Source organism: Colletotrichum jinshuiense, chromosome 9 (genome assembly GCF_051148585.1).
Source record: "Colletotrichum jinshuiense chromosome 9, complete sequence".
Lineage (NCBI taxonomy): Eukaryota > Fungi > Ascomycota > Sordariomycetes > Glomerellales > Glomerellaceae > Colletotrichum > Colletotrichum jinshuiense.
In genome coordinates, this window is record NC_139316.1 from 2987119 (window position 1) to 3109957 (window position 122839).

General features: G+C 54.2%; 25 protein-coding genes across 25 annotated transcripts; 7 read left to right on the plus strand and 18 right to left on the minus strand.

The window, feature by feature from the left end:
• Positions 1-1398: 1398 nt before the first annotated feature.
• EsH8_IX_000788 (HAD family hydrolase) lies at positions 1399-2221 on the plus strand (the record flags this gene model as incomplete). The annotated part of the gene is made up of 2 exons (XM_083267124.1): positions 1399-1407; positions 1481-2221. 2 exons carry the CDS (start codon positions 1399-1401, stop codon positions 2219-2221), a joined length of 750 nt encoding a protein of 249 aa, XP_083130689.1.
• A 528-nt stretch (positions 2222-2749) lies between these two features.
• EsH8_IX_000789 (uncharacterized protein) lies at positions 2750-4413 on the minus strand (the record flags this gene model as incomplete). Its single annotated transcript, XM_083267125.1, has 4 exons — positions 2750-3458; positions 3550-3935; positions 4044-4257; positions 4313-4413. 4 exons carry the CDS (start codon positions 4411-4413, stop codon positions 2750-2752), a joined length of 1410 nt encoding a protein of 469 aa, XP_083130690.1.
• A 10031-nt stretch (positions 4414-14444) lies between these two features.
• On the minus strand, positions 14445-16415 carry EsH8_IX_000790 (uncharacterized protein; the record flags this gene model as incomplete). Its single annotated transcript, XM_083267126.1, has 4 exons — positions 14445-15054; positions 15138-15522; positions 15959-16343; positions 16398-16415. The coding sequence occupies 4 exons, from the start codon at positions 16413-16415 to the stop codon at positions 14445-14447; spliced, it is 1398 nt and encodes a 465-aa protein (XP_083130691.1).
• Positions 16416-19201: 2786 nt separating this feature from the next.
• On the minus strand, positions 19202-21172 carry EsH8_IX_000791 (uncharacterized protein; the record flags this gene model as incomplete). Its single annotated transcript, XM_083267127.1, has 8 exons — positions 19202-19231; positions 19294-19721; positions 19893-19941; positions 20003-20082; positions 20134-20432; positions 20492-20715; positions 20779-20832; positions 20888-21172. The coding sequence occupies 8 exons, from the start codon at positions 21170-21172 to the stop codon at positions 19202-19204; spliced, it is 1449 nt and encodes a 482-aa protein (XP_083130692.1).
• Positions 21173-22200: 1028 nt separating this feature from the next.
• EsH8_IX_000792 (uncharacterized protein) lies at positions 22201-25370 on the plus strand (the record flags this gene model as incomplete). The annotated part of the gene is made up of 6 exons (XM_083267128.1): positions 22201-22643; positions 22697-22907; positions 22962-23355; positions 23409-23563; positions 23619-23684; positions 23742-25370. The coding sequence occupies 6 exons, from the start codon at positions 22201-22203 to the stop codon at positions 25368-25370; spliced, it is 2898 nt and encodes a 965-aa protein (XP_083130693.1).
• Positions 25371-25571: 201 nt separating this feature from the next.
• EsH8_IX_000793 (general substrate transporter) lies at positions 25572-27483 on the minus strand (the record flags this gene model as incomplete). The annotated part of the gene is made up of 5 exons (XM_083267129.1): positions 25572-26042; positions 26109-26299; positions 26360-26795; positions 26880-27175; positions 27276-27483. The coding sequence occupies 5 exons, from the start codon at positions 27481-27483 to the stop codon at positions 25572-25574; spliced, it is 1602 nt and encodes a 533-aa protein (XP_083130694.1).
• A 2564-nt stretch (positions 27484-30047) lies between these two features.
• EsH8_IX_000794 (NADPH cytochrome P450 oxidoreductase family protein) lies at positions 30048-32242 on the minus strand (the record flags this gene model as incomplete). Its single annotated transcript, XM_083267130.1, has 2 exons — positions 30048-31937; positions 31994-32242. The coding sequence occupies 2 exons, from the start codon at positions 32240-32242 to the stop codon at positions 30048-30050; spliced, it is 2139 nt and encodes a 712-aa protein (XP_083130695.1).
• Positions 32243-33406: 1164 nt separating this feature from the next.
• Positions 33407-35058, plus strand: EsH8_IX_000795 (cytochrome P450; the record flags this gene model as incomplete). The annotated part of the gene is made up of 2 exons (XM_083267131.1): positions 33407-33524; positions 33581-35058. The coding sequence occupies 2 exons, from the start codon at positions 33407-33409 to the stop codon at positions 35056-35058; spliced, it is 1596 nt and encodes a 531-aa protein (XP_083130696.1).
• Positions 35059-35808: 750 nt separating this feature from the next.
• EsH8_IX_000796 (major facilitator superfamily domain-containing protein) lies at positions 35809-37712 on the minus strand (the record flags this gene model as incomplete). Its single annotated transcript, XM_083267132.1, has 2 exons — positions 35809-35876; positions 36053-37712. The coding sequence occupies 2 exons, from the start codon at positions 37710-37712 to the stop codon at positions 35809-35811; spliced, it is 1728 nt and encodes a 575-aa protein (XP_083130697.1).
• Positions 37713-38715: 1003 nt separating this feature from the next.
• Positions 38716-40194, minus strand: EsH8_IX_000797 (alkaline-phosphatase-like protein; the record flags this gene model as incomplete). The annotated part of the gene is made up of 1 exon (XM_083267133.1): positions 38716-40194. The coding sequence occupies one exon, from the start codon at positions 40192-40194 to the stop codon at positions 38716-38718; it is 1479 nt and encodes a 492-aa protein (XP_083130698.1).
• Positions 40195-41157: 963 nt separating this feature from the next.
• EsH8_IX_000798 (pectin lyase fold/virulence factor) lies at positions 41158-42938 on the plus strand (the record flags this gene model as incomplete). Its single annotated transcript, XM_083267134.1, has 6 exons — positions 41158-41593; positions 41642-41720; positions 41768-41975; positions 42220-42433; positions 42495-42800; positions 42853-42938. The coding sequence occupies 6 exons, from the start codon at positions 41158-41160 to the stop codon at positions 42936-42938; spliced, it is 1329 nt and encodes a 442-aa protein (XP_083130699.1).
• A 1035-nt stretch (positions 42939-43973) lies between these two features.
• Positions 43974-45892, plus strand: EsH8_IX_000799 (major facilitator superfamily domain-containing protein; the record flags this gene model as incomplete). The annotated part of the gene is made up of 5 exons (XM_083267135.1): positions 43974-44225; positions 44310-44978; positions 45034-45433; positions 45527-45603; positions 45665-45892. The coding sequence occupies 5 exons, from the start codon at positions 43974-43976 to the stop codon at positions 45890-45892; spliced, it is 1626 nt and encodes a 541-aa protein (XP_083130700.1).
• A 2010-nt stretch (positions 45893-47902) lies between these two features.
• Positions 47903-49730, minus strand: EsH8_IX_000800 (Cys6 transcription factor domain-containing protein; the record flags this gene model as incomplete). Its single annotated transcript, XM_083267136.1, has 5 exons — positions 47903-48233; positions 48292-48401; positions 48479-49006; positions 49071-49544; positions 49608-49730. The coding sequence occupies 5 exons, from the start codon at positions 49728-49730 to the stop codon at positions 47903-47905; spliced, it is 1566 nt and encodes a 521-aa protein (XP_083130701.1).
• Positions 49731-50575: 845 nt separating this feature from the next.
• EsH8_IX_000801 (S8 family peptidase) lies at positions 50576-51894 on the minus strand (the record flags this gene model as incomplete). Its single annotated transcript, XM_083267137.1, has 2 exons — positions 50576-51139; positions 51196-51894. The coding sequence occupies 2 exons, from the start codon at positions 51892-51894 to the stop codon at positions 50576-50578; spliced, it is 1263 nt and encodes a 420-aa protein (XP_083130702.1).
• Positions 51895-52940: 1046 nt separating this feature from the next.
• EsH8_IX_000802 (uncharacterized protein) lies at positions 52941-54007 on the minus strand (the record flags this gene model as incomplete). The annotated part of the gene is made up of 3 exons (XM_083267138.1): positions 52941-53011; positions 53069-53236; positions 53401-54007. 3 exons carry the CDS (start codon positions 54005-54007, stop codon positions 52941-52943), a joined length of 846 nt encoding a protein of 281 aa, XP_083130703.1.
• Positions 54008-54959: 952 nt separating this feature from the next.
• On the minus strand, positions 54960-55488 carry EsH8_IX_000803 (uncharacterized protein; the record flags this gene model as incomplete). The annotated part of the gene is made up of 2 exons (XM_083267139.1): positions 54960-55011; positions 55097-55488. 2 exons carry the CDS (start codon positions 55486-55488, stop codon positions 54960-54962), a joined length of 444 nt encoding a protein of 147 aa, XP_083130704.1.
• A 90-nt stretch (positions 55489-55578) lies between these two features.
• EsH8_IX_000804 (class I SAM-dependent methyltransferase) lies at positions 55579-56579 on the minus strand (the record flags this gene model as incomplete). Its single annotated transcript, XM_083267140.1, has 9 exons — positions 55579-55720; positions 55778-55815; positions 55886-55908; positions 55961-56083; positions 56135-56153; positions 56208-56230; positions 56294-56384; positions 56438-56485; positions 56535-56579. 9 exons carry the CDS (start codon positions 56577-56579, stop codon positions 55579-55581), a joined length of 552 nt encoding a protein of 183 aa, XP_083130705.1.
• An 891-nt stretch (positions 56580-57470) lies between these two features.
• On the minus strand, positions 57471-59241 carry EsH8_IX_000805 (class I SAM-dependent methyltransferase; the record flags this gene model as incomplete). The annotated part of the gene is made up of 10 exons (XM_083267141.1): positions 57471-57510; positions 57587-58006; positions 58085-58232; positions 58295-58328; positions 58384-58406; positions 58474-58596; positions 58651-58669; positions 58735-58757; positions 58819-58921; positions 58978-59241. 10 exons carry the CDS (start codon positions 59239-59241, stop codon positions 57471-57473), a joined length of 1197 nt encoding a protein of 398 aa, XP_083130706.1.
• A 1516-nt stretch (positions 59242-60757) lies between these two features.
• EsH8_IX_000806 (uncharacterized protein) lies at positions 60758-61767 on the minus strand (the record flags this gene model as incomplete). The annotated part of the gene is made up of 2 exons (XM_083267142.1): positions 60758-61422; positions 61521-61767. 2 exons carry the CDS (start codon positions 61765-61767, stop codon positions 60758-60760), a joined length of 912 nt encoding a protein of 303 aa, XP_083130707.1.
• A 1262-nt stretch (positions 61768-63029) lies between these two features.
• On the minus strand, positions 63030-66232 carry EsH8_IX_000807 (uncharacterized protein; the record flags this gene model as incomplete). Its single annotated transcript, XM_083267143.1, has 5 exons — positions 63030-63297; positions 63357-63624; positions 63675-64189; positions 64299-65825; positions 66054-66232. 5 exons carry the CDS (start codon positions 66230-66232, stop codon positions 63030-63032), a joined length of 2757 nt encoding a protein of 918 aa, XP_083130708.1.
• A 994-nt stretch (positions 66233-67226) lies between these two features.
• EsH8_IX_000808 (DNA primase subunit PRI2) lies at positions 67227-68936 on the plus strand (the record flags this gene model as incomplete). The annotated part of the gene is made up of 4 exons (XM_083267144.1): positions 67227-67416; positions 67476-68023; positions 68080-68687; positions 68774-68936. 4 exons carry the CDS (start codon positions 67227-67229, stop codon positions 68934-68936), a joined length of 1509 nt encoding a protein of 502 aa, XP_083130709.1.
• A 14889-nt stretch (positions 68937-83825) lies between these two features.
• EsH8_IX_000809 (uncharacterized protein) lies at positions 83826-84092 on the minus strand (the record flags this gene model as incomplete). The annotated part of the gene is made up of 1 exon (XM_083267145.1): positions 83826-84092. One exon carries the CDS (start codon positions 84090-84092, stop codon positions 83826-83828), a length of 267 nt encoding a protein of 88 aa, XP_083130710.1.
• An 11023-nt stretch (positions 84093-95115) lies between these two features.
• Positions 95116-95862, minus strand: EsH8_IX_000810 (uncharacterized protein; the record flags this gene model as incomplete). Its single annotated transcript, XM_083267146.1, has 1 exon — positions 95116-95862. One exon carries the CDS (start codon positions 95860-95862, stop codon positions 95116-95118), a length of 747 nt encoding a protein of 248 aa, XP_083130711.1.
• A 7473-nt stretch (positions 95863-103335) lies between these two features.
• Positions 103336-105116, minus strand: EsH8_IX_000811 (uncharacterized protein; the record flags this gene model as incomplete). Its single annotated transcript, XM_083267147.1, has 2 exons — positions 103336-104865; positions 105003-105116. 2 exons carry the CDS (start codon positions 105114-105116, stop codon positions 103336-103338), a joined length of 1644 nt encoding a protein of 547 aa, XP_083130712.1.
• Positions 105117-110563: 5447 nt separating this feature from the next.
• On the plus strand, positions 110564-112132 carry EsH8_IX_000812 (Metallo-dependent phosphatase-like protein; the record flags this gene model as incomplete). Its single annotated transcript, XM_083267148.1, has 3 exons — positions 110564-110755; positions 111081-111141; positions 111255-112132. The coding sequence occupies 3 exons, from the start codon at positions 110564-110566 to the stop codon at positions 112130-112132; spliced, it is 1131 nt and encodes a 376-aa protein (XP_083130713.1).
• Between the last annotated feature and the right edge of the window lie 10707 nt (positions 112133-122839).

A 122839-nucleotide genomic window follows, 5' to 3' on the forward strand; every position in this document is an offset into this window, starting at 1 on the left:
GAAACTTTTTGTATCCATGCGTTGGCAAATGTAATAGCCATAGTACTTCTCTTAAGCAAAGTTTAGCTTGTATCTCTCATTGCAACCTGCTTCTAGATCTTCCAGATAGGAAAGCTGAAGTCCACACAGACATCCCATCTACTACTCTCAGCTCAGACTTGAATTTTATTAAACAAAGGAGTGACATTTATCAACGGACATAGTGCCATCGGTCAATATATAGATGTTCGCAGTAACCGGCCATAGTTCAACAGCTTCGGCTCATAAAAGCCAGTAGACTTACGGAAATATAGTCACCAAGCAACACTTTACTCACGCCACTAACAGTATACTCAGTCACCAGCCAGACCCATCATTTACAACTGCTAGAGATTATCAGCTCCTCCAACATCAATAAAATAAATGCCACTAATTCAATTACATCCCCAGCCCAATCATAAGAGCCAGAAGTAAACCAATATAAACTTTCAGTCTGCTGAGAATCGTCCAGTCTGACCTCAGGACCACCGTAGAATATCTCGCTTGTCTTTACTCCCCTGTATTAAAGCCCCCAAATTGTGGCGAGGCGAGACCCAACTCCGGTCAAACACGATCCAAACATTGTGTCATGAAACCATACATGCCGAAAATGAGGCTTATCGGCAATGTAGTGCACAACTCGAAGGATTTGAGCGGACACCAATAAGGATGCGGGCATTGGGCCGAGTGAGACTGTTAACCATTCTGTCGTGGGTCCAACGGCTGCGGCGGCTCACGAGTCAGGTCGGGATCCAGTTTACACTAATTCCACTATTTGATGGATCCTTTCTGTTCCCTACGTCATTGGATGACATCATGCCGTCGCAGAGCATGTTCGCCGAAGGTTTCGGTCTATTTTCCGGCCGCTAGTTGGCCGCTCGAGAAAACCAGCGGGGCCGCAAAATGGTCCGCCCCTCGATACTCAACCCCTCCATGTGGGCGCTATCAGCAAGAAGCGCAGACAGAAATGCCATCTCAAATCCTCACATTGTAGGTACAGTTAGATCTTGAGGCAAGGAAAAGTTGCTCAATGGCGTCTGTGAATCTGTGCAATCTCTGGAAACCCGGGTAGCCGTCTTTACGCTGCTACCGACGTCGTATAGCTGGAATGAATCTCAAAGTTAATTCGCAGGCGCTCGATAAGGGAATGCAATGCCGCTTTCCTGAAACCTGCCTGCGCTCTTTTTTTGGAATCCACTTGCCCCTCCATCCATGATCCGTCCAGGGACCGCGTCGTTCCTGAATGATTTCCACCCCACCTTTCACAGATTCGCCGATCATTGAAAATCTGTCACCAACGCTGATGAGTTTCCTCTTTTCCCCTCCTCATTCCATTTTCCCCCTGTCAGATCTCATCACTCCAACAATCAAACCGTCAAGATGCCTCAAGTAAGTATGCTTCCGCGGTAGTCACGGAGCTCTTGTCATCATGTGGCTGTCATTCTAATCTATCCAACTACAGATCAAGTGCCTCCTTTTTGACTGCGACAACACGCTCGTTCTCTCCGAGAACGCAGCCTTCGAGGCCTGCGCGCAGCTTGCCAACCAGATCCTCGAGAAGTTCGGCTACGAGAAGCGCTATGGCGGCACCGAGCTGATGCACCAGTTCGTTGGCCAGAACTTCCGCAGCATGATGACCGGCCTCTGCCAAAGACACGGCTTCACCATCCCCGACGACGAGTTCGAGCAATGGATCTCCAAGGAGCTCGACACCACCATCGCCAACCTGCGTGCCAAGGCCGAGCCTTGCGAGAACGTCATTGAAGTTCTTGCGAAGCTGCAGAAGGACAAGAAGTACCACATGGCCATCGTCTCTTCCTCCGCCATGGCCCGCGTTGTCGCTTCCATTGAGAAGACAAACATGGACCAGTACTTTGGCAAGCCCGACGAGGGCATCTTCTCTGCTGCCAACAGCATTGACCCCCCCATCTCCAAGCCGGACCCCACGATCTACCTCCACGCCTGCAAGAAGCTGGGCTTCAAGCCCAGCGAGTGCATCGCCATTGAGGACAGCAGAAGCGGTGCCACCGCTGCGAAGAACGCCGGCATTCCCCTGCTCGGCTACGTCGGCCCCTACTACGAGGAAGGCGAGGAGAAGTTGAACTCCATGGTGAAGCTTTTCAGCGAGGAGCTTGGCGCTTTTGATGTTATGCACAACTGGAAGGACTTTGAGAGCATCTTGGCCAAGTACGAGAGCTCATAGATACCCACAATCCCGCTAGAACCGATATGAGTCATGTGGGCAATTCATGATAGATGTTTACGTTTGGTATTTTAGAAATAGAGAATTGGAGCTTGGGAAAATAGAAGACAAATAGAAAGAAGCGAAATGTCGCGCGGCTGCCGACTTTTCATTCACGATACCTCCCTAAGATGTCTTTATACCTTCTGTACGCTGTGGAAGGCTGCAAAAATGTGTTGACAGCTGGAATGATTTGAAACAGGTGTGTCGAATGACGATTTCACAGTTCCAACACAATAATTGAGCCAACAGTGGTGTCATTAGATCTAAAGAGGCTTCAAAGGCCTTCCTTCCCTCTTGCCACAGCAAGATAAAGCTTCAAACCATGCCTTTTATGCATGTTGTGGTGTTGCATTTCGGAGGCCCCATGTTTGTGTAGGTGGTTGGTAACAACAGCTATAAAAAGGATAAAAGACTGGGCCCCAAAAACCGAGCGTACTAGAGATGGGCCTGGTCCAGCCTACGTAAACAGTTTCGAGAAGATACGGCTCAAGCCGCTTGTATTGTGCCAGGAAAACTAGTGAAAGAGTGTCTCGGACATGATGAACTCTCCGTCGTCTCACTTGATGGGTTATGCCAAGCGACCGTCGTAGTCAAACAGGCGGTAACGGTTACGACGTGCGTCAGCGTCATGATGTGCTCCAGCTCGGTTTTTGGCGTACCAAAGGAAGCAGTATTTAAACTCGCTGTGGTTATGCCGCCTCCGCCGCTTGAATATTCACTGCAGCAACTGTGACTGGAAGTAGGCACCGCGTTGGCTTGTTCGCGAGCATAAGAGTTGGCCACGCTGGCCTCGTTCAACGACAGTCCCCCGTATACGGCGGACACGACGCCCACCATCAAAGACAGCAAGGCAAGCAGCAGCGCCAAAGCAGCAACCCAGAAGACAGCCCATTCTCGCCAGCGCCGCCTGTCACGCCACCACTGTGATACTGTGCGCGGGGAAGAGTCTGTAAACTCCTTCTCGAGGGCTAATAGCCGTGGGCGCCAGTAGTGATAGTCACGCACATGTCTGGAACCTCCTGTTAGACATGCTGCGCGAGGGTCAATGCCGGTGAGGATCCGAGACGGGAGGCTACGGTTCATTTTGGCGCTATATTGATGAAACCAGTCTTGAACGTCTTGCTCTTGTACAGGCAGTAACAATGCCAACGTTTTCAACGTCTCGTCTAGCAAGGCCGGGGCGTCGAATATAGGGCTTTGTTTTTTGAGTCAGTAAGGTCTACTCGATCCAATATAGTGGCAACACTATAGACATTATTCAGTGTGGAGTAGTTGGGCATACGAACTTTAACCCGTGTACAGCGATTCCCCGCATACGTTTGAGCGCATAAGCGTGGAAGAATATGAACACCGTAATCCGGAACTTCCTGCCCCTGTACTTTTGCACTGTTAAGTGCTCGAGAATGTTGTCTGTCGGCTGGATGACGAAGTCCCCGAGAATGTGGATGTCACGGAGGTTGAACATGCTGGAGAACACACGGTCCGGGTGCGGCTGTTGAGTATCGATGTCGTTTGAATGTGGAAACACTCCGGCGAGCGCAGAAAAAAGCTGCTTCTCCGGTCTCCAATCGAAGACCAGCTCGCCCGCTGAACCACTCTCTCCACCTTTGTTGAACCGGCACAGTAACCAGATCTCAACGGCAAAGTCTATCGAGTTGTATACTTTTCGGTCCTAGATGTAGTAGTTAGTCAGTCTGATATAGAGTTGGGGTAACATGCTGTACGTAGCGACTGAGTTTCGGTACAGAATTAGCTATGTGGTGGAAAGAGAATGACCTACAGACGGTTGGAAAGCTGCCAGATGAGGGAACCAATTATTGTAAAGAATACGAGCACGGCGATTCAAGTTTACACGGGAATCATGTAGTCTTTCTTTTAGTTCTTTCACAAGTTCAAATAGATGTCTAAATCGGCGGATTATATGGAGGTGTTCAGCGAACACTCGCAGCTTCCGTTCTAATACTATGACATAGCTGTCGAGACGTTTATCATCTCTGTAAGACACTCAAAGTAAGCTTAATCTCAGTACAAGGTAGGAGGCGTGACAACGTTGTATTTACTGGGTATACGACTTCCCACAACTCCCTTGCAAGAGTCAGAGCGAAGCCATCTTGAATATGGGCGTTTCGGAGCAGTGAATCTTGGTCCATTGTCTGTGAAGACGAGTAGAGGAGCTGCTTAGGTTGATGTTATCAGGCCTTATGGGTGAGCATCGTATACTTGGCCTTTCTGATTTACGTCTTTGACCTAGGTTTATGTCGTATCTTCACAATTGAGATTCGTTAGCTGCTGCAATTCAATGTAGGCTTGCCGGTAAGTTTATTTTACCAATGACCATGATTTGAATGTACAGAAACAGCCCTTGGATTTGCCTGGCGCAGAATAAAGACCAGTGTATCGGTAGAACATGAGAAATCAGTCGGTTTCATGTCCATTTGCTGCGTCGGACAGCACTCTCCAATTAAAAAGCGACATGTGGTTTTGCTCTTGCAGGACGTCTAGTGATGCCAGGCAATATGATGCCCCAGCCACTCAATGCACTTTATATGCGTTATTATTGGCAAAGCTGGTTCCGAACCCCTGGCAATTCAGAAGAAAGAGGAGACAATGGCTGCATGAAGGCCACTCACACCTGCCGGGCAAATGCAATACAGCGGTTCAGCGGCATAAAGTATTGAAAACACAACGACATCGATTATCTACCATCGCATCATTAGCGCTGTTTGGATTACAGCCCAATTCTTTTGCATGCATGATCACCCATTGAAGAAAAGTCTGATGAGGTGGCTGCCTGATTAAGCGGTGTCGCGAGAGGTTGGTCTGTGAAAGCCCCCGCCAGGACATCAACAATCCCACGCTCGCGATAGCACGAATAAAGCCAAGTCGAACATCAAGCCGTCGCTACCCACCGCTTGCAAGCACACCTCAACAATCAAAAGGATGCCAAATGGCTGAAGTTTTAGGAGCAATATCAGGCTACATTTCTTTTGCACTGGGGTTGTTAAACCAGTACGCGCAAAACGATTCGCCAGCCTCAAGAGATCGTCGTGGCATTGACAACAACGGCCGGCTCCCCAGGAGAAAAATCACCGACTTGTTCTACCCCGAAAATGATAACGAGCCAGGACGGACCTCCATATCCGACCCCAACCACCTTGTCCGGAGACTCTCGCTGAAAAGGAGGAAAACATTTCCTGCAGTTCCTCTTACAACGGAGGATGGGCGTATCGCGTCTTTCAACGGCAAAGCAATGTGGCCGCTGGGTGACAATAATCGGGAGTCGTGGATCGACCTGGAGCAGATAATAGACGCTGTGATCGCAGCGACTCCCGCTGAGGAGTATCAGTTCACCCCGAGAGTCCTGGTTGAGGCGTACGAGATTGGCCATCAGCCAAACACGGCTCAACCGACGATCCTCATCAGCTGCACCTCACAGTCGTATGCTAAGAGTTTGGTGAAGAAATTGCGGCACAGCGGACACTTAAATACTGACTCGGGTATGTTTAAAGTAGTGGCTCGTTCTCCACACGACGCGGAAGAATGGCGGTAGTGTGTTTTGGCATCGACGATGGCTCGAGATAAGACTGGCCAGGAGGCCGTGGCGAGCTTGCGGAGTTGGTTGACAATAAAATTAAGTGAACAACGCATCTATTTGACTTGGACTTGGATCAACTATAGAATAATAACAACCTCTCAGGGTCGTGGCTTGACTGAAATACGGTGAATCGCTGGGCGAGGAGGCATATCTTCCAAGCCTGAGTTTGAGATATGTCATAGGTGAGGTTGGTCTCAGGTCCGGAGAAATTGATGCTCGGTATTTTCAGTGCTGCTCAGTGTGTCTAGATGCATTTCATTTCATCGGGATGTGACAAGTGCGAATGTCACTTTTCGTTCACGCAGCACAATTGCATAAAATCGATCATGCTTAACCTCTCCCCGACCGAAATTGAATTCACTACCTTTGATGACAGCAAAGGCGGCCGTGTCCACTTTGATATCCCACAAATGAGGCGGGGCTGGGCGGGATGGACATGTGTCGTACATGTGTTAGGATCGACGGTGATCAACTGTGTGTATTGTACAACTATCCAAAAGGTCCACCAAAAGCACGGCGTACAATATGGTCTCATGACCAATTGTGGGCTGCAAGACTGGTCTCGAAGAAATCCCATTCATATGTTTTCATGGACTGTCCGATTTATACATGAAACATTGTCTGGGTGTGCCCAAGGTCGACTTTCACCAGCCACACCTGCCATCTAACAAAACCACATGATAAAGAGCATGGTTGAGAATGCGAATTGCACACGCTGCTAATACTTTCAACAGATGGCCTGCCATATGGACAGATCTTCTAACACTTAACGTTGACAGACTCGCAGAGCCAAGTGTATGGACCTCTCTCCAGGCGTCAATTCAGATGTAGTTTGAGAAGCCTAATTGTGTTAAAAGGGGTTCCAACTGTCATTTTTAGTCATAGATGGGGGCGACTAACTCATAAGAATACTATGGATTTCTGTTTTTCGAGTTGCGGCCATGTTGTAGGTGACTGATTCGAAACCCCAATTGCGTTGAGACTACCAGCCGAAGAGATTCTAATGCCCAACATTGACAGCTCCTATTTGAACCATCATGCCGAATAGATCTGGCAAACCCCTCTCTTCAATTATCTGACCCTCTGCAAACCGGTAGATGTTGATTGCGGTCATGCAGATCGCCTTGCCGGAGGGCGGAAACCCTAAGAATGGGCCTGTTTGAGTTCCGCGAGTTGTAAACCGTGCGACCACCCGGTCCCCTTCCGAGATGGTTTCTTCTAGAGTCCATTGGATATCTGGATATGCGCTGCGCATCATTCCGAGGAGTTGAAGATAGCCTTGCAACCCACGTAAAGGTTCGTCGCCAAAGGGAACATGGAATATGGCGGAGTCAGAAACTACTTCTTTGCCGATATCTGGATTCCCTGAGTTGATAAACTCTAAGAAACGAGCAAGCTGATGCTGATTGTCTGAACTCATTGTCTATACCACTGTTAGTCTTAGCTAGAGCGAAGTAGAAATAACTGACGAGCTGTACTAAGCGCTGGAGATGTATTGCTAGAAACGTTCGGCTTAGATGTGGTTAAACAGTAATAGATAGAGATAGCAAAAAGAAATTTGAAGCTACTATGATTTTACTTATAGGCTGTTTCAGAATTTTCAAGTAGGCTTCTTCCTGCGCCATACACTGGCCTTAGTTTAATAACGACACAAGAAGCCGGCTTAACCGCGTAATTTGGAGATCGATTAGTGATCATTTCACCGGGAGCTATAGTTACGCACGGGGGAAGGCGGGCACGGACTCTGTGTATCATAAATATCAGCAATTGCCTTCGGTGTTCGGTGATTTCTTTCCTGAACCTCTCGTTCCTCCGTGCAGCTACTACCGCCAGTCCCAGCGATTTCTCTCCGAGTTCTGGCGAAAAAAACACAGACAAATCTTCCAACACCGAAGCTACGACAGACGGCAGTCGCCATTGGACCTGGAACAATGGAAGGTAGCAGGGATGCCCAGCAACCCAAAACTTGCAAGTCATGCGATCAATGCCGGAATAGAAAGGTTCGGTGCATCAGTAGGTTATTCCGCTCATCCGTTGATACACGCGGAGTTCTCTATCCCCATCCTACGGGACCGAGCATTGGATGCGTCATCGTCTAGTAACGAATAGATGTAGCAAAGCTAAATGGACTGTTGGGTTAGTGGTTCCAGGAGAAGTAAGCAGGTGTACGCATTGCATTGTGAGTACCCATTTGCGGAACCTGTTACTGGTTCCCATAGCACCTTTGTGTGTTTGCACCGATCGGGATTACAAGGCTGATGGTTTCTGTTTGACTAAACATGCAGAAGCGCGGTGAAACTTGCCAGTTCAAAAACATCAAGCGGAAACTGCGCTTCCAAATTCGGACTGAAGTCAACAGTAGGTGATGGTATTGCCTGGAGCGAACTTTTTTAGCTGATGCCTTCTCACAAGCAAAAGCGCATACACCTCCGGAAGTTTCAGCCACCCAAAGCGGCACCCAATTTCTGTCTTCACTTGTGGACCCCATTCCGCAGGCCAAAGATGGCGCGACACTGTTCATAGATCAGTTGTTGAGCCAGCAACCACGAACTGGCTTGTTGCAGGATGAGCATCCCATCCTGAAAGTACGTTTTCCTCACTTCCCTGGCACAATCCCCACACAGAGGTGATCTTAATTCGTCTTGCAGCAGTCAGGGCACTACGGTACGTCAACCCCTGCATAGCATCCCTGGTTTTGTGAATGGTGAAGTGTTTAACAGAGGCTCGATCACAGTTCCATCCTCTAGTTTGGCTTTCTGGTCCGATAAAATGATATCCAGTTTGTCGAAGCGCATAGGCAATAACAGTTTCCGAGAGCTGGTGGAGACAATCGAGTGCAAGATGCAGGAGCATACCTCAGCTCAGGGTGCGTTGTCATCAAGGAAGATTACGTTCAAGAAGCCGACGAGCTCGAAGGCCATACCTCGAGAAGCCACAAGACAGTATATTGATGGTCTGTATTTTCCCTAATCCGACATACCAATTCATCGGGGCTTAAGGAATTCGGCCCCATGCTCAGTACATCACAGAAGCCTTAGTGCTACCGGAGAGCCCCAAAAACTAACGTTGCCATCGCAACAGCCTACTTCGAGCACATCCATGCCGTGTACCCGTTCTTAGATCGGTCCGAGTTTGAGCTGAAGGCATTCGATGATGGGTTGCCCCAGCTGTTAGCCAGCAATCCCCCCTTTTCGGCACTATACCACGCCGTTTTAGCCCTCGGTTGCCAGTATCAAGGAGGCGGTAGCTTTGAACCTGGCAGGGGAAAGGCATGGGACTTTTTTCAAGTATCGCTCGGTTTAATGCCGGACATTCTAATTCCGCGCGAGAACTTGCTGAACCTACAGGCACTCCCTCCTTCCCCTTAGTGTACTGACAAGCTAAGCTAACGAACACTCTAGGCATTGGTTGCAATGGTATGATTCATGATAGGCGCACAACATGAGTCCTATAGCTAACGTGTTGCTGACAGTCTATCTTTGCGATGAACATGTGCTGTCTCCAGATAGATGAGATGCTGTTGATGGAAGCAGCCCGCATGGCACTAGGCCTCCGGTATCATAAGAGCAATAACAGGGCCGCAGACCTGGCTAAACAGGCGTCATGTCAACGGACGTTCTGGGTCATATATTATATGGAGAAGCAAGTTTGCTTTCGAAACCACAACACTTCGGTACACCTCAATCCTTCCCTATGAATGAATGACTTTACTGCCATGGTATTGTCTCAGGACTTTGCAAAGTCACAAGACTAACATTTTAGATCATCGCCGACTTTGACATTGGCTGTCCTATCCCAAAATCCTTAGATTCGATCTTTGAGGATTATGACTGGTTTCTCACGTCCATTAGATTCAGCCGCATTCTCAGCGACGCATACACATCTCTGTTCTCCGTCTCAGGCAGTTTGAGCACGCTCACACAGTATCATGCCGCCATGGACCGCATCAAAGGCCTCCTAGACAGCTGGCTCATGAGCATCCCAACCAATTTCCGCCCGGGCACGTTACGCATGCATCACGGTTCCATGAAGCCAAGCGCTCGCATGGTGTTCATTCAAACCAGCTATAATTACTACGCACTGGTAATCGCTCTTGCTCGACTGGCGCTGCATAGAGAAGCGAATGAATCTGGGCAGGAGACAATCCAGGAGGAGCACAAGTGGACACTCATGAATGCGGCACGGGCGGTTGTCGAGCTAACGCGGTACATTGATGTAGATGCTTACTCGCCTATCTTGTGAGTATCTAGTATACCTGGAATTTCCGATGTCTATCCTCAAGACTTAAGAAGAATCCAATTGACCAGTAACTCTTTCAGCATCCTCGGAATCATGCCTCTATCCGCGGTTTTTATTCTTTTCGACTTCGTCATCCACAACCCCACACACACGGAGACCCACGTAAATCTCTCTCTACTCGATATCACAGGTGGTCACTTTAGCCTTCTTGAGCGCGCGTCTGGTGGTTCGTTGCCTACTTCTTACATCGCAGAATTTGCACACATTGCTAGGCAATATGTGAAGGACCAAGGCATAGAAAATGCCCAGTCGAAACAAAGTCAGGTGAATTGTACCGGACCGACGGGACAACAGGTGGACGAAAACCCGGGGTTCGAGCGTCCAAGCAGCATCCAACAATCAGGGCCCGGGCGACAAAGTGACCGTTCCGAACTCCGACATGACTACGCTAGTGAAGAAGGTAACATGGATATACTTGTACGTTTGGTTTTGCTCTATCGTAGTCCACAGTCATTCCTTGTGACCCAGCTCACGTCTAGAACAACAGAACAATCTCAGCACACACGAAGGAAACGAGGGAGGCGAGTATCCTATCGGCAGAATGTCACATACACCCAATTCTGTGGACTTTTTGAATTACCCATGGCCCGACAACATGATTCCTTGGGCAGTCACAACCTCCATGTCACCTAGGCCAGACCTTCGAACATTCTTCGGGAGCGGGCTAGCCGATACAGCTATGTTCACTGACGATGATGACGTTAACTCAAGTATCCGTGGTGGGCATGTTTGACTAGGCTATTGCCAAATCCCGCTTATAAGATATATTGCTCCTGTTTGTGCACCACAAGGTATCAAAGAAATGGACAAATTGACAGTAGATGAAGATAAAAGATTAGATCCCCATGTCTACTCTCCCAGTCTCTCCGGTAGGCTTCTCGCCGTGAAAGAACGGGTCCACACGTTTAATGTTAGCTTTGTCAACATTGCCCGCGTATCCTAAAAAAAACATGTTTTAAATTGCAATAAACGAGCTCGCATACAGAAAGCGAATGTGGTTTGGTGCTGCGCAAGTAAGAGATCTACAGTAGGCTTGACCCAAGCGTCTTTCGAATTCTGCTCCTGCCAACCAAGTAGATATCGGAATGTTAATGCGCTAATAATTTCCGGATATTCTCTTATTGGGGCTCGCTATTTTGGGATTGAATCCATTTTTTACGGTGTAAGAACAGATGTGGGGACGTTCAGGACTGACAGGTTAGAGTAGTTCATGCCCGAACACCGAAGCACTAGTGCTCCATGACTCTTTCCACGTCGGTGCTCGGGGGCGAAATTTTCTGTATTGTCACCAACCCAAGGAATGGGTGACGGCGGTGTCGGACAAAACGGGTTCGTTTTGTCGATTCTCCCGACAATCCCTCATGTACATTTGAAGCGAAAGCTTGTTCTTGTTCAAGCAAGCTCCACTGCTTCCAGAACTAGGAAATCAATGTCATTTATGTCGAGCAGCATGAAAGCCAAAGTGATTCCGGCAATGCTTCGTCCTCCAATGGGGACTTTTAGATCTCTAGATGCCATTAAGCAACTGAAAAAGAAACCACCAAAAATGGAAAATGGTTCAACCTGGGCAACGTCTTATTCAATAGAATTCAATAAGTTCGCCTGCCAAGTCGCTTTTTTGCACATGTTGTGAAGACAGAATGAAGAAGCGAAAACGATGTGATGCTTTTGAACAATTTATCCTCCGTTATTGTCCACCTCTCGAGCAATCTTTTGCCGGATGAGGGTAGTTAATTAAACTCCACAGCTTTGGTTTAGTTTACATACCGAACTCCGACCACCGAACACCAATCGCAAGATCAGACCACTGCTCACTAGTCAAAGGACAACATAGCCATGGGCGGGCCGACCGGCACTGCCTCACCTGCACTCTACACTTGGTGGATATACAGAGTTCAACAGCTAAAATAATTCCGTATATTAGCTGCCGCAGAGCTTGATGTGTTCACTCTTCTGCTCTTCAATCAGTGCAGGGTTTTGTATTCTTATTTCTTTTGCGTCACAAGTTCGTTCTTGCTTTACTCTGTTATCTCGGCACACTTTCATTTCATCATGAGAGCAATTATCAATGCTATTAGCCTCGCGTATCCTGAGCCACAGGAAGGATTTTGGGGCAAGCCGACGTCAACCATAAACTGGTGCGAAGAAGTAAGTGCCCAGAATTCATCCAAAAATTATCTCTATCGTGATGAGTTCCAGTCTTACTTGAACTTTAGGACTATGTTATAAGTCACTATGCTGCAGAAGCAGTGAATACTCTGACAAACCTGCTGTTTATTGCAATCGGCATCCGCGGGGTCTGGAAATGCATCAGATTCCAGTACGATAAGGTTTTTCTTGTTGCGTATGGGGGCTACCTATTAGTCGGATGCGGAAGCTTTGCGTTCCACGCGACTTTGACATGTACTTAACTCCCACTGACCTTGTTGTTATGTTGTTCTCTGACCAGTGATACAGATCCAATGCAGCTTTTGGATGAGCTGTCCATGATTTATACTACTTCTATCCTTTGCTACACAACTTTCAGCCTCTCAAAGTCTTTTCTATTTTCAGTAACACTTGGCATGAGTCTTACTCTGCTTTCAATTTTCATTACCGTATGTATTTACTAAATGAGCTTTCATAGTTACTAACATGTTTATTCTTAGGCATACTATCACTATGTGAAAGATCCTTTCTTTCATCAAATGGCATTCGTATGCCTTTTTCTTACTACTTTGTTCCGCGCTTTGTACATGATGGAAGCTTCTTTGCGTCCCTTGTTGAGAAAGAGGTACGGGCATGAGGCCGATAAGGGTCAACCCGCAAAGGATACAGCGCGAAACATAATCTCAAGGGACCAGGCTATCATGCAAGAGATGTGGTGGGTGGTCGTCGCAGGGTTTTTAACAGCTTGTGCAGGTATTGCCATGTGGAACTTGGACAACCTATACTGCAACGACTTTCGCCGGTGGAGAAATCTCATTGGGTTGCCATGGGGTATGGTTCTTGAGGGACACGGAGTACGTATAATCCCTCTATATCTTGCTTCACACTAGCTAATACGTGTACAGTGGTGGTACGTTACTGTTTGGTAATATCAGAGGCGTTCGTTTCGAGCTAACGACTCCTAGGCACCTTATGACCGCTCTGGGAGTGAATTATTTCATTACCTGGGGCATCTGGCTCCGATACCTTTTGAATGACAACCAAGAAGATTATGTCCTACTTTGGCCGCGAAAGTTTTCTTCTCTACCTACCGTCGTACCAATGTGGTATTATCAACAGGATAGGGCAATGCGTACTGCAAAGTATGATTAAGTGGACAAGCTCGGATGGTTGAGCGGCTTCCTCATCATCGGAACCATACTCAGCCCCGCACCTTCAACCATTCTCACAACTCCCAACAGACTCTTGGTCAATATTACGAGGCATTATAGATATAGGCTCAGAAAACATGATTCAACTTTGGCGTTGGGCTTGACTCTAGCCGAAGCGAAGGTCAGGCCAACTTGGCAATGAGCCGGCAGCAACATTGCAACATAACATAGAAGCTTCCCTGATTCAACCTTAAGCATCAATAAAAAGACAGCAAGGTGCGAAGTCAGTGGCCAGAATATAACGATTCAATCAAAAATGTTCAAAGTCCATTTGGCAAGGATGGCAAGGAACATATTCAAGACACTTCCACTTTGGTGACACATATATCAGCGTCCATTTCAAGCATTCTTGTCAGTGACATCCAGAGCTTGTTTAGAAATTGACGATTTTAGAATATCCTATAAAGCTGCATGATCTATTAAACGTTTAAACTAGCTCGTACTCAAAACATTCATGGCTGTATATGTATTTTTTTCTGCCCTTCCAGCCAAAGTTGTCTCGCTCTAGTCGTTTTTCTATAGCTCAGCTATAAAACTATCTTCAAAAGGTGTGGAACAGTCATCAAAGTAAGAAATCAAGCTCATTTATATAAAGTACACATATCCTCTCAAAGACCATGTAGATATTCATCAAAAGAAGCACAAAGTCAGTGAAAAGTGATATTACTTAAATTAGGCCTGGATAAAATACGAGACACTAACACAATATTTCAGGATTGTGGTTTAACTGAAATACGATAGGCTGTTGGGTCATGTGGCTCGCTTAATTTCCAGTAATTATTTGAGATATACCATGGGAAAGAAGACGTAAGGTTATGTTTAATGAAATGCAAGATAAATCAAACTGCCTAGTTTTCAACACTGAACACGGGTCAGCGTAAGCCACGAAATAGTCTGAATAAAACCAACATTTCATAATCTCGCGACCCTATGGCTTCACAACGAGTCGGTATGTTTGAAGTTGGAATGGGCCAAGGTCCACTTCGAAATTGTTTCCCCCAAGAGGAACTTCATCCTCATCATCTTCTAGAAGGTTGGTTTTGTGAACACTTTTCAGCTGCCAATGCGTCTTCACTGTTCCCTTTCCTCGTCCGCCAAGGCTCTCGTAAACACGGACGATTATGCTTCTGTCGGAACGAGTGGGAAACCCGCCCTGGCTAATATCTTCATCATCTTCGCCACGCTTGATCGTGTCCATAACCAGGTTTTGGTCACCGATCAAGGTAATAGGGCAGGTGCTTAATGGTGAACTTGGGGAGACCGAGACGACTTTTAGTGGATTGTTGAAGTTGAAGGACGCTCGTACAGTCTCGGGTCCAAGAGGACCTTGGTGAGGTAGTATGGCCCATCTGATCGTATGCTTTCCCATGTCGGCCTTGTCATCTGGTGCTTTAGGAGAGCGGAGCAGAGACAGCCTCATTGTGTTACCAAGGGTGGAGAAGCCATATTTACTGTCATTCAAAATGGAAACGCCGTATCCGTATTCAGACAAATCCGCATACTTGTGACAGCAGACTTCAAACTTGGCCATATCCCAACTAGAAAGAAGCTATTAGCGAGTCCCCCTCCCTTTTCCTTGTCTTTTGCTAAGGGGCCGCTAATAGAGACAGATAAAACTTACGAAGTGTTGTAGTGTGTGGGTCGCCGAATGATGCCGAACTGAGTGTCATACGAAGCTTCGTGATGACGTACATCGACAGGGAACTCAACCTTGAGGAACTTCATCGTCTCATGCCAGTCAACCACTGCAGTGCACTCCAAATACGACTGGCTTTCTTCGTCGTCAAATGCGGCAGACAGACTGATTGTTGTCTTGATGGAGCTGACGTCGCTAATCTTCGTCTCGGTCACGACACTGACTCGCAGTGGGGTGTCCTCTAAAATGGACGTCGTTGAATTGTCAAGTTCCTCGCGAGTCTCCAGATGAAAAACTTCAACATCCCAAGCTTGCCAGTAGATTGGCTTGTCGTCGAAAATAACAAACTGGTTAGCCTTGCCCGACAAGACTTCGCGATTAGCTCGACGGTCGTATAGCGATGTAATACATCCTTTTTCGACGATAACTGTGAAATAATTGTTCTGCAACTTAAAGATGCCCTCGGACACCTCTTGAATAGTCACAGCTCTTTCGGTGGAGGCACAATATGACTCATTTATGGAAATGGCAAATCCACTGCCATGGGCGATTACATCTCTTCCATCTAATGTTTTTAGCACTTCTTTCCGAGGCCAACATAAGGTGTTGAGTGCAGCTAGATGGTTAGCGTTCCTGACAGCATCATTTACTTTGAGTGTGTCGTAGATATTCCGAAGTAAAGTTTCGCCGGTTCTATACACATCTGCGTAAACCTAGATTTTAATGAGCTCATAGTGTATCATAATTTCTTTGCATGACTTAACACACCTTGTCCGAATCGTCGTAGCACATCCCTATGGCAGTACCCGGCAGACAGTCGTGAAACTGGCAAAGAAGCACGCTCTCCCACATGTCGTCGATGTCTTTTTTAGGGTACTTATAGGCCTTATTATCAATGGAAGCAATGGTTGCTAAAAGTTCAATGTCTCTCAGAAGAATCTCCGACGTTCTGTTGTTACGTTTGGTTTGAGCCTGTGTGGTATACACCCCACGGTGGAGCTCGAAGTATAACTCCCCGTTCCAGGTGGGCAGGGTATGTGCCTTCTGTTCCAATTTGTCGAAAAAGTCATCAGGGGTGCTACCTGAATGAACACGAGGTAGCAATCCGGTGGTATCAGAGAGACCCCTAAGTCGGCGTAGCCTCTCGATCTGCTGCCAGGTTGGACCGCCACCGCCGTCTCCCTTACCAAACTAGGTACATGATTGTTAGCACTGAATGATTTCTATCTAGTTCCCTTTGAGTACCATTCCCCGTGGCTTCATTTCGAGGAATGTTAAACTGGATATAACTTACAACTAGGAGAGACGTATGATCTTGATCAAGCGATCTGTGTTGCGTCATGCTGCGCTTGACATCTCCAAAGTTTGCATCCGCACAGTAGGTCTTTGCAGGAGGCATATGACAAATGACTTGGCTTCCATCAAGTGCAACCCTGGAAACAAGATCAGTGAGCGGCTTTTAAGACATCAGTTTGCCTGTTAAACATACCAGTTGAACGTAGTGTGCGGAAATTCGTTCATGTTGTTGAAACAAATCCTTTGTGTAAGAAACCTGCTCATGCCTGCTTGCCGGCAAAGTTGCGGGATTTGACTCGATTGACCAAACGTGTCTGGCAGCCAGCAAGTCGTCGAGCGGCGCCCGAAGTTACTCTCAAAAAATCGTTGACCAAAAAGGAACTGGCGTACAAGGGATTCGCCGCTAGGCATGTTTGTGTCGTGTTCTACCCAACAACCTCCAATGGGATGGAATTGGCCTGACTCTACTTTGGCTTTAACTCGTTCCCAGGCGTGAGGATACCCCTCTTTCAACCATTTAAACTAGTGTAATGAGTCAGTAAGCTTCCTATACTATATCGACTCTTTATGTAACAACAGGGACGCACCTGTTGTGCCTGAGAGCAGGCAAAGTTAAGCTCAGGGTATCGGTCCATAAGGTCGCACTGGTTCAACCATGACCGGACAACCTTACGCTTAGTCTCTTCCCAAGGCCACAACCAGCAGGTGTCGATATGACAGTGCCCAATGGCAAAGACACTCGAACCTTTCTCTTCGTTTACAGAAAAGACTTTCTCTGAATTCACATCCGGCCCCAGGTATTCCTCGGCAATCTTTCGACTTCGGACTATCGACTCTCTGTCGCCGATTTTAAAAGTGTTAATGATTCTTGTCGCAATGTTTAATGCCTCGTGCTGTTCCCAAGAGTCCTCGGGGAATTCTTGCGCCGCTTGGTGGATGACTTGGATGTCTGTATGTAACATGCGAGCCTGCATGTCAATGGCAACAATCTCCACCTTGGAGAGACGGAAGTGCTTCTCCGGGTCCGGTGGCTGAATGGCGTCACCATTGGGGTTGTTTTTGAAAATCGGTTCACCCGCAGCATTTCCAAACATCCCGTTGCACGCCATCTCGATGAAGATAGTATGATTGTCGCCATCTTTGAAAGACTCGGGGATAATCCACTCGATACGTTCCCCGCGGCCAGTCAACCCCTGAAGAGGTTCCCCACGAGCGTTCCAGACAGTTGCTTCATTGTTGCAATCCCAATGCAACTCGAGATGTCTCATTTCACACATCTCGTCAGGGATGGTGATTTGTACTTTGAACCAATGGGTTGACCAGGAAGGCCCGAATGATTGTCCTATTTGAGCTGGCTTGAAGCTGTTACTCTCGCTTGTAGCCTCCGAGAACAATGGTCTACTCAATCCAGGGCCGCTCCATACTGAAAGACTGAGGTTCGGCGGCTGAGAGCACACTGCCAGGTACATCATTCTGCATAGATCACGTTAATGGCTCCTCTGGCAATATGTATCCCAAGGGATGTCTGTCTTACGAAAGCAGGTTGACCTTATCCCATTGCCCTGGAGAGTAAAAGTTGGCGGTGCGATCTCTGTATAGCCGGTTGGCTCTTTTGCCAACAGGTGCCGACGTGCGCAACGGATACTGTCTCGCAGACGGAGAACAGTTTCCGCACGAGCTGCCATGCCCACACATCCTCGTAAGTTTTGAATATCGTGTGAGTTGATCACTACTGCTGTCAGTGCTGTAGGAAATTGGTTTGAGTTCTTGCACTAAATGAAAGCAAGAACGACGTGTTCGTCTTTTCGCACTGCTAGGGTATGCAATATGGACCGCTGTACGCGACCTGCCGTAGGATGAGAACTCCTCCCACCGGCTCTTTGTGCGCATGGATGGCAATCGGCCGATGCCCGGCCGGTTGTCATCTCATCAAAGTCTATATCCGCCGACTGGTTGGGGAGTTCGGTGCCGAGGTGCGCAATGGCCCCACGTAGTTAACCCATCCTGTCAATCTGGAAGTCCCCAGGTTCCCCAGGTTCTCCAAGTCGGTCCAGAATCCAACCGGCAATTTTGGCCGGGGTTTGCCGTATGATGAACCCTGGAATAAATGCGGCATCCTCTGAAAATCACTAACCAGAGACGGTTTGCTTGTCGGTACTCGGCACCATAAAAGCAGCCATCCAGTCTCATTAACCCCTCTTCCGACACAAATGAGTTTGCCCCAGCGTCTGATTCATGCCTAACGAAGTGGATAGTGCGGGGTCCGGAGATTCAAGTTTGGATTCGGAGGAGGCTGTCCCCCCTGCAGAGGAGCTTATCAACGAGGACACCGTAACGTTACGGTAAATATTTTCAGAGTTCACAGCGAGGCTCCTTCTAGCCTCTCATGGTTAGCTCTAATACTTCAATGTGAAAAGACGCGGGGTAGTCAAGTCGCTGATTGCTTTTCCAAGCTACTTGGTGCCCCGAACTGAACTGCCGCCTCCAACGCGGGTTGGGCACCCAAGATCACCCCACTCTACCGGTTTCTGTCTAGAGCAAAAATACACACATGACTTGTTTTGAACAGATGTGAATATTGCCAGGGTCTATTCTTGAACAACGCACTGAGTGTTTGGTCTAGTCCCTCGACCGCGCAAACGGTGGTCAACCCTCATTGCCTGTTGATACAGGTTGCCGCGTCTTTTTACTTTGCTGTCATGAGCGGTCAGCCCCTGACGCATCGTGCATGAAAATTCGGCTGAATCCACAACCTAATAGTTGTATCGGAAATTGACGTCCTCCTGATGAAATGTGAGCACTGCATTAAGAACAAAGCCGAGGATGGGGGGAAACATGAGCTCACCTTGTCAGTCATATCCTCGAAGGCATGGGTGTGCGTGGTGTCGGCGGCTGCCTCGCCCCGCGCAATCTTGCCCTCTCGAGACTTGTTTTGCAAGACATAGTACGTCCGTAGGGCAAAAAGAACGATCTCTAACAAGACAAAACAGCCGAGAATGATAGCCAACGCAAGAAAATAGCGCGGTGCGTCCTTTGAGCGGAAGACCTGTGGGCCAATAGAGTTACCCACCGCCCAGAAGACGAAATTGCTGGTGATAACCACTCCCTTCTTAGTCTGGCCGGCGACGTTCCGCGTGACAAGCGACAGCGCAAGGCCGCTACAAGCCCAGAATGAGATCATGATGTAATACGCCAGGAGCAGGCCGACCTTTTTGCTAGGTTGGAACTCGACGGTGAGAAGGACGACGATGCCGGCGATCGTGGGCACAACAGCTGCCATCATAGCAAAGATGGTTTGTTTATAGCGCCTGTCAATCCAAGAGGCTGTAAGCATAGTGATTATTTGTAAAACGCCTGTTAGATGCACGAGTAAGTATCAAGTACGGAACCATGTCTTGCAATGACACAAAGAAGAGGGGAAAGCGACAAAAAGAGGGTGCATACCAGTCACACTTTGAAGCAACTGGGTTTGCCAGGTAGAGAAACCGAACGACTGAACGAATTAGCCCCGTATAATCTCTTGCGTTTCGTTTGGAATGTCATATCATGTGTACCTTGATAATAATGTTGGCAAATGCACCAAGGCCTCCTGATGGAAGAGTCGTAAGAAGTTGAATGAGGGCGAATCCGTAAACTATCATCACTGTGTTAGCTTAACATCATATTACTAAAAGGTAATGCCTACCCTGAGGGTCTTTGAAAGCTGTCCAGACCTGCTCCTTGCGGAATTTGCGATTTTGTAAACCAGTGCGATTAGACCGAACACGTTCCACCAAGAGTTTCTTGTCATCTTCGCTGAAGCAGTGTGCATTCATTGGAGAATCCGGCATCCACCAAAGCACGAAGATACCCCAAAAGACCGTGATTATACCATAGCTCATGAATAATGCCTGCCACGACCTGATGGGTGAAGATCTGGGTATGAAGGAAAACCCAAAGGCTAGCAGTCCACCAATGATCTGCTGGAGGCCATTCATCATGTACCTGTTGAGAGTCAGGATCATTTGTAGCATCTGTGAGTTTATCCGATGACAAAAACACACCATAGAATAGCAGTAGTAGCTTGTTCCTCACGCTTATACCACATAGATGTCAGGAGCACGAATCCCGGCTGACAAACTGCCTCAAACGCGCCCAAGAAACCGCGGAGTATGACCAGGCCGACGAAGTTGCGACATACGGCATGGAGGCTAAGTGTAATTCCCCACATGATGATGTTGAAACTGAGCCATTTTGCGATCGGGATTTTCTGGATAATGTAGTTTTCCTAGGCTGTAGTCAGTCTAACGTGCCACGTTGAAGCTTCGGGATCTCAGCATAAGTAACTTACCGGGTATTCGACACATAGGACGACAAGGTAGATGATGGTAGTTAACCAGGCATACTATACATTGTTAGTTAAGACATCAAATACGTATTGCTTGAGTAGATGACCCTACCTCTTGGCCTTTAAGTTTGGTATCGTCGATAATACCCATGATAGATGCAAACGACATGGTACCCTTATCCAATGACTGCATGAAGTATGTAAACATCATCACACTCAGGATTCGCTTGTCGATCATTTTTTTCAATCTCTTGTTAGTGTGCTCGTCTATTTCGACAACGGCGTCGCCGGCATATCTGGCAACCTCATGGTCGACGAGGTCATAGTTCGTTCGCTGCTTTAGGTCGGCAGTGGCTTCCGCGGCCTCGTGCGCCTCGCTGACCTCGGTTCTGTTCATGTTATACTGTTATGAGTACTAAGACTTGAATATTGATGCAGACGTAGTCAAGTTACAGCATGCCAAGAGTATGGGAATGTGTATAGACTTGGCAAATGACTGGGCAAGCTTCAAACGTCAAGAGGGGTGGAGCAGTAGTCAATGTAAAAAGCCAAGCTTATTTATCTGGAGTCGGCAAACCATCTTCAAGACTATTATGATATTCATGAGCCGTCAGCCCGAAGGCCGCCCACATACCAGAAAGATCGCGCGGCCGCTTAACCATGCATGCATCTCTTCCAGTCATTGCTCCGTCCAATGTGCCGGACGCTGTACCAAAAATGGACGACTACACGGTACAATTGTTACATTCCCAGTAAATAAAACCTCGGCTCTTTGCTGCCGTTGCATGCGGGTGACAAATACTGTGCCAGTCATCAAACTCGATCTCCCATGAACCAAAGAAGCACACAGCGTCCATACAAAGTTTGCCTTAACAGAACAGCCTATCGCTATTATCGTTTTCATTCTTCTCATTTGAAGGTATTTTCCCATCGTTGTAGCTTTATGGCGGCGATAGTAGGACCAGCCCTCAAAAACGTAGTGGTATTACCACCACCCTGCGTCCGTTGGCCAAACCTGGAGAGTTCCATTGAGGATTGCGGAGGCGGGGCGACAGCCGGGGATGACGTGCGGGGAATGAGTCCGGACCGGATACCGGGCCAAGGATGCTAGATGGCTTGGCCAACCAGACGTGGCCTAATGTGCGGAGAAGCTAATTGCTTTTTCCTGGGGTGTGAGGGGGTATCGGAGGGGCATATGCCCACCTGACAATCCCTTGCTTGGGGGACCCGGTTTTGAATCAATCAAGTGTGTCTGGATGGACGCCGAGTCGTTGTCGAGGTAGCGATGTCGGACTGCAATGACCCGATGCCCGGGTATTTGGATCGAGTAGACCCCTGAAATTGTTTGCTGCAGCCATCCACGACGGGCATTTCGAGTAACTTTACATTTCGATGAAGGTGGACAATCCCCAGTCGAACGGCACCATGTTCGAGCAAGGCATTGTAACGTTCTCTTCTCCGGAAGACGGCCGATCCTTGAACTTGGTCGGCGCAACAATCTTAGTGGACGAGTCGGATGCGATCGGCACCCACATTGCGGCACAGAACCTTGCGGATGATTTTGGCCGTGTAGCAAAATCTGACCCGAATCCCTTCGTGGTTTTCAAGAGCAGCCAAGACATTACCTCTTTAGGAGTGACCACTGCCATTATCATCGGATGCGTCGAAACGAGTCGTTTGCTCAAGCGATTGCAGAAAGATGGAAAGTTGGACTTGACGAAAATACATGGGAAATTCGAATCCTTTGCAACGATACCCGTCGAACAACCCTTTCCGGGTTGCCAGAAAGCCCTTGTCATTGCTGGCAGCGATAAACGGGGATCGATATTCGGAGCGTACACACTGTCTGAGCAGATCGGAGTCTCGCCGTAGGAAAAGTCACCAAAAACTGCGAGAGTTACCAACAGCTAATGCTGAATAGTTGGTACTACTGGGCAGATGTGCCACCCAAGTTCCACAAAGAGGTGTTCGCTTTGCCACACCCGACATACCATGGAGAACCAAGTGTCCGCTTCCGCGGTATCTTCATTAACGATGAGGCTCCCGCTCTTACGGGCTGGGTTCGAGACAATTTTGGGGGTTACGGGTCTGAGTTCTACAAAAAAGTGTTTGAACTTTTGTTACGACTCAAGGTCGGCGAACCAGCAGCATGAATGCCAGCGTCATATATGCTGATCCTCACCTAGGCAAACTTCTTATGGCCAGCAATGTGGCCAGGCTATCCAAACCCAGGTGCATCGTTCTTCACCGATGATCCGGAAAATGCCAAGATAGCCGAAGACTATGGCATAGTCGTATCTACATCGCACCATGAACCTATGCAGAGAGCGACGAACGAGTGGTTCGCGGATAACCCGGACGGTAGCTGGGACTGGCTCACCAACAAGGAGAAGATCACCGAGTTCTTCGACGAGGGTGTCAAGAGAGCCAAAGGGCGCGAGTCGTATTTCACACTTGGCATGCGTGGGGAATACGACAGAAAGATGAAGACGGATGATCCGGCTGCAGTTGTCCGCGACGTGATCAAGACCCAAAGGTCCATTATCAAGCAAGTACATGGCAGAGAAGACGCCGTGCCGCGTACGTACCAATCACGCTGATGTTAAGGAGCAAACGATTAACAAAGTACACAGAACTTCTGGCGTTGTATAAGGAGGTGCAAGACCAGTATGAAGGAGGAAAACTCGAAGTTCCAGACGATGTTACACTGCTGTTTGCCGACGACAATTTCGGCAGTATTCGACGTCTCCCATCTGGAGAGGAAAAGGAAAGAAAGGGAGGGGCGGGAGTAAGTAATTGCCATCTAGGACTTCCAACGACATGGAAATCTGACTGAACGGCAGATATACTACCATTTCGAATACGTCGGCGTCCCACGCAGCTACAAATGGATCAACAGCAATTCTTTGGTACTGCCCATATGATACTGTGGTTAAAGTTTACCATGAGGCTAACCTGCTCAATAGGGAAAAACTTGGCATCAGCTGCAGGAAGCCTATAAGCGGAATGCCAAGCAGATTTGGGTCTTCAATGTTGGTGACATCAAGCCAATGGAGGTTCCACTCACCTTTGCGATGAGACTTGCCTGGGACATCAACTCAATCAGTGCAGACGGCTTCATGGAATTCTATGAGACCATGGCAGAAGTCAACTTTGGAAAAAGTCAGGCAAAGTCTATTGCGACAGTTTGGCGTGAATATGACCGCCTTGCTGCTCTGCGAAAACACGAACACGTTGAGCGGACCACCTTCTCCCTCCTTCACTATAACGAAGCAGAGGATGTTGTGGGTCGTTGGGAGTCCCTCTTAAAAGAGGCCGAGGACATACACGGACGTGCATCGGAAGAACAGAAGGCGGCAATATTCGAAACGGTGCTACATCCGGTCAAGGCTTCTTTCATCTTCACGAAACTTCAAGTGACGTTGGGCAGAAACAACCTCTACGCCCGCCAACGACGTAACACGGCTAACAAGCTCGCCCGCGAAGCCCTTGAGCTTTTCGAAGCCGATTACAGTCTCTCTGAGGGATTTCATTCTCTGCTGAACGGTAAGTGGGACCATATCATGCGGCAGACGCATTACGGCTACGAGGACACCTGGCATGCGCCATTTAGGGACATGATTAGCGGCTTAAGCTATGTCCAGCGCCGTCAGAACTCCAACCCGGTCATGGGACAAATGGGAGTGGCGGTCGAAGGCCACGAAGGAGTCCGACCTGGGAGGACGAATGAGGAGTCCGATAGGACGCACCCTAGCCGACGGGACTTGGTTCCCGGAATTACGTTGGGGCAGATGAGCCGTTACGGGCCGAGTAAGAGGTGGTTTGATATTTATACAAGAGGAGCAGAGGTCATTCACTGGAAGGCGGCAACTCCATATGGCTGGGCTCAGTTGTCGGCCACTGCTGGCACGCTCGACCCTGACGGAGATGATGCCCGGATCGAAATCACGATCGATTGGGATCAGGTACCTGCCGATTTTGATCAAACAATTCTGGTGGATGTTCGATCGGAGGAGGGTGATTTCGAACAGGTCCATCTCCCGATCACAGGCAGACGACTTCCGGACTCATTCCAAGACGGGTTCGTCGAGGCAGATGGATACGTCTCCATGCCCGCTGCGCACAATCCTCCTCCAGGCTTCAGACCGCTTCCAGAGTGCGGCAGGACTCCAGCCGGGGCAATCGCCATTGCCACGACGGAAACCGGCTCCGCTCCGTATCTCTCGTACAAGTTCTACGGCTTTTCGCAACCCGAAAGGGCATGCTTACTGTTGTATTTCAACATGACTCTCGACCTAGACCCGGCCGACCCGATTTCATATGAACTGAATGTGGATAACGGGCCTGTTAAAACGCACCAGCTGCTTCCGAGGTCCGAAAAGTCCAATGAACTACCTGACGGGTGGTTTTATGCAGTGCAGGATTGTGTCTGGCTGCGGACACATGACCTAAGCGAATTTAACCTTGGTCCGGGAGAACACGAAGTGAGAATCAAACTGAAGCATTCAAATTTGATCCTGGAGAAGCTGGTATTTGACCTTGGCGGGCTAAAGGAGAGCTACTTGGGGCCACCAAGTAGCTCTTACGTTGCTTAATGACCAGAAGCCGCGACGGAGGGAAACCGATTCGTTCTCAATCTATCAACATTACGTCTTACTTTAGTTCAAAGACTGTACGTGCTCATTTAGACCCTTCAATGATAATCTCTGGTGTTCATGTCTCATATTTCATATTTCAATGGTCACATAAATAATATTCTGCAAAGTAAAGGCTAGAAGCACTTCCTCGCAAAGTACCTAAGCCGAACCGCCAGTCATCTTGCGCAACCTCTGCAGCTCATTCGCCTTCTTGACACCGAAGCCAGTCTCAAAGATCTGGCGTACCTCCTCAAGCGGCAAACCATTCGCCTCTGGGTAGCAGATGATAACAAAGATCCAGCCAAAGAAGCAAACGGCGGCGTAAAACCCGAAAGCACCGCTCGGTGTCATGCTCTTCATCATTGTAAGGAACGTCGAGGCAATGATGATGTTGCATCCCCAGCAGACGACAGTGTTCATCATGGTGCCGAGAGCGCGAACCTCGAGGGGGAGAAGCTCGGTGCCAACCCAAGCGATGGTGGCAACTCCACCGGCGAAGCAGGCAACGTAGATGATGATTGTGACGAGGACAAGGATGCCGGCCCAGTTGACGGTGGTGCTTTGCAGCTCGAGGTCGGGGGAAACCGGGATCCAGTGGAACGCGACAGCCGCGACTACCATGCTGATAGACTACAGCGCGTTTGGTCAGCACCTATTGCTTGGGGAGGGATGGTCGATAGAGAGAATTTTACTCACCATTCCAAGCACAGTCACGAGAAGAATGCGGCGTCTACCGAGCCTGTCGATGATGAACAGGTTGACGAGCGAAAAGACAAAGTTGGTTGCGCCAACAACGATGGAAACGGCGACCGGCTTGTTGAACCCGACGAGACCAAAGAGAGTCGCAGAGTAGTACATCAAAGTGTTGAATCCACCCAGCTGGGAAACTGTAAATCTGTTAGCCCCATTCCACTTATCGTCGTTCGGGATTCTTCGGGAGCACTTACTAGCCATGATTGCGCATGCACAGACCAATGCGCGGAAGTTCGAGGGGACAACATGGAGCTCCTTGAAGCGATCCCACAGCGAGCCTGAAGTGGCCTGCGCCTCAATCTCGACAGCCCAGCTCATGTGGCCCATCTTTGCAGCAACCTGTTCTTCCGTCGCGTGCGGGTACACGCGCTTGATGACGCGGGTGGCCTCCTCGATCTTGCCGTGGGAGATGAGCTGGCGTGGCGACTCGGGGCACATGGGCAGGAGGAATGCGAGGATGATGGGCGGGACGCCTCCAACGGCGACCATGTATCGCCAGCCGTGAGGAACCTCGGTGAAGCCAGCTCCCAGTGCGTAGGAAATCAACTGACCCAGAGTCACGCTCATGTTGTCGAATGCGATCATGCGGCCACGATGCCTAGCAGGGGCGAGTTCTCCAATGTACAGAGGCTGTCGCACAGATTGTTAATATCGGGCCGTGGTTCTTGTCGTTCGAGGTCCTCTGAACCCCTTGGAGATTGCATGGTGACTTACGATGATCATAGCAGCAGAGCCGACTCCCAAGCCGACAATGAAACGTCCGACAGTCATCTGGGCGACGGAAAATGCCGCAGCTTGGATGATCGTACCAACGAGAAAGAGGACGCATCCGATGTAGATGCCAAGCTTTCGTCCATATCTGTCCGCGGGCAAACCGGCGATCACGGCGCCAATCAACGCACCGCCGGAGGTGATTGAAGTAATGAGTTCCTGCTCATGCGATGACAATTCGTGCCCCAGGTCCGACTTGAGACTGACAAGGACGGCTGAAATCACACCAGTGTCGTATCCTGGGAGTGAAAATAAGACGTTAGCATTCCATGCGTCCCATGCGTCCCATGCGTCCCATGCGTTTCGAGGATAGGGATTGAATGGGTAGGTTAAACACACCAAACAAGAAACCGCCCATGGCAACGGTGAAGGTGATTAACCAGACAGCCCGTGAAGGCTCGGTATCTTCGATGGAATCATCAAAGTCGGGGGCCTGAGCCAGGCTGGACTGCTCGACGTGGGACGCGGTCCCATCCAGCTTCATCTTATCGAGAGACGCATCCCTTGACAGGCCTTTGCTGTCAGAGTCGGGCAAGGAGTTCGACATGTTGAAGTGTTGCTGCTGGCCGCTTTCGAAGAGGAATCGGCGACGCGGGCGAAAGAAGAAGAGTAGATTTTTCGTCGCAGAATCGGATGGGCTTGAGGCCGGTTGTCAAACAAGACGCTATGGTTTTCAGACGAGTGAACAGACCTTGACTTATATAGATAACGAGTCAATGCCTCCTCACCAAGGCCACCTAATGTGTCCGTAGCGAAGTAAAGTGCGCGCCAAGGTGGGTCGCGGGTTTTAATTCCCCAAAAGAGTCATCCCTGAGGAGAAACTGGAAAGCACGCGCCTCAGCCCAGGGCCGCCGCAGTGAATTGAATGGAAAGCCTCAGCGTGTGTAGCTAGCTACATTCTGTGTGTTTGAGCAGGGGTTCCCAGAGTACAACATACTCTCAGCACTAGGCGTGCTAGACGCAGCAAAACACGCGGCAGACATCCTTTGTTCCCCATCACGTCTCCCCCTATTCACGGGAGCTTCTCCACTGTCTCAACAATGTCAACTTAGGTAGCGCAGTCGAATTAAATGCGGGGGTGGGTTGTCTGGGGTACTTCCGTGTGCGGGATTCGCGGGGAATTCTGAGCTGGCCTTCCCCGAAGGAGTAAAAAAACCCCGTCATAATCAGTACATCCTCTTATAATGGGCGTACGGAGGCGCAGGACTGGGGTAACCTTGGCTGGCAACCGATTCTCAACCGTAGTCAGCGCTGTATGCTTGGTTGGTTTCTATTGCTGAGGCCACCCAAGTGGAATTCCAGCTCAACGGTACTGTATATCCTACATATTTCGACAGAGGCGGCGGGTTCACCCGAAAGTTTCCAGGAAGATTTGGCTGCAAAAAAAAACTCGTTTTCATGCCTGGAGACGCCCGGAGGCAGTTGGATCTCACCGACAACAGTTCTCTAGAGTATTCCATCGATGCCGTCGTACTCGAGCTACGTGGATCTGGACAAGGGTCTCGGGAGTATGATGTCATGGTCGACATTGTGAACCTACGCAATATTTAATATAGAGGCCTGGGTGAAGGGGTGGAACTGCTGCGATGAAGTGACATGGGAATAGAGACGAGCGGGGACCTGTGGTTCAGATGGTGTTCCCACCTCCTCATTTCCCCCAGGCTTTGGCGGCGCGTTGCCCCAGACGTCCCACATGCGGTACCATTATCAATCTATGGCTTCCGATTGGAGTCCATGATCAATAATTGCCAAGGCCTTCAGTGGGTTGGGAACGCTTTTAGTCCGCGGGTTCGACCCGTTGATAGACGAGCAAGGTCGAGCTGAGCATGAGTCTCGCTTGTGACGGAGCCCCCGGCCAGCCACTGAGGCATGCCACTGACTCGGGGCCCGCATGAAGGAAATGCATGCCGTAAGGGGAAGCTTGGCCCGCGGGGGTTTCTCCAAACGCATGAGCACAGACAGGCAAAGCTTATTCGATTGTTCCAGTCCTCCGGCCATGCAACCAACGTGACTGCTGAAATAAGTCACCTGTGAATATGATAGTGTGTCCGGTTTCAATGCTGCCTTGGAACAATACAGAACGCGGCGTTGCAGAGGGAACTTGACGATCCTCAGGACTAGACCGGCCCTGACCTTCCATATTTCGTAACCGACACGTCAATGTGGATTGAGAGTCAGCAAGGGCCCGCGGGTTATGGAATCGTGGAGAAGCGTTGCTTTTCCGTCTTCATTATCAGACGCGCATTAATGTGCACGCAAACGCTCACAACTGTTTCTATTCGGCGTCAAGATGATGAAAACTACTGGGAAATAGTAATTGAAACGGCTGACTCGGACTTCTAGCACTTGGGGTACACGGCGAAGAATAACGACCGGCTCCCTGAGATTGCACGGATAACCGGTTTCAAGAAATCCATCCTCCACATTAGCGGCTGGCCATTGCTTAATGCAGAGCAGATCTTCTTGGCAAAGATGCAGGTCCCGTATTCTATTCGCTTTGTTAAAGATGCAGGGGGCGTGTCATAGTGTTGGGCCCTTACTGAAATATTCCATTTCTGTACATCGAAGGGACAGGCTTTCGTCCTTCTTTTGTGAAGCGTGAATTTGGTAAAATTCTAACACCCTTCCCCCAACATAATTATGAACCTCAAATAGGAAAACACAGCTGGCCCAGGGTAATGGAGGACTGGATCTAGTTGGTCTGTACAGATACGTGGGTACGGATATTGTAATCCCGATTTCGTTTACTATTTGCCTGTAACAAGTAAGGCTAACGGATTTTGATGGGCTTCAGCTGATCTCGCACCTAGGGTAACCCTTCAAGTTCTCAAGTTTGGGGTAGTAAGAGTTGAATTCAGATGGTCAAGTCTATCAAACTGAACTATACAATGTAATAAAAGTAACGGAATCTGTTAATTCTGAGGCTGCGAATATGTCAAGGCTTTTAGTGCATCTTCAATATCTTAATTTATACATGAAAGCAAAGTGAACCACAGTTTCAAGAGGCATTAGCGAACCAGCCTTGGTCTACATTCTATGCCATGACTAACACACAACGCACTATCCACAACGCCGATCCCATACCTATCGTAGCTACATGATGTCCTATTTTTAACCCCAAACGTCCTCTTGCCACTTTCGGTTGCGCTTCAGACCCTCGCTCCATTCCTTGACCTGAGCGTCATCCCATCCCTTGTCCGTCCTCACGACATCACCAAGAGTCTTTCCAACCTCCCTCGCCATGCTTGCTCTTCCGCACATGTACAAGCTGGCACCGCTTTCCAACAGTTGCGATACCTCTTTGCCCATCTCCCGAACTCTGTCCTGGACATAGGTCTTCTTCGTTCCCTCCTGCCGCGAGAAAGCCGTAATTATCTTCAACTTGCCCCCCAGCTCCTTCTCCATCTGCTCTAGCTCCTCCTTGTAAATGTAATCCTCGTCCGGACGTTGGCAGCCGAAGAAAAGCATCATTTGGCCAATATCCTTGCCGATGGAGAGCAGTCGCAGGCGCTCGGTGATGAAGGCGCGGAACGGTGCCAAGCCGGTGCCTGCGGCGACCATGACCAGGGGATGTGATGAAAGCATGGGGAGCTTGAACTTTGATCGTCGGAAATGAGCGTAAACAAGGCCACCTTCCAGAGCTTCAGACGGACCGGAGAGGGCGTAGCTGAGACCCTCGGTCTGCTGAGTTGACTGGGAGTTTTGCAAGGATTGCGAGAGCGCTTGAAGGTAGTTGGTTGTCAGACCGGGAATGGCAGTAGATGGAGAAGCAGAGAGTGGGGTATCAGAAACAGCAACAGTAATGCTTGGAGCTTTGGGAGAAACAACGCTAGAGGAAGAGATGGAGTAGTATCGAGGTTGAGACCGGGGCAGGGTCTCGATTAGGTATGAGAGAGGAATGCCTGACCAGGAAGCTGCCGCCTGGTTGCCGTCGGCGTTTGCAGCCAACTCGAGGAGCTTGCCGATTGTGAGATGGTTCGACGCGAGGAAGCTCGCGTAATTGTCCTTCTCGCGGCCTAGATTTAGCAGGAACTCCTTCGAGGAAGGCGACGGCGCGAACTGAGCAAGGCCGCGGACTGCATCTCTGGGGACGGCGGCGCAGATCTCCAGGTAATACCTGAACAGTGTCTCAACGTTGGTTGGCGTAGGAATCCTAATCTTGACGGCAGCATCAAGTGCATTTATGCTGATCGGGATGCTGCGGCGCTCAGAGAGGCCAAGAACCTTGAGCAGACGTTCGACCTCCTGGTCAGGGTTGATAGGCCAAATCGCAAGGTGGTCGCCAGTCTTGTAGGTTATTTGCGAGTTGTTGTCCAGTTCAAGGTCCAGGTGCAAGCAGCTGCGGCCGGGGGAAGAGAATAAGCTGTGGGCCCTCTTGATCTTCAAAGCCTTGATTGCAGAGTTGGCGGAGGCCTTCCCGGATCCCTCGATCAAGTGCACCGGCTCGCCAATGTGCAGATCTTGCGGCTCCAATGACTCGTCTTCAACGACTGCTAGGGAAGGCTCGTGCACAACCTCGTGCTCCTGGAGCTTGAGGGCCTCGCGGAGGACTTTGTACAAGTCATCCTTCCACGAGAGGAAGTCCTCTTCGGTGGCTCCTTGAGCGTCATCCGCGCGGCCAACGGGGGCCAAACGAGACGCGCCCCGTTCCACAAGCGCTTCATCAACCACGTCAACAACACGGTTGTAGTATCGGTAGTTGCTGTTGCCCAAGCCGAAAGCCGCATATCGAAGGGATGTAAGGGGCTTGTCTTGGAGCTTAGTCAACCAATCCCAGAACAGGCCGGCATTATCACTAGGATCGCCTTCACCGTAGGTTGATATTATGAAGATTGCCAGCTTGGTTTGAGGTATCTGTGTGATTGTATCGGCGTCGTAGTCTGAAAGGTCGGCCGACATTGCCTGCAGGTGGAAGCGCTGGTGCAGCTCCCGTGCCAAGCGATTTGCGAAGCCTTCAGCGGTGCCAGACTGCGAGCCCCAGAAAACGACGACATCTTTTCCCTGCACACAAAAGCGTCAGTACATTTCAAAAAGAAAATAGGACAATGCGAACTTACGAGCTCTTCTAGCCTCTCGGCGATGTTCTTGGATCTCTTGTGTGCAGCATTCCCACCAGCGCCTTGCTGTGGCCTCTCGTAAAAGATGTAGTTGTATGGGTCGGGCTTGTCCCATGTGTATCCACGCAAAACATAGGCGGCAGAAAGGAGCCCAGCGGCGGCGAGAGCAGCCGTGTCTGCGACTGTCCCCGGCGCGAGCTGGGCAAGTAGCTTCAAGGTGCTCTCGGGAAGAGCGCCCGGAATCGACATGATGTCTACAGGTGAGGGAATAAGACGGGTTGCGATCAGTGTGTAGCCAAATATCGGTTAGAAAGAGGTGTCGATGGGTTTGTCGACTTCATGCCTTTACGAAAGGGCAGCAGAAGAGCTTGAGATAATAAATGCGACCGACAGCTTGACAGAAAGATCGTGAAAGTTTCCAAAACGATCAGCATGTGAACTGTGGCCACTCCAGATCCAGTGTCGTCAACGCCCCCTCGTCCAATACTTTCTAAAAGGGATTCAAAGAGGCAAGTCACTTCCCCAAGCATTGCGGGGAGGATTGCCGTCTTGAGTCAGACCCAAGTATCGGATTGCTGGGGAACAATCCACTTCCCCGCGGGGGGAGTTAGCGAGACCAATCTAAGCTTAGTTAGGCGATATATCCCGCGGGATCTAGCCATCGAAGGCGAAAAGGAGTATGGGACGGCCCTAGCGAGCCAACAGATCACCGGATTCCCCATATTCTCCAAACTTGCCCCAATCTTTGAGGCTTGGCCGTCGACGGCTGCCACGGCTGGAACATTGATCATGCCCGAGGCATCCTTGCTCCCCAGCCTTCTCCGCGGAAATGGTTACCCTCTTGAGACGAAAACCCCACGGATCGTGGCATCTTAGCCATTGATGGACGCCCATTCCCCCGCCTTAAATCCAGCAAAGGGTGTGACGATGCCCGAGATATCCCCCCCGATCTGTTGACGCATCCCTACCCAAAAATGTGTCTGCCATGCATTCCCCGCGGAACTTGTCCTGCGCTTGTCTTTGACCCTTCCATCGCAGTGCCGCCTTGTGGATGATGCCCCCTCTTTCCAATTCCGGACTCCCTCTCCAGCAAGCTAAGTATTCTCGACAGTTTAGTTGGAGGGGGGGTTGTGACGTGCACAATGCGGAGATGGGTGTCGCAACTAGTGGAGAAGCGGCGTCGCGGGGAGTTTTTCCTTTCTCGCCCCGTCCAAAGAGGAATTTCTCCAGCGTCTATTTGCAGCTCTCGTGACACTATTTCTCTTCTAGTGTCCCACATGCGATTGTTTATTTAGATCGAGACGGCGTCCGCTCACTCAACGGCGGAAGATCATAGAAAAATCAACGCAATCCCGTCTTCTCACCTTATTCTTTGCCTTCTGCTTCACAGATCTTTGAGATCTGGCTACCGACATGGCGCTCGAAACGCTCTCGGTCTTCTCTAAGGCCCCTTATGCCACGGGCTTTTTCTTCGTTGTATTATTTTACCTAGTCGTTTATCCCCTGTTCGTGTATTTCAAGGACTCAAAAGGTTCGTGTCCGCCTTCTCTATCTACCAGGGCAACACCCGCTAACATGTAAACATAGGCCTGCGCAAGTTCCAAAACTTCAGCACATTCTCCGGTGCATACAACATCCCCTTCATGATTCTAGCCCGGACGGGTGCCAGATCAACTCATCTCGTTCGCCTCCACAAGGAAAAGGGCCCAATCCTCCGCACTGGCCCCAACACTCTCTCGTTCAGTGATGTCCGTGCTATCAAGGATATCTACGGTCACGGAACTCCCTGCATCAAGGACGAGTCCTACGACCTGACTGCCGGTTCTCACTTCCACCTCGCTGACGTTATCGACAAACACGACCATGCCAAGAAGCGCAAGGTCTTGTCCTCGGCCTATGCCCTGAAGAATCTGGAGGGATGGGAACACAAGGTCGCCGACAAGGTTGACAGGCTTTTTAAGCAGCTCGACAAGCGCTGCACCGACCCACTCCCCAAGGGCCAGATGTTCCCCGAGCCAAAGGACTTGACCGTCGACTATCGCAAGTGGGGCAACTTCTTCACACTCGACGCCATTGCCGATATTGGTCTCTCCGAGCGCCTCGGCCTGCTCGACCGCGGCCACGACAGAGTCTTGGCTCGGCGAAAGGACGGCACCACCTGGGAGGTGCCTCTCCGTGACTCCCTCTACCCCATCGCCCGGAAGCAATCCCTCCTCGTCTGGACCTACGAGAACTACAAGCTCATCGACAAGCTGTCCAACATCATCCCCCGGTACCGCCAAATGAGCGAGGCTTCGAAGGGCTGGGATGGAATCGTGCTGCAGCTCTCCTCTCAGCGTCTCAAACGTTACAATGACGGCGAAAAGCTCGACGATTTCTTCCAGGCCCTAATGGAGAACAAGAATGGCGAGGCGAACAACCTGGAATGGGGCGAGATCGTTGCCGAAATCAACATCATGATGAACGCCGGCAGCGTGACCACTGCCATTGCGGTTACCAATGTCTTGTACCAACTACTGAAGAACCCCAAATACCTCAAGCGCCTCCGCGAGGAGGTTGACAGCGTCCTCGACCCTGACGAAGTCATCGCCCCCTACGACAAGGTGAAGCACCTACCCTACCTGCGCGCCTGCCTCGACGAGTCTCTCCGCCTCTTCCCTCCTACGCCTCAGGGCCTGCCTCGCAAGACCCCGCCCGAAGGCATGCACATCATGGGGGAGTGGGTGCCGGGGAACACCACCGTCAGCATGTCCGGTGTCGTGGCGCACCGCGACGAGACCGTCTTCCCGGAAGCCGACAAATACGTCCCCGACAGGTGGCTCGGCGAGAAGGGCAAGGAGCTGCAGCCCTACTTCCTGGCCTTCTCCGCTGGCGCGAGAGGCTGCATCGGCCGCAACATTTCATATCTCGAGCAGGCCGTGCTGCTGGCGTCGGTGGTCCACAGATACGAGTTTGCGCTGCCACGTGATTTCGAGATGAAGCGCGAGGAGACCATGAACTGGCTGCTGGGAGATATGCCCATGAAGATCTGGAGGCGGCAGCTGGAGGACGTGGAGGCGAACTAGACTTCCACTAATAGACTTACGACTTACGGTAGTTTTGTGCATTTGGCGTTGGCGAGGTAGATATCAACAAATTGATAACTCCCCAAATACGAGATTTTTCTACACTTGGAGATGCGGGTTCAAGGGCGCACACACCAGTTGAATGCTACGCGTAGAACGCCGCACCTCGAAGGTTGCGGCCAAAAATATCCGGGCATTCTGACTCCCTTGCGTACAGTGTAAGAGCATTTCCCTAACTGCCTTAATAAGCAGTTCGGGTTGGGAAATTCTGTTCTATTGTTCCATGAGCAGGCCACCATAATTGACCGCTACCAGCACTCGCTACAGCACAACAACGCTTTGCTTACCTAATAAGACTGTGCTTTCCACCTGCCTTCACACACGGCAGCAAGGCCCCGATGAATGCCCGGATGCTCTTGGCCGCCGCCATTGTATGAAACTCATCGCTCATCTCACATTAAAAAGTTCAACTCGCTTTGTTTAGTCGTTTATAAAATTCCCTTATGGACGTATGGATGTATGGATTGCAAAGTCAACGACAACCGAAATGTAATGCGGCGAAAAGGTTTGTGGTTGGCGCCAGTGCTGATGCATGATGAACCACCGTAAAATTCGTTGCCGTCGGATCAGTATGATTGTAAGACAATTGGCTATGGGCCGTGACTAGGGGACAGCAATGGAGGATAATAGGGATCAATTGGTTGTGAGAATCTAACTTGGCCCTTCTTGCAGCCTTCTGGCTGCGTGGATCTATGTGGGGCCGGTCGGGCCGGGCCGGGCCGACCTATCGCCGGGTCCGCGCCGGGTCCGCGCCGGGCCTACGCTGCAGCCTTGTTCCATGGCATCTCTCGCCCTCGGCCTCAGGCACCTAATATCCTTGCAGTGGTCTTCCAATGTAATACAAATGCTCAGCTGTCGAATAAGAAATCTAGCCGCTTATTCCCCTCAGAAGTAGTGTTACTTAAATATGTTGATTTCTCTTGATCAGTCATACTATTCCATTTCTCACGCTTGTACTTGTTCCTAAGTGTATAATAGACCTTGGCAAAGGCATACGCAAAGATTGTTCCCACAGTAATGGCAATCAAGTTCTTGTTTCCTCGGTGGTAGTAAGGTTTGTCATCCTCTCGATAGATGTTGGACGAGGCAATTCCAGACAGCTGGATGGTGATGTTATAGAGTGCAGCACTGATTGCGCGGGTTCTGACTGAATTTGAGAGTCGGCTACACCATCCAACATGTGCCGCATGAGTGGAGGGCTGGCCGAGAATCATGAAAGTGACAGCATACTGACTCCACGGGGACAGCTTCTCGATTGACGTGTACTCGATGATGAGCAGTGGAAGAACCCAAACCTGGGAAAGCAGTCCGATAATGGCGATTTGATGGAACCGCTCGGTAAGATACGTCGCTAAAAGTAGACCGGTAGCTGCGAAGACGGTAGGGGGTATAGCTAGCAATGTAACCGTAAATGTGTTGAAACCCAATGCCTTGAGAGACAAGGTGAGATATGTCTTGGGAGGAGAGGTGGGAATCTCGAACAGAATCCCGATCACATAGACAGGCCATAGGTCGTAATCCTTGAGACTCTTCCAAAGCATTCCCAGAGAGAGGGCCTCTCGGTTGTGCATGCCGCTCTTTGACGGGTCATCGCGCAGGACCCGATTAACAATAATTTTCTCCTCCCGCTCGGTGAAGTAGCCCTTGGGATTCCACCAGGTTTTCGTCTGCGTCGGGCCGGGAACAAGGAAGAGGAAGCTGGACGCCCCAATGACTAAGCTGACCAGTGCCTCGATCAAGAACAGCCACCTCCAACCCTCCTTTCCCGCCACCCCACGCATGTGTAGGATACCGTACGCCATGAAAGAGGCAATGACACCGCTCATAGAATCTACGAACCAGAAAAGGGCCAGGCGGATTGGCATTTCGGTCTTCTTGTAAAAATATGAGAGGTATAGAATGGCGTCGGGGATGAATCCACCCATGAAGAGCCCAATGAAGAATCGACAAGCGAAGAATCCAGCCCGGTTGTGCATAAAGAACTGCCCGCCCGATGCGAAACTCCAGAGCATTATCTGAACGGGAATCCAGCGATCCGGCCCGAGTCGCTTTCCAATCATCTGAGAAGGGATTTCTGCCAGGAGAAAACCCACGCGATACATATTCTGGGCATTGTTGTAATCATTCGTGTTTATTCCAAGATCGTGAAGTAAATTATCGGCTGCAGCATTCCCGAGGTTGCCTCTGTCGATATTCAGGCCAAAAAACATAACCAGGACCCAGGCGAACACCTTGAGGTCAGTCCGGCGACGAACAGACTGTTCCTCTCGGTATGTCCAGCGCTCTTTTGGGTCAAATCGATGGGCGTTTTCATATTCCGCCGGAGGATAATAGAGAGGCCCAAGGGCCGGATCATCAAAGACGCTACGCTCGGTCGCGATGGCATCCAGATCTTTCGGTGTATTCCGGCGGGTAAGCGCTTCCCAGAAACCGATATTTTTGCTGGTGTCCTGAGGCTCAACCAAGTCGCTGGTGTCCTCCTTCGGCGAGTCGACGTCAAAGGAAGGCGTTTTCGTGTCAATGCCATGGTCGCCCGCTGACTTCCTCTGCGTGCCAGCGGGAACCTCGATGACAGGGGGTGTTTGAGGACTCATCGCGACACGCTGATCAAGCGTAGGACGAATGCCAGTTGAAGTTCAAGAAAGAATGAGTGGGCTGGCTTTCACATATCTTATGGTAGCTGATGGTGATCACTGATGGGCTTTATACAAAACCTGGAAGTCATTTCAACATGTGGCAAATAGAACCGCAAGCCCAGGGCGCACATCATCACCATCCAACTATACGTGCTGCCCGATTTCGCATGATGTGACGCGGCGATGGCTCTGATGCCTGTCTACCCGCTCGTATCATATGCTCCCTGCTGGGAAAGAAAATTTCAATATTCTGCTTCTAGCAATGAAACTGCAGTAAAGATAAGCTTTTAGTTGGTTTCTCGGCATCGATCATCCGAAACTCATCACGACATTATGGAGAAGTATGAGGATTGCCCAGGCCCACATTCCTGGAGACATCCCGGACTACCACATGCGGGATGGCGCTTGGCGAGGCACGGGGAACTACCCAATTCCACTCTCGCGCGCTGCATGATAGGGAATCTAGCCACCATTAGCCCTTGTTTCCCTCTCTTTAAGTGCTCACTCACTTTCTTACTGTTAAATTTCTCCACGCTTTCCTTGTACCCCCTGTCCTCAACCCAACGGTTTGGAGCAGAGGACTTCGGTGTCCCAGGGAACAAGGTCCATAAGGCCCATTAGGCATGGGAAGACATCGGCTCCGATGTTACCTGCGAGACTTTCTGACCGCCGCATTCGGAATGGATTAGACGAAAACGTGGGGGGCATTGAGATGTCAGACTTTGCCAAAATTATGTTTAGTGGCCCTTGACCTATCCTGCGTTGTCTGCCAACCTCGAGCACCTGCAACCTCGCATTTGCCCACAATTGAAGCCATCATGAAACCGGCAGCAAACATGACCATTCTCTGTCGTCAATACAATTATTTTTATCTCGTAGTTACATATAACATTAACTGTAGAGAAGAAATGACACAATTGACTATGAGTTTCCAATGTCTTGATAGAGCGCCCAGTTATATTCATGATCTAGGCCCCGCCACACTGAACGGAAGGTTGTTGTACAATTCCAAGCCGGTCTTGTTTGTCTCAGGGTGCTCCACATCAAGATCCCACTTATCCGGGACAGAGAGGCCAGCATCAAGATGGTGCTTGTTCAACAAAATGGAGATGCCGTCTCTGAAAAGCCATGGGTCATTCGTCCGTCTTTGCCAGTCTTCCAGCCGATTCCGCAATTCTTCGAGCTCGGCCTGGTAAGCTGGATCTTTTGCCAGATTTCTTACTTCGTTCGGGTCCTTGGACAAGTCGTAGAGTTCCTCTGCCGGGCGGAAGAAGTAGTCTTTCAACTGCCTTTGGCCAATCATCTTGGGGCTAGTTTCGGCATTTCGAATGTCCTCCCAGGTTAGCGAACCGTAGATGTCGTTTGCGAAGGGAAAGTCGAGCCTCCAAGCAATATTGCGGTGGTACTTGTAACGTCTGGTTCGGATGTAACGGGTCGGCCAGTAGTTTGTGGACTCGTGGAATGTGTGGGAGCCGAAGACGTGGTCCCATTCGACGAGCTCCTGTTTTTCGTTGATTATTTCGAAGAAGGATCGACCAGAGAGCTGCTTCTTAGGCTCCTCTGACGCAGCCCCTAAAGTCCAGTCCAAGATGGTGGGCAGTACATCCACATAGGAGACCAGGTTTTGGTTCACAGATGGTGCTGAGCCGGGGCGTCTGATGATGAGGGGGAGACAAACTCCGGCGTCGTACAATGTCGTCTTTGAGTTCAGGAAAGGAGGGCCGTTGTCGCTCATGAAAATAACCAGGGTATTATCAGCAAAGCCAGAATTCTCTAGTTCCTGGAGAATCATGCCAATGCCCTGATCCAAGCGGCTAATTGCTTCGGCGTACTCGGCAAGCTCTTGTCGTGTTCCCGACGTATCTGACAGAAATCCAGGGACGACCATATCCTCGGGCCGATATTTGACTTGCTTGATCTTTTCATCGACTGGCTCGTCATTGCCGAAGCCGCCACGCGTACGGTCACGGTGGGGGTCATGATAACCCACGGTCAGAACGAATGGTCGCCCATCCTCTTTCGACCCTTTGAAGAACTCCGCAGCACGCTGAGATGACCACCAAACATCTCTAGTCAGGCTCTCTGCTCTCCATTCCCAAGGATACACGCTGTCAGGGCCGACGTGAACTTTTCCAATGATGCCTGTGCGAACCCCGTTCTTGGCAAGTAGAGATGGTCCGGTCTCGATGTGATCGAATGTCATGAAATGGTGTTTCCCGCTGTTCAGCCCGTACTGACCATTTTGATGTGTATGAAGTCCGGTGTAGATGGTGGAACGACTTCCGCTGCAAGATGCTGTGCTGGCGAAGGCTTTGTCAAACCTGATGCCTTCTGCAGCAAGCAAGTCGATGTTCGGCGTTGAAATGTAGGAACAGCCATAGCACCCAAGCTGCTTTCCGAGGTCGTCCGCAACAAGCAAAAGGACGTTCTTTCCGGACATGGTGAATATTGGTACTCAGAAATCAGTAAAGTCTGTGATCAGTGCATCAGGAGAAGTTCAGGTACCACGATGCCGTCTGCAGAAAATAGAAATCGTCTGTAACCAATAAACAACACGAGTGGGCCATGTCCCAACAGCGTGGTTATGGTGCGACATGTCAATGAATGGCGCCATTGGAACTTATTTTGACTATGTAGGGGAGATGCCGCTTTCCCGGCCTTATCGGTGGCTGTCTCTCAGTGTATCACATGTATAAAATATGTTACAGCCTTTTCTGGCCACAATTATATTTAGCCGCCGGATGTCGGCAGCCAGCGTCTTGCATTCCACCAATACAATATCGCTACAATAAGGTCTATGGGAATAACTTTTTGGATATAAGCCGGTTGGAAGACCCCTCGGTCACGTCATTACAGGGGTTTCTGTAACTTGGAACCTCTATGTTCGTCGTTTTCTAAATCCACAGCCCACAATGTGCTTCGTCAGCCATAGGTTACTGGTGCCTGAATAAGTGGGATCGAATCCCTTCCGTTCTCTTATTACATGGCGTCTCATTTCTCAGTTCTCGAAATAAGCGGCGCTGCTTTGTGGCTAGAGAGTTTGCAGTTAGTGTCTATGTATGCATCAGAGAGCCTCTAGTCTAAAACGGGTTGGAGGCCCGATGTCACATCAGCACCGTTGAATAACAACAAGCTCTTCTTGAGCCTTTTTGATTTAGTAGCCGTAGTCATGGCTCAGTGTAAGTCGATATGCTTTCAGGGTTCATCATCCTCGCCGGCAACCTCATCCGACATTTTTTCCCACAATCCCAACACTATAGTTTGGGTTTGAATGTCGTGATCATGGCGGAAATGTCTATCACAGTTGCTAGCCAATGTTTTCAAATACTATTTCTATAAGTAGGTCTCGGGCCAGTGCACGAGATGATATTTCTCCATGTTGGTTCTTCAGAAACGCTCAACAATGAAGGCCTTATTTCTTGCCAGTATTCTAGCATTGCGGGTGGCCGCTCAACTGACTGGTCCCGTCGGTCCAACTACTAAACTGGACCAGAAGACCAATGAATGCAATATCTTGAATTATGGGGCTATCAATGACAATTCGACAGATGCATCGAGCGCCATTGAGAGTGCCTTCAAGAACTGCGTTCTATCACACCCGGGAAGTCGTCTCGTGGTTCCCGAGGGTGAATATCTCATCAAAAGAACCGTCATACTTCAAAATGGCACCAACTGGGCCTTCCAGCTCGATGGTCTAATCACTCTTGCTTATGGAGGTAACTGGACCGTTGACCGTGAGTTGATCTTGCAGGGCTTTGCTGGAGTTGAGCCGCTGAACGCAACCATCAATGGCGAAGGTGATGGCCTTTTCTTGCAAAATGGAATCACAATTATCAATCGTACGTTCTCAATATTACGGGCGGGAACAACTGGCTGAATTTGTTTAGCGGTCGATTTTGAGTTCTACTCTAAGAATGGAAAGGGTGCCATTCAAGGCCAGGGCTACCTCTACAGAAACTTGGCAAAGTACTTACTCCGGCAGCATTTGAAGACAAAAGCTGACGCTTCGATAGCACCTTCCGTCCTCGACTTGTCCGCCTTATCTCGCCTATCAACACCACAGTCCACGATCTCATCCTGGTTGACAGTCCAAAATTCCATATTGTTTTTGACTTCGCTGTCAATCTTGAAGTCTACCACCTGACAATCCGTGGAGCGAACCTTGGTTCATACGATGGTGTGGACGTTGTGGGTACTAACTATTGGATTCATGACATTGAGGTTAGTACTGTCTGAGTCGATTGGGTGCTTCTCAAACTCACGTACAGTCACAGGTCACGAACAGAGACGAGTGTGTCTCAGTCAAGAGTCCCTCCAACCACGCCCTTGTTGAAAATCTTATTTGCAATCAAGCAGGATCTGGAATTTCCATTGGCAGTCTGAACGTATCTGCGTCGATCGCTAATATTGTAAGATCAACGCTAGCTAACAAGAAGATCTGTGCTAGTCAACTAATGTTGTTTAGCATGCACGAAACATCAGCATCATTCAGGGAAACAACATCGCCTTCATCAAGACATATCCTGGAGGCTCGGGCTACGTCACCAACGTGACTTTTGAGAACTTCCGTTCCAAGGCATCTCTTTACGGACTGGATGTCAATCAGTACTGGCAAAACACCTTTGAACCTGACACTGGCGCCGTTGCCTTGAGCAACTTGGTTTTCAGGAACTTCACGGGTCAGTCCGCACAAAAGTGACTCATTTACTCACAAGCCATGCTAAAAATAAATGATACCAGGGTCGATCGCAGATGGAGCGAAGCGACCGCCTTTATACCTGATCGCCAATGATCTGACTTACGCCAAAAACGTAATTGTGGAGGACTTCAGTCTCTGGACAGAGTCAGGCACTTACGTTGTCAACAAAATTAGCAACATCTTTGGGACCGGCGACAATTCCTATGGGACGGGAAATGGCATTCAAAGCCTGGCACCAAAAGGATCACCAACGCCCTACACCAGTACCTACACTGTTACGGCCTCTCCAACTAGTTGGACGGCTCCTCCTTCCCCAACTTGGGCAGTTCCTAACACCGGGTATGGAAGTAAGTTGGCCGCCTGCTCGCGATTACAAAGTATTCGTGCTAACATTTTCAGCTGATGTGCCCATTCCTGTATATACGCCGGCTCCTCTCTGGAAGCCCGAGGGTGATTACGAGAAACACTATTGGGGATCTTTCTAGGTCTCATCTAGTATATGGCGTTTAAGTAGTAGAGGTGCACTCTTGGAGTTTCTGGGGTACTGTTACTGGGGTTTGCGCAAGCCTTCAAATCAAGCTTTGTCCCGGTTCCTTGGCATTTCTTGGTACTCCTTGGCATTAGGAAGCGCCTCAACAACTCTATCGAGTATATTTAATGCAATGTGTCAACCTGCACACTTACTTTAGTCCGTTCAGTGAGTCCGAAATTGGCAGAAGAACCCTAGCATATCAAGGCGTGGCAAAAACATTCAAGCAAATGCTCCATGTAACAATCAGAGTCTCACATTTCCTAACGTTGCCATTTTTTGCGATGAATGGTCTTTCAATTGGTGCTCGTGTTGGTGCTAGCCCGATATAATAGAGCCTGTGCCGCAAGAGCCTGCATTTGAGATCACAGCATCTGAGTCCCTGTTGACGTGATCACTCTCTGCTCCACCGTCCCGCGTCCAGGGCAAGGGGTTGAATGGACAAGAGCCGCCTTGCGGCCCGAAGCTTTTACGTTAAACATCGACAAGTTTCCAATCAATAACTCATTGAGACTTCGCGCCCCGTGAATTTCTCCGTCCGATTCACTTGCCATGCGGCTTAGATGATTCTCATTCGCCGACTCGGTTGCGGCATATTACATTGTCGCATGGCTGTGGGTTGCATAACCAACAATGAACGTCAGCGAGCCACATACGGTGACATGCTACACCCTGGGTTTTGGCCGATGACCCTCTGTTTTTCGCCTCAAATTCATTCAATCAGAGCTGTCCAGTATTGCATTGACTGGTCTTCCGAGGAAATGTCTGCTTCGAACTGGATTCAGGCGGGGTTCAGCGACGAGGTCTATAGTATTGCACCATCGGGGAGCATGTCGCTGTAACAGCAGATTTTGCATCGGGTAATCTTCTATTGTCCGGGATATAAAGCCTAGTTAGAATGAATCGCTTTTAAACAAGAGTTTAGTTGCATCTCCGATCTTGAGTCTTGTCTTTCTGAGGCTCTGGTCTGTCATCTCTTCGCCTCACAAAGATGTCTGGTGCACCGAGCATGCCAAGCACGCCAAGCGTGAATTCTGCCATCGACCAGAAGGCCACGCCCGTACCAGCAACCATCACAGATAAATCCCAACCGTCCGGTTCCAAGAGCAATGCATCTGCAGGGGTCTGGGCAGTCGGCGCATCGGCACAAATGTACGAGCCTATTCTCGAGTATGAAGGCCGACACCGATACGATCCAACCGCGACCTGGTCGGAGCAGGAGGAAAAGAAGCTCGTGAGGAGGGTATGTGCTCCTGATTTCGTCTTAGAAGATAGACACAGTCTGTACAGAATGAAGGAGGCTTGAGACTGACTTCCCACGCCGAAGATTGACTACAAGATCTGCGCATGGGTGTGTATTATGTTTTTCGCACTACAGCTGGACCGCGGCAACATCAATCAGGCAAACTCCGACAATATGCTGGCTGATCTTGGCCTTTCCACGAACCAATACAACTACGGTATGACGATCTTCTACCTATGCTTCCTCTGCGCCGAACTGCCGTCGCAGATGATATCCAAAAAGCTTGGCCCGGACGTGTGGATCCCTATTCAGATGGTGTCTTGGAGCATTGTCGCCACCTGCCAATGCATCATCAGGGAGGAGAAAGGCTTCTACGCCACTCGCGCTCTGTTGGGTCTCATAGAGGGTGGCTTCATCCCGGATGCCATTCTGTATCTCTCGTACTTTTACAACAGCAAGGAACTGCCCATCCGCATGAGTTATTTTTACTGCGCATCTTTTCTAACGCAAATCATTGCTGCATTTCTCGCGTTTGGGATCTTGCACTTGCGAGGCACCGGCGGCTGGGAAGGTTGGCGATGGCTGTTTGCCCTTGAGGGCGGCCTGACGGCCTTGATTGGTGTCTTCTCGTGGTTTTACCTGCCACCTAGTCCCACCCAGACGGCAAGTTGGTTCCGCGGCAAGGATGGCTGGTTTACGGAGCGTGAAGAAATCATCATGGTCAACCGTATTCTGAGAGATGACCCGAGCAAGGTAAGCCTCGTTCATATGGGTTGTAGGAGTTGGTTTGCTAACTTCAGGGCTCTAGGGCGGAATGCATAACCGTCAAGGCTTGACTTTGAAGCTCCTCTGGTCCGCGCTTTCGGACTGGGACCTTTGGCCGATCTACATCTACGGTCTTACGCTGTTGATCCCCGTCAGGCCGATTGACCAATACCTGACCATCAACCTCAAGGCTCTGGGTTTCAACACGTTCCAGACCAACCTCCTCACTATCCCAGGATACGTCCTCTTCTTGATCCAACTCGTCTTCTGGTCTTGGGCCTCGGAGCGCTACAACAACCGCATGCTCACCGTGTTTATGTACTCGGTCTGGGTATTCCCTCTCGTCTTGGCCCTAGAGCTTCTCCCTGCGGGTTCCAGCCCCTGGGATTGGTACGCTGTTACTGCTATGATTGTTGGTTATCCATACGTACACTCAATTCTAGGTGAGCACTCTTCTTGAAACCCGCCGTTGTCTGAGCATATGATGTTAGTCAGTTACTAACGGCTTGAAGTCAGTTTGACATCCCGAAATGCAGGCTCGGTCCGCACGAGAACCGTGGGTAGTGCGTTATACAACATGACGGTTCAGGCCAGTAGCATTATTGGTTCAAATGTGTGTTTCAGTGAAATCCAAAGAAAAATTGTCCATGGAACATAGCTGACGACCTTTTCAGATCTACCAAGAAGACGACGCGCCGCTCTATCGCAGAGGCAACAAGGTGATCTTGGGCCTCATTGTGTGGAACGCTGTGTTTGCCTGGGTGATCAAAGCCTACTACATGTGGAGAAACAAGTCACGCGATAAGATCTGGAATGCCATGAGTCAACAGGAGAGAGACACTTATCTAGCGACGACCAAGGCCGAGGGGAGCAGAAGGCTTGACTTCCGGTTCGCGCACTAAATTGGCCCAAAATGCAATACTAGTAAATGAACAATTCAAAGAGCAAGTAAATGGGGCAAACTTTCTAGGCTCATTTATTTAGTTCAGGATTTGAACAGCAAGCCAAGATGGCATAAAGCGGCTTATGGGTACAAAAAGCATGATAGATCATGTAAAATATATGCCCAGCCACGCGGCCGCGGCAGCGCAACCCGGAGACCCAACCTCCCGGCTGCCGACAGCAGTATCTTTACCACTGCTGCTGCTGCCAACCTTCCTACTCCCTCTTTTATACACATATATAGAATACAGATCTAGTTCACAGCATTGCTTTTACTGCGTTGATTTACCACCCGTACGGGTATCGTGCGATACCAACAGAAAATCCTGCCTTCTCAATAGGTCCAAGATTGTGGTTGAAGTTGTGAGTTTGGGCCCTTCTATGCCACAAAACAAAGGAAAATGGACAGAGCGGAATTTGAACCCATGGACTTTCACTCTCCTTTAAGCGCCCCCTCGGTTTGGATTACCTAACACTCTCGAGAGCCTGAATGGGCTGCCGGACCCTCTGGGTCCTCGACACTCTGCCGTCTTGCCGCCAACCAATGTGGTCTACCTTGAGGATGGCCAGAGAAGAAATACGCTCTGCCACTGAGCTACCTGCCCTTGCTAGTTGTCGAGAGCTCTCCTATTGCGGTGTTAAATAATACTATGGTTGCCCAGTATGGCAGGCATGGTTGTTAGAAGGTGGGAACTCGGTACTGAACGCCTTGTGACATCTACACTGGGACAGGTACGGCCTGCCATGAAAGCACCAGGAAGTGAGATAGTCAGCACAGGTATTCCAGTCCATCAGCCTCCGTAACGCAAAGTTTGTAGTAAAGCGCGGATACACCTCCAGGGCTTAAAGCCTCCGAGCCGTGGGGATATCTCCAAAATGAGTGTACTGGGCGGAAGTTGAATCGGAGTGTGGTCGTCGGTACAGGATGTCCAACTATCGTGTGCCTGGGTCCGTGACTGCGTCACCAAGAGACGTTATCGATGCAGCTGCCGCGCCGTCGGTGCAACTGCTGTTGTGATTGAATGACGTAGGTCAAGATAGCATCCCTCACCTGCCTCCTGGAGTACTGTGGTAGGAAGGCACATACCTGTCTTGATCTAGGAAAGCATGGACGCTGGTGGGCCCACACGCAAAGGGATTTATTCGAGTCTTCCCCTCCTCGACCTTTCTCCTTTTCCTCTTCTTTCCCCCCCCGTCCATCATCAAGAAGATCGGCTACAACCCCAAGACTGTATGTTCGTCCCCATCTCCGGTTTCCACGACGACAACATGCCTCCTCCAACCACCAACAAGTCCCGTACGTTGCATGATTCTACCGCTTAGTGTTTTGCTGACCTTGCCCGTAGTCACGGGCAAGACCATCAACCCCCAAGGTTGAGTCTTCCGATACCATCGACAATGTCAAGTTCGAGATCCAATACACTTCGGGTGTCCTTGTTTTGATCATGTAAGTATTCTAACAAAGTAAAGACTCCGGTCCAGTCCCTTCCACCTCCCCCTCCCCGCTCCCGCGTCCGCGTTCGCGTTCGCGGTGAGCGCAACTAAGCGACGCTATCTTTTAGTTATTCAATTTCATTTGTGTCATGACTCACGTTTGGGAATGCTTGGACCGTCTTGGTTTTGGGGGCAATCCGGCGTTAACGATGCGTTACTATCACAACGCAATGGATTATACATTACCTACTACACATAGCAAAGTATGGCTGGAAAGAACGCTAAACACGTAATCTTCGCTTCTTTATTCCATATCATTGTTCCAGAACTAGAGCTGCTCAATATTCTCAGCCAGCTTCGTGGGTTGGCGAAGCCTCCCGTCATCATCGTTGCACAAAGAGAGCAGGATGATGGCCAGGGCCAGGGGTTGATTACGAAAGGTCACATGTTCCTGCATACTACGCTGGATGTTTCTTTGGTGGCTATGGCGGTCAACCCGACATATCGTTCCAAGACAACAGACTAGTCGTAAGTACTCAAATTCTCTTTGCATGCTTATCAAGTGGACGATAGCCTTCGGCTGACTCTAGGTCCGGAATTAGCGACGTAACCTCATCCCTTATCTTGAACCCCATGGCCTCGATCTCTGGAAACATGGCGCGTATCGACTTGTGCAGACTCCAATTGGCGCCGTTCGTGGCGTGCTCGATAAAGGCACGGCTCAGCATCCTTCGCCCCGTGATGGGGCACACGTCTACTGCGGCGTCGAGGCTATAGGGCCAGCCGACGCTGGTACCGCCGGTATCCGTTGTTCCCGGTGAAAGCCAGTCGCGGAATCTGTTTATCAGTGCGTCACGGATGGCAGGGCTATCGTCACAGTCAGAGCATATTTCCTCCGGGGAAAAACAGAAGAGAGCCTGCTCACTGTGGCACCAGATCGATCGTCATGCGATGGGGTATGAAGCGTTGGCGTCTAGTTGGGCGGATCATCTCGGGCATGAGAGCGTAGTTCGTCGCCGTGGGTAGAATATTCCACTTTTGCCCGTGTTAGTCTTCCGTGTCTGCATCGAAGGCTGTCCGAGGGGCGTCGTCCGTAAACGAATTAGGCTTACCCGCATGTATGTCGTGTAAAGGGCGATGCTTGCCAGTTTCACGAACACATCATAGTCTGCGACATTTTTTACCAACTCGCAGGCCCATGAGTGGGCGTCGTAGGGGTCATGAGGTTCGCGATCGCGGAAGAAGAGTTCCAGGTCGATGCGGTCGGACGGCCCCAGAACCTGAAGGGCCGGGACGCCGTTGGAGAGCATCTCCATGGCGGCGTCCCTGTAGCTGTAGAAAATGTTGGACAGAGGGCTGCTATCCGAGGCCATGAATGAGGGGAGGCGATACTCGTCAGTCTGCAAGTTCAACAGCTGTCGGGCTTGGACCGTTGCGGGATAGTAGTTTGCCCGTACAGCGCTGGACAGGGGAAGGTTGCCGAAGCCCTCCACAGCGCCCGGGGGGAGGAAGCCGCCGGGGTACAAGGACGTTGCCCGACGCCGCGCCGCCCTATCCGCCTTGGTGATGGCTTGGATAAATTCCTGGGCCCTGTGTTCTTCGGGTTTAACAGGCAACCCAGGGTCGCCAACGTCTATTTCCTGCATGTAACTTAGTACCGTCCTTTCGGTTTCTCATTCCGAGATGATTTGCCGGTGTACGAACTTGACAGGTTGTATCATCCGCATTGAAATCAATGCCTTCAACACGGTGAAGAAGATAGTGCATCTTGTCGATATGCCAGGGGACTATTCCCGGCGGAAGCGGAGGCTCATCATCTTGCTCCGGTTTAACGATCTTGTCGATGCTTTCCTCGGGTTGTCTAGTCCGTCCGACGTTGGGCTCGTCGTCGGAGCTGCTGCTATGTCGCTTCCTTGTTACGCCCTCGCCATCTTTGAGCCGCTGAAGAATGGCCTCCGGCGAGTCGTTGACGGCAAGCCGAGCAATTATTTCGGCCTTTTTGTCGCCGCTGGCCGACTTGAGTTGGCTGAACAGCGACTTGAGCGTATCCACTTCGCCCTTCAGCTGGCGGTTGGCCTTGCGAATGCCCTGCATCCGGGTCTCGCCAAGGTCCGCCTCGTAGACGCACTCATGCCGCGTGGCCACACACCGGCCACAGGACGGCCGTTGGGTATCGCACTGATGCAACGTTCAGCGTCGTCAAACCTACGGGGGTGAGATTGCGCGTCGGATGCAGTGTACCTTTTGTCGCAGCTTCCTGCACTGCCCGCATGCTACCCGTCCCTTGGAAGGGTTAGAATCCAGGCCGGACTTGTCGTCGGACACCTCGCCGCGAGGCAAAAGAGGGCGCAGGCTAGTCGACATGATGGCTCCGGTCTCGAGTCTCGAGCGAGTGGATGCCGGCTAGCCAGACGCATCTTCGGTTTTCTCGCAAAGAGCTGATGTGTCCGTCCAGTCTAGGACGGAGGAGGTTCCGTCGAGAACCTGAAGACACCACAGGGACCCTGCAGCGGTGAGTGGGGAGGGGGGGTTCTGAGGTCCGCAGCGTGGGTGTGGGAGGATCCCAATCATTGGCGATTAGTAACCTCTCGCTGGGTGGCTGGTGTTGCTCGCCGTCGAAATGCCCAATCGGATAGCGTCCGTAACTCACTCGGCCACTCCCAGTAGCACTGCAGATGCCGGCGGAGGTTTAAGGGCGGTGGCATTTCGGTTGTGGGAGGGGCTGAGGGAGACCTTGTGGCCGTCAATGACATTAATTCACAGGGCGGGCGAGGCGGAGTTCAGCCCTAGCCCACATGGCTAATGATGCTTTCTTTTTCCAGGGCATTCCCTCGCCCAAATGTAACGCTGCTTGCTGCAAGATGCTGACAGCAAGGGAGTGCAAATGAGACCGGTAGCCAATAGCCACGGCCTGCTATCAAACGGTTACACAGTCTCAGTAGGTAGTGTGTCTTGGTTTTAGAATGGTCCGATTTGGTTTGGCGCGCCCAACTCCTGTTCTCACGATGGACAGTGACATTCGATCGCTGCGTAGCCCACACTCGAGCAAAAAAATAGGGGAGAATTAGGGAACACCCCGTGATGATCTACATGATCTATATGGCATCATTGCATTGTCAAGTTCGCGTCTATTATTCTGGCAACAAAGCATCCCGGAGCCGGGAATCTAGGACTCCCTTTCTCCACAATCGGCCGGGATCCGTAGCCATTTACTGTCCGTTGCCGTTGTTCACCAACAAATTCGGCGATCCCTTGGGGTCTCCGACGACGCCCGGGAGGGCCAGCTCGAGGATTCTATCCGTGACCTGCTTCGGCGTGGCAAAGCCGCCCTCCAGACCCCGCAAGTAGCACACCAGCCCGGCAACGAGCGGCGCCGCCATGCTGGTGCCCGTCTTGGTCGCCGTGCCCGTGTCGGACGTGTGGCTGGCGCTGATGATATCCTGGCCGGGCGCGAAGACGTCGAGCTCCGGGCCGTAGTTGCTGCCGTAGATGTCCGCGATAATGTTCACGCGGCCGCGGTCGGGGCGCGTCATGCCGACGGTGAAGGACTCGGGCAGTCTGGCCGGGCTGGAGTTGGCGGCTGGCTGGTTCTCGTTGCCCGCTGCGACGACGACGAGAATGTCCTGGTTGTAGGCCGCGAGGACGGCGTTGTCGAGGGCCGTGACGTTGTTGGCGCCGAGCGACATGTTGATGACAGACTTGCCCTGCGCGCCTTTGGAGATGATGTCGTTCACCGTCCACGAGAGTCCGGTGAGAATGGACGAGATGGAGCCCTAAGAGGCGTCAGTACATGAAGGAAAAGGGCCGACGAAAGGGGGAGAGTAAATACCGTAGAGCCATCAAACACTTTGATGTCAATGACCTTGGCCTTCTTGGCGACGCCGTAGGTCTTGCCGACGATGGTGGCCGCGACGTGGGTGCCGTGGCCGTCGGTGTCGGAGTTGGAGCCGGTCGGCGTGGTCGAGCCCGTCACGCCGTTAATACCGAAGCTGGCTCTGCCCTCGAACTCCTCGTGCGACAGCCGGATGCCCGTGTCGAACACGTACGCGGTGGTGCCCTCGCCGGCGGTGGTGTCGTAGACGTAGTCCTTCGACCCGGCCTGGAGGTGCGACAGGTCGCCCAGGCTCCAGATGCTGCTCGCCTGCGTCGTCAGCTCGCGCTTGCTGAACAGCGTCTGCTCCTGCTCAGTGGGGTCGACGAAGATGTCCTGGTCGAGCTCGACGACGAGGACCTCCTCGAGCTCCGAGATGGCGGCGAGGGTGGCGTCGTCGAAGCTGCCGCTGTAGGCGTTAAAGTCGCCGATCTGGAACGTCTGGTCCAGCGACCCCGCCGACCCGTCGCGGCGTCGGAGGAGGCTGCGCACGGCGTTGTGGTGCGCGGTGACGGACTCGGGGCTGGTGCCGGGCTTGAGCTGGATGATGTACTTGCCCGACATGAGGCCGGGGTCGGCGCGGCGGCCGACGCCGTTCGGCGCCGCGAGGGCGGGCACGACGGCGCCGAGGAGGGAGATCAGAGACGATGCCTTCATCTTGGTCGGTCACGAGGGGGTACTGCGACTTGGATCGAACACGCCCATCTCGGAGAAGGGGGGGCGACTGATTCCAACAGCGCCTTTAAAGCCGTCGCATCGCCATGGCGGTTGCGGAACCTCCTGTTCATGAGTCGGTCGAGATGGCCGGGGGCGTAGCCAACTTCCATATTCGCCATTGCGTGACACCGGGTCGTTGTCCTATTCAGGAAGCTCGAGGATTCCGCTGTCGCGGGTAGATCCGACCCCCGGCCGGCTCCTCTATTCGGTGTGAACCCGGTACTTCGCCCGCCTGGCCACCTGGCATCGCTACCACTCGACAGAAACGTCGGCAATTCGGCGGGTGGCTTCTTGACATGTACGTCGCCCAACCTCATGTGGAAGGCCTTTTCCCGGGATATCGCGATAAAGGCGTCCGAGTCGAAAGATCGTTCGACCTCGTATTGCCAACAGGAAAACCGGCCTTACGGGGATGGCCAAGACCATAACCCGAAATGAGCCATGGGTCGCGATGAAACCCTGGCAGTGGACGACCTTCCCCATTCTTCCTAACCGCCCTCCCCGCCAAGCTTAATGGTTCCTGCAGGCCTGCGCAATCGGCCAGTGCCGTGCTTTTTCAAATAAACCGTTATTGCAGTAGACCACTGGATGGCCTCGTGCCATTGACATCCACTGTGATATCATGGCCCGGTATAACCGCAGAGGTCCCCCCGTCCGTCCGTCATTATCAATCCCGCTGGCTTCGAGGCCGACACAATCACAGAAAGCGAGAACGAGAAGCGCTTTCGCTAGACCCAAGTCAGCAGTTCGCCGCGACGACCGTGTTGTGTCTTGGCCCATGGGCCTCACCCATGCTTATCAGCACCATTAAGGTTCGAGCCTTGAGGACCGGGTAGCGAAGTCACGCACGAAAGGCACAAAGTCATTTCACTCATTGGAACATGGATTCTCAATGTCTCTGATTTTCCTGCGAAGCTGAAGTCTGGCATCTCTGCGATGCATGCGTGCGTGTGCATTGCCCTCTACCCGGCCTTGCGCTCTGCCCATCAGGAGCTTCGTACCAGCCACATGTCGAACCAGTCAATCATGGCGCGCAGGCTCTGCTCCTTGCACCAGCCTAAAAGTGAACACCTCTTAGTAATTGTTTCCGTGCCTATGAATGAATAAAACTCACGCTGGTACGGATCTGACGGGTCACCCTTGACCGCGAAGCCGTGGCCCACGCCCTGGAAGAGCTGGAGGTGGTAAATCTTCTTTTCTCTCTGGAGAACGTCGACAGCTATCCTTCGGGACTCTGTGGGGAAAGCTTGGTCGTTCTCGGCGCACGAGAGCAGCAAAGGCTCTGTCGGTACATGTTAGCAATCTCAGGCGTGACAGTGACCGAGCTTCATGCCTGGTTCCATCGCTAGACCATTGGCGCTGGAAACAAGATCTTGGAAAGCGAATAAAAAGAAAGGAAAAGCCAACGCCATTCATCAAGCATCCCTTCAGTCCAACACAACTTACTCTTGATGCCTGTGAAATGCTCCTCCTTCAATGCCGTGGGATGCGCAAAGGCCCCCGCCGACACCAGCGGCTCCCCGTCACCCCCGGCCCCGGCGAGCAAGTCGCACACGAACGGCGCCCCGAAGCAGTACCCGACGCAGGCGTAGCGCGCCTCCTTCCCCGTCGCCGCCTTCAGCTCGGCGCCAAACTGCTCGCGCACGGCGGCCGTCCACTTGGGCACGTTCTCCGCCGCAAAGGTCTTGTGCTTGGTGCGCCAGGCGGCGTGGTCGAAGCCGGCGGGCAGCGGGTCCGTCTTAGAGTTGCGGTACTTGGAGATGGGGTCCCCGCGGAAGTAGTCCATGCCGAGCGCCGTGTAGCCCGCCGAGGCGAAGCCGTCCAGGATGCACTTGGCGTTGACCGAGAGGCCCCACACGTCCGGGAAGTAGAGCACGACGTGGCCGTTGGGGGCGGGGGAGCCCTTCACGTCCGAGGGGCGGACGACGTAGGTCGGCACGTCGAGGATGTCCTCGACGTCGCCGCGCGGGCTGCCCTCGTGGAGGGTGCCGGCCCAGCAGCACGGCCCCGGGGGCTGGGCGAGGTATTCCTTATTGGACGAGGTCTCGGCCATTTTCTTTTTTTTTTTTGGTCCTTCTCCTTCTTGGCGACCTGGCGGGTTCCTGTGAAATGATTACGATTACTGACGAGTCTGTTCGATGTCGAAGCTGGGATCGGGGAGGGTGGATTGGCGAGTATAGATAAATCAAATGCCGCCTCGGCACCGACCTCGGTGCGGGGTTTCAAGCTCCAGGACATGACATGGCACACACAGACCAGAGGTTCGGTCCAGAAACCTTGATTGCAACAGACCAGTGTGCTTTGGCCACTTTCACGTAGCAGGGGATGCCGTGAAAGACACAGCTTAAACGGGCAAGGTCAATGGGCCTTGGAGGGGGCGTTCATTGGTCACTCAGGCAATTACAAGTGGCCCGGTTCGATCACGACACTGATTTGAGGCATTCGTCTAATATTGCTGCGGATTCTCCCGTGTAAGTCTTTGCTATCCAAAACTCAGAGCCATTATCTAGGTCGGGGATGGCCCATGGGCGATGATCTAGTTAGTGCCCCGAGTCATAATACGGGTTCGTAATATCCGCGTGAGTGAACAAACCCGTTATATTTATTACGTTATAGTAAAGTCCAACCTGTTCCATTACAATCACGATGATGAACATGTGATCTGAATTTTGACGTTGGCTTTATAGGGCTTACAATTTGCCACTTTCATAGCAGCCAAACTAAACCTTGCGCGATAACTTATATTGTATTTCATTTACGGGGATTTTATACCACCAATGCTTGACTTCAGTTACCATATGTCGTTATTATCAACTAGTAAAAGCCTATAGGAAACGGATATGAAGCACACAGAGATTTTTAGAATATGCCAAGCAGACACCATGTATTAGTTTCTCCTCAGTCTGGTGGGACCAAAGGAAGCAAATGTCTATAGCCTCGATCATGTCCGACAGGAAAGTGGACCTCGGCCTCCCTGACCCAAGACTATACTAGGCTTGCTAGGCTTATTTCTGAGGGGTCGGCTTCGTGAGCGGCTTCCTCCCATAAGCGCAATAACTAGGGCAAAATCAGCGACTGCATACGCTTGAGGAATGCAAATGTCCGGAGCAGGGAAACATGCCGCTGTGAGGGGCAGACTTACATGTCCCAGTGGGCGTGAATGTTCGTGTTGTTGATGTCCTTCCGGACGCCGCTGCAAAACTCCAGCGTCTCCTCGCGCGTCCAGCCAAGCACCCGCGTGAACAGCGCGAGGGCGGACGCCTCGCAGCCCTGCAGGCCACTGGCATGGGACCACTTGCCAATCTCCTTGAGCTTGGGGTCTTTGGGCCACTCGTTGAGCGGCCACATCCGCTTGACCTCGACGACGTCCTCGAAGCCCGCCTCTTCCAGCAGGCGCTTGAAGGTAGAGGGCACGGTGACTGGCCTTCCCATCTTCTCCGTCGCCTCCATCAGCAGCGTCGACCACCGGGCCACCGGGCTGTCCGGGGCCATGGTGCCGTCGTTGCATTGGAGAGGAAAGCTGTTGTCCACCATCTCGACGTAGCCGCCCGGCTCGAGATTTCTGTGCAGCGACGCCGGTTTTAGAGCAGCTCCGATGCTACTCTTTGGAATAGCGGGGTGGACTTACTCGTAGACCTGTGCGAGCAGCTTCTCCCAGCTGGCAATGGCCGAGTTCATGTGTCGGATGAGAACGAAGTCAAAGTTGACCGACCAGGTCCACTCCTTCTCTACATCGTCGATTTCGAAACTGCAGTTGGGGGGAACGCTGGAAGTTTCGCCCGCCTTAGCAAGGGGTGCAATGGGGATCCGTGTGAGTGCTTACAAGCCGGGCTGGATCGGGCTCAAGTCAACGCCGACAACCTTGGCCGAAATCAGCTCCATCCAAAGACTCTGACACAGTAACTAGCAAGGGACAAGCGGGAACCCCAACCTTGGCCTCGGGATGTGCATCCGCTACTTGACGTTAGAAACAGCGGGGCTCTTTGCTTTTCGTGCCTCTGCCTACCGTAGTCCATTGCCCAAACACCCGTTCCAGTCCCGATGTCGAGAACGTTTTCGGCGCCATCCTTTTTGGGGCACACGCAAAGCTGGTTGTCCCAGGTCAGGTCCCAGAGATGGTGCGTCAGGTCTGCTGTTGCGTCAGCTCGGATTTCTCAGCGCGAGGAGCCGCATGGCTTACCCAGGCGCTCCTGTTCCATCTACACGCGAACCAGTTAGCCAAGACGAATCCAAGAACCCGCCGGAACGCGAACCTCATCATTAGGTAGAATATACGCTGTAGTTTCGCACATCCTGATCAGTCAACGGAACGCATCTGTATTTCACCCAACGCACTTACTTCCGTCGCTGAGAGTGTGGTAGGTGCGGCCATTTTCCCTTCGATGGTTACGGATACTGGATCGCATGGAGCTTAGAGACGACTGGGCGGACTGAGGCAACGTCAGCCGCCGAACTTCAAGTGACGAGCCAGGCCGTGGCTCACTTCACCAGTCGATGACGCCGAAACGGAGATGTCATCTCGGAGAGGCTCCTGTACATCATTAGCACGGCGGAGAGGCTTATGGGCAAATGCAACGCACAGCCTCGATGGGCTCGGGCGCCGGGTTCTGTCGGTCATCCCCCATTTCGTCGCGCTGGTTGTCAATCGAGGGGATCACAGATATCTACACAGCATCAGCTGAATAGTTTGAGGGGTAACGGCTGCGATGCCATTTTATCCAGAGAGAACCATCCCCCTGCCAGAGTCCCTGACACCCACCGAGCCCTCCCCTCCCAAGGCCCCCGCTCAGTTGGTTCAGTTGGTTCTACAGACGTCGCACATCCAACGCGATTGGGCTGCGCCGCCTGCGTCGCCCCTATCCTGCAGATGCGGGCCGGGTTCGGACGGGCTCTGGGCAAGCGGTGGGCAAATCATGGCTATCGGTGCCGCACAACCCGCTGTCGATTTTGGTCAATGAAGAAGGTGATTACGCTGGGGGACAGCCTCTTTGGGACATTCCCGATCGGACGGCTCCACCTCGTCCAATTATCCCAGGCATCCGGGCGAACTTGAGTTCCGGCCCTTGGTCTCAGGCTCCGGTCCCTCCGCACGTTGATGGGGAGCAATGCGCCTTGGCTATCCCGATAACATACATTTCAAGCTTTTGGCTGCGGTTCTGCGGAGCACGTTTTCCCATCCGTCGACTGGGAGGACAAAGTCTGTAGAATTGACATTCTTGTCAAAAAAGAATGCCGAGCCCAAGTGGTATTTTTGTGATATCTCAAGCACCCTAAACTCCTTCGCTTCTCGGGGTATGCCTTTTAGTATGGAAGCGGTGATGATCTTACCCGAGCCAGGCCCCTCACGTTGGAAACTCGTCGCATGCAACAAGTATGATCGGCCTTTGAGCTTCCAACCGAACGCAAATGTATTGCGTCCGGGCCTTGGCAAACGGCCAGGGACCGCATCTCCCAGCTCGGCCCGCGGAATTAAATATGATGTCCAGTTCAGATCCCCTCTGCGCAAGTCCCTCCTTTCAGGTCGCCCACAGAGGCTTCCTCCCGTACACGCAATGTCTACAACAAACGTTAGCCGCGCTTCGGAACATTCGAGGGGGACAGCCCGCGTTCCCGGCGAACGGGCTCGACTCACACGTTCCAATAGGCGTGGACCTTCGTGTCGAGTATCTCCGCCCGCACTTCGTCGCAGAACTCGGTCGTCGCCTCCACAGTCCACCCCAGGACTCGCGTGAACACGGCGAGCATCGACGCCTCGAGGCCCGCCAGGGTGTTCGCCTGGACCCAGACGCCCAGCTTCCTGAGCTTGTAGTCGGCCGGCCACGGGCTCGTGGGCCAGACTCTCTTGTGCTCGACCACGGCCTCGAACCCGGCGTCCTCCAGCATGCTCTTGAACCTCGACGGCATGTCAATGGGCCTCCCCAGGCGCCTCGTCCCCTCCATCAGCAGAGTCGACCACCTCGCTATGGCGCTCGTCTCGGGCATGGAGTCATCGGGACACAGGATGGGGAACGAGTTGTCGTGCAGCTCGATGTAGCCGCCCGGTTCGAGGTGTCTTTACGGAAGGAAGAAGAAGAACAGGTCAGCATCCACTGGGGTGGCTTTTCGTAGGCTGGGCAAAAGAGGGTTTTACTGGAACGCCTGCTCAAGCATGTTTTCCCAGCTCGCGAAACACGAATTCATGTGCCGCACAAAGATGAAATCGAAGGGCGTCTTATATTGCCACTCCGTTTCTAAATCTTCCACCTCGAACATGCAGGTCGAAGGGACGCTGGCGGTTCCTGTTAGCACGGTGCTCTGCGGTCTCCTCCCCTGGCTTTGGAGTCCCCGCAAACTCACTAACTGGGCTGGATGGGACTCAAGTCGGCGCCGATGATCTTGATGTAAGTTAGCATAGTGTTCCAGTAAAACTTGCCCTGTTTGGTGCCGTACAGTCGCCTCTGGGTGTTCGTCGGCTGCGAGGAGTTGGTCAGCTGCGGCACAGTCGAAAACGCAGGACTTGCGACAACTCGAGCTGCTCACCATACGCAATGGCCCAAACACCGGTGCCAGTCCCTACGTCGAGGACTCGCTGCGCGCCCTTTCGTTTTGGACATAGGCAAAGCCTGTCGGTCCAGGTCTCCTTCCAGAGCTCGTGCACCAGGCCTGCGGGACGACATTATTACACGCGGCTTCTGCGGTGACCCACGATCGACTTACCCAGGCGGTCCTGTTCCACCTACGCGTGAAATCACAGTCAGGCTGGCCACTCAAGACACCGTTGGGTTTGCGGGACGCACATACAACATCATTTGGAAGGATGTATTCTAGCACAGGCCGGTCAGACAAGGAGAGGCCCAACCCGGTGCGTCGACACGAGGTACTTACTTCCTTTGCTGAAGCGGTGGTATGTACGGCCATTCTCCTCTTCAAACGCAAAATCGCCGGACCTCAGCGACCTCATGGACGAGATTTCGTCCCCCTCGTCGGACTGGGCTGGGGTGTTGGCCGGGGCGAATCTACAACGAGCACACGAATCAGACGTACCTCGACGTCAATCGACAAGCGATCGAATTCGGGGCCGCCTCCTGCCCCGTCCACCGCCACCACCACCTCTTCCTCCTCCTGTCCCCCCGCCTCGCCGTGCTCTTCTACCGAGTCTTCGAGTTCAAGGCCCTCCTGCGTGTGATGTGAGCTGTCAGCCGCGGGCATGGGGTTCTGCGTCGGGATGAGCGGGTTTGGCGCGCATCGCGGGCGGGTGAGGTCATCGGCCAGACTTACGTCCTCGTCCGCGTATCTGGAACTAGACATTCTTCTTTTGGGACAGATGAGATTTGCCTCACACGTGCTACTAGCCGGAGAGGTTCTGCAAAAAAAGGGGGTAACCACCAACGGCCGGTGGCGGGAAAATGAAGGTTTAGAGGGAGAAGGGGGGGGTGTGGGTTTTGTTTTTGTTGCACTGACTATGCTTCTCCGACCGTTTGGCTCCCCCTCCCCCCTCTCCCCGGGGGAGGGGCACACTCTTTTTTCTTTGTTTCCTTTTTTTTTTTAAGCCCTCTGCCATGCTTCCCTCCCAGCAAGCGAACGCCGCCTCCCCCTCCCCTCCCCCACCTGTTGGTAGTGTTGTAATGCATGCCGTTCAGCGGCCCCGGGCCTGATTGGACTGTGCCGCATGCATGGTCTCACTCCTGCATCCTTAGGCGGGCGTCGCTGGGCATGGTCCCTGGTAACCGGGCCCCAGGCGACGAGAGGCGGGAGGGCCGCGCCCATGCCTCTGGGTTCTTCTGCGATGCCCGTCGGAACGAGAAAGTTTTCCGACGCCGGCGAAATTCCATTGGGCGAGGTGTGCGTGTGTGTAAGTGCGTGTAAGTGTGTGTACGGATATGTTGGTGATTGTCTCCTCGCTCACTTTCTACGGGTAAACCCCCGATCCCTTCAGGGGGGGGCGGAGAGGCGCGGCTTGAAGGGACCGACCGACTCTCGCCCGAGAACCCGGGATATGGTTGGCATTGGTACGGATTGGGGTTGGACAAAACGCCCTGCAGAATGCCTGTTTTGGCGTGGGGATGGTTTGCTGTTTTGGTGCCCTGTCCCTCTCTATCTCTCTCCCTTTCTTTATTTCGTTCTTGTCAGCTTTGCTCGTTTCTAAAGCTTCTATGCTTCTGCATTGGAGATCGAATCCTTCTTTGCGGACCAATGCCCTCTCATCTCCATCGCCGAAGCTAGAGCTCAATAGCAGCAAGTGCTAAAAACTGGGCTAGGATTGTCCCCCCACGGCCCCTCGCCCCCCCCTGAGGGTGCACTTCAAGGGACGGGGGGGTTGGACGCAGCGCAGCACACACCTTTACACTCGGCTCAAAGCTTCGCAAGACGACAGCTCTAGACAGCCCCGCGCACGCAGATAGAATAGACGATATGGGAAAGCGTACTCCCGACCTAAGTGGTCATTCAGATGTGAGTGTATTGAATTCCGAACAAGAAAATTATAAATATAAATATGTGCATGATAATAGAATAAATGATCCCCCAAGAGCAAGTCTCAACGCCGAAAGATTGGCCAAAGGGCAATAAATAAAATGTAGTCGTTTCATAGTCATCCATTTTCCTGACATACACACCCCTCGGAGCCTGTCACAAACCAGCTACTCGAGGCCCGCTCGGCGTGCGTTCCCTCATGATACGTACGATCCCGCGGCTAGGCACATACGCAACTCACGAAGCCGTGTTTCATTATCAAAACCCTCCCCCCGAGGGAGCCAGCCAGAAAATCCAACAGGGGTGAGAAGCGAAGAAGTGAAGGGGAAGGGGATGGGGGGGACCCCATGGCTCAATTACGCCGGCTGAACATGAACGACCCCGACCGTGTGCTCTTGTTCCCCGCCGCGACGGGCTCGGCGGGCATCTCGTGCCGCACCTCCAGGGCCTCCACCTCGAACCGCTCGTGGCTCTCGACCGGCAGCTCCAGCTTCCACGGCAGCGACACCCGGGCGGCGCCGCTCTCGTTCAGCTGCTCCCCGGCGTACGTGATGATGTCGACCTGCGTGTGCGCGATGGCCTTCCTCCGCCGGCAGCACCGCCAGGCCGCCCACCCGGCGAGCCCCGCCGCGGCCAGCGCACCCAGCGTCGCGCCGACGGCAACGCCCGCCGCCGCCCTGCTGGACAGGCCCTTCTCCCGAGATGCCGCGCCGGCGGCCGCCGTCGAGGCCGAGGTCGTTGTCGTCGTCGGGCCCGCCGTCGCCGCCGCCGTCGCCGAGCCGAGGGCGAGCGTCAGCGAGGTGGCCAGGCCTGTCCCCGAGGTCGCCGCCGACGCAGCCGCCGTCTGGGCCGTGGTCGCGGGGCTCGAGATGTTGAAGTAGTGCGACGTCGCGTCCGCCTCCGTCTCCCCCGTCCTGAAGAACTGGAGGAAGTACACGGAGCTCAGGTTCGGGTCGTGATACGAGGGGAACCCCGTGTAGCCCACGGTCCATATCAGGCTCTTCGCCTTGGAATTCACTGCGAGCAAACTGTCAGCTTTTTTTTGGCCCGAGTACGAGGCTGGCACCCCTCTCCCCGGGGGGTTCGTCCCCAAGAGTCCTCCTGGTCGGGCTTACCCGCAAGCTTAGCATACGCCGGCTTCGCGACGCCGTTGGGCTGCTTCTGCCGCACCAGCACGTCGACGGCGTCGAGATCCGTGTCCCACTGCAGATCGATGCGGTCCCCGAGCCTGTAGACGGGGTTGTCTCGGAAGTCGCCCGCCGGCCCGGGCCCCGGCGGGCGGCGGAATCGGTTTTCGGAGCGCGCGCATATCGGGAAGAGGAAGCCCAGCAGGAGAAGCAGAAGGGGGGCGGTGACCTGCATCGCGCGTGCACTTGGCTTTTTTCGACACTTCGTGGCCGAAGTCGATCGCTGGGTGAGTGCCGTGGGGGTAAGATGAAACCGAAGAAAAGGAAGAAGAAGAAAAAAAAGAAGGTTACGCCAGAAACATTATACATGAGCGGCAGCGAGCGGCCCCTTTTTGTTCACGCTCGTTTTGATTTCTCGCAAAGTCGTTGCTCGCCGACTGTGCGCGCTGAAGGATGAGGTTCTCATCTTAAAATGGTCTTAGCCACGCGCCCTATCCGCCTCCATCTTCCTCCATCGAGGCTTTAGTGTGGTTTCGGGACGTAGAAGCCCAGACGCTACGAACCGGGCTACTACTATTCATATCGGAGAGCGTTTAACTAAGCCTGATCAAGAGGATGTTGGAGTAGGAATAAATAGGACCCCTTTGTCCCCTCCATCCGCGTTGCGTATATATGTTGACCGTGCAGTTGAGCCCTACCGGGCGGTGGGTGCAGTCGTTCAATGTCGACGTGCGGAAGCCACCGAGCTAGTCGATAAAAAAGCGTCAGAGTGCGAAGTGATCGCCAGCCGTCGCCAGCCAAAAGGGAAACGAGGCACCAAAAGGGTCGTGAAGACGTGTGGACAGACAGACGCATCGTGATGCGCATTACCCGTGTGCAAACACGCAAAAGGCAAAATAATCTCCTCGACGGGGAATTGAACCCCGGTCCCCTGCGAGCATGTTTTCATGACAAGCAGATATCCTCACCACTAGACTATCGGGGATTTGTGGATGTGTTCATCCAGTGATAGTTGGTTGTGTGTGGATTTTCGGCCGACCTGGACCTTAGGAAGGGAGCATTGGGCACTCGTAGATGAAAAAAAGAAGGGTCTCGAAAACGGCAAAAAGATCTCCTCGACGGGGAATTGAACCCCGGTCCCCTGCGAGCACGATGGTTCATGACAAGCAGATATCCTAACCACTAGACTATCAAGGATTGGTGATTGATGTGTGCTTAGGGCAGCTGCAGCCCTATGTACCCCAAAGGCGACGCTAGTGGGTACCACCCAGCACACCCCCACCTCCCATTGATGCCTCTAAATCTCATGACGCCTCTGTTGAAACGCGTCGTCTCATTACCGTTGTACAGATCCCATTAACACTCTCTGAACCGTATAATCAGATATTCCCGTGGTGAGGAGCAAAACTGCTCTCTCTCGCTATGCATCAAGGCAAAATCGCACGCAGTGAATCATCTCCAACTTCAATCCCGCAGGCCTCGTCGTCCCCAGCCGCCTCATCGGAAACGGCACCGGTTCTTCTCGTGAGTGTCCCGGTACCACTTCGTCGTCAGGACCCTGGTGCAGAGCCCGTTCCTGCATTGGTACCCCTGCCGCTTCTCGCGGGTAAACGCACATCCTTCGCGAAGGTGCTTGTTGCGGTTGCTGACGCTCGAGAACGTCTTGGTGCATTGCGGCGTCAGGCATGAGAGCCTGTTTCCTCGGGGCTGGTGGTCGCGTGAGGCGGGCCTTGATGGCGATGACGCGGCGACGCTCCCCACACTACTAGAGCTAGAATTAGCTAGGTCCGAAGATGAGCCTCTTGACACGGGAAGGGGGCTAACCTGATGCTGGACGAGGATACGTTGCGGCGCAAGCCCAAGGTGCTCAGGGAGGAGAAGCTGCTTGACGGAGTTATTCCTGCCTCCGACCCGTACGCTGGCGACGGTGATGTAAATGACGGAACCGCCAAATGGCCCAAAACTTGAGGGGGACGGATCGAGATGTCGTGCATGGCAAGATATTCCGACACAAGAGCACATGAGCGGTGCTGCCCCGGCATCGTGGTCGTAATTATATCGATCCCAAGATTTCTGGACCCCGAATGAAGACCTACAACGTGTTAGTTCGTTGTTCCAGAACTCGAGAGTGCACCTGCATACCCAGGATCAACCCAAGCACGATTGAAAATGCCACAGAAGCAAGCAGCAGCATTGTGGAGGATAGCACATCCTCCCAGCCTGCAGCCGACGATGGAGCATGTTTCCCTCGTGAAGGTGTGTCCTCGAAACATTCCATGTGTAAAAAGTCGCCCCACATGAGGTCGTCTCGTTGAGTCGAAGAACCCGCATACGGAGCTTGCATCGACTGCGATCGGCCCGGAATCGCCTGAGGCTGACTGACCCCCTGCTGGGCTTCTTGGGTTTCAAATGTTCTCTGTATGGCGGCGAGTCTGCTGTGGGAAGACAGGACTCTTGTGGGCGCAGACTCCTTACTCCTCTCAAGGGATGACAAGTTTTGAACCAGTTCTTGGAAGTAGGGTAGGTTGTCCAGGTCCAGGTCTGAAGCATCGCCGGTCGAAGGGGTGTATGCCCACATGCGAAACGCGAGGTCGTCGAAGAGCACTCGAGAAGCACCTGGCAATATTGAGCGCCAGCGGTGAAGGTCGTTGACAAACCTGTGATAGTGTTAGGTATCCCATGCCAAGTGACCGAGGGTCTCTGCGCAAAGCAAACAATCCGACGATGATACTTTCAGCGACAAGTACAAGGAGGAATTAGACTTACTGCAAAAGTAGGGTGTCGTCGTCTTTGAATAGCGATAGGCAAATAGCATTGGCTATGAGAAGCGAGTCAACGACCTCCATCAGCGCCGATGGCGGACAGTCTTGCATAAGTTTCCGGAAGGCGTCGAGCCCCCGGTTCCATACGCCGTCCGGGTAGACGTAGTCTTTGGCGAGGTCGTGTAAGTCGGCGTGGCTCGAAAAAGTGCATACGGTACGGAATTGAGAGCAGAGTGTCTGCATGTACGACACCAAGTCCTGTCCCAGGAGGCGACGGTGGTGCCGGGAAGGTTTGCGCCGAACTGGCTCCTTCGGGGCATCAGCCCTCCGCTGCCGATGCGTACTCTTTACGTCACCCGACGAATTCCCACTCCTTTCGTCGAACAGCATCTGAGGGTCCTTTACTTGGCTGCTGCCTACCGTCTCGTCCGGCATCTGTTGCAGTGGTTCACAAACTGGGGTTTGGTCTATGATGTTGACGTCCGCGAGGGATGTAAAGGTATCATCGGCAACGGATACAAAGGAATCGTCCATGGCGCCGGACGAGAGCATTATCTGCATGATCTCGCTGTCGCTGTTGGAGACTGCAATAGCGACAGCCTCCTGCAACCCCTCGGGCAAGAGATTTTTTTGCAGGATCAACCGCACAATCGCGGCCTGCCCCCAAAGGACTGCAGCGGATATGGGAGTGAGGACAATGGAGCCCACGCCACCGCCGGCTTCGTCTCCGAGGTGAACACCTAAGAACGTCGTCCCCTGTTGCAAAAGGCTTTCCACTTGCTGGGTGTGACCAAGACGGATGGCGACGTGAAGGGGGTCGTGGGTGATGTCTTGGAGGAAGGGCCCGTCTCGACTCGTTGGGTTATCCCTCGTCCGCGATGCCAGGTCCAGGACGTAGCGATAAATGTCCAGTCGGCCTCTGTCGAGCAACTCCAGAAGCAAGGTGGGATTCGTCTGCCATTCGACCTCGCCGGAGCGGACGACGGGCTCGCAGAGATCATGCAAGGCAGTCATGTCCCCTGCGAGGGCAAGCTCGGTAAATCTCGAGGTCAAGGCCTCGAGGAAAGCGTCGTCCAGAACATCGGGGAGAAGGCCAAGGGCGAAGCAAGCGTCGAGATCATCCAGGCCCGCGTCAACGCTTCTCTGGTGCATGTCGTGCAGTTGGCCGAGAGACAAAAGACCTCTTGCCCTATAGCCTTCGGTGCCAACACCGGCGTATAAGGCTCTGTCGAGGAGGAGATCACGGACGAGAAGGCGGAGCTCAACGGTGGTAGGGTGGGACGGTGAAATGGTTTCCAGGTGTTGCAGGTGGGACTTGAGTGCCGCGTAGTTGGAGAGGAGACAGGGGAAGTCAAAGGGCGAGGGCATGGCGATGGCGAGTGATTGCCACAGTGTCACACTCTGTATTTCGACCTCGATGGTCTGAGAAAGACGGCATTTGGAGACGGTGAATGCCGGCGACGGACCAGGGGATGAGTGAAGGGGAAGGTAGATGCCCGAGCCGGGCGAGACGGCTTGGAAGACATCGCCGCTGTGGTCGTCGAGGAAGCTGTTAGCTATCCAACCCCGATTGCGAATGAAAGATGATTCTCTGCCCCTTTGGAACGGTTCTAGAAACGCAATAAACTTGATTTGCGGAACAGACAAGCATCATCTCTCGAGTTTCAACAGAAACACATGGAGTATGGCCTTGGGACTAATAGCAGCGGTGCAAAAGAATAGACACTAATGCGCAGTTTATGAGAGTGTCACGGCGCACCTTTCAAACACTTCCGTGTAGGCAAAGCAAGGCACGTCATCAATGAAGTCGTGGCTTGTTGACGCTGCACTTGTGCCAAGATTGGAATTGGGCCACGACAAGGCCGCCGGGTGAGACTTGAGGTTCTCATCAATATCGGCGAGGCGCAGGTTGAGGCCGAGAGATGACAAGGAAGCCATCTTGACGGCCTAAGGCGGCATCGGGAGGAGATGGGGGAAGCAACGCAAGCAAGTGACACAGAGTAACCCCACGCCAAACCAACGGGGTGACGGATCAGTGCATATCTTGGGAGACACGGAAGAAGAAACTGAGGCAAGGTGAAGGGGCCGCTGCAACAGGAGAGGCGTGGTGTTGATGAGGAGATGGGCTTGGAGCAGGAGCTGGGTGAGGCTGACACGGTGCGCCGGAGGTGTGGTGGGGCCTGGAATTTAGGAATCGGCGGCAGGTCACGCGGGGGCGGGCCGCTACCAATGTGGTTGGGCAATGCTGGGGGTCGTCTGTGTGTGCGTGATGCTGTGCATGGGCGCTGCGGAAAAGGCCGGCCGTCGATGATTCGCGGGGCGGGAGTTGATGTTTTCATTCCGGATGCTCTGGGCTGCTGCCGATGACATCGCCCCGGTTGCCTTCCTTGGCCGCCTTCATCGCGATATCGTGGACATGATGGTCACCGAGATTAGGAACCGCCAGTCGTGCGCAACGGTTGGTATGTGCGTGCACCCGTAGTATGACGATGCGCCCGTAGCAGAGAGTTCTTGATTACGGGATTAAATGTAGAAGAGTCCGGGAGCTGGAGGCTTCGTAGATGTGTCTAAGCCGGACCGGACTGATGGAAACGATGTAATTAGACGATATCATGTCGTGCAGAGGTGAGTGACAGAGGGAGCTTGAACGACGCCGGCGGCTCACCCGCGTAGGTACCCCGTAGATAGGTACGTATATGGGTACGTACTGCATGTGTAATGTGCACCGGCCCCGCCTGGCTGATTTACCTCCGCCGTCATTGGCCGACGCCACTTAATTGAAAAAAGTCCCCACGACGCGCCTGAACGCGTCTCCCCTGGCGCCGCCGATGGCCGTAGCAACATTTGCATCTATCTGCATTTGCATCAGCCTACCTCACCACCGCGCCCACTCCAGTCCTCAACCCTCACGCATGCCCCCGACAGCGCCATCATGTTGCGGCAAGACTACAACCGTATCGACCCCAAGAGGCGCAATGTCGTCGACCATCGCAAGAAGCAGTTTGCCTCCCCGGCCTACAAGGAGCTCGACTACCCCCACCGCCTGAACTTCTACGCAGACGCGCCCACCGCCGATATCACACTCGAACAGTTTGAGCAATGGGCCATTGACCGTCTGAGGAGTACGTCCGCCTGCCGTGCTGCCCCCTTCTCCCATGCTGCCGCTGACCCGACCCGCCAGTCCTCGCCGAGCTGGAGGCCTGCGCGTTCCGCAATAAGTCGCCTCAAGAGGTCGCCAACCACATGAAGCCGCTGCTCGACAAGTACCTCCCCCTCGAAACCAACAGCTCACACTCGCCGAAGCTCTTTGCGCAACGCCAAAAAGACCACTACAGCCACTTCATCCTCCGCCTGGCGTTTTCGCGGACCGAGGACCTCCGCCGCCGCTTCTCCCGCGTCGAGACCATGCTCTTCCGCCTGAGGCTCAACAGCGACGACCTCGCCGACCGGACCGCTTTTGTCCGCAGCCTGGACCTCGACTGGTGGGAAGCCGTGACGGACGACGAGAGGCGCGAGTACGCCTCCGAGCTGGCCGCCATGTCGCGCGGCTGGGGCAAGATGGCCTCGACGGAGGACGACACCTGGTTCAAGGTCGACTGGGCCCGCGTGCCCGAGTTGGTGGAACAGCGCAAGGTGTTTCTGAAGGCGGGCAAGGCATTTGTGCCCGGGAGGGAGCAGGCCAGCATGGTCATCGGCGAGTTTGTATCGCGGCTGGAGCGACAGCTCGAGGTAAGCCCTCCCCTCTGCCACGAGGGAGGCACAAACACTTTACTGACGGCGCCCAGCTCACCGCACGCGCCCTTCCCCGCCTCGACGAGGACGACCGCCTCACGCCGATCCTCGACCACCTCTCGAAAAACTTCATCACGCCGGACAGCTCCTACAGCTCCAACACGGCCGCCCTGCCCGGCGCCGAGATCACGGCCCGCAACATCGACAACCTCGCACAGCACTTCCCCGCCTGCATGTCGCACCTTCACCGCTCGCTGCGCCGGGACGCCCACCTCAAGCACTACGGCCGCCTGCAGTACACCCTCTTCCTCAAGGGCATCGGGCTGAACCTCGAGGAGTGCCTGGTCTTCTGGAGGCAGGGGTTCCGCAACATCACCGACGACACCTTCAACAAGGAGTACCGCTACAACGTCAGACACGTCTACGGCGACGTCGGAGGCGACTCGAATCGCCGAGGAGGGGGGTACAGCCCGTTCAGCTGTCAGAAGATCCTGACCGAGCACCCGCCGAGCTCGGGCGAGGCACACGGCTGCCCCTACCGCCACTTCAACCTGGAGAACCTCACGACGCTGGTCCAGGGCATGGGTGTCAGCGACCGAGCCACGCTGCAGGGAGTCAAGGAAGACAAGGACAACCAAAAGTTCCACATGGCGTGCAACCGGTATGTTTCGCAAGCCCCGTTCCCGCGATACGGCCGGCGCGCCGCCCCGCGGCCGTTATGGGTACACCTTACTGACATGTCGCCAGCGTGTTCGAGCACCTGCACAAGCAGGAGCTCAAGAAGGCAAAGGACGAGGGCATCCTCACGTCCGCACAGCTCGAGACCATCGTCCACCCCAACGAGTACTTCAAGCGCAGCTACCTCCTCAGGAATCTGGACAAGGCCGCGGATGTCAAAATGGAGGGGTGAGCCGAGCAGGGGCAGTGAGTCACAGGAGTCACGGGCAGGTGGTGGTCAAATGTGACAGGGAAATTGGCTCTGGCACGGAGGTAGCTGCGCTTTCCGAGGCCTGTATAAGCTTCGGGTGAGGGCATAGAGAGGGCCAGGCGGCGGCGGCGTCGGCGCTGCTGGGCCTCGACTAATGATGTGTGGCTTGATGAAGGGACGGGGTTCCACGGCGGTCTGGATTCCCCCCCGAGGACCTCTGGGGTAGGCGTTGGACAAGGAGCAAATGTCTCGCGGTGCCTGTTGCCTTGCGAGCAACTGGCCGCGGGAGAAACAGGCGTTTTCGGTTGGGTGGGATGCGATGGCGGCCGGGCAAATTCTTGAATGTGCGATTAGGTTGTTTCTCACTTGGTTAATTTTCCCCCAGCATTCCCTGCCTTTGGTGTATGAACATTCCCCACGTGCCCCGTGTCTCGTTTCATCGGAAAGAAGCTTTGGGAATAATTTTCTTTTTTGTGCAAAAAAAAAGGGAAAATAAGAAAGACGCCGAGGCAGCCCGCCAATGTCTTGCTCCCGCCGTCTCCTTTCGGGACCGGGGACACACTGCGGTCCGTTCGGCTGCGACAAAAGGGAAAACAGGGGCCCAGATTCGACCGGTCTCATTCCCTTCCCTCCTCGAGGACGGAAGGGGGGCTCCCCTTGATTATCCTGTTATACCTCGGCATGCTCGGGGCAACGACAAATTTTTCCTTTTCTTTTTTCAAAAAAGTTTCATGTCGTGGACGGCCAGCCAGCTCTGCCGCGGGACAGAGTCGGGCTGGGAAGGCCCTGGGCTGGAACAACGGCCCGTTTCTCGTTTCTCCCGCCGCCATTATCTCGCCGCGGGACAAAGGAAGGGGGGAGGCCTGGACCTCGGGTGGGTTTCTTCTTCTCCCGCCTCTTTCTCCTCCTAGAGATGAATACATACCGGTGAAGGGATATATCTCGAGGGGGGGGGTTGTGAGGCTGCGAGTTTCACTGAGACATGCCTCTTTCCGCTGGATAAGGGTCCGGGTGGAGGGGGGGTGGGCGTGTAAGAGGACGGGGACGGGAGGGGACCGTCAGGCGGCCTGTGATCACGACATGCAGACGTCGGAGACGCAGCGGTTGAGCGCGTATTTTCCCCCGACATCGTAGGAAGACGGGCGAGATCGAGGCCGTGGCATCTTGAACGTTCATGGGGCCGTCGCGAAGCGCGGGTTTCCTGACGACTCGGCGAACTTTCGTTGGAATGGGACCCCGTGATCGTCCCGCCAAGGCGGCCGCCCCCCTCTCGGGCCTGGTCCGGCCTGGTTTGGCCTGGTAATTTCACGAAAAGGCGCCTCCTGCTCTCTCTCTCTCTCTCTCTCTCCTGCCTACGATGCAAGTCTGGTATGGCTGGGAGGATACGGATGGAACGAAAGTGGTTTTATTCACACACGCCTTACGCCTGGGGTGAGGGAGGGAGCGCGTTCCGGGGGCAGCGGAAGCAGAGGCAGATGGGAACCAGCTAGCAAGATCCCACATCCGTCGCAGTATCGTGAGTTTTTTTTTTTTTTTTTTGATAGTTGCATGCGCCAACGATGCAGGCGCGCGAAATGGCCCAGAACACCCATCACCACAGCTACCCCAGAACCAGAATGGGAACACCCCAGGGCCCAGGCCAGATCGAAAACCTCGAGCTGGAGGTGGGAGGTGGGAGTGCGGACGAGCGACAGACATTCCGAGGACGCCGAGACGAACACTTCAAACGGCCAGATTGGCCCGAATTCTTCCTTTTGTTTTCCCTTTTTTCCTTTGCTTTGCTTTGCTTTCACATCCCCCCCAAAGGGGAGACCACGGCCGTAGCGAGGAACAAAGCTCATGCGGCGCAACTTTTTGGGGGTGTGGTTCTTCTTGTCTGCGCGTCGACCGGTCCAGACCCCCCTTCTCCCCTCTTACCCGCCGTCCATCTATCTGTGCCGTCTGCGACCTGCGATATCCCGAGGCCCGCGGTCTGGGCCTGGGCCCTGAAGCTTGAATGGGACGACGGGGTTCTAGACCCGACCGTTGCACAAGAACAGGGCTGGAACCTCCAAACCAAAGACAAGGTGGGAGAAAAAAAATGGCAAAATGAAAACTAGAAAGCCTGAAATGCACGGCTGCCTGGGCCCTTGTTTGCCTGTTCGAGGAAAGGGAAAGCCTGAATAAGGACACGCGCACACACGTACACGGAGCAGCAGCTGAGCTGGGGGGGTGAGGAGCAGGAGGAAGAGGGAGGGACCGGGGAGAATGCAATCCCAAGGCTTCTCTTCCCTCACATGTTCGGGCCCAAGCGGAGGAGTCCTGCGTTTCTTGTCCCGCGGGGATGCGCGGTGGGCCGGTCGGTGGGCCGGAATGTCCGCGAAAGCCTCACTCATCTTTCTCTCTCTTTCTCTCTCTCTCAATCCTCGTCTGCCGTCTGTTCTCCGCCCCCACCGCGACGTGGAGCTCGCAAGGCGAGAGGGAGGCGGGCGAGTCGGTTCTGAGGCATGGCCAGGCCAGGCCATGCCATGCCATGCCAGGCGGCTCTGCTCTCGCCGTTGGTCTCGCCGCTGCTGCTGCTGCTGCTGCTGCTCTGTTACGCAGGGCCCTGCGTGTTGAAATGGGTTCGTTCGTGGGCCCCGGGTCTGGAACCTCGAGCCTCGGGAGGTGTATCCCTAGCCAGACATGTTTCCAAACCGAATTTCGAGATGTCGGAAACACTTATTCAATGTCGGGGGCTGGTGGTGCGCTATGCAATAACCCGTCACACGCCTTCTGGTCCATCCCGTCTCCGTTTTTATGTATCACGTTTAGAGGGAACCCATCGTGGGTCCCGGTTTGTGCGTTCAATCCGGGCAGTTTTAGTTCCTGCTTTTCCTCTTTCCGTCTCCGTTTCCGTCGTTCACTATTGAACTGAAAAACAGGCCCAGGGGGGCGTGTGTGTGCCTGCAACTTGATCTGAACGGGTTGGCTGGTAAGACCAACCGAATACACCACGTAAAAAAGGATTAAAAAAAAGGCCAACCCTGGGGAAAACGGACGGCGCCATGTTAAAACGGTATGGCGCGTCATGCACCATGAGGTCAGCGCCGCGTCTAAGTCTGGCCTGGCCTCACCCCATATCCCCCCTGGTGCTCTTGGCAAGCTCCCAGATTTCATGAATTAGACGCCCACGACACCTTGAACCGTAGAGACGACGTGTGCTAAGTCGCTTGCCTTTAGCCCCGGGCGTAGCGTGCGATATGAGGTCTAGCACTCGCTACCTATCTAGTATAGCTCGTCTTTATTTTGTCACCCCGACCCCGACCCCCCCCCCCAGGGGCAGAGATTTGGAAGAGAAACCAAGGCGGCCCTGTCGAACCGGCGAAAAGACTGCCGTCACAGGCCCGGTGATTGGTTGAGGCAGCTTGACCAACTATCGCAGGTTAGATATGGGGGTTTCGTTGAGGGACGAATTCTTCGGGACTGGGTCTAGGTCTAGGTCTGGGGGAGACAGAGAGAGAGAGCTAAGCCAGACGGGAAGAAAATAAAATAAAAATGCACACTCCCCATCCTCCACATCAGAGAGCTATGCGTTAGGTATGTGAGCGTGAATGTCTTGAACCCCTACAGGACCCCTTCTCAAACTTCGAAACAAGCACACCCTTTGCGCGTAACTCCCCCTTCCAGCCCAACGCCCTGCTTTTCCTGAAGGCGGCCGTGATGGATCTGGGCCAGGCGCGAGATGTCTTGGAACGATAGGGCAGGGAGGCCGCGGCACGACGCCAATGATGTGCGCTGCGTGCCTGTGTGATATGGCTATGACGCCAGGCAGGACCCCGAGTGACGAAAATGCGCGTCGCTTCCGACCTAGTGCCCTAGTCTATTAGGTGGCCCTTGTCTCGCCTGGGAGGGGTCCAGATTCCTGCCCCCCCCCTGTGGTGAGGCGCGGGCAGGACGATCAAAGAAGAAAAGAAAACGAGAGAGGGAAATTTTTCGTAACCAGGCGGACAGGGGTAGGGGTTGGAGATTAGGCTTTGAGACGTCTTGCGAATAGTGGCATTATTTCTGTCCCACTTCACACTCGCACACATATGGCCGTGACACACAGAACTGCCATACCCAGCACCGCGCTACACCGCATGTGAGGCGGACGCCCGGGAATGAGTAAGGCGAGACGGGCAGAGAGGGCTCTGTTGGGGACAGTGATTTTTTTTTTCCTCGTCTTTGGGGAGACACACCCGCTCTCCACTCTGGCAGACATAAAAAATGTCTAGTGTATTACCGTGCAGCGAAGATCAATTTGGAAAAATTTCACGTAGCATGTAGGGGGTGGGACGTCAGCCCGGGGCCTCACAAACGTAATGCCGTGAGTCCCGACGGGCCGGGGCAGCGAGGCCTGATCGACGGGGTGTGCCCTCCCTTGGGTTCGGGCAGACGGACGACGGACAGGGCAGAGGTGGTCTGGGTCAGTCTAGGCCCCCGGGTGAGGTCCCAAAAAGACTGCCAAATCGGGGCGGGATGTGAAGCTATTCGCGACGAACTTCGTCATCCTAGCTCTCCCGTCCTAGCCGTCCAGCTCACCGGGTGCCCCAAAACATCACACTCTCGCACACGCACACGCACATGCGCACACTCACTCGCACCTCAAGGGTCCCCCCCACCACATTCCGGAGGGCGTTCGGCATAGGGCGCGAACATCGGGCCCCGTCGTGCGTTCTTTGAGCCTCACCTCGAACGCCCGGCCCAAACGCCGAGGCCTCTCCGATGCTGATGCCGAGGCCCCCCAGAGGCCGTGAACACAAGAAGGTGAGGTCCCTAGGGCCAGTAACCCGATGACGAAGACGAGGAGCCAAAAGATGCCGCGGAGTTCCTGTCTTCTCTCCAGCGCGGGCCGCTCTGCGCTCCTGCGTTTGCGAACTTGTTACCGTAAGAAGGCGTCGACGGGAGAAAGATCTGGGGAGGGGACTCCCGGACTCTTCTGGAGCTGTGCGCTTTTGATGAGACGCGATACGTACGAAAACGCGGACATACACTCACCCCTTCCCCCCCTTCCATCCGCACATACACGCTCTCTCTGATCTCGATCTCGATCTAGAACCCCAAGACAGGTAGCGCAGACGGGCAGGGGGGACGGTTGGGCCACACTCTAAATGACCAGACGAAGGCGGCCACGGTCACGGGGTTGCAGGCGCTGGAGAGCAGCGCCGACTACAACACCAAGAGAGTGATGGTATCAGGTTAGTAAAGGATAGCTCCAAAGCCGAGGGACCCCCCCCCCCCCCCCCCCCCCCCCCTCTACCCGGAGCCGAACAGTCCCGCGCTATTCGCCCTAACGCCGCGCCGGACGGCTTTTGGCATCACTCTCCATCTTCCTTGCCCACCGTCGCACGCCACAGCCATCCCCGCCGGCCGCATCTAGACTCTCTAGTGACTGCAACATGTCGTCGCGCCAGCGATGGGAACCCCCCCGCCCTCAGAGGGTGCGCCCATGACGAGGTTGTGATTCCACATGGTTTTCAGTTAGTGCAGTGTAGGTAGTGCACCGCGCCAAGTAGACGCGGGCCTACGTAGAGGCAGGCATAAAAAATGTCACACAGACCGGAGTGTACACACACCCCGGTCCACCCCGGAGGAAACTTGACGTGGGGGAGGGAAGGGCGGGATGCACATTCGAACTCAAAGCGCCAGATGGAACCAAGATTTTGTTTATTTCGTTTTTTTTACTTTCCTTGCGTTGCACGGGCATGCGTTCTCATGAGTCGATGCATGCCCGTGATGACATCTTCCTGTCCTTGGCCAGGGCATAGGAGGGGGAAGATAAGGAAAAGGATCAACGGCCGGCGCGCCAATGCTCCTCGCGGCCCTCGTTCCAAGGCCATTCTCCACGGCCGGAACCGCACACCGCTCTACGAGTCGCGTAAATATGGCCGGCCCATCAGACGAAGCACGAGCGATATCCCGGGAGTGGGAGAGTGGGAGACAGAGTGGGAGACTTGCGCGGCCCCCGTTGTGGGAACGCGCCGTAACAGCCTGCGAATCTGCGATTGATTGCGGAAAGTGGGCTCCGGGTTGTGTGTGCGTGTGTGTGGGCTGGCTTGCGAATAGCATCATCCACGCCAAGGCAGCGTTTTTTTTTTCCCCCTCTCTCCCCGTTTTCCGAAAAGCTGGACCCGACCACCAGACACCTACCTCCCTTCCTCTCCCCCCCCACAGCCCAAGACGGACGGCAGTTCAATCCTGGAGAACATGGTACGATGTGTTCCCCAGCATCCCAGCATCCCATCAGGCCACACGGCCGAGGGAGGGAGGGAGTGCGTTGCTGCACCGCGCACATGTCTGCTGCGTCTGCCCCCGCCGGTATTCCCGTCACCGTCCGCTCCGTGGAAGTCGGAGCCGGTTTCTCGCGAACGCAAGACCCTCTCCCCCTGCTACTGGCTAACCAGGAAATGCAAGTGAACAAGTCGCCATGATGATGATGGATCATATCACATCGGACGAGGTTCGCCGCTGCGCCTCTACTTCGTGTTCCTTCATTCCTTCTCTCCTGCTAAGGAAAAAGTTACCAGAAAACCGGGAAACGAAACCCCGCGCTACGTGGCCTTAGAGGAGTAGGAGGAGGAGGAGGAGGATGAAGCAGCCTTGGTAGCATGCATCTCACGCATGGCCAAGCACATGTTATGGCACGTCAAACGTCAAGCGGCAAGCGGAGGATGCCGGCGCGCGTGCGTGCGAATGTGTGTGAGCGTGTGAGTGAGTGTGTGTGAGTGTGTGAGTGAGTGTGTGTATGGGTGTGCATGTGCGCGCGGAAAACATGATGCCATGGTATCCGATCAAGAGGCCATCGTCCATCACGCATGTTCTCATTATTGCATGTCCTCCATCCTCCCTCCTCGCTCGTCCACCCGTCCGCCCGTCCGTTCAGCGGGTTGCCTGCCCCCCTTGTCAAAACGGTACGCAATGGCCTGAGCTCCCATCGTCGATGTCGTCGGGCCCGCGATGATGCCGTCAGGGAACGCTGGCGACGCTGGACGGGCCAAGAGGGGGGGGTGTGAGAGGACGGTTTGAAGGGGGGGGGAGTGTGCGTGGAATGTCCAATCCTGGGGGGGAAGAGTAGGAGGGGGAGGGAGGGAGGCTGGTTGGTCGGCTTTGGTTGGCTTGGGACGGTTGAGCGAGCCGAAAAGTGACAGCTTCCACCCCCGGCGGGATGAAATGACGACAACAGCTGGTTCTCTCTCCCCCCAAGGCAGAGGGACGTATGTGGTTGTCCCTCGGCATCGTCGTCGTCGTCGTTGCAGCTAGCTAGCAGCAGCAGCAGCAGACAGACAGGCGGCGGGTGGGCGAAGCAGCAGCACTTGCTTGCTGCAGCCTCATCATTCCACCCCCCGGGACAGATCTTGCTAGCCTCCGGCACACCGTCGCAGGGCCCCTGGGGAGGATATTTGGGCAAACGGCGCATCTCACGGCATTTGCCTGGCCCGGATCTGCGCTGCTACGCCCGCTCTGGGGCTGGTTAAACCGGGTTGGCGACAGGCCGGGCAAGCCTCAGAACCTCGCGGCCGGCCGCAGGTCTCAGCGAAAGGGGGGCAGAGAGAGAGAAAGAGGAGAGAGCTGTTTCGATTCACGGCGTCCATGTCTCTCCTCCGCAGCCCTGGCGGTGTCTCTGTCCCCTGTATCTGCCTCTTGTCTCTGCTGCATCTGTCCCTCTCTCGATGTCTCTGTGCGTGTCTCTCGTCCATTCCCCGAGGCGGGCCTGTCAAGAGAGACAAAAACGCTGCAACAGAACCCAAAAATGTCTCACGAGCAGTGCAGCTCCGTCCTCGGCCCAGTTCGACGTCCGTGACTGGGGGAGACCAACGATGAAGCTGGAATGACCTCAGAGATAACAGCCATCTTGCGTGCGAGAGATAACAGCGCTGGAAAGAAAACGCTCTTGGCCGGGCTCACCCTACCAGCCTTGCTCTGCGCAAAATCCACCCCAATCAGGCCCAGATAGGATGTCAGCCGCGGGCAGGCCTATCAATTCTTTTCATTTTTTAAATTGTTTCTTATCCGCCCTCTCTCAGCTAGACTCAGCTCTGTACGCATCAAGCATCTGCCCCCCTGCCGCGCAACCCCGAACACGCCGTATCTGCGCAGAAGGCGAAGATCATTTCCCGCAAGACGGAAAAACACGACCCCATCTCGCAATCTCAATGTTTGGTTCAGGGCTTGCGCGGCGAGGCGAGGGGCGGGACGACAAAAAAAGTGAGGCTCCAGCAGGCCGGGTCCCGTCATGGGTGCCAATCTGCACGTCTTCCTGTCAGTGAACCAAGGAACCGTTTCCTCGCCCTCCATTCAGCCCACCAAATTTAGCAACACGCCAGGGGAATAGGGAGGAAGGGAGAGAGAAGAAAGGGGATTGCAGCCTCTCACATAACACCGCCCGGCATGCGTCCCCCCTCCGTAAAAGATTGGGCTGGGCCGTAGTGCCGATCGCGCCCATATACCTCAAACCACGACGGGGCTCCGAGCTTCTCCAGAATTTAGAGCCGAGTCAAGGAAACTCTACTTTCGTTTTGGCCGTGGCAGCTCTGGGCAGGAGTTTTTGTGGCAACTCTGTGGGTTGCGCGATGGTTGCATTTTCCCTCCGCCCCGTCCGCTGGAGCCAAAAGCGAAAAAGACGTCGTATCAAGATTGGGGACGAGGGCGAGCACCTACGACTCGCCGAACCGTGCTTCTCTGCCCATCTCTGCCCATCTTTACCCTTTCATCTTTTGTCAAATTCAGCTCCGGCTTATCATCGCCCACTCCCCAATCCCGAGATAATCTCAAGGGCAAAAAGGCAGAAACGAAAAGGAAGAAAAAAAACCTGTTATTGAATGCTACCGTTTCCTCGACGGCCCCCATCCACCTCCCCCTCCCCAACATGCCCTGCGGAAATGTCGCGATGCACCGACGGCATGCCCTGCAACCTCAGCCCTTCCCGCGGCTTGCAAAGGGTGACAAGCCCACGCCCCCCCGTCCCCCTCCCGGGGCCCGGCCTCCAGAGACGGAGGAATATGGCGATGTACGCCCGTTGAAACACAGCCCGACCCTCCGACGACCCTCTCCCTCCATCGCCCTTCCTTGCTGGCCGTCTCAGTCGCGCCGCCAGCCCTCCCCTTGCTCCCACCTCGCGCGCAACCATATTCCATGCCAAGGCTGAAGCCTCAAACCTTTTCGACGAGCCCTCGCCCGCCTGGGTCTTATGTGGAAAGCGATATTGACGCCCTAGCGGACCTTGCCGTCGCTGTTCTTACCCACCCCCCTCGCCCCCTCCGGACCCCACGACGTGCTATGTAGTTGCAACCAAGAACCCTTCTTTGATAATATGCCAGCATATCTCTCAATATCACGGCAGGGCGCCTCTTAATGAGATTCGAGATTCGAGGGGAGGGGGAGGGGTGCGTGTCTGATGTGTGATATGTAGCCTACTATGACAGACCAGTCCAACCCCGGCACCGATTGCGAACCTGACGCCGGAACTTGCCAGACTTTGTGATTGATCAGCCACAATGCGCCAGGAACCCTTTTTTTTCATTTTTATTTTGGCTTCATCACACACTATAGCACTGTGTCTCTCACAGCAACCAACAACGTCCACCCTTACCTCGATACGGCCACCAGAACCCACCAACCAACCCACCCCCCCCCCCCTCCTCACCACCAAAAAAAGGGCATCACAGCCGCCCGTCCAGCGCGGTTTCTGATACAACGCTCTCGAAGCGAGGGCCGCGCGCCACCCCACGGACATGCGCGAGGCGGAGAGGATATGGGATATGGAATGGAGGGGGGGGGGAAGGGCCCTCACCTCGAAGTGATGATCTGCGTATTCGCTATGCAGTCGCCATGCCGTAGGTAGATATTTTTGATGACGGGAGGGGGGAGGGGTGGTGGATGTCTTTTTTTCCCATTCCTTCGTCTCCTTCTGTGCCTGCCTATCATCGAGTATTCGGATGCATGCATCCATGCAATCTTGTCCTTTCTACCGTTTTTGATAATGGATGCCGTGCCGTAACCGCCGCTGATGGCAGAGAGAGGGGGGGCGGGGGAAGAGGGAGGGAGAGAGGTGGAAACCCTCATCCTCCCTCATCGTACATACACGCGGCATGCCCACAGCCACCGCCATAAGCGTGCTTGCCGCCAGCGAGCCAGAGGTTCACCGTGCAGAACGACGTATTGATCCGGAAACGGGTAGAGGGAGGGGATGGGGAGGTGGGGGAGGTGAAGAGGGCGGGGACCTGCAGAAATGATGTTGAAACTTCCTGTTTTCCATGCAGATTTTGGGGGAGGGGGGTAAGAGGGGGCCAAAAAAAACTTCAAATGCATAGCAACGCAAGAAAGACGAAGCAATGGCACACGACACGGGTAAGAAAGCAAGACAGCAAGCAAGAATGCAAGCAGGCAAACCGGCAGACATAGCCACCACCGCATGCACGGCATAGCGAAGCAGACGGCAAGAAGCAGCAGCGGGACGCGGGGAGGAATATTTAGAAACAGCAGACGCACGACGATGCTACCGCTGAAGCGTGCCTTGCCTTTTTTGTTTCCTTACGAGGTGGTTCAACGTGAACGACACGTCGTTTTCTCGTCGTCTCTCGGGGGCGGTGTTTTCAATTTTTTCAATTTTAGTTTTATTTGCCTATTGATGCCGTCGGCCGTATGTGGCAATGGTGGCATGATGGCATGAGAAGCAGAAAAGCAAGATATTGACAGAGTGACGGAGTAACGGAGTGACAGTGCTGCGTACCTCACGTCAAAGACATGCCGCGGCAGCGCAGACTAGAGTTTGAAACCCCCAGGACTCGTCCTCCAATCGCCTTGACGCATGGGCCAACAGGGCCGTCCTTCCCCCACACACGCGGTTGGCCGCGGTTGGCCGCTCTACACTAGCTTACATGGTTTGGACATGGACAAGAGACGGGCGCGCAAGGCAGAGACAAGACAGTTTGCAAGACAAGATGACTCCCAGGCGAGACACAAGCACGGCCAAAAGAGTGTAAAGCCGCACGGCATTCTTCCTCACACACACAAGCACGGGGGGGCCAACCATCACAAGATCGTCCCGAAATCAGCCAGATCTCGATCCGCCTGCCGATCCGTCTTCTTTTCTGCCGACTTGCTCATGTCCCGTCATCGTCGACGTCGCCGGCCAACACAACGCATTTCCCAAGCGCGCGTTTCATGAGGGGGGTTTTTCCCTCTTTTGGGGGGGCGACAAGAGATGAAAGGAGGGAACGTTCCTCTCCTCTGCCGCCCCCAAGATGACCCCGGCAAGGTTGGAATGATGCGTGTGTGAGTGTAAGTGTGTGAGTGTAAGTGTGCGAGTCTAATTGTGCGAGCGTGTAAATGTGAACGGGTCCCCCCCACGGGGAAGGGGAAGGGGAAAGGGTAGACGTTGAAAGGTCCAAAAGCGTCTAAATGGTTCGCCAAGATGGACGGCCGAGGGGGCGAGGGTGAACCGTGAGACTGCCGCCGGCTGCGAGAACTTTGCTGATGTCGTCGAGGCTGGACCCTTGGGGCGTCGGCCACAGACAAAGACGTCACGTCACGGCGTCCAAGCCGGTCGCGCTCATGGGACCGCGGGGGGAAATTTACATTTCACTTGAGACTTGACAGAGTGGCGCGAGAGACTGAGCAAGTGTAGGGGAATCCGTTTGGATTTGTTTCAATGGGCGTGGTTGTTTCAATGGCATTCTTTGCCGTCTTTTGTTGGATTTCGTCTGGCCCCCAAGTCATGACCAGTGTGCAGGGGGTGTTGGTTGGTTGGTTGGTTGACTGATATTCTTCATATGGCTCTGCTCATGTGTGAGCTCATTCTCGCCCGTGGTCGTGAGAGAGTGAGTGAGTGGGTGAGTGAGAGCGGGTGGGTAATATCGCGGCACCAGCCCAGCCACCCAATCCAATCCAATCCAATGCCCTCGTCCCAAAACCGACAGAAACGCCAAGGGGCAGAGTTTATCCTCTCGTCCCCTTTCCAAAAGAGCCAAGGCCTCATCCCCCAACGGCCCGCCTTTACGCCCATGATGCCATTCCCACTGCGCTCCCCAAAGGAGAAGGCCCCCCAGCCAGTGGCTCCTAATGAACCCCCCCAAAATGCGTTGGGACGCTGTCCGGGCCCCGCAGAGACACGTACAACCTAGCACAAAAGTAAAATGAGAAGAGGACGAAGAAGATGAGGATATCAAACACCACCCCCACCTCGTGAGAAGTGAACGATAGGAGGGAAAGCAACAGTAGAAAAAAAAGGCACAGGAAAAGCGCTCATGCGCGTCGACGTCAGAGGCGCTCCGGTGCGGAAAGCGAAGACGCTAAGAATAGGTGGATGCGAAATGGTGCATAGGTCCAAGGCCAGGTCCCCTTCGTCGTGCCGGCGAATGGGAGGACAGCAGCGCATCGTCGCCGGCCGTGATTGGAGGGGAGGAAACCTCCGCCTGTCGACCATCGTGTCGTGTCATCCAGGGACGCCAGGGAAAATGACTGCAAAGAAAAAAAAAGGGCAGCCGGGGACCGGGTGCCTTTCTGGAAGGGACCCCTATGAGTCTCCAATGACGTCCTCGTTGTCGACTCGTGCTGGCCCCCATCCCCTTCTCACCTCCTCCTCCAAACCATCTCCGATTCGGACGCATCCATCGTATTGGCTCTCGCGGGCCCTGCAGGGTCCCTCGAGCGGTGTCGTGGCCCAGTAGCGACGCTGCCAGGCCCTGTCGTGCGTGCGAGAGCGAGACAGAGAGATTGCTACATTGCAGACGAAAGGGGGGGAGAGGGGGGGAGATGCAACGTCGCGATGTCTCTTTTTTTCCTGCGAGTCCAGAGTAACAGAAGAAGGGCCATGCACGATGATGTCTATTCCACCCCCCTCGCCGGATGCGCGCTAGCAGTAGTGCCAACGTCTTTTTATTGCGAGCGAGCGAGGATCCGGGGAGGAGGAGGGTTGGCAGTCAAGTGTGTGCGCAAGTGTCGGCACTTGACAGGTCACATCGCAAGGTAAGGCAAGGCAAGACATGCACAGGAATACCGACGGGGTCTTGATAAATTTTTTTTTGGAAGTGGGAATATATTTGTTATTTATTTACTGTTTATTTTTTATTCCCCATGGGACGGGAATATTTTGTGTGTTTTGTTATGGCGATGCCCTCTCTTTTTTTTCTCCTCCACCTCCTTCTCCGCGGAGCCACCGCGCCAGCTGGCGAAAAAGACACGTGAAGCCTCGTATCCGATACGGCGCAATGCCGTTGTGGAATTGGCGCTGCAAAAAAGAGGAGCTCCATTGGGGCCATGGCGCAGTGAGTGCGCTGCGCTGACTGCTGCGAACGGCCGGTTGTAGAGCCAGAGCCTTTTTTGGTTTTTGGCGCAGGTACATGAAACTGGTGCCTATTCGCCCGGTGTTGCTGTGTCCCTTTTCCCTGCTGTGGGGCCCGCTTGCCGAGAGCGGAAATGCCCAGCCCCAGCCCCAGCCAATCCCGTGTGCCGCATGCCGGAGGTGGGCCCTCCGCTCCGCGTGCGGCCAATGGGAGCCCCCGGGCTGTGGGATGACAAAGTCATCGAGATTGGCTGGAGAGTGTGGGCAAAAAAGGCGCGTGGCTGCCGAGGAACGATGAAGCGAGAAAAGAATGAAAAAAATAAAATAAAAAACAACGCAGCCAAGATGCGTTGGATGGAAGCTCCAGAAGTCGAAAAGAAGGGCCCGGGCTCAGCCACAGACCTGGTCGGCCAAGGCAAGGTTTGTCGTACCATACTCCAATAACCGCCCGCCTTGCCGGCGGCATCAGTCGAGATCTATCTCTCATGCGAGATTGAAAGCGACAATCATCCGCAGTGGAGCTGCACCCTGTCCTCATAGCACCACCTGCCAGTCAATCAGGCCATGATGGTGCTGAGCTGCATGTGGAGGGGTCCCGGAAATTTGGTCGGCGCCGAGTCGGCTCGGCACCCTCGTTCATCTGGAGATGGGAGGCAGAGGGCACATGTTGGCGTGTTGACACCTCAGTGTTGTGAGTGAGTGTGTTTGTGTTGTGTGTGTGTGTTGTTGCGTGGTATTGTGTAATGCTGCCGTTATCCAGTGCCGTCGCGCTCCCCCGGCCGTTGTGTTCGTGGGGCCCGTGTGGGTTGTTTCATTCTGGACAGGCTTTCCCTGCGACGGTATCGAAGCGAAGCCGAGTAAGAAGAATCCAAGAGACGTTCGGCCACACACAAGCGAGCCCCACTCCCGAGGGATGCGTGAAATGCATCTCTCCAGATTTCTTCGTTTCCAATGGATTTTCCCTCGGTATGCTCGATTGCATCAGAGGACGCATGCCCAGGTGGAAGAACTGAAGAATGCGTGCCGAGGGTGGCTGCCCGACGCTGCAACTAGCCGCCGCGCAGGCGATCGGCGGCCCAAAGGGGATAAATCAGAGGACAAGGCGGCCCCGCCGAACAAAAGTGTCGTTCCATTCCGCGGAGCCTAGTGCGAACTCAAATGCCGTCCTGACATCGCCCTCTTGCTGATCCCGGAGTTGACTCCTTGGGAGAGAATAGGGGGGAAAGGTCTCACTCCCGCGGGGACCGTAGTCAGACAAGAATGTCGCTGGTCCCTGAAGCTGAGTAAGATCTGAGTGAGATCCAAGTCATCTCAGAGCCGAGGCGCCCCTTTGTCGTGAAGTGATCGACGACACTCTACGATATGGGAGCCTGATAGACTTTCACCCTTCGCAGGCGATCCCCGGCCTTGTCGATAAGGCTGGTCGTCTTTTGAGTCATCATGACATGGGACGTCGAGTCTGTCCCAGTCATGATAAGGTCGTGTCCGTGGTGCGTTGCTGTTGTTGCAGCACCTGGTCATCGATAAGAATGTTGCGTGTTTTTGTCGTTTACTTTCCGTCACCCAAAAAAAATCCCAACCCATGCCGCTCACTTGTAGCCGACCATCTTGGCGCAGCGCTCGCAGTAGTACAGGTTGTGGGCGATGCGGACCATGCCCGTTGAGCTGGAGTCGTCGGTGGATGTGGCCTCGACGGACCTGGCGCACCGCAGGCAGCGGAGGACCTCGACAGAGGCAATCGGTCTGGTGGCGGAGTCCATGCTGTGTCTGTAGGAAGAGGACGCCGAGGAGAGGTCAGAGTCGGAGGATGACGAGGAGCTGTAGTGGATCTTGGAAGGGCGTGAGCTCGAAGGCATGATGTTGTTGTGCGTGTTGTGTCGTATAGTTGTCTGTTGTGTAGGATGTTGGCAGTGTTGGTGCCTTGGTGTGCGTGGTTGTATGTTGGTGTCAAAGGCCAGAGTTGGGTGGGAAAGTGAGGCCGGTATATGTGGGTGTGGGATGGCTTGATGATATATAGTGATGAGTAGACGTGGTAGTGTGTCCGTCTGCCCAAGGGGGGTGTGAGCTCCAGGGGTGAGGGTTAAAAAAGAAATAAGGAGGGAAAAAAGCGCCGGGGTGTAATCTGTCTGTCTGGCAGGGGGGGTGTCTTTGGGTGTGGGATCGACAGAGACCGGATCGTGATGGCAGGCCAGCGTAATAATGTAGGTGAAATGTGCAAGGCGCGGCGGAGCAGTGGCAGCTGGACAGACAGTAAGCTCTCTCACTCTGGAAGGGTCGGCAACGACAAGCACCACCAGCGGTCGCTCAGTCACCTCCGTGCCCGACGGTTTTGTGCAGCTTGTGCTTGGAGCAGTGGGTGGTGCGGCGCCAGCCAAGCAGGACAAGGATGTCTTCTCCAGCCCAATCCAAGCCCCAGTCCAAGTCAGAAGACAGGGAACGGGGATCCTGTGTCGTTCTAGGGTGCAACGTCAGGCACAAGACTGCGAGAGCAAAGCAAAGCAAAGCCAAGCCAAGCCAAGCCGAGGGAAGGGGGTGTGTCGTAAAGAGAATGCGAGAGGGGGGGGAGGCAGAAGAGAGAGGGGTGGCTGTTTGAAGAGGCGTGTCTTCTTCTGCGTCTAGGCGAGATGGTGTGGGTGGAGCGACGGAGAACAGTCTAGCCCGGCAGCAGACGGTTCGGAGACAGGCGAGACGGTCGTCACCGGTATGGGGACGGTGTTTTGTTTTGCGAAGGGAGGTGGGTGTGTGTGTCCGTAAAGTCCAGCGTTAGAGTTCTGATAGCGGGGTGGTGTTAGCCTGTGTTGCATTGATTACAAGAAATGCATATGCATATGCACGAAGCGAAATAACGGGGAGGAGGGCCGTCGTACGATGAAATTCGCTCTACCGGGGCACCCACCATTCGTGGAATAAGTGAGGAGGGGGGGGCGTGTGCACCTTGGCAGCAGCACCTAACGGATGGTGTGTGGTCGGCTCGGCGTTGCGTTGGGAGTCGTAATGGGTCTTGGGCAGTGCAGAACCGTACACGCTGTGTTGTAATTCTCGAGTAATTTTCTGAGGCCTGCTCTCGGTTTGGTTTTTTCTGAGGCCTGCTCGCTTCGCACAGCGCAAGCGTATCCTTCGAGGATTGGGTGTGGATGGTTTGTCCTTTCCGTCGCCGGTCAGGTAACAATGACAACAACTCAGTTGTTTGTGTAATCCAGCCAGTGGACAGACAACGAGCCAGTCGTAAGGGGGGACGTCCGAGAAGAAACTGTTTGTTGGCGGGTTCAAAACAACAACACAAGATGCGTTTCCCGGAGCGGGACGGAGTGAGATGAGGGCCGTCGGCGCTTTTAATACGCATGGGGAGGGAACAAGCTCGCCGTCCAGATTGGCAGGAAAAATCATAATCAATCAGACTTCCAGGCCACATTTGCTCCATCTTTTCGTGGCTCCCTCCCTATATTTCCCATGTCGACCGCGCACATTGGCATATGTCTGATCGAAGCGACGGACGAGTCCCATCGCCGATGCCCAGGACCCCCCCAGAATCACACAGACTGGTCATCAGTCCGAGACGCTGGTCAAGAGGTGGCTTAATTGCCATCTCGATTACAGGACGGGTGGAGGGGAGGACACAAAACGGCGGGGGACGCTATGAATCCGTAGCGCCGATTGTCAGTGGCCGTCGCCCTCCTCCATTCTTCGCCGGTTGGCGCCGCGAGTTTGACGTTTGGCCCTGTCTTGCGTGGAATGTGGTCGTCTCACAGGGCCGTCGCGCGGGGCCGTCTTTTGGTGGACGGACGAGCACGAGCAAGGGGATGGCCGACGGAGGGGATGTGGGAGTGATGCGTAGATAGGCCTAAAGGTTTCATGATCCTCAATATGCCAGCCATGGGGAATTCCAATGTCCTGAGGTGAGAGTTTGATGAGACCCCGAGGCACCACCACGCCACCATCACCACCACCTCGCAACGTGAGTGGCCGCTTTCCGTGGAATCAGACCTCACTTTGTCACCGCAGTCTGAGAGAGAAGGGGGGGGAGGGAGACGAAGCCACGTCCCACGACGGGGACCACCCCGGATCGACGACGGAGCCCCGAATTGTGGAAACCATCGTCTCGCTCCTGTGTTCCTTCGTCTGGGGGGAAGAGGAGCCATTGTGCATTCCGTTGATCAGAATAGCCTGCGACTCTGCTCGCTGGGTCCCGCCGTTTGGGATTGATAATTCGCTCGCGCGTACTCTCGCTGCATGAGGCCAGTAAGGATGACAGGCAATATGGGAAACGGCTCTGTAATTACGCTGCCGCTGCCCTTTCCAACTAAGTGGGCACGATGCAGACGCACGGTTTGATGCGTTGCCTTTGCGCGTCGCTGCGTGGCATCCACTCGACGGGAACGTCCTCAAACTCTGAGGGGCCTTGGGATGGACGGAGGGCCCGAACCATGCCATTTTTGCTAAGGAATTGCATGCTGTCGCAGGCAGCCCGCTGTGTATCCGTAAGGGTCCTGGGGCTTGCGGTTCCTTAGTTGATGATCGATATCAGCTGGGGCTATCCCTCCAGCATTATGGTTTGACCGTGGTGTGCACACAATGTACGGCGCGCCGTGCATGTGCCTCTCTCTATTCCTTACTTCCCATCCTTCTCATCCCTATCCCCCCCCTCCTCTTCCCGAGGGCTGTGTACGACGACCAAAAAAAGGCGTCAATTCGGGGATCTTGTTGCCCGTTCGACTCCATATCCCCGGCGTCCCTGGGGAGGGTCTTGGTCCCTCGGCGAACCGCCGCTGTCCGATTTGTGTCGGGGGGGGGGGGGGACCGGGGTGTCGGACAATTTTGTTTGGCTTACAGGCGGGGGCTGTCTCTTGTAAATGTGAGAATCGGGGCCAACGGGAGGCCGAGAGAATGCAGATGCAAACGACGCCAAAGATAGGTAGGTGGCAAAGGGAGCTCGCAGAGCAAACGTGCATGGGGCCGGTGTTATTCATCAATCTTGCTTTGCCTCAGGGCTATTTTCTTCTCGAAATGTTTTGTTTCTGTTGCTATTCCTAACCTCCCCCCCAGTCAATGCCATTACTATTAAGCCCGGGGTCGCCAAACGCTATAGCCAGAATCAAAGACAAACATCTCGAGGAGAAAATAGCATTTGATGCCGGGGCATGTAGCATATTTCGCTACCATCGTGAAAGTAACGCGAGCGAGCATTATTAGGATTCAGCCGAGATGAATCCGAATGCGCGTCTGGGGGGAGCTTGACCTTTGGGCCATCGAACCCGAAAAAAGCCAACCTTAATTGGCCAAGACTTTGCAAAACGTCCAGAGCTCTAGCCAGGCAGGGTCTCTCGGGGAAACAGACCGCCTCGCCTCCATCAGTCACTTGATGAGAGGGAAAGCCTTGCCGTTGCATCCTGTCACACGATCACGGGATGTCCAATCTGAGCACCTCCTTATCGTGCCGTCGGGCTTTGTATCGTGTCTCTGCCATTCTGACTTTCCCCCATGGCATTTTTCAATTTCCGATCCCGTCCCCCTCTTGCGGCGAAACCATCGCAGCCACCTTTCGACACAAAACTTTGTTACCCCTCTTCTAATCCTCTTTTCGTGTATTCGGCGCCGTCGGTTTCCTCTTCTTTTTGTTCTCAACCCTCATGTTGCCTGGCTCTACTTTTCTGTAAGAGTAATTGGTCTTGGCAGTGCAGAAGTTCCGTCTGTGCAAAGCCCGCGTAACAGCATATGCTAGCCCTCAGCTTTGAGACGACAGGGTGCCCTCAAAGTGTGCTCTCAAGACTTCCGAGCCGTATGTGGTTGGTGGCTGGTCACCTTCGTCTATGCGTTTAACAGAAGGGAAGCACTGATTAGTGGCTTGGCTGCCACCACGGCAGCACCGGCTGTTACGAAGTCAACCGCATTGTCGAGATGACTAAGGATGAAACTATGCCCTGATGCGGCTAGCCTTTGATGACTCTTACAAACCCCCGATCCCTTGGCTCAGCCATCCAAGGGTCCCGTTTCTTCAGCTTTGGGTCTCTCCACGGATTTACAGGCACTTTTGGAGCGTGCTTGGGCTTTGTTGCTGTGAAGCCTGATGTTCCCACCATCCCAACTCTCGCTCCTCCGCTACTGCCACCTCTCTGTCAGCTAACTCCTGGAGGGCAGCAGACGTTGAACTGAAAAGAAAGATGGTGTCGGCGTGTGAGCAGTGTGCACGCGGTAGGTATGCAAGTCGAGAGTTTCTCGCGTCTTCGCTCTCCAGCTCCCAAGAGCTCCAAGAAGCTCAGCCAACCATCACCGCGCCGAGCATTCTAGTTTCCTTGCACAACAATGCGCTAGGTATGACAACGGAACCGGGGAATGCGCGGAGAGTCCAACCAACTCCGTGTCGTTCGACAGGCCATACTACGAGGTATGCAGCAGCAGTAGCCTTCGTTAGTCTTCTTGCATGGCATCCTCCGTTGAGCGGAAATAGGCTGCTACACAACCCTTACTCCGTGCATCCGTCCTGTTAGTCATTCTATCTGGGCACCCCCTCGTCCTCGCGGAGGAGGTTGGACAATCTGCGTCTTTCCACTGGCCATTGGGAATCGCCATGGAGAATGCCATGCGGCCGCGCAAGCGCATGTGTGCCAATCCCGTGGCATGCAACGGCTTCGCCTACCATCCCGCATCTCACCATTGAATGAATGCCGGTGGCTGTGGCTGCCAGCAGCCGAGCCCCTGCCCGTTGCGCGTACTTCTGCTAGCCCCTTCTGATGCTGCCGAATCGCTGATGAACCTTGATACGATAGGCCTGAAAGAAGAATAGGCTGCAGAATTGCGCGACCGTACCGCCGACATTCCCGCTAATACGGCCGTTCGAGTCCGTATGTTAAGAAGGCAGACAGCGTTAGTTTGTCAGCGTGGCTTTTTTAATAAGCAGAAACGTCAAGACAAACCCAGCTAATGCGTCAAAAGACTAATACTCAAACAATTTGTCCCTTGTCCACCGAGGGGGGTGGTGGTTTAACATGGGTTGTGTCGGAAGGTTGTGAGTTATCTTTCGATTGACTTTGTCTCTCACCTTTCTTGTGCCCGGATCCTCGTCCAGTGCGAAATGCCGTTCCCAATCTCCATATGTCCGCCCACGGCCGTAGACCCCCCTTCGCCGTGCTGCGGCACAAAACCTCCTCGCATTCTGCCTACTCGCGTTCGGGTCTGCCGGGCTTCAAACCCATAACCCCGCGTTATTCCAAGCCAACTCAAGCTCACACACGCCCCTCACTGAGGCTGGGGCGTCTTGGTGTCGTCTCATGCCAAACCCGTTGCATTTTACTTCTCAACAGGCACCCGACCAGTAGCGCGTGACAATTTTCGGTCTCGGCACGTTAACTGAGCAGATTCCTCATCCATTTTCAATGCTAAGACCCTTGCTGAGGAATCAGTGTTGAATAATCAACCAGAACAGCGCTCGCGCGGGCACTTGTGTGAGCTTACTTTTCTTTTTGGCCCAAGCTGCCACGGGACGCCGAGGTCCCTTACCGCGGTACCCTTACGCTACTGCGTAGTCATCGTAGTGCGCAGGTAGCGAGAATGGAGGGGAATTGGGGTAGGGCCCTTGCCATCGAGCTTCCAGGTCCGTATCGAGGAGTTGCTCCCCGGCATCGTGATTAGAAATCCCATCCTGTGAACCGACCTAATGCGCGAATCTCTCATCGAACACCCCCTTCCGGATCCCCAACGCCAACCTGCAGGCTCTTCCCAAGTTCTCTTTGATCTGAGTGGTCGGCGCTCGCTCCGACAAGCTGTAAATTTACCCCCATTTGTGGTCGGTGGACTCACGTCCACCAAAGGCTTCCCCCATTGCGGGGCGCTTGACACACCAGTGCCATATCGACGATGGGATGCGCAGGCATCGCCGATGTAGGGGGAACTAAGAGAGGACGCGCAAACTCGGTTCAAATGCGACTCATCGCCACCGCGGACCTGTCTCTCCGTAGGGATAGACACCCGCCCCTTTCTTACAATCGACAAGTTCTAATCGATCGAACAATCCCATCAAATCCGCCAGGGAAAATGGTCCAATAGCGCATATGTGATCGACATTGTGTTCAAGCCTTACCCGTTGAGCAGGCCCCATTTCTCTCCCAGCAGCTAGGTAACTTTGTGGAGAGATGTGTCCCCTGGGCAAACCGCGTCAACGAAGACCTTCCTCATACTGCAATTGATCGTCTGCAATCTGCGGGAACGGACGAGACACGGACAGGTTAATAGTGACTCACAGGACCGATCGCGATTAATAGCAGCGACAGCAGCAGCACACCTGCAGTAACAGCACATCAACAGACGATAATCGGTCCAATACGCGCAACCAGCCGGTGATACATACGCATGGACGGGCTAGCAAAGCCCTTGGTGTTTGTTTTCGTTTTGCCCTGCGAAGGCTGCCAGAGTGAGACCTCTACGAGGACATGGCCCCAATCGTCGATGGGAAACCACCCTCTCACAAAGCCAAGAAACTCCCGTCTCCCTTCTCATCAAATCGACAACCAGCTGCTGCCTTCGAGGGCCTTGCCCATCAGTTCTGCGTCAGGCTTCAAGGAAAGCCAGCCAGCCAAGCAAAGTCTCGCATCCGAGCGTCCGTTGTCAGGTCCCTAAATCCCGAGACAGGTCGCCGCCGCCGCCGCCTGACGGGAATACTGATGTAGCACCCGCAAGGCCACGCGGATGTTTTCTGGAATCTGGAAACGGTATCTGTTCGTCGCCTAGTATCATCCTTCATCAGACGCACCAAGAGCGCACCAAGAGCGCATCAAAGTGCAAGTAAGTTCAAGCTCATAGCAACGTCTCACAAGACCTCTTCTTCACGCTACTCCTTAGGGCGCTGTCGTACTAGAGGGGAAATCGCCCGTCACAACCCAATCTTATTCCATGTCATCGAATCGAAAACACGATCGCAACTTTAATAGTGCATCCAACCTTTTTTTCTAAGCTGCTCATACGCTACGCGCGGATGCTTTCCCGCGGCGCTTGCGCGCTGTCTCGCAATTCTTCGATCTCGATGACATGCCATTTTCCTTCTCCTTCAACATCTCGATCGATGCCCTTTCCCTGGTTCATATTCTCGATGCTCGTCGATCTTTTCCCCATCTCTTCTCTCCCCGTCCCTACCTACCCTTGCGGCAGCGCACGTTGACCCAGTTCGCGCATTCTTTTCTGCACAGTTCACCGTTATCCCCTCGGACCCCATTCCAATTTCCCTTTGGAGAACTAAGCCACAACTTTCTTCCTGGCTAACACTTGACCGTGCGACTGGCGTGAAGGCAACTCCGCTAGTTTCCGATCGCGATGAAAGTTTCCCATCACTCGATGCTAGGCATTGTCTGCTCCCCTCTATTGGCCAGCGGGCCTCGGCACAGCATGCTATCTTCAAGCAATGCTCACCCATTGGACGGCAGGCCGCTCGTATGAGCGATCACCTGTCTCGTTGCTGTGCCCTGTCCTGCTTGTCTGCCTTGCCGACCCAAAACGCATCTCCGATCGCCTGTCAGGGCGGTCGACATCATTCCATTCGGTCGTTGCTCCTATTGGGAACAGAGCCACTCTTTCTTATTCGTTGGTTGCGCGTCCCTCGCCATGATCACCTCCCCCTTCGGGGCCGACACGGCAAAGCACCCACCCACCAAGCAAGCAATTTGGCTTGAGAATTCGCCTCTCCACGGAGTGTTCTCCAGTCGCTCTCCGGCGTCCAGTTCTTTGCTCCAGTCAAACCATCCGAGTCCATACATCGCCGATCCCGTCTCCAGTCTCCTTATGTCAGCCCCTCCAGCGTGGGATTCTTGCAGGGAGAGGGGTGCCCGGGGAGACATTGTCGACCGGGGCGCGATATCATTGGGGGCCCCGTGCTCATCGATGCCTGTGACGTCCATTCTGATGGAGAAAGTGGACGTTCCCAATGCTACCTCACGGTTCTAGGCCTTCGTCGAAGTCGCCAGAATCCAGGGGCAGGGAGACGCCGGCAAATTCCCGTCCACTGGGTTCTTCGACGCTGCCCCCCAGCTCTCCGCATTTTCTCGTGTCTTAACAGCCGTGGCAGCATGATTTTTGGGTACTCCCTGGTGCGGCTCTCTAGTTTTTCTGCCCACTCCATGTCTTTCCTTTTTTTTTTTTTTTTTTTTCCCTTGCCTTGGACAGCTGGCAGTGGGACCAGGGAGCATTCAGTTGGGTCTGATAGAGTCGTTGGCAGTTCAACCGGCGCACTCTCATAATCTGTTCCTTGTTTTTGTGGTTGTGTAACCGTACTTGTGGAGGGGTCAAGCCAGTGCTGCCTCATTTGATTTGACAAGGTGTCAACCCTCTCTCACTTTGGCTGAGCATGTCAGGTCATTTGGGTAAACAAGTGTTTACAGCCCAAAGCCTCTGATATCGATCCGGCATCTCTACGTCCAGGTGTCGTCGAATATCCGGCGATGACCGATTTCCTCGCCAACTGGAGCTCCACTGGAGATCGCCGGACCAGCACAAGATCCCGATGACGGTCATCGAACGGAGGTACGGCACATCGAAGACCTCAGTGGATCTTGGACCGCCGTCGAAGGAAATCGATGCCGGGGCGTGAGGGTCCTTCTCATTAAGCGGTATATCGCCTCTTCGTCCGGGGTGTGCCAATAACTTGATGCCATCACATACTCATTTTGGCCAACGCGCTAGGCGCCCAGTATCATGCCCTCGATAATGCAATACCGACCTTCAACCCCCCCTCCCTCCGTTCTTCAACGTCCATAGGACGGATCCTCAGCTCGTGATGGTTACAACTACGTCGTCCCCCCATTCCCAGCATATCCCGACTGGGACCGCGGGCCTACAGTCCCAAACGGGAGGAACGCTAGTCTTGGCCGCCGTGAATCCTTACCGGGGAGGGGTGTGGGATTTCCGAGGTCTAGAGCGCCGTCGACGGGATGACATGCGGCGCCAATGTACAATGATGACAGGCCATGCATGATTGACCGCCGGGAAGACGAGTCCTGCATCGATTCACGACCTTGTTTTTATCCTTGTGGATCTGGATTTTTGGCTGTATCGTTCTGGGAGGAAATGACGGCAGGACGGAGGTGGAGGACGGGCGCCCGATGCCAAGCTGGGTCTCAGCAGATCCCAGCCTGTTGCGGTCGCTGTGGATGATGGGGGTGCGCGTCTCAACAGTGCAACAAACAACAAGACATGAAAGCCACCAAGCCCGCGATGCGAGTGCATCGTTAGCCTCTACTGCGAGAATGCAAAAGGGTCCGAGGTTGTCACGGTCGTTGAGGTTATACCACGGCCCGACATGCTTTAGGTTGAGACTCCTCGAAACTAATGTCTTAGTGCCCAAGACCCTTCCTGTCTAGTGAGGTAACGTCGCGTCGCAAGTTTCGAGACGGCACGGGATGAAAGTAGGGCTGATGTCATTCTCCGACCTGAGAAGTGGAAGAGCCAAGGTGAGGCTGATCAGGCCATGTTGTCATCAAACATTTTTTTTCTCGTCAAATTGTGGTGGTGGTGAGGGTCCGGGATTACGACCTCGCGATGCCGCATCCCCCGCGCCCCGCCCCGGCACTGCGGGGCCGCGAAATGGATATGTGACCACCCGGAGGGTTTGCTCCGGGAGAAGAAGATTCCAGCAGGCAAAGCAGAATTTCTGTGCCTTGGCGCTGCGTCTTGTGCCAAACGCGACGACATAACGTATGATACCGTTCCTGCCCACGAAGTAATGAACGTCTACCATGAGTGGGTTCATGTACACATCCTTGCGGCTAGATCCCACATGCAATGCGAAGACCCCCGGCCTTGCATACACTCTAAATTATCACAGCCGGGAGTTCGTGTCATTTGTGGTTGGTCTAGGAAGCGCACAGAAATCGTAGGGTAGATGGTTTGCAATTCACCGAGTTCGATAAGCGCGCGCCTTAGCCTTTTTCGAGGTAGCCGTTCTGATGCTTACACAGTAGGCTGCAATGTCACACTTGGAGGGTGTAAATGCTTCCCCAGGAGATAGTGATGTCCTTACGTCTCTTTCATGTACCAGAAGTTCTGTTTTCAAGCCGGAAGGAAAGTCTGGAGACCCCTGTCTGATCCAAAGCTGAGCGGCACGATTTACCCGCGCAGCACGTACTCTCGACTCCAGCCCCAACCTTGACATACACTCCATATAAACAAAACGTCAAGGCCTTCGTGAAGTCTTTTTGCCAAATACGGCTGCTTCATAGTGTTTTGTGCCCTGTGACTTGAGGAAAGATGAACTGTGTTGTTGCATGGGTTAATGAACGATATGGTCCGGCCAAGATTGCCATACCTTCTTGGAAGGCAACTATGCGACAGACCGAACTTTACCGCCGTCCAGCATCTGCAGTCCAGCCTCGAGTCTTACACTAAAAGGATGCAAACGAACTGCACGAATAAACGGGACCCACTCTTGCTAAATTGAACTGTAGTTTCTGTTTGTCTTGAGGCCCGTCATAATGTCGGAATGCACACAAACAGTTGGCCTTTGGTTGTGAACCCTACAACAGACAACTTGGTTCTTTAGACGTTCTATCTCTACACTTCTAAGCTTTAACTAAAATACAATTGAGAGTATCCACTTGCAAACATCCACATTCTGCCCTAACCTCAAGATTGGTGGGGAAGCTAGCTGATATGGAGCACAATAATTGCAGCTTACAATAACTCAACAAGGAGTTCCAGTCCTTGATAGTCTAGTGGTTAGGATATCTGCTTGTCATGAATCATCGTGCTCGCAGGGGACCGGGGTTCAATTCCCCGTCGAGGAGATCTTTTTGCGTTTTGCACCTTTTACTATTTTGTTTTCTTCGACGATTTACATGATCAGAATTTTGATGCTGCTTCCATTCCGAGCAAAGTCTCCCGATCGAGCGCTCCAATTATGGATTATGGTGTTTGCACACTAGTCAGCCGGTACTTCCGCGAGAACATCGGCGCCCACATGCGCTCCATGAAGAACCCGACCTCCGGGTTGCTGGAGTTCGCCCTCTCAAATTCGGCCAGCGCCTTTTGATATACAGCCTTTGGGAGACTCCGTATGGTTTCCCGTCTGACGGCGAATATCCCACCATGCATGGCGCGTATGGCGGGCGGGTGCCGCCCTCCCAGTAACTTTGTCCAAAATACGCCTGGCGTGTATGGCGCACGCTTCAACGTCTTTATCTGACTCGGCGTGATCCAGAGGGACTGCGATGAACTATTCCAGTTTATCCGCTTCCATTCCGCGACGTCATGGAACAGGCCAGGGTTCAGTGGCGTGACATCGTCCTCGGCGACACGCATCGCCTTCTGGACCATCTGCTTCGTCGTATTGACGGTTGGCGATAAAAGGTCGAAAGGGTCCGCTTGGGAAAAGAGCATAACGTCTTCGAGGGCGTCATAGTGGTTGACGATGTGATAGAGGTGGGTGTGCCCCTCTCGTCCGATGTTCCTGAGGGGGGTGTAGGAGCGGAAGGAGGAGTGCGGGACGCTGTCGTTTGCTTGCGGGACGGAGCCCTTGGCGTAGAGGTAAGTATTTGATGCGACGGGCGCCCAGGGCTCGAGGGACTCTCTGAAGCGTGCGCAGACGATTCCTAGCCTTGGGGGAGAGACGGCCAGAGCTGCCAGAATGGGCAGAGCGTTGATGGCGACCATTGCTACTTATTGTGCTGAATGAAATTCTGGTGGCCCAGATCCATTCTTGAGTGAACGAAGTGAGCTGCATCGTCTGAGGTCAGCAGCTGAACTTAAATAGCTGTGTGACTACGGACATGTGGATAGCCCACTTTGTGAAGCTTTCATCGTGTAATTGGCCATGTATGTATGACCTGATAGAAACTCACTTGAAAGTTTAGAGTTCAAAGAAAAGGCATTTCAAGAGCTGTCTCCGAATTGCAGAAAGGTCTCTTTTAACACGAACGCTGGGCGCTTTTGGCCTGGTTTGTGAACTAGTCCTGCCTCTACACCAATGAATCTATAAATCCGCCAGATGCACACCAATTTCTTGTATGGTTTGCAGCTGCTGAACATCCATGTGCTCTTTCTCGGACTCAACTTCTTCCATTCTTTTCCACCAATACTCGAAAAAGTCTTTAACAGACATCGTATCATCTTGCAGCCTTGAAACAAAGTCTTTCATCAATGTCTCAAGTGTCACTGCCAAATACCTGTCCTCTTCCCGTATCTCTGCAACCTCTGCGTGATCCATCGTTGTTAATAGAGAATTTCCAGGATGGAATGGGTCAAATTGATAACCATCTATTCCGAGATCAAACTCATGAACGCAACAGGTGTGCTGCATGCCAAGTCGGCTGAATGTAATGACTCGAATGAAATCAGAGAGGACATGATCATTGTGTTTGAAAAACATAATAGCCCATTCGGAATGATGTGGAAATTCCCAGGAAGAATCCCAATTGAGATTGGCGAAAGTTCCCCCACAGCCTTTGGCGAACGTTGATGCCGGGCTGCACCCTTGTGTTGTACAATAGCATAAACAAGGATCTGCGGAGGTGTCGCTTAATAATCTTTGTAGTTGAGGAATGCTCCGTTGAAAAGGAATGGTTACCTTCAGGTACCATGTCCTATGTAATCCCAGTGCATAAGTAAGACGGTGTATGACTTGAAACCTAGGGCCCTGTTCTTGCAATCTCGGCATCTTCAGGTAGGAAGAGCATGGCAAAGGATGGTGAATATCCGCACCATGGATCTCGAACCAATCCACAAGATCCAGTATAGACCCGAGACTCAACTTTGGGCTCATCAGATTGATGGTCATCAGAGGGGTGTATCCATTGATGGAGCAATCAGTGTTGTTGAATCCTGATCGGAACAAAGCTTCTGCCAATGTAGCGTTCATGAATCTCGAATGATAAATCGACCCACGGAAGACTCGTTTATATTCCGGAGGTACTTGGATTCCCTTGGCCTCAAGAGTCACCACGACGTTATGGGCGTTTTCCTGTAACATCAACGCGCCGGAGAGACCTAAGCTTCTGGCATCCTCCTTCGAAAGATTCCCAAGGGCAAATTGTAACATTTGGCGCCTACGTGAGGCCAATTCTTCGCTCAGAAGGGAGCAAATCTCGGAACTTTGATAGAGGGGGGTCACTCTGCGAGAAATAAAAAAATTTAACGTGTCTTCGAGGTTGATGCTTGCGTTCTCTCTGAGTAACAGTTTGATGGAGTCAAACTGCTGCAACATGATGGCATGGTTAATTGGTGTCAAGCCTGTCCAATCTGGGATGTCAATAAGTGATCGACAAGCAACTCCACTGAGATCAAATAACAGTTGCAATCCGCTCGGCCAACCAGTCGCAAGGTGGAGTGGCGTTTGTCCATTGAGCCCTGTCTCAAATATTGAAGACGGCGACACAGCCAGCAGGTGGCGTACGTCTACTTCGGATTTTCGGAGTAGAGCACAGGACAAGTCTCCATAGTCGAAGCCTTCGCCTATGTCAGTCTCGAGAGCTTCCGTAGTCGCAAAGCTCTAGGCGGTGTTGCGAGACACATACAATCGAGAGAATTCGCGAGATATTGACCTATTTCCGGAAATATCGAGCGGCCCGCCACCCAATGTTCTTTCGAACAGTATAAATATTGGGCATTGAGATTGATCAGCCTTTTGCTAACTGTGGACGTGGCCAGTTGCTGATCATTGACATCTCCTTGTTGCAGCCTTCCAATCGCTGAGAAGCGCCTCGATGCCCTCGCTTGCAAGAACAACCGCAAAGGTGAGCTTCAGAAACAGAGTCAGTTTTCGCTTCTATTAACGGATTATTGAAAACTTCGAAACGACATACCCTAAATGTCCTGTTTCGTTGAGTGGCACGCCCATAATAACTAAATTTTCAAGAAACTGAGCGAACAGATCGAACATATAGGCCGTCCATGAATCATCGAATATGTAAGCTGCCATCTTTACCACAGTAAGCCATGAGTATTGTGCTCCTAAACAGGGTCAGTCAACTCACATGCAGGAGGTTCCGGTCGAACCCATCCATATCCGTGGGCCAAGCCTTGCGTTCGGCGAATAGAAGGCGAAGTTCTATCAACGCGGACGATAGAGAATCTTGTAACTCTTGACTTGACAACCAACAACGGCTTTTCCTCTCTAACTTGGCCAGGATTTCAAACGATGGCGAGCCGAAGCCCACCACGGCCCGAACTGTAAAATTGGGTTGAACCTGCAAGTCCCTGAAAAAGGCTGAGCGAGAGTATTGAATGCTGACTTTCCACCTGAAGAGACGATTTAAAACCCTGATTTCGCCTTTGATGTCTCGATTCTCCTTGTTTAGGAACGAGAGCACACATCCTTTGTTGTGTCGTGGCCGATGGGCTGAACCAGGATACTGATGTGGGTTTCGCAGTAGAGGTTTACAACTGCAGCGAGACCCCAAGAGATCTGGTTCTGAAGAAACCGCGCTATTCCACGAACTTGTAAGCTGAGTTTCTGATTTTGGAAAGTGCGTCGTGGCTGCTAACTGCCGAGCACCACAATTTGAGGAAACCAAGAACATAGGTGACGGCAATTCGGGAGTTTGATGTCCATCGACGTGAAATCTGATGGTTTTGGTGCTTTCAGAGTTTTCAAGGCGTGCCTGCAGCAGAGTCTCAAACTTGGTCAACTTATCATCCACGACTCTCTCCAACATAGGGAGCAAGGCAGATATCTGATCCTTTGTCCGCTGGCTCTCGGTAAGAATAGCAGAAGTAATTTTGGCAGATTCAGAGATTGTGATCTCACGTAGATCACTAGTAAGGTCACTGCCCAACCATGAGTACGAATTTCACTACGGCAGTCATGAAGGAACTGGAAAACCAACTGGTTCATCAAGAGCAAACAACTTGATAGGGCCGAATGGAACTCTTGCATTTGGGCCCTTAGGCCCTCAAACCTGTCCTTATGAAAAGGATACTGCAGCTGCCTGGCGAGAGCTTTACCATTTTCTTTGAAGCCTTGGATCGTTGTGGGTCGGGAGTACTTCGCCCCTAGTGTCTTGAAGTCTTGGAGGCACATATCGCAGGCACCGAAGCACTCTTGAAGAGTATTTGAGAGTGCCGAGTCAACCTTGCCGCCACCGCTAAGCCGGCTTTTGATGAGATGCAGGAAGGCCTCCAGCCGCTCCGCATGCTGGCCGAGGAGAAGGATGTCGACGTCTCGGGACCGGTAATCTTGGCAATAGATGCTGAGGCCCTTGCAAACCGTGATGCCGAGAGAGACGAGGCCGGCGACGCCGCTCGATACCGAGAACGGATCCATGGAGGAATCAGGCTGCCGGTCCGTAAGGAAGTGGGGAAAGACTTCTATCGTAGCCTGAAAGACGATGGACGTGGATAATTCGCGTTGGAACTCTGGGCGAGTAACCCAACAGTTCGTTCTGTTCTGATGCCGATGCCTCACTTTGACAGGATATGGAAGGGGCTGCGTTGGAAGGGCAAATGATGACTTGCCCAAGACAAGGGCGGGGAAGATCAGACACGGAGATTCAACATTGGTGAGTGCCCATGAGAGTGCCTTGGCTTGACTGTGCTGCAGCACAGCCTGCTCAAAAGTCACAGCAACCATGCCGATTGGTTGCCTTGTTGTTCTGATTGGATACAAAACGTAGCGAATAAAACGCCGACTTTTTATATTTTCTCTCCAATACGCGATTTCAGTATCGTGCTAGAGCTTGCCGTTCCAATGGTAGAGGAATGATGCCTCACTATCAAGGATTGACATTGCATTGCCAAGGCTGAACTATTAGAATAGTCCATGGCCGCATTCATTTCACTGGCCCTTGGACCTCTTTGAAGCGACAAGCCTGAGCAGTGGCTGTTTCAAGGAGTGGAAGGCTTAGCCATTCACCTGATTATCATAATGAAACGGTAAATATAAACAATCACTCAAATTTATCCCCCAACCGTTTGAGCCGATTCCATACAATGATTACAACATACTGAAGTCCCAATGGAGACTTTAGGTCGTTCAACAAGGTAAAGTGCAAGGCGTGCATGTAGATTCCGCACGCCCTGGTGAGAGTGCACAAATCACATGGTAAGATGCATATGTTACAAAAGTGTTGCACGATGAGACTATTCTGAGTGACGAAAAAGCTTGGAGACTCGTAAATGAGGTTGTCATTGTTGATCATATTATGGTAAGCATTAAAAATTTGACCGAAAGAAAGGCGCAGGTGGGTGATTGTTTGTAGTTGAGCCTTTTAAAATCCGGTTGTTTCTGTAAGAAGCGGAAAACTCGCCAGCGCAATAGCATTCCCTAGTTTCTTTTTGTATATATATAATACGCCGCTTAACGTCTCCAGCGCCTCTCCTCTGTGGGACTAGTTTCTTGTATTATTCAGCGTGTGTATACTCTTCCACGGGCCGTCGAAACTGATATAGGGTCGAAAAGGCGCTTGTTTGGGTTGGAAACTCACGCAATATCACCATGTCACTCACCCAAGGTCGCGGGGCCCGAGAGCCATCACTTTCCTTTGGCCTCTACGGTTCTGAGAACATCCCGATGGCCTGCAGATGCATATGAAGGAATACCACAGAGATATAGGCTCAGCTGAAATTTCGCTGTACTTACTTACTTTTGTAACTCGGTGGAATGGGGGAGGTTTCGTTAAGGCATTCTGGGGAACTCACAACCCCCCCCCCTGACCTAGCTTCAAGACTCAATGTAAGAGTGAGACATATTCTAGTTGCTTATCATCTCGTGTAGTTAGGTTCACAAGTACTGGCCAATAACCGAAAGAACAACTACGTGGTGAGGCAGCATGGTTACATTAGCAATGCTGAATATGTTTTCCATCCCCCGGGCAAGGACGCCAGCACACTTTGTTAAACCCCAAACGTATAGATGACGAAGAACAAGGTGATAAAGCAAGGAAGTAATGCAGCCCCCCAAACTTGGAGGTCCCATACCTCAACCTCCGGCTCCAGATCCCAACGTCAAAAAAGAGCTCAGGGCCAAAAAGCGAATGCGCCGAGGGGGAATCGAACCCCCGGCTCCCCGACGCTGCTGGATGGCAACGGAGAATTTTACCACTAAACCATCGGCGCGCTGGCCAGACACTGCCGTGTCCTTGTGTGAGATGCCGGCCGGGAAATTGGGATGATGGTGGGTGTCGAGGCAAGGGGACCATGGTTGTTTTGTGCGTGCGTGCGTGTGTGTGTTCGTGTTCGTGGGTCCGTTTTCCAGCACAAATGTGGAGGATGGAAAAGGGGCCCCCCTCTCTCTCACCCCTTTGGTGCCCACCATACGGGGGGGCGGGGGGAGACTTTCCGTCTCACAACTCGCGGAACGGGCTCCGCATGGTCCACCCACGGCGGTGTAGGGGGCCGCGGTAACTCAAGACGTATGTAGCACTGGTGCTTGACATAGGTCATGAGGGCTGGTTGAAATGGAGACGTAGCGGAAACTGCCATTAGCAACGTCCCACGAATATCAAGAGAGTCAGACCGGGCGGGGGCTCTTCGGTGACCATCGCTGCCATGGCCCGTTTTATGCTCTACAAAAATACACACAAGCACACGCACATATGTGTATATATATATCCCCTCCGATATCAACTTCCCCAAGGGCAAGTTCGGGGGTCTAGTAAGGGCAGACCGTATCAGATCCTTGAAGATGAATGAATACCCAGTTACACCCAACAGGGAGAGTTGGGGGGCACACGGTCTTGGCGATACGGGGAGCACCCTCTAGTAGTTATGTAGGACAAATGCTCGTGACTGACGCTCCGTGTTCCCAACATCGAGCAAGTCTTCGCAGCTAAAAACCAGCGGGCCGCTGCTAGTGGTAAAGAGAGACGGGAGACGAAGGGGGCATACCAGTCAGGCCAAGTGAATGGGACCCGCGACATGCCGAACGCCTCTTCGTCAACAGCTCTCACTCGACATCAACCACCAAGAGAAGTCCGGGGGGAGGGGACAAGCATGGACAGAAAAGTCTTTTAATTCTAAACCCGTATTCTATCTCTCTTCCTCTCTCTCTCTCTCTCTTGCACCTCGCACTCCACACGCTCTCTCTCTCACGCTCTGACACACACCTGCTCCCCTCGCCAACACAACAGCGCTCCTCACCTCCGCGCCTCCTCACCAAGCCCTCGGCCACCGGCGGAATGTGGATGGGTATCAATAGTATATAAATCTCACCGAAGCCTAGCCCTTTTCCTTTTCCTCTCTCCCTCCTCCCTCTTCTCTCCTTCGTCGCCGTCTCTCTCTCTCCCTCTTCTCTCCCCTTCTCGAAACCTCGAACCTCCCTACAATCCACTTTCGTTACCTCCCCCCCCTTTTTCATCTGTCCTCCAGACCATCTGTCGATAAACAGCGGAAAAGACTTTAACCAGGGCATATCGTCTCGGCATGAACAGTCGAAACGCCGAGCCCGGGGGGAGATACGTGTTGAAAAAGAAAGGGAAAAAAGAAGAATAAAAGAATAAAAAAAGGATAAAAAGGGGGAGGAGGGTTGGGTTTCAAGGAAAATAAGAAGCAAATGCGCAAACGCCAGGCATGGATATGAATCTCGAAAAAAACGCCTGACGGTGTGTAAAGATGCTCCTCCCCCCCTGCGCGGACAAGTAAGAAAAAAACTATTCGGCAATGGAAAAAAAACTCGGGTACTCGGGAATGGTGATGAAGAACAATTTTTTGAATCGCTACGATTACACATTTATAATCGGCAGGGCAGCTGGTATCTGTCTGCCTCGGGGTGCTCCTCGCGGCTCTGCCGGGGGGTCACTGGATATTCAAATACGCTCTCCGCGTCGGGGGGGTACAGCTCGTCTCCCAGGACTCGGCGTCGCCACGACCCTCCTCATGAGGTGACACGCGCCGGGTGGGATACGCTGACCAGAATGCTGCGGGAGCTCTGTAGGGTACAAAGGAAACTTGACCGTGGTGCGCTCTCAGGGCATCGTCCTTCGGGGACGATTGCGATGGTCGGGTGGAAAATGTCGATAAATACATCTAATGATGGCCGATGCCGTGAATGGAATTAGGAGACTCGTAACGTCGTCGGAGGCACGCCTCGCGGTTTGGAAGGGGGTATGTCGAGGTAATGTAGACACGAATATATGGCACTAGTGGTGGTGGCGGCTGCAGCTGCAGTCGGGACACGCGCAAAGTATGCGGCTTTCACATGACGACGCAGCAGCCACAGCCTCCGCTCTTCTTCTTGCTGCCACCCATGGACATGCCGGCGGCGGTGGAGGGCCGGTCGGGCACGCGAGTGATGGTCTGGGGCTCGGCGGGTTGGGGAGGCGGCATGACGGGGCTCATGGGGCTGCGAGGGCTCGGCAGCGGGCTGGTCGGGTGCTTGTCCGAGATCTTGGGCATGGTCGAGTACGACGTCGTCTGCTTGATGCTCGGGGCCGTGGGGCTCTGCGCCGTTGGGCTCTTGGGGGCGTCCCCCTTGAGCGGCCACTCGTCGTGCTGCTGCTTCTCTTCTTCCGGGGGGGTAGTGCTTGGTCCGTTCTCGGGCGGCTTGAGGAGGCCGTCCGCCGTGAGCGGACGGAACTCCTTGTCGTAGATGCTGCCGTACTTGCCCTCCCGCTCCCACTGTTCTTGCTGCAGGCGCCTGGCGACGGTCGGGAGGAGCTGCTGTTCGGGGGGGAGGCGGGGATCGGGGCGGTAGGACCCGATCATCCATGGCGGGTCGCCCTCGGGCTTCTTGACGCCGGGAGACAGCTCCCCGGACCTCGTCGTCGGCCGCAAGGTCCCGGATATGCTGCTCGTAGAATCCTTGCCGCCGCGGGCCTTGGTCCTGCCAGCGGGCTTGGTCTGGGTCGACGTCTTCCGGTTGTTCACCGAGGCGCCGCTGTTCTTCCGAGGAGACACGTCGGTCAGGTTGCGCTTTGCGGGCTGCAGGGTCGACGTGGCGCCGAGCGTGTTGGCGCTGCCGCTCCTCGGCCGGGGTTTCGGGTAGGCCATCATCTCGAGCTCGCTGCCGCCGCTCCGTCTCCGCCCGGACGGGGCGTTCCTCTCGAGGTAGAATTCGGGGATGGGAGCGGGGCTGGCCTTGGCGACGGGTATCTTGGAGCCGTTCTTCTTCTCGCCGAGCGAGGTCCAGTAGACCTCGTCGCCCTCGGTGGCAATCTCTTCGGGTAGACGCAGGTCCCAGCTCGGGACCTCGTGGTCGGGGACCCTGAACTCGGGCGAGGTCGAGTTCTTCCTCGACCTCGGGGGAGGCATGTCCTCGTCGGGGGCGGCGGACGTGGTCCTCCTGGAGCTCCCGTTGAGCTTCTCCTCGCTGCGGCCCCTGCGCGGCCTGCTGCTCGCGCGCGCTCTCGGCAATGTGATGCCGGCGGCCTGGAGCTCCTGACTCTCGATCCGGGCCAGCTTGTCCCGGTGAATCCATTTGGAGTCGTCGGCCGGGGCGTCGGCCAGGTCGTTTGTGGATCGCTTCTCGGCCACTCCGCCCTTCCCCCCAAATACGTCGTCCGGGTTGTTCCACCCCGGCTTCGATGTGTCGTGATCGCGTCGGTTGGTCCTGTCCCACGTCTTGGAGCCCTTGTTCAGGGACAGGTTGTCGCTGGAGGCCTTCTTTCGCGGGGGCGGTAGCGGCTCGAAGCCGTATTCGTAAATGTTGGCCGAGTTGCCGTTCTGGGTCAGGGGTACGCGGTTGGGCTGGATGTTTTTGTCCAGAGACTTGATGTTTTGGGGATTCTGCGGCGGCGGGATGTCAGCGTTGGGGAGGGGCGGGAGGTCGCATGATGCGATGGGGGTGCAATCAGAGAAGCCAATTGCGGAGAGGTGAGGAGAGGAGAGGATAGGAACGAGACGGCAGGCAGCTCCCAACTTACCTCCATGTCGGCGGCCGTGTAGTTATTCCAGGCACTCTGGTTCCCATTGCCGTGGCTGCTGCTGGGGGGAGTGATTGTGTTGGCGGTCGCTGACGCGGCGGACATGGCGGCCATCGCGTCGTCTGGAGAGCTGGAGGCCCCAGCAAGCTCCAGACTATGGTGTGCGGGACGATACGAGGTTTGGTCAGCTCTCGGGGCAGAGCAGCTTCTCTGCGGGATTCGAGGGATTCAATGTCGGGGCCGAGGACGAGATGGAATGGCGGCGCGTCGAGGGCAGGAGAGAAGCGAACGAAGGATGGCGGTGGGCGGGAACGGGAGATTGAAATTGCGTCGTTCGGCGAATTGGCCTAGGGTGGCTGGTATGCTGCGGTGGTGGTAGTCTACCGGAGCGGCGAGGCGGGCTTATTAGGAGGCGCTCAGAAGCGCGGGCGGCGGCAAGGCCCAGAGGCAGAAGGACACACACAATCAGCGGGCAGGGCAAGCGAGGGCCCCAGAAAGTCGAAACAAAGGAAAACGAGATGGCGTCAGGGCGGAATTGCCGACCGGAGGACGGGGCCGGGAGACAAGAGGTCAAGGAGCGTGGTGGTGAAGGGTGGGATTGGGGGGGTCGAACGAAATGGTGGAGGGGGGAATGGCGCGCAGCTTTCAGCGGGAGGCCATTCGCAGCAAATGGAGAAGAAGGAGAGTAGTAAGAGATGGTGGTGGTGGTGGTGGTGGTTGAAGCTGGATGTCTTGCCGTGTGTGCGTCTTTGCTGTCTTTGGATGCGGCCGGTCCTCTTTCTCTTGTCGGCGAGGAATCCACAGTGCCAGTGTCTCTCCGCAACGCAGACAACACAAACGACAGGAAAGAAAGACAAGATAAAACGACCAGGACGGAGCTGGATGGGATGGATGGATGGATGGACGGATAGGCGAGAGAGAGAGGAGAGAGGAGAGTGGAGAAGAGACGGCGCCGCACAGGCGCACAGGCGCACAGGCGCAGAGAGAGGAGGAGGTGGTGCACGCACGCACGCACACACTTACTCTCGCATACTATGTACATAGACACACATACGGCACGGCACATACATGGCTACATATCCGTACATGGATGGGATAAGACGCAGACAGGGCACAGTGCGAGGGCAGGCATTTGGGGGCAGGCAGATCTGATCTAGTATAGCACACACAGCATAGCAAGCAGGTAGGTCTACGAATCGGTCAGTCTGGCTGGCATGGCACGGCAGCATGGCATGGCATGGTGTAGTTGATCTGGCCCGGTATGGCATAGTATCGCATGGTCCGGTCCGGCCTGGTCTGATACTAACTACTATTACTACTTACTGCCACTCTCTTCTTTCTCCTCTCGCCTCGGCGCCGGGACACACCCTTTTTTTGGACATTTGTTTTTTTGTTTTCCTCTTTTCGTTTTTATTTTTATTTTTTTATTTTCGTACTCCAACCCGTTAGGCCTTGCTCTCCTCTCCTCTCCTCTCCTCCTCAGAGGCCACACCAGTACACACTGGGCCTAGCGGGCTTCCGGGTTGAGGGGATGGCATGGGCCCCTGGTTGGTCGGACCCCAGTCCAATTAGGGGGACGAGACCCGCATGTGCAAGGCGTGGGATTCCCTCTTTCGGGGAGCGGCGGACGCTGATAGGAAGGGAACGAGGCTCCTGGGAGGCGGCGAATGAGACAAGAGGGACGTCAGGCCCAATGCAGCAGCCCTGTTGGGGGTGCTATCCGTCGCAGGCTCTCGGGCAAGGCATGGAGGGTAAATAATAAAATTAAACAAGATATGCTGCCGGGAGCAGAGTTGCATCTGCCAATCTTTTGGTCCCAACGGCGCGCCATTTGCGTAGCAATGGGCCTTTATTTTGTGTTTTGTGTTTTGTATTTTGTATTTTGTATTTTTGCATCTGACATGCCCTTGTATTTTTCTGCCCCTCTCGCCGTCATTCCCCACTCGGTCCATTTCTTTCTTTCTGTGTATCTGTGCGTGTATCTGTGTGAGTGAGTGAGTGAGTGACTGTGTGTATATCTCAATCTACATATATATATATCTATATCTATATATACATCTATATATCTCTGCATCTATGTACAAGCATCTGTACGCAATCATGCACGGCATCATACCAATCATACCCAAATACCCGTACGCTTGGGCTGGTTGGTCGGCTGACTCGGCGAGCAAGCCAACAGCAGGAGAGAGTGAGAGTGATTGAGTAAGTAAGTGAGTGAGTGAGTGCGAGCGAATGAGTGCGAGCGAATGAGTGCGAGAACGACCCCAGCCACTCAATCAGTATCCGCAATGCACGCAAAGTATCTACGGCCTGAAGATAAGTGAGGGCGAGTGAGTATGAGGAAGAGGACGAGAATGAGCGGAAAGACTGCCCGCGCTCGACATGGACGCCGTCCCTCATCCCATTGGATCGACGGCCGGCAAAGATGCGACGACGGCGCCGGATGCGCTTCGCTTCCATCCATGTATGCTCCTCGCCTCTGCCTCTCCGGCGGCAGACGCACAATGCACGATGCACGACTGCTGCAAAAGGCGGGCCAATGGCTGCTGCGAGGCGTCGATTCACGAGACCAGACCTGCTCGGTTCCGCTCAAACGGCCCACTCTGGGCTCGTGTGACGAAGCATCGTATCGCAGGCAGACGGACGGACGGACAGGCAGACAGACACATCAAGTGAAGCCGTGGAAAGGGGGAGTGCATGGCGCAGCTCCAGAAGGCCGCGGAACAGCTCAACATCGCCCGCTTCTGCAGCACCCGACAGGCAGCGAGAGGGCGAGAGGCGGACAGCACAGGGACCGGGTCCCTACTTACATCGTAGCCGCGACACTTTGACAACATGAAAAGAAAGGAAAAAAAAAGAAATGTTGCCGAGACAGTGTATCAACGGGGGGAGGGGAGCCACCCACTCAGACAACTGCCACCCGCCCAGCCCCTTACCTATTAGGCAGTCAGTCTAGAAAACCGCCGTTTCTCTCCTGCTCTGAGGCTATTCCCACCAGCAACAAACTGCCGCCCCCCAGCCCCAGTGGCACTAGCAGAGCCCGGCACGCGCATGTCCACACCGCACCACGCCCAGAGACAACGGCGACAACGCCCCCCTATAACAATAAGGAGACTTTTTTTTTAACGGCATGATGCCGGTTCGGGGGCTTGTAATTGCGGTGGGGGTGCAGTGAGTGCGAGTGGGCGCGCGGCCGTTGAAGAACGATGGGTCATAGTCGAAGGGGGCGGCCCAGGATGGCTTGCTGCACAGCAAATTCAATTGCCCAAACCGCAGACAGACATACCCACACAGAGAGAGAAACAGAGGGAGAGGGCCAATTTGGGGATGTGCTTAGCATAACTAATAAGCTCCAACATTCGTCGTCCGTCGCCCGCCATCCAGGGCTCATCCCATCCAGGGCCGGGCCAGCGCACCCGGGTGACCCAAATTCAACGTCACCTGGGGAGAGGCGTCGGGGTCTGCGACATGGGACATTCGTCAGCCCTCCCGCCGTGTTTGTTTGTTTATTTCATGTTGTGGGCATAGCTCTGCCTTTTGTGATGACTCCCCGAGTTGAGGAGCAAAGTCTCAGTCGTAAACATTGGGGGAGAGCAGAGGGGGGGAGGGAGGCATCGTCGGTGAACAACTCACAACCTCAGGCATATTTCGACTTGTGCAATCTCTCTCGGCCATCTGGGCGGTGGCGCACTGTGCCGGACCCCTTCTAGACCACCCCGGCATCGTTCATTTGCGCCTCCTGGCCCAGCAATTAATCCCAGATACCACGAGCCAGGAACCTCAACCGTCTGTGCCCCGTCAGCCTCTCAGGTCGCTGTCTGTCTGTGTCTGACTGACTGTCTGTCTCTGTCTCTGTCTCTGTCTCTGTCTCTGTCTGTCTCGCAGGTCTTGCAAGTCTCAGTTTCAGTCATGGTCTCAATCTCTCAATCTCTCAATCTTACTCTCTCTCACTCTCTCTCTCACGCACACTCACACACACTCTCTCGCCATCTCAAATCTCTCAGTCTCTTCTAATCAATCTATTAACCTTTCAGTCTCCCAATCTCGTCCACCACCTCAAATCTCTCGCCCATCGCCTCGGCTTCTCACTGCCGCCTCTCTCTCACTCGCCCCCCCGTAACAACTGCCGCCGCATGGACCCCTTTAGAGCTTTGTGACGTGACGTTTTCTTCCTCTCCCCGTCGAATTGGAAGTCCATGCTTCGCATTTGGGGGCGTTCTTGAATGTCTTTCGTATCTGCGTCTGCACCTGTCTCCTGCAGGACGAGACTCGTTATTTTCCTTCTTCCCCCGTCCGTCCGCCCGCCCGCCGCGTCTGTCTTTGCATCTGACCATTCCATCAGACAGACGGCCGACCAAATGTCTCTCGCGTCTCTGCCCTTGGCCGTGTTTCCCGTCCTTTCCCCCCCGACCCTCTCTCGTTGAACCGCCTGCGCCCCCCCTCATCCCTTCCCCCCCTCTGCCGCCTCCCCATTCGTACATTGTACCGGTAGTCTCGTTGAGCCTTTTTCTGCAACTTTTGGTCGAGGACGGGTCCTCCTTTCACCGCCCATCCCAGCCAATGGCGGCGGTTCGTCCGCTGGCCGCCTGTCCTCGACCACTCCGGCCTGGATCTCGCATGACGGAGACATATTCGCCGGCCCCGCATCCGACCAAGCTTCCTAGGCACTGAGACGTCGTGCCCACACAAACCCCCCGAGGGGCCTGGGTCGGCGCAAATAGTGCACACACAATCGCCACGCCCGAATGGCGGCCACACCGAGCTGGGCTAAGGGGGGGGGGGGGGGGGGTGAGGAGGACACCGGACTCCCATCTCGTTCGAAATCCAAATCTCCCTTTTTTTTCCTTCTAGAAGGGGACCGGGGGACCCGGCCCTCATCTCATCTCATCAAAAGTCGGCAGGGGGGCCCAAAGCCAGATCGTCCTCTGGGCCTCTCTGGAAATTTCCGACATCTGGCCGTTGACAGTGAACGAATCCGCCCCCGGGGATGGGATGGGAAGCGCACGGCCAGAGACGCCAAACAACCCCCGTCCTACTCTCCGCGAGTAATAATATATCCAGTGCTGGATTATGTATGTTCATTATCCGAGCTGTTTCAAGTGAAGGGCCGCGCACAAACATTCTCATTCCAACCAGTCATTTTGAGCCCCCTAAAAATTTAAACACAAGCGGGAAAAAGCCTCGCATCACAAAAACTCTCTCTTGCCTGTGCCAGCCAGTGAGAGTGCCATGCCCCCCGTGTGGCCCCTCTGTAGGCAGCAGCAGCAGCAGTAGCAGCCGTAGCAGCCGTAGCACAATTTAGCCCGTCCGCTCTCCTGCACAACACGACACGCAACACGACACAATACAACCTCTGCCGATCTGCCCCCGTCCCTCTTCTCCCCCCCCCCTATACCTCGCACATTGGTGCCGTGTCAGAACCGCTAGCCCCCCGGTCCAACTGGACCTCTCGCCCGCCCACACGCTTTCCCGAGCTCCCCGGCCCCTCACCTGCCGGCCGCCGGAGGCCCGCCGGCGCGCTCCCCGATCCATGCCCAACGTCGCCGGGCACGCCAAACATGGACCACGGCGGCGCCCAGCAGCAGCAGCAGCAGCTAGAGGACGAGGAGCAAGCGCACCGTCAACCTGCACTGCTGCGGAGGACCCGGTTCGTCTGCGTCTCCGACACCCACAACACCGCCGTCAAGCTGCCAAAGGGGGACGTGCTGATCCACGCGGGGGACCTGACAAACCAGGGCAGCTATTCCGAGGTACGTGCGTCCGGGAGTGTGTACGTGCGTGCGAGTGTGCGTGCGTGCTCTTGTCGACGAGACAGACAGACGGGAGCTTCCCTGCTGTCGTCGAGTTCACATGGCCCGTTCGAGAGCCCACGCGGGAGATATTCGGGGTCCTGGTGCACTAGCAGAGCGATGGAGAGCTCTGATTCCGGGATCTTCGCGGCAGAGGGGGTGTTGCGTCTAGATGAACCACGAAGAGCGCCAGTGTTCATCATTCTCGCCCACCTTTTATTTTATTTTATTTATAACACCGTTTTTGGGGTTTCGAGAGCATCCGAGGACTGACATTCGTCGCTAGTTGTCCCGGGCTGTGCAATGGCTCGAAAAGGCCGACTTTGAGGCCAAGATTGTCATCGCAGGTAACAAGAACACACAAACCCCATCCCCATGCCCATTCCCTCGCCGTCCTTGCCGCTCATCCGTTCGGGGAGCTCGAGTGTGATCCGGTCTGACCCCGTCCTTCCGCCGCCAGGGAACCACGACCTGACCCTGGACCCCCGGTTCTACGCCGAGCACGGCGGCCGCCTCCACAACCAGGCGCCGCAGTCCCCGGGGGCCTGCGCGGCGCTGCTCGCCGGCTCGCCGACGATCACCTACCTGGACCACGCGTCGGCGACGGTGCGCCTCGGGTCGCCGTCCGGCCCGCGCACGACCTTCACCGTCTTCGGCTCGCCGTACTCGCCGCGCAACGGCCTCTGGGCCTTCGGCTACGACGCGCCCGGGCACGGCGGCGTGGGCGACGCCGCGGACCCCCCGACGCTGTGGGACGGCATCCCGCTCGACGCCGACGTCGTGGTCACGCACACCCCGCCGCGCACGCACTGCGACGGGTCCCGCGCCCGCTCCGCCGCCGGGTGCGAGGCGCTGAGGCGCGCCCTGTGGCGGGTGCGCCCGCGGCTCGCCGTGTGCGGGCACGTCCACGAGGGCCGTGGGGCGGAGCGCGTGCGCTGGGACCTGGCCAGCGGCGCGCCGGCCTTCCGGGAGGAGGGCGCGGAGGCGTGGGACGACCCGGGGCGGGAGGGGAACAAGCAGTCCCTCGTCGACCTGTCCGCCAGGGGCGGGAAGCCCTTGCTCAACGACGGGTCGCGTCCGTCGGCAGACACCGAGGTCAACGTTGCGGACGCCGGCAGCTTGGACATGAGCACCGCGGGGGCCGGGCTCGGCGAGGCCCCGGGCCCGGATCCGGCGCGGGCTGACGCCGCTGTCGGCGCCGCGATGGCCGGACGTCTGGGCCGGCGCGAGACGTGCGTGGTCAACTGCGCCATCATGGCCAAGAGCTACCCCCACGTCGGCGGGAAGACGGTCAACAAGCCCATCGTCGTCGACCTGGACCTGCCGGTGTGGCGGTGACCCCGAGCTCGCGTACGCCGAGCGAGGTTGACTGAGAGGTCGGCCTCCTCCCCCATGGGCGCAGCCGCCGTCTTGGGTGGCTTTGAAAAAAGGGGCCACATATCGGAAAACATTCAGCCTTGCCGGTGAAGGGGGGGACCTACAATCCGTTCCTGGAAAAAGGAATGATATTTCTATGTTACCGAAATCCGGGCCGTGCCTGGGACGATGCTTCACATTTCGGTGAAAGGCCCCCCCCCCTCTCGTTCGTATCTCAACACTAGGTTGGTACCTGCCTTTTCGAGCACAGTTCCCCTGAGACGATGACGATGTTATCGACCTGGGCAAAAGCATGACCCTTTTCCTGCTCAATTCTTCCCGCCGGTCCGCCTGCTGCACAGCCTCTCTGCCTCGCCCGGTTGCGGCTGGTGGGTATTCGCGGTGACGACGCAACAGCATGCGCCGCGGGGACGCATATGCCTACCCCCGCTTTCCCCCTTCTCCCGCTCAATTCTCGAGGAGACGACGCGCAGAACCGAAACGAAGAGACCGTAAACGCAACCGTATCAAGAGGCAGCCGTTGGAATCTCTCTTACAAGAGGCTTCGACTGAGGGGGGAAAGGGGGCGTCGGTGCCTATTCTTGCACTTTTCCTCAGTGGCCAATTGAGCGACGAAACCCATGCTTTGGGGAGAGAAAAGAAAGGACAAGCCACGAAACGAACGAGGGCGCGAGCAGAAGTGCACTTTTCAAACGGGGGAGGCGTTTTACCAACGGGCTCAAGGAGGCGGGGGGCCAGGTGTGCCGTTCGCTGCGGTCAATGACTTGCATCTGCACTTCCTGCGAACCTCCCCCCCAGTGTCCTCCCTTCTCAGGCAGGGGGCCCCGCGACGCCGCATGGCCATGGGCCCGAATGTCTCAATTCACAAGATGGGGAAAAGGGGGGGAGGGGGAGAGGTTGAGACGGCGTCGAGGCATCCGCGACGAGGCTGGTGTTGTTTTGCGCAGGAGCTCTCACGAGGGTGGTGGGTTGGGTTGGGCGCGGCTGTCTGCCTGATGTCGGTGCCTGCCTGCCTGCCTGCATTGCCATGTCTTGTCTTTTGCACTTTTGCGCTTTTGCACTTTGCTCCAAATACATACCCAACGCGGCGGGCTGGCGAACGGGCGGGCGCTTGGAATCAACCTCGAGAGCGACAATCGCAAAGGGGGAGAGGGAGGGGGAACACTTCATGAACGATTCTGGTGCCTCGAACGAGAAGGGGGTGTGGATTGGGATTGGAGTTTTTTTGATATCGGGCTTCTTTTCCAAGCCCAACTGTAACAACATCATCAACAGCAACAGCAACAACAAGAACAACAACACCTCACCCAAAGCCTTCCCATCATCTCAGCCTCGGCGTGGTCGACTTGTTGCAGCATACACCGAGCCCTTGGCAATAACAAAAAATAAAATAAAAGAACAGAACAGAAATATAAAAAAATGGAAATTCAAAACATCTCATCTGTCTCGGACGTCACTCGCACGATACGAACCCCAAAATGTCTCAAATCTCTCTATTTCAAAGTTCCGCTGATGTGAGAAGGCATGCCACCCCAAGGCCCTGCTGATACTCCAAACATTCCATCCCATCCGTTCCATCCAATCCGTCCATCCATGCCCCGTCCGTCCGTCCCCCTTCTCTCTCTCTCCGCCACACCTCTAGAGAAACACTATCCCCCTGCTTTCTTGTCTTGCCTTGGCTGATGTGAGATATACCCTCTGCAGCCTCTCCCGCAACGACAAACAAGACCCAAAAGGGCTGAGGAGAGATGGAGGGTGGGGGGGAAGGGTAAGCACTCTCCCACTCTAATCCGAGCTGCCGCCATTACACGTAATGGCGGCCACCCGGAGAAGGGGTATTTTTGTTGAATATCAGAGGTGACGCAAATGAAATTGAAGAGAATATCAGAAAGACAAGAAAAACTTTGACAAGAGCCGGCCACCAATCTCTCCTGTCCCCCCACCACCCCCTTCGTCGACAACCGCATCTTTCCATGGCACCCTTTTCCCCCCGTTGAACTCAGCACCATTTGTGCTACCGCCGTCCAGGCTCTCGTCCAATCCCCCCCGTGGCTCCCATCCCGCAGCTTCCCCCTCCTTCGTCCAATCCCGTCGTCGTCCGCCTTTTCCCCCTCGTCGCCAATCGGCAATCCCATTGCCCGCGAGCCAACTGTCTGGGTGCCTGACCGGCCGGGGGGGTAATGCCGTAGAGGGAAAGAGGAGGGGGTGCCTGGGCCGCCTGCGCCCGGGGCCTGCATATCGATCCTGTACTCTGCGGCCGGGACCCCTTTCCTCCTCTTCCTCCTCCTCACTCCTCGCTCCCGCCCGCTCGTGTATTGTCTCCGTCTTACATGGCTACGTTGTATGTGCTTAGAAGGCCGGGCCGGGCTGTCCGAGGGGTCGAACGCGGGTCTGTTCGACCCCCCGCGGCCTCGTGCAATGGCAGGGGGGCCCCCGAGTAGAGGCTATCAACTGTGACAACCCAAGGAAACGAAAGCATGTAGGCTGGTAGGATAGATAGCTTCTATGCCCCGCCTGCCTGGCCGCCAGCCAAACAGCCAGGTCATCCTCTCCCACGGCTCCGGCTTGCCTGATATCGCATGTCCATCCGCATGTCCATCCCGCCCCCGGGGCCAATAATTGCCTCTTGCCCCCAAGAGAACATCGCGTGCCCGGAATTCTCCAGGCAATGTGTCTTACCTTCTTTTGCCTCCCACTTCTGTCCTCCTGCAAGGCTCTTTCCAAAAGAGAGAAGGGGGGGGGGGGGGATGTGTGACTGGGATAGGATAAGCTCAAATCCCCCCCTCCCCCAAGGTAAAAAAAAAAGAGGTGATCGGCGGCGTACACTTGTAACGGGTGCGACACATAAAAAACCCTCTCGGATATGCATCCTCTATCCTGTCGGCCGTACATGCGCGCGTGCGCGCGGGGGCCAGCCGGTTGGTCCGAGATGCTGCAATCAGCGCCTGTCGATGGGAGGGCCGCGGCCCCCCTTTCGAACCTTTTATGGCCGGTTCTCTGTTTCTGGGAGAGGGTGGAGGACGACGACCTTTCCCCCGCCGCCGTCCTCGTCGGCCACTGGGCACGACGCACCAACCTGCACATGCGAAACCCCCCCGGTCTGGCATGCAGGCGAGGTAATACAGCGCAGGAAAGGGAAACAGAGCGCTGAAAATCAACGGTTGTCAAAGTCGCAGTCACTATTGGGATTGGAGGACTCGGGGCTCGACTGCGGGAGTGGTCTTGCATAGCTGAAGAAGGGGGTGAGGACATGCAGCTGAGCGCTTGGGGGAGCATCCAATGAGCGCATAGGTGGAGACTCTTCCATACAGAGAGACTCTGGGAATAAAAATGGAGGGGTGGTCATCGGAAGAGGGGGGCAAAGGGCGGGAATGTTGAGCCCAGAGCCCATTTGCGGCGGCGGCTGTGCGCGCAGTGGGATGATGCGTGATGTGATGGATCGAAATCGCGGGGTTCGATTTGTTTGGTGGGGGGGAAGAGATTCCTTCCAAGGCAGTCCGAGAAACCGATTCCCCCAGCTTTCGTTTCTTGAATACTTTGACAAGTCAGCTGGGCGAGAGTGGGCGGCGTTGCGCATCGCGCATCGCGATTCCACATTGCAGATTCGATGCCCGCGAGAAGACCCTCGTGGGGAGGAGAGGGGAATTTGGTTTCCAGCCAGCAGCATCAGCACGAGGCGACGACGAGAATGTTCCTCAGCTGAACAGCTCACCCGCAACCGCCATGGATGGAAGCTCGACGTGGGAGCTGACCGGCCAAGGTTGTAAGGAAGACTTCACCGCCACAGGAGGCAGCCATGTCCCGGCGACAGCAGAGCTCTAGCATGGCCTAAACATCGCAAGCTCGGGCGTGCTAGGAGGCTAGCAATTGAGCCCGTCGACGCCCGCGGGTTATTGTTGAAGAAAATGCCTCTCCCCTGGAAGCAACTTCCTTGGACAATCGCCAGCTCTGCTCCAAAGATGCACCAGCCTTATCCACCGAGTGACTGGTAAAACTCGTGCTCCTGCATAGGTAGTTCCTGGATTCGGTGCAAAATCAACAAAAAAAAAACAAAAAAAAAAAAGATCGGATGGCATACCATGCCATGACTTGACGGTGACAAACGGCGGCTTCCACTGGCAGAGATACTATCTCTGAGTTGACTCTGTTGGCGCGGTACCCGCTTTGAGGTGCATAAGACAACAGTAACAAGACGAAATAAAGATAAAATAAAAATAAAACCGGAGATTTTTACACTAACAACCCCCAACTGACCGGCAAGTCTCTTCGCGAATCTCATCGTTGATAGGCTATCGGGGCCAGGTACCCTGAACTGGCAGACATCCCTTCCCGCGTAGCAGCGTTTTGCTGCAAAAAGTCCTGGATGCTGCGGCCGAATAGTTGAGCGGTTTTCGTCTCCTGAAGATTTCCACGGGAGCGCAGGAGGGGTTTCCCTGGCGAGTTTCGCGGCAGACGGCGAAGCGGGCGGGATGATCTCTGCTCGAGCCGTGGCCCAGCTCTCACGCACACAAACATACACACACACACACACATATGCATTGCCCGTGGTTTGTGGCCGTTGGTTGCTCACTTCTCAGTCTCACTCGACTCACCCATCGCCTGCCTTACTGCTCACATTGAGCCAGACAGAGGCGGACTGTGGAAGGTGAGCGGCCGGCTGCATCTCAGACGGACGATCGCTGGCCCCCCCGCAGCCAATCCCATCGGGCTGCTGCAACACATACCAAGAATGGACGAGACGTTTGTGATCGACCGACAGCCGAGAGAGGTTTTGGGTAAAGACGCTGGAGATGACTGGGGCGCGCATGGCATTTCTGTGGTCTCGCAAGGCAATACCGTTCGTTACCAGCAGATGTTCCAACTTGGCCGGATATCCACAAGATTGCGGCACCAGCCAGGTGATCATCCGCGGTGGAGAAGACGGAACCAGGGGCCCGCTGGTGCACGAGACAGGACGGCACCATCGAGACGAGACGAATCGGCCGCGCTCTCTCCCTCGAACCATTGGCCCAGACGGCGCTGACCGCTAAAACGTGAAACCCCTTCAACCATCGGCCGACCGCCAAGCGCCAGTAAGAAACGGCGTCTTGGAGCGTCGTCGATGTTGCTGAGGGGTAGAGAGAAAGTCACCAGAGTTTCTTGTGCCTTGCGGGATTCCCCAGAGAGACGCGTCCAGAGGGAAGCCTGGTCTGCTTGCCTGATGATCAAGAGCGCAATGCCCTCAGGCCAGGACGTTTTGGACAGAACGATTCGAGCACTGTATCTCTCAATGCGGCATCTTCTCAACGAAATCCTCTCCGCCGACTGGCCCCTACTCGCCGCGAGCTAAATAGTTGCAGCTAAGCCTCTGATCTGACTGGCCGAGACGATGTGCCATGTTTCGTCTGATTTGTTGGCGCGGGAGGCGGTCTCGACCTTTTCGTCCTCCTAGCCTGTCAAGGCCCAATAGCAGGGCGATGCGAACCACCTCTACACAAACCCTCTAGACACTGCAGAGAAGCAAGTGGAAGAGACAATTCACGTGGAGGGCACGGCGGAGTGCGTGCCTGTTTTTATTTTATTTCATCTTCATGTTGCACATGTTAGTGCCCTCCCACCCACACCTCCCGTAAGCGCGCCTCCGCCTCCGAGTTGGAGGCTGTGATGCTGAGAGTTTGTACCTGCTTCCGATCTCCCCCTGGTGGTTGCTGGCACGGGACCTCGTGTGGTGACGACGATCCCATCACGAGTAAGAGAGAGTGGGATGCGAGGGCGCGGCGGAGATCGATGGGACGCGAAGACACATGTTTTGAGAGCCTAGTGGTCCTGAAAGCCGGACGGTCTGTGATATTGTGTGATGGAGGATGCAGCAGGCCCTTCTAGGGGACTGTGGATGGTGTCATGCACGCACTTTGCCGTGATGCCCCCGTTACTGGTCGACTGCGACCTTGAAGGCCCGCCAGGCCTCTCTGCCTCTGCTACCGGCTGTCCTGGACATTGGATGGCACCACAGGAGGGGAGCTAAAGGGCGAATTCGGAGCCCTTGCAGATTCGCCCGGGGATGGGAGCGGACGAATTCCCAGCGAGAGCCAGACTCCACAGCACCACAGTCGGCGTCAAAATGTCGGCGGCCTCCATTGGCCACTGGCAGGAGGGTATCGGGATGCGGCGAGTAAGTCGTGTGCTTGCGAGCTGCCACCGTCGCCGCCGCCGCGAGATGCAGGGCAGAGGCGATGCATTTTTTTCTTTCTTCGGCGATAGTGGATGCACCCGCGAAAAACTATACGCTATCGAGCCATGTTCGACGAAAGCCCGTGAAAGGACTCTGTCCGAGGCAAAAACCGACGAGACAAGACCGACGTACCGACCGAAAGGGTGTGCAGACGGCCCAAGACATGGGGATTCTTTCGTAGGGCTACGACGGACTGACGCCCGGCCCAGTCGCCATCTCCCAGACTTTTTGAAAATGACGTTGTCCCGAGTTTGATGGGAGGGAGCAGAGACAGACGATGGCCCGGCCAAGTTTGCTCTGTCTCTGGCTCCTCCTCGGCCCTGCAGCTAAGGCAGTACGGGAGGAGTGGCCAGTGGAACTGTGGTCGTTGGCTAGCCCCCCTGGCACAGGGTGACCACGGCCATGTGTCGAGCGCGGGCCATGCTGTGCCCATCCATCTTTGCGCGTTCCCGGCGGGAGAGGGCAAATAATAGTCGATGGGCACAGGTGTTGAAGGCGGCTAGCCTCGTATGGCATATCGACCCGGGCACGGCGCACCCATGACTTTGCTGGCGGCGTCTCTTTGGCTGTCCAACAGCAGGTCTGATATCATTTCAGAGCCAGAGCAGGCCACAAACACCACCCCCCGATCGATGGTCATCTGCGATACTGGTCGTCATCGTCATTGGGCTCCAGCACGCAGATTCTTCGTCGATGCGTGCTCGTGGAGAGAAGCGACGGAGGTTGGGCATCGAATTGAGCGAGTGCCATGACAGAATCCATGGGAAACGGTTTGGGTTGGCGCGAGGTTGGGCCAGCTAGCGGGTGGACGGTTCGACGTAGGGCCTGGCCAGACGGTGACAGGTCGGACAGCTGGCCCATGTGTGGTGCAGACTTAGTCACTCTATCACGCTTGCCGAACCGGGAAGTCCCTCGTAGCGCATGGACATCTCCCGACGCTCCTTACCTAAGCAGTCGATGTACCGTCGTACCTGTGCGGAACTGGAGCGACTAGAGAGCCTGGGAAGTTGGAAGTTGGAAGTCGGAGTTTGGGTGCTTACGAAAGGAAGCAACGAAGGAGGGAGCTAACGGACGACCTCGAGGGCACGGCGCCGGAGGACGGCCGCTTCGCTGACCGCGCGTACCCGCTTTTTAATCGCAAACGGTCGTCAAACAGAGCTGTTCGTACACCGCCAGATGGCCCCCCGGAGGGGGCAGCTGCGTGGCATCGAGCGGAATGGGCGGTGCCATCATGTCCGATGCGAGAGAGCCCTGCCAGGCCTGGGCATTACCTCAGCAACGGCTGATGGATGCGTTTGAAATCATGTTTCCGTGCTGCCAAATACGGCCGAGGGGCTCCCATTCAGCACCCATCGGGGACGGCGAAGGGTGACAGGAGCATGACAGACAAAATAGGTCAGACAATGGCTGATTCAACCACCCTCCCATTCCGATGTCCTCCGACCTGATCGTCGCCTTGGCCCGAGAAGGAAAGAAGAAGAAGAAAGATAGACTACGGTGTACCTGTTCGTGGGCGATGGATTACACCATCAACCAAGGTCTTGTTAGACTATCTTGTTAGACTCGGACAGATTGACGGCCTAGCGTCCCATGTGCTAAGCTCCCATCCCTCCCTAATCGAGTAGTAAGCTGCGCTATCCTCGGGAAACGGAGAGCGTTGAGAAGCCAAGTTGGCTGCTTGGAGCTTGGAGCTTGGGGCCGCTGGAAACTGAACGGTCAACAGGTGCCACCCGCCGTGCTAGCTAGCGGGATCGTGGATTGCCCTGTTGCCACTGAAGACAAAGGACGAACAGGAGAGCCAAAAAAATAAAAAAAACGGCGACGGAAGGGGAACGGATACTTTGTGGACGGTCCTGCCCAAGGTACCCTTGTACCTGGTACGTGGACTGTCGCCCCCTTCCCCCGCACGAGGCGAAGTATCCACGACTTTACGTACAAGCCACCACCCGCCGCCAATTGCCCTCGGCCACATTCCTCCACTGCCGTTGCTCGTCTGGTCGCTCTTTTTGCCGCTGTTGGTGCCAATTCGCGACAACTGGCGAGGCGAACAAGCGTATCCGTAGTGCTCCCGTTCCCATCGGACCGGGGATTCGCAGCTTCTCGCGGGTACAGACGATACACAACAGCCTTGAAACTCGGCTTCCATGGAACCAGAGACGAGATGACGGACGGGAAAGGCGATCACGAAACCCGGCCCCCCTTTTCGCCCCTCTGAGTCCGCTCCCATCGCGGGATCCTCGTTGTGCCCGAGGGCGACGTGAAGGATGATTCAAGTTGATTCATCCATCGTCATCTTCGCCCCATGCTTCAGCTCCTCAGGCCGAGGCGCAGCATGGAAGTCGTCGTCGGCAACTTTTTGTCGTCGTCTTCGTTCCAACTCTCTAGTGTAATGTGTGGTGTATTCTAGCCCGCCTCCTTGTCGAAAGTGCCTGGAGCGTGGAGAATACCCTGGCAAGATACGGCACTTGGCGGACTAGGTAGAGTTTGTACCGTCCATACCGCAAAGGGCAGGGCGAAGTACATGGATGACATTGCACCTGGGTTGGTTCCATCCCCCCTCCCTAAGCCCCCCTCCCCGCGGGTCGTCGTCGTCTGCTTCACCGTATGCGCGGCCGCTGTGGGCGGTCTACGGCGGGAGCCCATGTGCTGTCCCTGTCGCTCATCGCCTGAAGCGTTGCTCGCTGAACCCATTCCAGGCCTGCCGGGCAGAGGATCTCCCCGACAACGCCGCGGGGGGGGGGGAGGAGCGCGTTTGTCAGTGAGAGGGGACGAAAAACCCGGGCCTCAGGGGTCTCCCTCGCATACGTCAGGCGTTGCGCATCTTACCTCAGCTATACCGGGGGGGTGTTCAGTCATTCGCTGTCTAATCCGCCCGGCCGCCTGCCACAGCTGCAGCAAGCCACAGCGTACCCAGCTGTGGTCTGCCCGTTTGGGCCGTGGGCGACGGGGTCGGACAGAATCGAGCAGGGCATGTCCGAGGCCGTGGAAGCAGAGAGAAGGGCCCAGTCGAGCGGGACGGACTTTTGGACCTTTGGACTTTTGGACGAGGGCGACGACAGCGGTGACGCCACGGGTGCTCCGGTGCCCTGCCTGGCGGCCCCGAAGTGACTCTTAGGATAATAATAGGAGGTCGAACATGCTCAGACTCGGGCTGCCATCTGTGGAAACAAGAAGAAAAAAAAAACCAGATCATGTCTGGGGTTCGACAACGACTACACTACGGAAACTAGCGCAGAATCGTCGCACCGACAGGCTCGCGACCAGAAAAGGCCACCCATCCACGACAACCCTATTCGTACCCGCTGGCACATCACGCTCATCAGCCCCTCCAGCCCCTCCAGCCCCCCTCCCCTCCCCTGGGAGGACAAGACGTGGGATCCCCTTCCAACCAACAGAGTCATCACCAGCCAAGGCCACAACCGTCTCACCTGGCTACAAGCCCCGTGGTTTCTTTCCCGTTCACCGTCCGTGATAGCTGTCGCACGCGCAGCACCCAGCGGTGGACGACGACCCAACACCGGCACCACCAGTACCACCAGTACCGCCAGCATCAGCAGCAACGCAACAGCACCACCACCACAAACACGCCCCCAGGCTCTCCAAAGGGGGACCAAAGGCTGAAAGTTTTGGATACTGCCAACCAGTCGTTGCCAGCTCTTCCGGTGGGGTGACTGACTGACTTGTCGGCTCTCACTTTCAGGGACCTATCCACCCGCCGTAGGGATTGGCGATTGGCATCCAGATACAGCGGAGGAACAAGACGAAGAAGAGGAACCCTGCTGGCTCGGTACGTACCGCGGGTGCCGAGTGTGTACACTACGCAGTCTACATTCACTGCACCAGCTACCTACCTAGTGTGAGGATCTGAACGGAGGGTACCTACGACGGGAGCCAAGTACCTCGTACCTTTTCGCGTCCGTTTCGCTGGGTTGAAACGGACGAGCAAAACCGAGAGGCGACCCACCCTCCCGTTTGGACGGTGTGCACTAGTCTCTGACGCTCTGTCAGCCGTTTCCTGACTGGCCGTCACTCCGCTGCAGACCCTGCTCTCCGTCCAACCAGCAGCGGCCCAGGCCCAGGCCCAGCCATAGACCTCTCTCCCTCCCCTCCTTTCCCCGAAAAGCCCGTGACCTCATCGGTCCAGTGTATCCAGGCGCACCTCGAGTACTTGGTCCGTCAAGCAAAAGTAAAGGCTGGCAGAAGGACCAGTCCAACCCGCACCAGGCTCGCTCACCTACTTTTATCCGTGGTGTCGTAGTGCACTCGGACAGAGGACCGGCCAGTCTGCGTACACGATTCACGATTTGGCTCCATTGACACGTACCAAACCCAGCCAGGCCAGGCCAGCCCCGATCCGACCCAAGAGACTGACTGACCTGACTGACCGTTTATCCACGACCACGACCAGGACCAACCCACGTCCCACGTCCCACGTCCCGCGACAAGCAACAGCCACT